Raw genomic sequence first — 144,179 nt, forward strand, 5'->3', positions numbered from 1 at the left:
AGGTTGCCCTCACATTACTGTAACACGAACAAGCTATAGTGTCGACGTTTGTGAGCGACACCTCAAACCCTGCTTTATTGAGCGAAGTTTTAAGACAGGTAAAGGTAATTGAGATTCCCCGGGATGTTACGCAACTCACGAAGGATACCATATCTCAATGCTGTTTCCTGACACTCCAAAATACTTGTTGAAACCTCTGCTTCTCAAGAGAAAGGATCACTTGTACGAGCGAAAACAGTCAGCAGGGAGACCTGCAGAGAAAGAAAAAAAGCGCACTGATCCTGAAGCATCAGTGGAGCCAGTTGAAGAATACAGCGGTGGTGGATCGTGTGACGCGAGCCTGCCCCAGGAATGCAGAAAGCTGCATGCCACCGCCACTGGGGACAAATGTCGATATTTCTGATGTTGAGCAATTAACATTCGCATAGTGCCACTCAAGCGAGGACGAATCTCCGGAGGCAATCTACGCAAATCGGCGAGTTCTGTTCCATCGCAGCGATACAGGTGAAGCTGCCATGAATGCTGCTGTGTGCATTCGAGGAAACAAAGTCAAGGAGATAGCTGTAAAGTCGACAGAAGAGGTAATTAATTTTCTGCAGGACATTGCGAAACTCAGCTTGTGTCCTGGCAGCGGATTGAAGCCTATTACCAAGACATTTCCCTCCTACAATGGGCGTTACTTAATTTGCGACAACCTGTACCAATATTTTTGATGCAGCTTGCATATAGCCTGCAAATACTTGTGAAAGTTAACTCAGAACGCCCTGTCAAGAAGAAGAAAAAAATTAAGAAACAGACTTAAGTCTCGAGCAGTTTGTCGTACGAAGGACAAGGTGGCAAAGCTGGTAAAAGCTCTAGGTGAAATGAAAAGGAACACCTTTAAAGGACAGAGTTTGAAAGAAATGTTAGTGCCCTTCCTCTCAACTAACAGCTGACTGTTAAAATATGTTTCAGAGGTTGCAAAACACAAGTCAACAAAAGTGATGACATACTCTGATGAGTGGCTACTAGGCTTCCTAAGCACCAAAGAATGCCTATCAGCAGTTTGCCTGAAGCGCGGTGCGAGTTGAAGGGCTCGGGTTCCCATCTTGCGTGCTTTAATTGTGCATGCATCCGAAAGTTTCTAGTTCTACATACTTAGCTAAACGTCCGAAGAAGTTAAGATGAAACTATAGCGTGAATGAAAACGCCGGCGGCAGCGCTCTATTGCTTGCACACATGGTCCTTGGAGCCTAGAATGTGTGTCTAGTACTGTCCTCCATGCAAGCGCAATCGTTTGCACAAAATCCTCAGAAGTCTTCATTACAATACAGCACGGCGGTAGCTTCAGCAGAATAATAGGGTATAAAAAGCAGCTTCGTTTCTACATCGGCTCAGAGGCATGCGCGCAAAACTTCGCTCACGGAAAAAAAAAAAAATCGTATCCTTGGTTATGCCAACAACTCGGCTGCGAATTCAATATTACGACTAAACTGAAATCAAAGACTAAAGAACGGCATCGCATGTAGAAGGCACCTGACAATGAGCATATGCAGCGAATGCATTTCGAAGCGCACGGGCGCGCGCGTCGTCTGCTCCGTCGGCAGTGGCACTCCGCTTCACCGCAGCGCCACCGCAGCGATCATACAGCGGCAGCCCCCGCCGCGGCCGGCGGACGACAGACTAGCAATATTTCTAGGGACCCTAGTTGCAGAGTCCTACACTTGCGTACTCGTTTTGGCAGCTGGCGCCGCACGCCAGTGTCGGAACTGGCACTGCACGCTCACGTGACCATCTGGCACCGCTGCAGCACTTTTCAGAACTAGTGCAGCCAGTGCAAGCCAAATCGAAGAGACCTCAAGATCGGTGGCGACCGTAGCCGTCTAAGTCATAGAGTTTCTTACTCTAACTCTTAAGCGGGAAACGCATGTGAGCGAAAAAGTGAGCGAAGCGACAAGGCGGCGCGGCGTAAGCGATCATGGTTCGCTCCGTCGCCTACTGGGGAAGACGCATGCACGCGACAGCGCGAACCGAGCGAAACGGCGACAACGCTCTGTGTAGGTTGTGTGGCTGGCATAGTGGCTTAGAGTACACCGCAAAACTATTGCCAAGTCCAACAACAGTCATAACGATTGCAAGAATTAACGTTATTTTGTGACAACATGGCAAAGTAAAATGTATATACAGCAAACCGTATCGAATATGTGTGAACTTGCACTGTAATCGGCACGAATAGTCACGTGACCCCTTGGTTCTATTGTTGTTTCGGTTGCGATTAGAAGTTCTTTGAATTCTTGGCTATCCACCATTGTTCGTAAAAAGCGAAATGTTTACGCGGTAATGCACAATCACAATGCAACACAGCAAAATAAAGAAAGCATGCGAAATGAGCGGCAGTGACGTACGGTTACTTCCGGGCGAACGAGCGAAATTTTCTATTGGCCGAGGCTAGAGCCACGCCCGTGGCACTAGCAGGCTGCTGCTGCCACGCATAAAATACGTCACACTACGTCATCATAAACTAAGCAAAGAAAAAAATGTGCATGACAGCAAGTAAAACCTTTATAATTCTTATTTAAAACTTAAATTGTTGGTAAAGAAATGATTACTGTCCAGTTTTTTAATAATTTTTACTTATGTAGTGATCGGTAGCGTCGGCGTTTGGCGGTTTGGCGCGTTGGTCGCGCTGGCGAGCGCCAGGAGTGCCAGGAGTGGAGGAGCGTGTGGGTGGGCGCTGCTTTAGGTCTGCTTAAAGGCCCGTTCATGCCCATCTACTACATCTACCTTGGTCAGCATTGCGCGCAGAATGACGGAGTTTGGACGCGCTTGATTGTGACATGCAGCTGCAGAGGAAGTTTTTTTTCTAGCTTCGTTCTGGGCTTCGGGTTCGGCTGTGCATTGTGCACTTCACTCGACGCAAGGAAATTCGTCTCCCCGTGGGCTGCTTATCTCGTTGTCTTCGTATTCCGCCTTCAAATACGAAAGAACTGCAGTTGCTGCAGTGTTCTATTCCATAGCTCTCAGGCGGTACGTTAAGGCACTGCAGTTATCTCCGAAATCGTTCTGCGGCCAGCTAGGCTACTCGTCCGCAATCAATTCAGTGCTAGAATTTCGTGAAAAACAATTTGATAGAATCGCCTGTCAAAAAGGAACTGCAGTCAGGAACAGCTGGTGAATATTTGAGGTTGCTTTTGGTACTTACATAAAACTACATGTATGAGCGCGAATTGGGTTTGCATTGTGGCTCAGCAGTGTGGCTGATCAAGCTATGTTGGTAGGTCAGCAAAAACGGGACATAATGCAGACTCCTGTTTTTGGAAGGTGCACTTGTACTCTGCAGTATATGCCTTGTATCTGAAATAACTCAGCCCTTCTTGCGGAGCCTCTCCGCCCATATTTCAATAAAGTTGCCATCTTTTAGATATTTGTCAAGTCAGTGCAGTGCAGTCTTTTGGCTTGTTCTTGTGTGAAAAAAAAAAAAAAAAAAAATGATTTCCATGGAAATCAGTTTCTAAACACGCTTTTGGAACAGACTCGAAGCTCCAATTTGATTAAATTGAACATTCCAGTTGGGCAGTTCAGCTAAGGCTTCCAATCTTAATGCTTATTCTGCCGGCACTGACCTGAAATGGCAGCTCAAAGCAGGCGACAGGCAAGCATGCATATGACACATAAACCATACGAACCTACATATATACCGGAAGAGTTGACACAATCTTTTCTTTTTGGGACCTCGCACATTGGACCCTACTTAGTAGCAGATCTTCAGGGATCAAAGTTACTTCGTTTAATCAACTGCTGTGGTCGTAGAAATTATGCAAACTACACAGCAGTTTAAGTTGCAACATTTGTTTATTGAATGTTCAACAGGGCCTTCTAATTGAATGTTCCAATGTGATTGCCAATCAGAAGTAGAAAAACCATTTGAGCTACATGATTACATTCACAAGTCCAGCTGGCATGTCTTATTTAATCTACTTCATTCCTAATAGACATAATGGTATCTTTTTTTTTTTGTCTGGGTTAAATTGGCACCATACTTGGCAAAATTACTGTTCAAAAGCAGTTTAATTACATTACCAATTACTTGCAAGCAGTGTTAAAAATGTAATGAAATTACTAATTACTGCTCCCAAAAAGTAGTAACATTACAATTACCTCTGCAGAGCAAATTCCTTCTCATTTACTGTCTGGATTTCATCCGTATAGAAACTAAGTAAAGCTTGTGAACAAAACTTTTCCCCAGACACTAGAGCACATTCTTTCATCTTACCGCCAAATTCTATCCAGTGAAACTATTCCCTCTCCTTTTCCTACATAACAGGCTATTAAAAATATGACAATGGCAACAAAACAACAAAAACAGAATCATGGTCAAACACTCGCCACATTCATTGCACTCAAAGAAGTAATAAGAGGCAAACTCGGTGCCTTGCTCTCGCGGCGAGCTGCTTCCACCGTTCTAAGCCACTGAATGATATGATTTATAGATTCCATGTTCGCGGGACCATGGCAGCTTGCGCTGGGTAATTTTCACACCATGAACATTTCCGCCTGTCTCTTCCCCCCCCCCCCCCCCCCCCCAACTCCTTTTTCGCCCATGATGACAAGTGTAACAAAGCGGCACTGTGCCTATAGCCAGTATGCAACAGTGAGTGTTACTGCGCACTTTCAACTAGTTTTGACCTTCAACCATTTTGCACCGCTGTCGCTTCGATGGACCCTCGACGCCTTACATGTACCTGCTTAGAGAATGGTTGTGACCCTTGGACACACAGTTCTACTCAATTCTGTATTTTTTTGTTCATCCATCACTGTGGGACAGGCTTGCCGCATATGTCATTACTGCTTTCTTAGCATCGTACCGGGAGTGCATGATATGATGTATAGAAACAGCAGTTATTCACTTTAGCAAAAGTAATTTTGAAATGAATGAATTACTTTCAGTGCTTAAAGTCTGGCTCTGTCAGAGAGGGTACTCTAGAAATTCGAGCATATTATATACGATCATATTATATACGAAGGAGGTTTTCGTGATCATTTTATGACATGCACCCGAAAAAATTAATCCCTGTGCTCTGCAAGCATGATCGACAAACAATATGTGACATAAAGCAGCTTATAGTGAAACAACAAAGCGTTAGCACTTGTAACATATGTAATATTGTTTCCTGAAACCACTATCTTGTAGCACAGTTCACATCGAGAACTGAATTTCTGACTGTCTGGTTGCGAAGAAAACTTTATAAGAGTAAATAAGTTTAAATAGAAATTTTGCAAATAAATGTATTTGAGTAAACTTTATAGGAGCAGCGAGAGTGCTATGTTCTTTAAAACACTTTACACAGGAAGCACAATCTTAATCGCACTTTAAATGTAAAATCAACTAGGTAGGAAAAATATATTCTATAATTTTTACACTTCAAGTGAACCCATTGACAATTAGCAAGAAATATTGTAAGAACTACCAGCTTGGTCTGTTTGACTGGTGACGAGTACAACATCTGAATAATATTGTGTAAGCATATTGACAATTTGCTCAGCCAGCACCTAAAACACAGTGTGCACTGAACCAGCAAAATCGAAGAGATGGTATGTGTGTAGAATAACTTAACTAGTTCCAGCCTCTGTGTAGAGGGACTGACCTTTGTTTTCTTCATTGCAGATTTTAGAAATTCTGATTCTTACTAAAACAAAGCAATAATTCTTAAAACAACTTGCTGCAAAATTTTCTAACAATCATAAGCATTCTCTGATTGCCACTGAGAAGAATAAAAGGTTGCACCTGCTTCATATTCGTGCAGTGCTGGACACCCAATATATTCAAGTCTCAGACCTCTCGTAAAAACTGGTGAGGGTTCTTGGACGCCGCGACACCCCCCTGACTTTAAGCTCTGCTTGTGATAATCTTTTGATGTGTCTAAAATAATAATGTGAACTATTGTGAGTTGCACATTTATTGTAATGCTAGTGTAGTGCATCTGACAAGTATATTCCCACTGAAATCAGCACTAGCAGGTAATCTATATGTCTCAAAAGGCAAGCATGATACCTTGCTTGTGACCACTGATAAGATAGAAACTTGGAGGATGACAAAAAGACTTGAAATTGAATGTTGGAAAATTACCAGTGCACACAGGACAGGGACAAGGAAGAGAACACCACAAGCAAAGGTAGGAAGAGAGCCTAGTGGATTAGTGAACAAGCGGGAAGTCAAAGGCAAGGTATTCAGCAGTTAGTTGTAAAGGAATGAATTCTAGGAAAATATATATTACCAAGGGGACCCAGATAGCCAGGTGGGCTTAGGAAGTAGACAGCCTGTAGGGATAAAGCATAGTTTACATTGGAGAGGGTTAGTTGGAGAGAAACTAGAGGCCTTTATCCTGTATAGTGAATGTGGTTATGCTAATGATATGTAACTTGAAACTTGCATGCCCTGGAGAGGCATGCTGTGTTGTACATTTTCATTGCCTAAAAGAAACTCTGAGATATTTAGTGTTTTAAAACATCTGCATTGTAGTCATATTAATACACGCTGTTTCACAGGCAGCTGAATTTGACATACATTTAAGATGGCGGACATATCAAGCACATTGATTTGAGCGTACTAAAATTGCTCTTAGTAATAGGTTTGAGTCGGTTTATGAGCTTTAACATCCCAGAGGGACTCGGGCTATGCCACATGCTGTAGTGGAGGGCTTTGTAAATTTTTACCACCTGTGCACTGACATCGCAGAGCACATGGGCACCTTGCTTTTCTTGCTGCCAAAAAGCAGTTTCCACAGCCATGATTCGATCCCATATTCTTGGATAGAGCAGTCGAGCGCCCAGTCACTGAGCTGTTGAGGTGCTATTTAAATACTTATACTTACCATGTGGATTGAACTATATATAGACATACGCACATCAAATGAAAAAAAGCAAAGTCATATATGGGAGGCAAGATGGAATTGCAGTTTCACTTCACTGTGCCATGCATGTTCTAGAGCGTACAGTTTTACTGATTCTGACAGAATGTATATGATAATATCGATAGTACTAATTGGTAACTTGCATTTAGAAACACTGAGCTTTGTTCACCACTTGATGCAGCATATAATTATGTCCAGTGCAGGAGGGTTCTTGCATCAAGCTTTCTGTGTCAGGTAGTGGCTGCTTGGCACAGCCAGGCAGCTACAGGTCAACTGCCAGAATGTGTTGATGTGAAGCAATTTGAGAACAAATTATTTGTTCCATATGACAAGAAATGAAGCTCACTAATTTAGCAGATTGAACAGTTTTGTTTTGCATGAGAGGATGACAGCACACAAAAATGGATAGGGGCACATATGGCAACAAACAACGATATGCTTGGTGAGCACTCATTTGTTTGGTTATTCCTTCAAGGAAAGGAATGATGAATTGTGTCTTCGTCATTTCTGAGCCGTTCATTCCTGTCTTCCAAGGTTTCAGTAATCTTTAAGGGAGGAGATAAGAATGAAATATATAACTGCCGACCAATTTTCATTCGACCGTTTTTGTTTTTTTTCAAAAGCTCTAGAGAAAGTTATAGTTAAAAAAACTGAGAACTCTTCGATAAACACTCTTTACTATTAATGACAATCAGTTCGGCTTTTGCAAACGATGGTCCACTGAATCTGCTCAGCTGCTGCAAAATGAAATTATTTTACAGGGTTTTGAATGTAAGAACACAACGCTAGGCATGTTTGTAGACTTTGGTAAAATGCATGAACTCCTCAGTCATAACATATTACTTCATAAACTTAAAAGGTATGGCATCCGCGGCTCTCTTCTTAATCTGTTTCTCTCATATAGTCGGCGTAAACAGGCTGTCTGTACTGATGGTAACCTGTCTGGTTTAAAAACTATACAATGTGGAGCTTCCCATGGTAGCCCTCTGGGTCCGTTTCTTTTTAGTGCTTATATTAATGATATGGTTATATAAACTTGCTTTCAATGTTCTGTAAGCTGATGATACAAGCTTTTTCTTACTGACTCATCCACAGGTAACCTATTAAAAAGAGGGAACATTGTTCTTCAGTCATTAAACAGATGGTTAATATCAAATGAACTTGTTAATTGTCGATAGTAAGAAATTTAAAACAGTTTTCTTTTGACCTTTAAACTTTAAAGGAACTTTATCAGCACTCATTTTACTTACCTTAAAACTTAATAATACAATAGAAATTATCGACAGCTTTAAATCATTTGCTGTTATTTTTGATGCACATATGAAAGGAACAGAACAGATTACATATATTGCAAAGAAAGTGTCACAGTCTGTTGGCATCCTTTGCAGGTGTCACTGAGAGTTTTCTCCAAATCTAAAGTTGATAATCTACAACACAATATTTCAATCTTATCTTAACTATTGCCATTTGGTCTGGACCATCACATAAAGCACTAACATTAATAAGGTACTAATGCTTCAAAAGAAAGTAATTAGATTAATAGCCGGGGACAGTTATACAGCTCATACAGCACATTTTTTTTTCCTTAAATATGAGATTATTTGTATTCAAATACCGGCTAGTATATTATCTGAGGTTCTATTCTTCCACAGCAGCTGCTTTTCTTATGTCCCTGGCGGAAATGTCCATGGCGTGAACAGTACCAATTGTGCAAGCTGTTGTGGCCAAGTGGAAAATATATAATGCTCATTTATTCATTTTATGGTTAAGATATGAAGCAGTAATCTACCAGTTTGCGTACTGCAATTACTTCATTTATATTTGCAGCCGAAAATGAAGCTAGCTTCCAGTACAGCACTTGGAAAATATACTATTTAAAATATTAATGGGACTGGTATGTTTCAAGCAATTTAAGATAAACAGGCCTAGCTCTTGCTTTCTAATTTCACCTTGAAATAAAAAAAAAAATTCGCATCCGACCCGACCAAATGACCAATTGAACTGAAGTGATAACAGTAACCTCGCTGTAGCAAACTCGGAGTTAATTGTAAAACTCAAGTCCCAATTCATGTTCAGTAGACGACTGTAAATATTTGAACTTTTATAGTAAAGACATTTTTGACAAGAATCGGTTATATATAGTATCTGGCAGCGGCGACGTACTTCCCATGAAATGACATCGCCGCACGCGCGATACAAAATCGCGAGGCAAAGTTTTCTTAAACTGGCTTTACCACTAGACTTTCAGCTGTGCTAAGAAGCTAACTTTACGTAGGCCTCGGAGCTGTGAGGGAAAGCATGCGGTGTGTAGGAAAAAAACAAAACAAAGAAAACAAAGGAATGTGGAAAGAAGGTGGCGCGGTTCATTCGGAGAGCAAATGGGCAGCGAGAAGTACGGAAGGAACGAAACGGCCTGACGTTCACAACAATTATTGTGCAGTGCGAGGCATGCGGTGGCAAGAATTAGTGCATGAATGCGGAACGCCTTTGCTTCACTTGGCTGTCGCGTGCATTTCTCGTTGATTGCCTCTTCGATGACAAACAGCGGAAAGTGATGCTGTGTTCTTGCAAGGCTTTGGTTTTCACATGAAATCAAACTCAGTTGTATTCGATTGTTGTGTATGCATGCTTGAGGTATGCTTCCACGAGATGTAAAAAAAAATCTTATAGCCGAAAAAAAAAAAGAAAGAAAATTGCGCATAAAGATTTGAGAGAGATGGAAGGTATTTTAGAGTGTTTTATTTTTATAAAGCAGCAACACATATATATTTATTAAGCCATTTATAATAGACAGCACATCTGCGCCATATATATCATCACAATTATACTGATTTAGTAAAGACCCTTATATAGTCAATATAAAGTCATGATCGGACCAGCAATATATATTGCTGGTCCGATCGTGACTTTACTATTAAAGGGTTCATTCAACCTGAATCAGTGCTTTCAAGGCCTGCATTATATGACCTCTTAGCTCCCATTTTGCAGCCAGGTCAAGAAAGAAAGTCATTGTCCCATGTTCCCTATAGAATACTATGCCTCCAAGATATATATTTTTGATTCGCACCATCTTTCAGACCTGGTATATCTCTTTTTGACCCCTATAGAACTTTGCCATGTCATATTCTGTTCCCACCTTAACTATTGCACGCTGATATATGGGGGGCAACTACTAATAATAGACACCAAGTACACTTCTGCGTCTAGAAAAGAAAGTTATTTCCCAGGGAGCACCAAAATATTGGAGCAATGTAACATTTTTGTTTCATTTGAACATTATTTTGATGTTATCAGTGTCTTTATTTGAAATATTTTAGCAATAGGGGACATATTAGGCTGGTATAATGTGTTGATAAACATTTAATTAATATAAATCTAACTTGTATGCAACATAAATGTAACATTCGTGAAAGTGTAGAGTAACCTTGCCGAGCATGTAGGCCCGCTCACGATGGTACACAGCTTGCGCGCTTTGCAAAGACCACAATACAGCACAACTACATATAACAGCACAACTTCTACACTCACCTCTGAACAAGTCATTTAGAGTCATGCTTTTATATCCATAGCCGATGGGTGTGCAAGGAGTCATAGTGACGAATGAATAATAATCAAAACTCTCTAACAAAATATTAGGGCTGCTTTCATTCTACGGCAGGCATAATTTCAAAGCTCTAGTTGAAAAGAAATATGTTATTGAAAAAACATGGTTACTGGAAGAAAAAGGCCAAAAGTGCTGGGACTTAGTGTTCAAAATGTATATTCTATGTTGCTTTATATATTTATGATCCAAATATTATTTAATATTTAGCAGACAATATTAGAATAACATTTGTTTGTAACATTAAAGTAATGTTTGCAATATGCAACATAAAACATTATATAACATTTATAATATTTGGCAGTTATTAATAATATAATGTTTCTTTTGAATGTTACAACTTGTAACATCATTCTAATGTTTGGTGCTACGTAGTTGCATAAACAATGTATTGTATTTGCATCCTTCAACAGAGGTTATCATGCATTCAGCATCAAACTGTGAATATCATTACAATCTTTTTTATCAATTCGACTTTGCTTATGAAAAATGTCAATTTTTAATGACCCAATCAGGGGAAGCACTATGTTTCAATATTTTTAACATGTGCCTATGAAAAAGGGATGATACATTACCAAACTAATTACCTTCTTCACTCTTTACTATCTTTCCAATCCCTGTCATATGACAGTCACACATAAAGTTTTGTGTTCAATATGTTTCTAGAGTGACCTGTTTTTCTATTTTATTGTGCAATATGATACCTAATTCATTCAACCTAAAAATGGGACTTTTTTGTGCATTTTTCTATATTATTGTACATATAGTAATGTTGCATATTGTCAGTACTTTGGTTCATTTTTCATTTATATGCATGCAAAGCTGAATGTCTTTGCTAGAAACTTCTTTGAACAATTCTGTTGCTTCCTTGACCTCGTCCTTAAGCTGTCTCTACAGCTTTCTGTCAGAGAGTCTGTAAATGAAATGTTGAGCATAAACATGAATTGCTTTCAATTGATTTGAATTGCCTAGTGAAAAAATAATAAAAAAGAGCCCCATTTACAGCTGGACTGTTGAACTGAAGATCACTTCTTTCCAGCTGGAAACCATATATATTTCTTCCAGAATGACATATTTTTCGAGCTGAATTATATATTGCACTGGAAAACCTGTTGATCAGGAATGTTTTTACTTCCTGATGGAAAATTGACATTTCCAGTCAAACAGCTAGAAAATTTGCAGCTAGAGTGCAACAACAGTCATAGTGACATATGAACTGCACAACACTAAACAACATGCAACTCGATGCATCGTCCATATGGATACCATATGCATAGAGCCAAGCATACAACATACCATGCCATCATTAAGAGCCTTTACTTGTGATGTTAAACGTATGTCATCAGACCAGGTGGTTCATATAAGATTTGGTGAAAATGAGTACAGAAGCCTTCTCCTTGATTGTTCATGTAAACAGAAAAAAGAGGGGTGGTATAGTAAGCAAACCTTTATAACAAAATTATATATATATTTGTGCATGCGCTCTGTTTCAGGCAGAATTTAAGAGATTTAGGTGCAAATTATACTTTTATTTAAAAATGTATTTGCGGTAATAAAGAAAGCGGCAAAATTCTGCAACCTGTACTGCTTGAAGTATATTTTTATTATGTTGTTTTATAGTTATTATTGAAACCGTATAATGTGGAGTACACTATATATCAAAGCAATTTTTCTTTGTAATGTTAAATTCATGTTTATAATACAGCATAACAATATTATTTGTCAACTTATAACAGCATATTATAACATTGAAAAGATCAGCTATTACTTATGTAACACAAGCATTAATACAACTGACATACCAGTTTTGTTATTCTAATGTTGCTACCTATAGTTGAAGAATTCTTTGACAATTTTAGCAGATTGATGCGCTCCACTGCTGATTTGCTTCTTGTTCATTGTTTGACATAGATGAAGCATGTGTGTATGAGCGGAGGTCTTGTCATCACCTTTGCATGCGGTTCACTAATCGGGCAAGCACTTTACATTAAAATAACCAATATGTGCAGCAATCTCGTCCTTTGCACTAAATTGCAGAATATAGTCACAAAATTTCCAGTTAGGAATTTTCACTGTTGATCGTTTTTATCATATATCACATTAACCGATCACTACCACTGCTTTGCCGGATTTTGCACACGTAATATACATGCAGCACGACAGCCAGTGAAGAGGATATATCAAGCACATAAAAAAAAAAAATCATAAGGGGTGGGCTTTACAGTAACATAAGTCGACATGCAGAGAAGCCCCCTGTTTGTCCGTTTGCATACTGAAAACATCCCTACATCATTCTGCAGTTTTTTTTTTTTCTTAAAAAAAAAAAGTGTATCTGGGAAATCAAATTGGAACGAGGCAGTAAGTAAATATTTTCCAGTGCTGAATGGGGCAGATGTGCCGGGTGTGGTTCAACCAGCATGAATTAACGAAAGATTTTAGCTCTTTATTATTATTTTGCATAATAACCACGGCTCATTTCGTGATATATTCCACCCGCTATTATGCCCAAGCATCCTGTTCTTCCTGTAGTATATGTGTCACTGTGTGTATGTGCTCTAATGATTCGGCGCGCACGTATACGTACACCGCGCGCACTGCCGCGACCCTCCGTAGTAATACAGCGCGTTGCACAATTAGAGGCGCGATGTAGAATGCTTCTCCCAGCTAAACTGTGGAATCCTCGCAGTTAAAATTTTGCACAAAAAGGGCATTTTGTCGCTAGTATTTTTTAATATGAAATTTGTTTGGGGTGCTTGCCTGATTCGATTAAAAGAAGTCAGTTGTTCCCATCTTATGCGGCGGCAATGACCGCTGCCCCAGCAATGGTACTGGTGGCGCCACCTCATGCTGCTACAACAACTCTGTAGCAGGAAAAGAGGGGGCGAACGTTTCTGGCAGAAGGTTTGAGTTGTTGTAAGCAGCATGAGGTAGCGCCACCAGTGCCATCGCTGGGGTAGCGGCTCGTCTGCCGTCGTCGCCGCCGCTTAAGATGAGAACATCTGACTTCTTTTGATCGAATCAGGCATGTACCCCAAACAGATTTGGTATTAAAATATACTAGCAACAAAATACCATTTCTGTGCAAAATTTGAACTGCAAGGATGCCGCGGTTTGGCTGGGAGAGGTACATCGCGCCTCTAATTGTGCAACACGCTAAACTTGCGAGCGGGCTAGTTCTATAGGACTCCGACGACCTCTGGCGCTGCATGGTTATACACAAACACAACACTTGTTTAATTCTCTTGTGTGTGTGTTGTGTTTGTGTATAACCATACAGCGCCAGAGGTCGTCGGGGACGCGACCCTCCAGTCTTACTCGCATTTCATATAACCCAGAGCTGCTTACACTAAAGCTTTACGGATAATATATAGCTACGCTTCGGCGTCGTTTGGTCGGATGTTCTGCTCACTGCAATTCCCTGAGACATCGAAATTGTATACTATCTCGTGTCTCCTGAGGCCGCGTCGTCTGCCATCTCAGTGTCATAGCTGCCATGCCATGAACAGTGGATGGCGCAACCGACGAAAACTAAAACAGACTATATATGCACACCTTTAAAGCCTTCAATTTAATTTTTAAAGTACAATATTAACATTTGCAGTTGCCCTCTTTTTATTTTTTTAGTTAACAAAATGCTGCACTGCTGCAAGCAAGGAGGATATATAGAACTTGCTGGAGTGGAGGGGGCGCTCGTCACGTGAAGCCGGCCGTCGCCATCTTGCCAGTGGCAGAAAGCGCGTTCGACGCCGGCTCGCGCTACTGCTTTCGCGCGCTGTTTGAGTGCAAGCTGACGCGACGAGCATGCAAACACCAACAGTTTGATAATGGTTGCCTCTTGCGTTGCCTACGGATGTGCAAACAGACTGAAGAAGGGTTGTGGCCTCACATTCCACCTGTAAGTGCACGAAAAGGTGTTCAATTGAGCCCTACGCGCGCGTTGCCGAGTGGCGCAAACTGATGTGGTAAATGTGTGCAACAAATAATAGTCCCGAAATTACTGTCGTTTCCAAAAAATATCGAGCTGAGGAGTCTGTGGGAGCGGGCCGTTCGCCTTGAAAGATGGCATGCAAGCGATGGAGATCGCCTGTTCTCCGTAGACTTCGCGCCCGCGAGTGCTTTGACTTCAGCGTGCAGACGACGCGGCTGCGCGCGGGAAGTGTGCGTTCTGTGTTTCCTGCTTTTTCGCAGCACCTACAGAAGCCCGTGAGTATTACTTGAGGATGTTAAACCATGACACGCTAGACAAAATTATTCGCCTTTCTCACGTGAGAAGTGTTCGGGCATAAATACGGCTGCCGAAATGAGTCGACGAAGGCTCTTGTCGGATAGTGGATGGAAGCAAATGGAAGGAAACGTCTGAGCTTCTTGACGCTAGTGATTTTTTTTTTGTTTTTGTTTTAGTGTCGTGCTGGAGAATTGTGTTCGTGGAAAAAAAGTGTGCTGTGAGCGCTATTTTTCTGCTTTTGCTCTATTTCTGTCTCCCCGAAGCCAGAAATGTGTGTCTTCATGATTGTTGGTATAAACATCAGATTCAAGATGCCAGTCGCACACTTTCTAATTGACACACTCACTGGAGTGGAGAAGGCGGAGCTGGCCAAACAATGTATTGAGAAGCTTGCATCAGTTCAGGCTGAAGTTGTCTCTCTTACATTTGACGGTGCCTCATCGAACTTCACTATGGCTAAGTGTTTAGGTGCTCAGCTTCGACCGGACTCTGTTGGGTTTATTACAAGCTTTGTCGACCCAGCTGATTGCACTAAAAATGTTCACGTTATTTTAGATGCCTTCCATATGATTAAGCTCATCCGCAACTCATTGACAACCGTAAGCCACCTCATCGACGCTGAAGAAAAGCATGTGAAGTGGACTTATGCAGTAGCATTGGAGGCTTTGCAACGTGGAGAGGGGTTGCGGCTTGGCATCAAACTCACAAAGGTCCACGTTCAGTGGGAATAGCAAACAATGAAGGTCCGATATGCTGTACAAGCACTGAGTGCCTCAGTTGCCGATGCCTTGAACTTCTGCGAACAAGTGCTCAAGCTGCCACAATTCAAAGGTGCCAGCACAACATCAAACTTTATTAGAATTTTTGATCACTTGTTTGACATCATGAACTCTAGGAACCCATTAGAAAGGTCTTATAAGGCACCTCTTCGTAAGCAGAATAAAGCCTGCTGGAGGCCATTCTTTTCGGAGACCCTGGCTACATAAACGGGCTGAGACACCCGGCAGGACGTCCAGTTACAGAAGGACTAAACAAAACTGGGTTTTTTGGCTTTTTGATATGCAAGGCAATTGGCACCAAAAGAATGTTCGACGAGCTTGTCGGCCAGGATCAACTGAAATACTTGCTGACCCACAAACTCAGTCAAGATAATGCCGAGAACTTCTTTGAGTTTATACGTGGACGAGGAGGTCATGACAATAATCCAACAGCTGCGCAGTTTATGGCTGCATACAAGCGTCTGTTCGTTCAGACGGAAGAGACGTCTTCCAATTCTGAAAACTGCTCCCAAGACAACGTCTCCATCTTGAATTCAACCACTACTGTAACCATGGTAGATGTAAAAAGCACTGTCACTGACATGCACTGGTCATCAGTTCTTCTGCCCGATGACCACGACTACACACATCGCATTAACTGGTCCGAAAGTCTTTCTGCTTTTTTCGATGCCGTGGTGCCATATATAGCAGGCTTAGTTGTGCGAAAAGTTAGTACAACGACAACATGTGATCAGTGCATCATAGCCCTGCATTCCGATGAGCTTGCACCTTTAAATAAGCAGAAGATCCGAGGTGGTCTTGTTCCGCCGTCACAAGACGTCATTGGCCTGTGTGAAGCAGTTGAGAAGGGGCTGCGACGGCTGCAGGCGGAATGTTATGCCATTACAATGGTGCAGGCAAGGGCAAAACACCTTATCTTGGAAGTCCTGGGTGTGTCTTTAAAAACAAAGTGGTACTAGGAACAGGAGGAGCACTTCCTTGATTTCGACCCGCTTGACAATCATAACTACAATTTGTGCAAAACAAATCGTTGAAGAATACGTGAAAGTTAGGATACACCACATGATGAAGGAACGAAACCAGGAATTGATCAAGATTAAAGTTAGACCAGTTCTGTCAAGGGTGATTATCTTCAATCACCAGTAGAGTGCCTTTCATCATTATTTTTACTGTGCGTCTGATTATTAAGCTTTTTTTCCTTAACATTTGTGCAGGCTAACTGCTTTCTACATGCCAGTTGGCTGCTGATGGATGGAAATAAACATTTACAACCACAACCGCTTGCTTTCATTGTTTTGTAAACGCGCGCAACTTCCTAGGCAGCGCGAAGAAGTACGAGCGCGGTTGCGTACTGCTGCTTTTTGCCACTGGCAAGATGGCCGCCAAGGCTTCACTCTCCAGCATAGGCGCGTATAGGCGGCTTCCACTCCAGCAAGTTCTATATATCCTCCTTGGCTGCAAGCTACGTTCACTGCGGGATGCATTACAAATGGCGGCGGAGATGTTTGCATTTGCTGTCATCTTGCGGGGCCATACACCATATTACTACTGATGACATCGAAAACGCTTCCCGCATTGAATGTATTGGTAAGATTCTCTTAGTATTACTGAAGGTTATAAAAAAAATATTCACAATGGCTTTATTGCATCAGTCATTCATCGCAAAATTTGCGCATAGCTGTAAACTTTCCTTGTGCCCCTCGAAACTAGGAGGTATGGTTTGTTCACGTCGTTTGTATACAAGCGGGGCAGTGTGTGTACTTGTGAGGTTTGTGTGCTTGCGAGTTTCTTATATCAGCCCCTTCGGTCAAGTCTTCTCAGGTGTGCAGTTCTGTACTTGCAGTAGTATGTATGTACAGTTTGGCTCAGTATGCATATGGCTGCAAATCAAAGCCGTTCAGTTTTTTCAGAAACTTGGTGCTTGAAAATTTCGTCATTATCCGGGGTTTGAAACCGGGATCACCACCTGTCCCCGGCAGTCGGTCTACCAACTGAAATGTGCAGCAGATTAGATGCTAGGCGAGAGCGAATTGATGAACAGCTCGAAATGGGAATAGCTGCTGCAGTATACCGCGAATGGCTGCACCCTTTTGCGACTTGACTTGAAAAATTACGCAGGAATCTGCCTTCAAAGTAGATGACTCAACATTTTACGGGAGCTCCGCTGAGTGTTTCGGGCTGTTTACAAACATGAACACTCCATGATGCCTGAAATTTATGTTTATAACTGGTTATAAGTGAGAGAAACCAAGTACAGTTTTAAAAAGCTGTTGATGCAATGTTGGATCGCAGTATGTAGTCCATGAAACGACGTGACATGATTTGGGTAATCAACAGGGAAGATGGGATTTTGTTATTTGCAACCTTGCCTTTTTCGTTGCTGTAATCTGCAACTTTCATCTTCTCTCTCTTTTTAGTAGTTTGTGACTTTCTAGACTATGGTTTCTTTCAATTGGCCGATTTGGGCTACTTGTTAAAACTGGCTGTTTTCAACTGGGCTATTTGTTAAAATGTGGATAAGATAGAGTAGGTGTGTTCAAGCCCACCTGTGTGCACACAGCACACATAGACTGCACTGCAGGTGAGTCCCCATACTTTTGTATGGTCATCAACACACCTTTCTAGAGCGCTGAAACGCCACCATGTCGCGTAAATAAAGGGAAATATGAGGTGTGACAAAATAAACGAGACAAGTGTGTAGCTTGAAAAAAGAGTTGAGTTGGCAACAACTGCTTTGCTGACATCATCCCACACACCTCCCCTATTCATGCACTAAAAATACTTAAATTAGCAAAGAAAAGTCACAGTTTTGGAGTGATGGATGGCTGTTGCAATAGGACAATGCACCCGCTCACATGACCATATCTGTCAAGCAGTTTCTGACCAGCAAAAACATTGCTGTGATGGAGCATCCTACTTATTTACCAGATTTGGCTCCATGTGACTTTTTTTATTTCCTAAAGTTAAATCTTGCTTAAAGGGAACCAATTTTGTCTTATTTGTAGAGGTTCAGGCAAAAACAGAGAATCTCCTGAAGGGCCTTCCAAAAACCTCGTTCCAGAACTGTTACCAGCAATGGCAGAAGTGCAGAAGTGTGTGAATGCTGAGGTGACTACTTTGAAGGTGATAATGTCACAGAGAACTGATTCTAAAAGTGCAGTAATTTATTGGACCAGTCTCGTTTTTTTTGTGTCACACCTCGTATTTTTATCAGGTGCTCGGGTCAGGTGGGGTATGGGGTGAGACCTAAGGTGCATAGGCGTACTCTTTGCCTTGGCAACTGCGTTGTGCCAGTTCCAGAGTATCTGAGCCAAGATAACACTTTCTTAGCACCACTGCATACTGCTGCAGCACTCTAGCCTGGCGTGCTGATTACAGTACTATAATTAGTTAAATGTCAAGAATGCTGTGCCAAATACCCCTGTAAGAAGGCCCTCCTGCCAGTAGAATCAATTTTTTCAGTGTCACCATAGGCTGGGCAAGTTCTTCCTTTCATTTGTTCAAGGCACTGAACACTATCGTCAAAACAACACCCCTTGTCACCTGCTGGCATGAGAAGAGAAAAAACTCGGTTACTGGAAGGTTCCTCTCAGTTGATGTCATTGGTCGAAGGGCTTCCTTTGAAGAATTTTGCCGCTGCATTCTTGACCCGTAACCGACTGTTGTTCACATTGAAAGCCCCTTTTGTGTGCCCCTGCCGATTCCCATGGTGGGATCTTTTTATCACTGTAGCTCGGGGTGGAAAAATTAGGTGCGCTATTGCAGTATTTCCTGCACAAACCTGAGACAAAGAGATGGCGCTCTTCATACCACACTCTCTGTAGATCACAGTAAATCCACTTGCAGTAATGCTCACAGCATCCAGCATTTGCATGTAAAAAATCGAGATCATCTAGTTTCTGTCAATTCCATGTCTAAAAAAAAAATGCTCTCCACAATGCACATTGCAAATGCTGTTTATTCCATCACAGCAACTGGGTTCACTACTGTGATGTGTGTGCCAAATCTGGTCACATCAGATGGTTATGAGAATAGGAGGTGCCAATTTTACCAAACATATTGCGTGTGCATATAACAATAGCACACAGATTACAAAAACGTTTCCTGCATACTTGAACAAAGCTGCTTCCAAGAAGTAAATTTCCATTGCATGCAGAGGTGAATCTTTGCTGTAGCACTGTAATATTTGTGAATGTAAAAGTCCTCCCTTGCCATCCAAGCCAACTCGTTTGTTCTGCGCATTGCATACTTTCTCTAGTCAGGCTTCATATCCTCATTTTAATGTGCATAGCTAAATGTGCCGGTGCTTTTGTTTTTTTCTTAATAATAAAGGATTGGTTGTGAGGAAAAGGGAGGGATTGTTAAATGAATGAAAAAAGATTGGCCAATCTATTGAAGTCGAGGAGGGAGTGCTGATATGGTTCCTGTTTCCAAGCAGGATACGAAGACATCATTGCACAATGATGGATCTGACCAAAAGGAGATTTCAGTGCATTATGTGGAGGCTATATGGAAAAAATACTTCAGCGGAACACTTCATAAAGGGCATGTCATGCTTATTTTGGCAGCCACTTTTACTATCATTGCAACAGTACAGCTAGCAGTGCTGACAAAAGGTTTTTCACTCTTGCCAATTTCTGGGAATTGCAAGTTTTTTTGCAAGGGATCACCTTATGCCACACTATTTGCACTGAACTTGCAGAATAGCCTCTCGGGCAGAATGTCAGGCCTTCTGAAGTTTCGTTGATCACTGTAATGCCCCACACTCTTTCATCCTTTGTGTCGCAGTTCTCAGAAAACTAAGTGCTGGAGCGTAACCATGTTTCTTTAAGGACAGCTACTTCTATGTCCTTTGTAAGAAGTGTAAACTCAAGCCGGAGTTTTCTTCATGACGGCCCTGCTGTTAATGTTTATAACTATCGCCATCTCTGTGTTTAATTTTTGCTGCTATTATTTCTAAGAGTCTTCATAGTGTTCTACCCATGCATGTGCAATTTTCTGGGTTTTACTTTTTGTGTATCTAGCTTGGTGTTAATGTCGTCATTTCTTCCATACGTGGAGCTGTGCTAATGCTTTTATTCCTTTTCAGCAAAACAAATCTTTGCTTCGTTTGCTTTCATGCATCAGTTTCCTTCTTGTAGTCTTGCAGTTTAATGAATACCTTTTTGCAAGCTTTCTTCCTTTGGCAGTTACCGGTTTAAAGCAATAGATGACCAGGCTGAAGACCGCCAAGGCAGGGAATGCAGGGAATGGCACAGAGGCATGTTGAAAAGGAAAAACACAAAATTGCATTTATTGACCTGCAGTCAAAAGGAATTTGGAGAACAGTGGGAAAATGCAGCGAATGACGCAGAGGCATGTGAAACAGTAAAACACAAACATGGCATTTATTGGCTAGCAAGTAAAAAGGAATTTAGGGGACATCAACACTGCCTGTAAAAATGTGACTCAACGTCACTAATCGTTCCTCTCTATGGCTCGGTTTGCAGTTTGCGCACAGGCACTTTGCTACTTGCTTAATTTCACTTAATTTTGTGCCTCTGCTATCTCACACATACTCATTAATTAGCATGCAGCCGTAAGCATCATGTGAAAGGTCACTCGGCACAGATATAAAGCCCGCTTCGACCAAAACATACAAACATCGTTGTAAGGCCTAGGGGTAGCACATCTGACTTGGCATCCAACAGTTCCAGGTTTGATTCCTGTCCTTCCCTCCGTAAAGCTACTACCAACCTGGCTATGTCATGTGGTCTCAAGACATCATACAACCCACAGGCTGATCAATGCTTGGCTATGCCATCTCCCATTTAACATGTACCAGATGCATGTCTATGATTTTTTGTCTACAGTACTGACAGATTTTCTGCAGAGCGGGACCATTAACACTGTCACATTGATACACAAGTACTTACAGGAGTAGAATGACCATAACACAAGATATTTGGTACTCATAGCAAAGAACCCAACAATTACACACTCATTTAAGTTTTTGGGAATAGGCAGGAAGTTGGGATGGAGCAGATTAAAATTTTTAAGGGTATGGGGAGCCTCAGTCTGCTAGCCAGCGTTTCGACAAGAAGGATTGTCATCATCTAGGCAATGCATTCATCACTGGCAAAAAAAAATTAAAAAAAAAAGAATCGAAGAATGGGAAAGGCACAGTAACTGTCTCACGTTTCTGTGGACACCTGAACTATGCTCTGAGGGAAGGGATGGAGGAGGGAATGAAAGACTGAAGACAAAAGAACAATGAGGCATCCACTTAAATTTTGCCTAGAAGGGTACAATAATGACAGCATTAACAGGTCCCGTTTGCAGCTTCTCTTGCGAACTTACATTCCTACTTATGCACTTTACAACACCCTTAATCAGTAATTTCTTAATTTCCTCTTCTGCTATCTCATACATACTCTTTGTATAGTAATAAGCTACTATATTATGTGAAAGACTACCTAGCATAGATATAAAGCCTCGCTTAACAAAAACATACAGACATGTTTGCGTGGCCTTGAGTCGGGATGTCCCACTCTGAATGCAAAGTTCCTCAGAAGGAAATAGGCTTGGGTAGGTTGGTAAATCATCTTAACTCAGGAAGCATAGCGCAGGAAGACTGGAAAACGAGGACAACACAGGACTAGCGCTAGCCCTGTGTTGTCCTCGTTCTCCGTTCTTCCCGCGCTGTGCTTCCCGAGCAAAGTTCCTGGAGGGTTGGATTGCCTTCGTCCTGCTATATGAAATGACAAGCCTGAAGCTTCTGTCAAATCGGCCATATCACATGGTCGCATGATGTCGCAGAACCCTGCAATTGATCAGTGTCCGACCATGTCCGCTGCCAGCCATGCCCGTGATTTTTAGCTCAATTCAGATGCTGGAGTTTTCTAGAAAATGGGACTTTTAGCCTTATTGCATTGAAAGGTGCGGTAGCAGAGGGCTCCGAATTATTTTAAGGTACTGTGGTAAGTGACAACCTTGTGCTGTACAGCCTTTTACATGTCATGTGCATTACAGTATCATTGACAGCAGTTAAATGGGCCTCCACTTTCAGGAGGAAGACTGCCGAGGAAGTGGACAGGGCAGTAAGATGGCAAACTTGAACTTGAAAGAAGTGCTGTCCAGGCATGAGGCATGTGTGTCCAAGCATGAGGAACTGCGACAAATGACGCAAAGAGGAAATCAGGTTGAAGTTGAGCCCTACAGTACTCAACTTTAGGGCCTTTGCATGAATGCTTTGTATATATTTTTTAATATACTTACAAACTTTCAAGACAACAGCACAATGTCAATGTAAACATTGCTGGAGAGAGTGGGAGCTAGTTGCACCATCAAGTTCAACAGAAAGTCGAGCTAGTTATTACTATGTGATACTTTAGCATAAGCAGTGCAAATACAAAGGACAGGAACTCAAAGACAGAGCAGTGCCAGTCCTCCTCTAGTTCAGTCTTTTGTTATTAAAAGACAGTCTTGAGATACTTACCAGCATGAGCAATTTGTCTGCAACAGGTGCTTTAAGAGTTGAAAAGGTTATGTGCATGCTTTTAGAAGTACTCATACCCATCAGCCGTTAACAACACCATAAAGATAACTCATAAAGGTCTTCTTGAGTATCTTCCCAATCTAGTGCACTGGGGTGAGCTTGAGGCTTTTCTCTCCTTGATGCAGAGTGATAATGTGCCAGTTGCTTATGTGCTTTTCCTGACCTTAGTTAACATCTCACTGTCCCTTTAATCTGCCTGCAGGAGGAGCATTCAGAGGACAGGTACAAAATCTTTCGCTGTTGCAAATTTGAGGTGGTCTAAGGAACTATAATACATACCTACATAGAGCTTAGTAGAACATTAAGAATATGCTCACTGCATCATGCCTGTGCTAATTGTGAGCCTACGTAAAGCCTACAAGGTATATAAGTTTTTTGTCCTAATATATACATATATATATTTTTTGTCTTGCAACATGCACCATATTTTATTCACTGTTTCAGCTACAACTGTCAGTGAATGTCAAAAATACATTCTTTAGTTAGAAGAGCAAATTCTTCAGCATAGCATTGTCAGCTGTGGTCTGCATTAGACTACTGCTAAGCTGTGTTAACTAGCTAACTGGCAGTGGCACAGGTAGAAATATTTTTTTGGGGATGTTGTGTGCCACCGGGAAAAAAAAAAAAAAAAAATGGGCTAAGCAAAAAAAGGAGAAAGAAGGAGGATAGCTGCGCTCTGGCTGGCTGGTTGACAAATATTAATTAGCTAGCCTTTTAACTATTACTGCTAAACTCTCTGTTGTGGCCCAGTGCAAATAATATACATACAAATTTTTTAATTTGTGAAAATGCCATTCCTGTGTTGCAGTGCGAGGACTTTCGGGCCACACTCGACAGAAGTGAAACTGAGTGGATGCAGACAGTTCTAGCCACACAAACAAATGTGTGTTGCACAATGGCACAGCTATCCCGTGGTCTCTTTTTTAAGGCACCCGGTAGGGAGCAGTGAGGGACTGAGCTTGTGACAGGTGTGCAACAAGTACTTGCAGGCTTGGCATGCACCCGAGTTTGGCTCGTAATTCCTGTTGGTGTTGTGATGAAGAGAATGGCATTTGCGAAAAACTAAAACTGATATGAATATTATTTCCAGTACACTATAAATCTCTCAAGAAATAAAGACCTGACCAGTAATGGGTAAAAGGATAACTGTTTAATATTAGTTCCTGGCAGCTAACCTGTCTCAGCTGTATTTAACTGTTGCCCATCACAGCTGACAATGTTATGCTGAATGAAGTGATCTTCCAGTTTGAAAATCCTATTTTGAATTATTGCCAACAGTGCAACACCTCTTATACTGCTTATTGCTGTCAAGGCTGATAGCCAGCATACATCAGTACAAAGCGCACTGTTGCAGATACCAAAGGTGTGATAATTAGCGGGACATTGCCAAGTGTGAGATTACCGTGGTAGGATGGGAAGGTGGTGTACTTGACCTTGAAAACTTCCACTTCAGGTAAAAAGGCAGCAAGCTTTGCGGAAGGAGTGCCATGTTAACCTGGAAAGAAATAACAGAAACAAGCAGCAAAACCAAAAAAGCAACGAAGAGATAGCAGAGCAAGCATAAACTCGGCAGCAAATTTTCTTTTTTTATTTGGAAGTGGGGAGGGGGGGGGGGGGGGTAATTTGCTTAGCTGTGAACTTAAACAAAGGAGAAAGAGAGAAACATTTGGGCTAAAAAGAGTAATCCAGCAATTCATGAGTTCATAATTTGGAGTTTTTCCTTAGCGCTAGCTGAACATGACTGTGAGCAGAAGAATACCTTGCCATCTAAATTTCCTTTTAATTTTTGAATGCAGTCCCTGTGAAAAGATTTAAGGCATAGACCACATTTAATATTTCCAGTCGTTGGGCCATTCAGTGGCTGCCTGCAGACACAGTGTAAGTTATACACAAATATTCTTGGCCGCACATGAACAGTTAAAGGAATAGTTTCTGGGAAGTCATCTATGGTGCCTTTCTTTATACACTCTAGTAAATGGCTCCGTAGCATACCCTGATTAAGATTCATTACTGATGGATCTCTGTCAGATGCTATGTAATACATATTAGCAATTGCAAACAAGCCACAGTCCAAAGTGGTACCCTGATTTTGAGCGGGTTTGATGCTGATCGTTAATGTTGAAAATGGCATTTTTAATATGTGACATATCTGTTTAACGGCATCAGGGGGTATATCTTCATCAATGGAATCATACACATATACTGTATTTGGGGGCGCACATGCATTAGTGACAGTAAGCCAGTGATCTGGGTTGCGAGTATGCAAGATCTGAACAAATGGGCCCTTCACTTGAGAAAAACGTAGCCTTTGTCCCAATAGAACATCTTGAAACCCTCCCATATAAGAAAATTTTTGACGAATCAAGTACTGGGCAACATTAATGACACTGTCTGACAGTGAACTATGTCTAGCAATAGCCTCTAGATCTCTGTCACATAATGAATAGAGCTTATAAATTTGCAACGTCTCGGCTTTAACAGAAGCAAGGTCTATTGTATTTTGCTTTGTCGAGCTCACCTCAGTGCCATTCACTTTAATGGGACACACTGTGCTGGCCTTAACTGCAGGTACTACAGGCTTATTAGTGCTTCCATAACTATTTCCTGTATTTATGGGACTTGGTTGGTGAACTAGTGGGCTTGTCCTGTTTTGCTGTACTGAAAACAATCGCTTAGTAGCTTTCACTTTTTTTGGACGACCTCTTCTGGCCTTAACTACAGGTATTACAAGCTTAATATTCCCAAAGCTACTTCCTGTATTTAAGGTGCTCGTTTGTTGAACTGCTGGGCTTGTTTGAATTGTTAAACCTTGTAAATTTTGCCCAGCCTGACTTTGCTGTGCATATGCTGCTGTGAGCTGTCTTCCAAATGCCTTAATAGCCAAAACATTTTCTCGCGCCTCTTTTTCACTTCCCATGGATGCAATATTTGCGACACTCTTGGCCATAATCTCAAGCTCCTTGTACACCCAGCAGAATATCTTTTGCGGTGTGTTTAGCTTAAGAGGTGAAGATACCTGAATGCTACTTGTTACTACTGGCTTTGTGGGCGTAGCTGTAGGGCTTTCACTTAAAAAATGCTCCTTTTGCCATCTGCTAGGAATGCATGCTGTATCGAGTACTCTTTCCTGTGCAAATGAGCGGACTGCCATTATATGCGAACAAGGCAAGCCGTACTGGTTGAAAAAAGTACATGTACAGCTGTCCAGATTTTGACTGACACAATAGTCTTTACTTCCTAAAGCCACATTAAATGAGTTGAGAAGTGAACTGACTTGATAATTAGCAGTCTTAAATTTTTCATATTGTTCGAGCAGTTTATCTTTAGCTTCTGATGTGCAGCAACGGGACAGTTCTAATTGAAATTCATCTATACAATTTACATTTACATTAATCTTCATTTCCTTCAGCTTTGCAAACTGTAGAGAGGCGGCGTCATTGTCAACATACTCTATCAATCCTCCTACAGCCTCCACTAAATGCATACCAGGACGAAGGAAACTTTTAAGCTTTTGATTGTGGCTTTCAATTCGGTTATTTGTATTATTTCCTAGGGTTACAAGGCTTTTCCTGTAAGCATGCACCCACATCTCTCTACACGAGTCCCACTGCTGCATATAATAGGAAAAGAATCCAGCAGGAGCTACATTACGCAATTGATCTAACATGTCAGAGTACTCTTGATGAGTTTGAGAATAGACTAATGCTTTTACAAGTGGAAGGAGTAATTTTCGTTGCCCTCTTGCTTTATCATTAATATTTCTATGGAGGCAATTCAGCACGTGCCATGTGCACAGTAAAATTGTGCTGTTCGGAAGAAGAGAACTGAGGATACGCATTTCGTTTATGTCTTTATCTATCATTACCACCTTACATCCTGATACAACAAATGGATTAAATTGTATAAATTTTTCAAACATGGCCCTTATAATTTCAGCGGTTTCATTTTGTACGAATGCGTAGCAGACGCACCGCCCACGCCCACGGCCATCTTCGATGAGAACAGAGTACAAAACATAACCTTCAATATTAACTTTATATGTCCCATCTACAAATATAACATCAGGATATTTTTCCAGCATCTCACGCATCTCACTTGTTTGGAACAAGATAAACTGCAACTCATGTTGATTGTCTTTTTCGTAATGAATGACCCAGTTTGGATTTCTTTCAATTAAAGTTTCTACCTGCTGAACTAGCATTTGCCCGTGAGTCTCCTTATTTCGAACTGGTACAGAGTAAATTTGTTTTAAATTGTTTACATCTTTCGTAGTTAAAGTTTTACCCGTCTTTTGTTGAACAAGTTTCTTGAACTCTTTCGAAGCAACGTTACATTTCACCAGATCACATAGTTGATTTTTTTCATTACTGTTCAGAAGTCTTTGGTTTGTGTATAAATTGTAATGACTAAGGTCGTGATTGTGCACAGTTTTCAGCTGAATTATTTTGTAGTGCAGAGATGGAGACTTGTGAAGAGCCAGTGAAACAAGCATTTCACAACCAATGCTGTTGTAAGACTGGTTTGGACGTTTTCCAGTACTGCGTATCCTAGCATTACCGCTATGAATACAGCGATAAGTAATTCTCAAAAATTCATAATCTTTAGATCCTGACTCTAAGGGGTTTTTGTTTGACCTAGCGACATGAACGACATGCTTCCCCTCCTTACACCACTCATCAAAACATTCCTTAAAAGAAACAAAACTATCAAATGTGCCATTCAGGCAAATTTTGCTCCCTCCCCCTCCAGATATTGTGTTAGAAGCCTTAGTTGCATGAACATGGGCAAGGGTTACATCTTCACAAAGCTCACTATGGCAGCCTGGTGCTAAAGGCAGGAGATGCTCAGATGGGGTATCAATTAGCCAAGTGTCACCAAGGCCACCAGTTGCTCTCTCCCTTTCCTGTTTAAGAGATTCTATTTTTTGGATAGCTTGACTGTCTGGCATATCACATAAGTTAGATTTTCTGCACAAAGCAGATGCTACCAGACAGCGTCTGCGTCGCTTGGCAGCACTGGGCTGTGCACTGCTCACTGTGCCACCCTCATGCGCAGACTTTTGCACCTTAGAGTGAGCCTGGTCATTGAAATTGCCAACTTCTCCATAAGGTACTGAAGCAGCCAAACGACGCCGTCGCCGCTTAGCAGCACCGGACTTTGCTTTGATTAGGCTAGTATTCACGACACATTTGCATGCACTCTGGCCTTCTTTAGATGGTGATCGTGCACGGCTTTTGCAGCCAGTAACCTCTACGACAACACCGCACAAAACAGCTGCAAAGTCTGCCAGCTCACAATTTTTTTGGTGGTGGCTGGCCACACAGCTGTCACAGGCAATGCTGCGCAGGTCACTAGCTTGCCCTTCACCGTCCACACAGCATGCTGCAGTAGAAGGAGGCGCACAGGCATTTCTGTAAAAGTGTGCCTGCACTGTCCTCACTACTGCAGAATAAGGTGTGGCACGCTGCAAGGGCTTGGCACCTGTTTTGGCAAGTACTCTGGTGTCTCTGCCTGTGGCAGAGCTTGAACCTTTTCCTTGCCGAAACAGTGCCGCAGCCTTCCGCTTCTTCTTTGATACAAGTACCCACTCACTGTTGCCATGGTTGCAGACAGCCTTTGGTACAGTTGCTTTAGGAGCACTGACTGTACCTTCCTCTATGGAAGAGCACACAGCAGGGCTGCTTTTGTGCGACACCTGTGAGGCTCCACCATTCACCTTGGCACAGGTGGTGCTTGCACCTTGGCTGAGAGTCATAGGCTTGGTAAAAGGCACACAGCCTTCAAGCCTCTTCTCAGCCTTTCCCCATCCGGGTACACCTGAGCCATGGGACACAGAGGAAGGCAGGCTGTCCCAGGTAGTCCAAACTTTACAACCTTTTTGCCGGACACGAACACCTCCAACAAGCACAAAGCCAGCTCCCCAAAGGGTAGCTGGAAGCTGGTCAGTGCCGCCCCGTTGCAAAGGAGTATTGTTTGTTCCCTGGACAGGAGCAGGAGTTGCAGGTTGCTTGCTTACTACTCCTAAAGTACAAATAGATGAATATAGAGGAGGAAAGTCTGCCTCACAAATCATGGCCTCCCTGGCTGGCTTGGCCCAGCCAGTCCAACTTGTGGATACCCGACTCTCCTGGTACCTCTGTTGAATGGACCGCCTCTCAGCAACAGCAGCCAGGCTGCAGGCCTCCTGGTAGAGATACTCCGCCAGCACCTGGTTTCCTTGCCGGCTCGGGTGCACACCATCGCGGCTCAGGTAGCTGCTCCAGCATCCAACCAAGCCGCCCAGGAAGCGGAAACCCCGCTCGCGGCATAGCTCCTGTAATGCAGCGTTTACCTGCCTGTACCGCTCGTTCGTGCGGTGCAGCTGAGTTTCGCTTTCAGCAACCCTATACTCGTTCTGCCCTCGTGGGAGAACGGCGGAGAAAGCTACTTGCATCGAAGATTTGCTCTTGACAATGCCGCTAGCCAACCGACGGTACTTCTCAATGCACATGCTAACACTCTCAAGAGTGTTGTTCGTGCCAACATGAATAATGAGAACGTCGATGTCGAATAGCTGAGTAGCTACCGCCGAGAGCAAATTTTCTATCTTTATCCCTCTGTGTGCACTCACATCAACAGCCAGACCAGGACGCGATGGAAAATACTGATTAACATATTTCACCATTGAATCACCGGCCACCAAAACCCGATTCATGTTGATCTGTGCAGCGCAGATTAACAGAGGTAGAGAAGTTTAAAACCTGTTTAAAACACGCAATTCAACACACGACTGACGTCAATCGCAACAGTTAACAGAAAGCGAGGATTAACAAAAATGCGAACTGACTTGAATCGCAACACAGCGAAGATTAACAAACTAAAAAAAAAAAATAATAAAAAACGAAAAGCAACTGTACACGCAAATTAACGTGCAAATTAGGACAATCGGCACAAACGCCTAGCGTTATATCGAATTCTAGAAAAACTTATCGCAGGAGAAAATGCTTGTTGGGGCGTCTTGAACAGGCCAAGGACGATGCAGCCGATGGATGAGAATCCTAGGCAAAGTCTGAGCGTGGATTTGAGCAGAGACCTGATCCAGACACCCGCCTGCCTGAGTGCCTCCTTGCTGCTTTCTCTCTCGACTAGAACTTTCGCACTTCAGCCTCGCTGGGAGAGGGATTAGAACGGCCCATGCATGTTTCGAGACTTCAGCAGTTGCGCGCCGCGCGCCGATTGGTTGGCAAGGCTCCGCGATTGCTTCCGCACAGCGCGCTGGTTGGTTGGTAAACTTATGACACTTGGGTAGCCAGGTGAGGGTGGGGAAGGGGCGTGAGCAGGGCAGCGACACGCACTTGGCCTGCTCTACCTTCAAAGCCCAGCCTACAATGCGAAGCTGTAGCTGTGCATTGTAGCCCCCAAAATTGTCTTTTTCTTTCTTTTTTCTTTCTTTTTTCTTTTTTTTCTTTTTTTTTTTTTTTGCAAGTGCGGTAATTGTTTGCCAGCTTTGACAATTTGTCCCCTTTATATATCAGTGAGAGCAGGCAAGGAAATGGCATGTGGCGGTCAAGGAATGGAAAGGGGGGGGGGGGGGGGGGGGGGGGGAATCGAACTGCGGAACGAGAGCAGGCCGTCCACTGATCAGAGCGGTCACCCGCACCTGGGGCGCTGACAAAGTGTCGGCAGAAATTGCATCGCAGTGTCATAGGATCAGGCAGACGGCAACGCTAAATAAAAGTCTGTACATATCTTTCACATAAAATCGCGACATCCTGCAAAAAATGCCCCGAAACTCTGAAGGGATTCTCAATGGGTGCGTAAGTGACGGTTTGTTTCGATAGTAATTACAGGAAAAAATGGAACTTGGCACAATTGGACAAGCGTGAGTCCCCTGGTGGCTAGCTTTAGCCCCTGTTTTTGCCGTGTGTGCACACTGCCCGAAATTGGGCAATTGGCATCGTGCGTGAAAAACAGCACGCCTTTCGGTTGTATATTGCACAGCAGCGTTAAACTGCAAATTTACTCCTTGGCTATTTGATTATCTCGGCTACCGAAACCCGACACCGCATATCTTCCGCTCACGGTATAACCTCGAACATATACATGAGTGTAAATTCCATGCACGAGACATTTAACCAGAAACGAAGCTACATGCAGATGAGCACTTAATTGGCCAGTCCTTTCCTAAACGCCTAAAGAACATCGCTGTTCGTACGGAAGCGGATCATACGCATAGCGTAAACCTACCAGTGCCCCCAAAATAAAACGGAGCACACGAACGAACAAAATTTTGTTTCGCGGCGTGCTCTGCAAGTGCACGGCCGGATGTTCTGTTTTGACACCCTTGATGTCCATGTCTTCAGCACGCGGGACGAATTAGGAGAGCACTTTTTGTGCGAGCCCGTGCTTCGTTTTTTTAAGGTGTATTAGGACGTCGGAGGTCGGTGCAGGATCGAAGACAGCGCAGATGCTAGGAGTAGCTCGGTTAGGTTACGAGCAAATCGAGGTGGCAATTTAATAATTTAATTGTAGAAACGAGAACTGTCCGATCGTGAATGGACATACATGCGTATTGCTGGAGTACGTCGCGTCGCCTGCCGCCTGCAACCTGTGCGCGTGACAAGCGGTGCTCGCCGCACACAACTTTGAGTGAATACAATGATCTGCGTCATTGTGGGAATACGACGTAAGAATTGCCGAGACCTTCTTAGCACCTCCTAGAGCGTCACGAAAGCTGAGCTTCATGCACGCGTAGCAAACGGAATGCGGACGTACCTGCACAGAGAATTGAATGGATACGTCGGATGTATATATCTTTAGACACTTGGTTTGTAATATAGGTGTAAAGTTGGGTTAGTTGAATCTGACTCACGATGAAGTTAGCGCAAAAAACGAGGGCCCAGGAAGCGCTCATGTTGAGTCTTCTTCCATAGTCCTAGTTTTCTGCGCTAACTTCATGTTCTTTGTCTTGTTACCCAGGCACGCTCAATATATGATTACGTTGAGATGTTAATATTTCAGGCAACAATGATCTTTTAAAAGGCTGAAGAGCACTTTAAGAAAAGGCACGAATACATTGGATGAAGGCATTGTGGGACAGCTTTCATCTTGATATGCCTCAGCTGAGGACTAGACCTACGCTCATGCGGCCCGTCGCGCATGCATTTCATTTGAAGCGAAAGCTTCACTACGCTATAGGTAGACCCGCGCTTCACGTCATAGTTTAACTTTCAAGCAAACTTCCTTTCGTATAAGCCAATGCATGGATGGATGGATGGGAAAACATTTATTTCATCGGCTTTAAGTGGTTTAGTTTGCTTGCTGGCCGCGCCAGATGGCCGCCAGTTGCGTCGGCGATCTCTTCGGCCCACTCAGTGACCCGAGCCTGGATGGCCGGGTCCGAGCAGCGCAGCACGGCCTCCCACTCCTCCAGAGATGGAGCTGGCAGCAAATCGGCGGGTGGCGGATAGGCCGCGCACCCCCATGTAATGTGGTCTAAAGTAGCGTCGACGCCACACTCTTTGCATTCAGGGTCAACCTGCTCTTTGAATATATGTGAATAAACTTTGGGGCAGGGAAAGGAGCGGGTTTGTAGCTGGCGCCAGATTATCTCCTGGGCCTTGCTTAATGAATTGTGCGGTGGAGGGAAGATGCGCCTTTCCAGGCTAAAATGGCGAGTTATATCATGGAACGAGAGCAGGCCCTCCCTCGCGCCGCGGGAAACGAGGTGCTCACCGCCCGGCCGACGAAACCTCGGGCATAGCCAATGCATAATTTACGAGAGAGAGAAAACCTTTATTACACGTAGGAATTCGGGGCGCGCAAGAAAAAATACAGACGGTTTAATTGAGTTGATCATGGAATATCGTGCAGCAGCAGGGCGTTTTGACAGATTGTGTGTGTTGTGTCTAAATTATTATACGTTATTAAGGCAAAAACCTTTCTAGGCTCATGAAGCGAAATCCCGTGCGCGAGATTTGTCAACGTCTGGCCAGCAGGTCAAGCCTGTTGCGACCTCATAGGCTCGCTTGAGGATCCGGTCTTGTATGCCCAGGTCCGAACTGCGCAGCGATTCCGCGAGATGTGTTCTTGTCTAGCGTTCCTGCCATCTGCAATCCCTCACTTAAATGCGCGCCAAGGAACGCCACGCGACAGAAGCGATCGTGCACCGTCTAAACACACTCGGCAGTTATATGTAGCACTGCAATGAACGCCGATAAGAGGCAAAGGATAGGAGAGGAAGGGTAGGCTTTCGCCATTCTCCTCTTAGACATCTGAGAGACTAGTTTTTTTTTTTTTGTTTTGTTTTTTTTTTTCTTTTTTTTTTTTTTAATCAGGCGGTCATGCTTCCAAACAAGACTATGTGCTGCAACACTAAAATTTCCGAGAGCACTGCAGAATCTGCAGTGGAGAAATGCGAAAGCTTTAGCGTTCTTGCTGCACAGGTACATCGCGCGCCCCTTGTCGAACACAACCAGCGTTCCCGTGAACGCATCAGAGTTCACCGGAGTTATAATTTGCTCACAAGAAGGGAAAGGCGCAGTATCTGTCACGCTTATTTCTGTGGACACCAGAACCGCACCCTAAGGGAATGGCGGAGGTATTGAAAGTGGAAAATAGAGCCCCGCCGGGTTGGCGCAGTGGTAAGACGCCCGACTACTGTGCCGGAGTTCCCGGGTTCGAACCCGACCTCGGCGGCTGCGTTTCGATGGAGGCGAAACGAAGTGGCGTCCGTGTGCTGTGCGATGTCAGCGCACGTTAAATATCCCCAGGTGGTCGAAATTACTCCGTAGCCCTCCACTACGGCTCCTCTTTCTCTCTCTCCGCTTTCACTCCCACCTTCCTCCCTTCCCTTACGGCGCGGTTCAGGTGTCCACAGAGCAAGTGTAACAGATACTGCGCCTTTCGCTTCCTGTGAACCAATCAAAAGAAGAGAAAGAGTAGCCGTAGTGGAAGGCTACGGAGTAATTTGGACCACCTGGGGATCTTTAACGTGCGCTGACATCGCACAGCACACGGACGCCTCTTCGTTTCGCCTCCATCGAAACGCAGCCGCCGTGGTCGGGTTCGAACCCGCGTACTTCGGCCCGGAGTACCCGGGTTCGATCCCGATTAGAGCACTGCACGGGCTCAGGCCTGAAATTTGCCGTTTTTCCGGGCCCGGGCCGGGCTCGGGCCTGAATTTGCGTGCTTGGGCCGGGTAAGGGCTTGAAGGGGTGGCTTGGGCGGGCTTTGGCTGGCTGTGCAGTGCTTCTTCGGGAATGAAGAAATCCCGCCGCTAAAGTCATGAAAGTGGTTTACGAATAAACCACTAATAGTACATTTTTTAATGTCGAATGAGAGAAAGCTAATTTATAGACCGAGTTTAATCAGCTGCACTTAGTGGTTTGCCGAAGTAACTTAGGTGCGCACGCCACTCGGCACTCAACACAAGCGAAAAACAAAAAAAAAGAAAAAGAAAATGTGGGCAAAACAACTCGGCTAGCTTGGGATTTTTCAGCCATCAGTAAGCACACTTCGTCGTATCACTGGAGAAGCGCCTTTAATTGCATGTCGGCAGGCAGCCGTCTTCGTCCCCCCGCTTATTTTCAAAAAATCTCTACGCTACGAGAAACGTAATTGAATAAGAACGTATTTCATTAGGAATCTTCGGTTGTTCAAACACATATTTATGCAAAATAAACAGGCGTCTTTTTCCGCCTCCATAAAGATGCGGAGAGCGGCGATGAGTTATTCAATACAATATTGTTGCACAAGATCCTGTGGATTTTTTTTTTTCCTGCCCTTTATGAGACAGGTTCTTGTGGCGTAGTTGCCAGGGGCAGTCTCTTTGTGTGTGATTAAGCAAATAACTTCCCTCAAGAGCTAATTGATAATACAGAGCCATATTTAAAATCTTTGTAATCCATAGCTCTTGAGTGGTGTTAGAAATTTCTTGTCCAGGCATTTGCTTCTGCCAGTACTTTAAAATGACCTCTTCAGCTCAGAAGAATATTTTGTGACATTTTTCTCACATCTTAATTTTTACTATATGTACCATTTAAGCAGCATTATTTAATTTAACAGTACTATCAGTTCTATGCAGGGCTAAGACAGGAGCTTTGCTCAGATCAAAAGTACACTCATAGTAGTAAATTACAAAAAATGCATTACACATGAAATACAGTCATCACCAAAGAAAAAAAAAAAGTGAACGACATACCTGCCATCGCTAATCCAGCAATTGAAACAACAGAGAGAATTACTCATGACTCTTAGCATATACGATATTATTGGTAAGTTTATTACAATCTCGCTTCTGACATAGTGGCTAGCACACGTGGAAGACGCATACAGAAGGTAGGTGAACAGTTCCTCGTGCGATAGCCACTACATCCAATCCTAGCAGCCAACAAGTTCTTGGTCGTGTAGTCTCGCGCACTTTCGATAAAAAAACGAATACTTCATGCACTCTTGAAAATCCTTTCCATTCGATGTGCTTGGAATTTTCGTTCCACGTTATTAGGGATGTGCACTCTGTTATATAACGTTGGCATGTCAATCAGGAATAGGTCATTTATGATGGAATAAACAAGCGTTAAGCGTTTTCTTTTTTCGCCTCGACTGCATTTTTAAGGTGTCCGCGCAGACTGAGTGCCGGGCCTAGGCCGGATCGAATCTTTATGGCGCGGGCCCGGTTCGAGCCTGCTTTACGTCAGCTCGGGCCCGGGCCAACGCCTCCTATAACTTAGGAGGCGTTGGCCGGGCCCGGGCTAGGCTCGGGCTTCAAACTATGGGCACGGGCCGCAAAATCAGGCCGTGCAGTGCTCTAACTTCGGCACAGTAATCGGGCGTCTTACCACTGCACCACCGCTGCGGGGCGAATTCAGTGGTGCAGTAGTAAGACTACTGTGCCGGAGGGAAAGGAAAGGCACAGTCACACTTGTTTGTGTGGACACCTGAAGTCCCTCGGGAAAAGTCGAATCGGCGTCAACATCGGGCCCCGCCGGGGTGGTACAATGATAAGATGCCCGGCTGGCTACTGTGTCGGAGTACCCGTCCCAACCGCGGCGGCTGCGTTTCGATGGAGGCGAAGCGAAGATGCGTCCGTGTGCTGTGCGATGTCAGCGCACGTTAAAGATCCCCAGGTAGTCGAAATTACACCGTAGCCCTCCACTACGGCTCCTCTTTCTCTCTTTCCACTTTAACTCCCACCTTCCTCCCTTCCCTTACGGCGCGGGTCAGGTGTCCACAGAAACAAGGGTGACAGATACTGCGCCTTTCCCTACCTGTGAACCAGTTATTATAATCATTCAACATTGGGCTTTTGCGAGAATGTGAGTAGATAGTGCTGAAGCACTAAAAAAGTGTAAAAAAAATACGGCGACACAATGGGCTCTAACGTCATTAGCATAATTACCAGCTGTGCATAGCTTGCCTGGTTCGTTCGGATCGTTCTCGACCAATGATCAGCTAACCGATGAAATCACTCGTGAAACGCGTTCTGAATTAAACAAAATGAAGTCTATATAGAGCCACCGCAAAAGAGCACGCCGACGACAAAAAAAAAAAAAAAAAAAAAAAAAAAAAGTGATTAACCAGATGAACTGTCATAGCCAAAATAATTATTTACGAGGAAAAACCCGAAACTGCTCAGTATTATCTGCACGTCCAAAAGCTTATTCAGTATTGCAAGTACACAGGCAACTCGTGTCCACTGAGATACAATGAGCAACTCGTGCCGATTTCCCAATCGCTCACAATCATTATTGTTCAACACCTGACCAAGCATTCATTGATTTCATAGGAACTTACTAAGTCGGACTAACCACGAGTCATGAACTGAATGTGAATCCAGACTCGCATAGACTCAGATTTGAACATGAATAAACTCACAATTGAACGTGAGTCCGGACTCACGACTCAGATCACGATTTGAATGTGAGCCTAAATGAGACCGACGACCTATGAAAACAGTACGTGGTTTGGTCCTCTGCTGCCCTAATTAGTTTTTCGGCGCAAGAATTTTTGTTGCGAGGAGTACGCAGCATCTCTCCGGGTATTAAGTGGATCTCAATGGATAACCTTGAGCAAAAACTCGAGCTTTTTTTTTTTTTGCTGCCTATTTCACAATTTCATAACGATAGTATTTTAAGTGTTAATTTAACCTTATTATTACATGTTTTATATTTACAGTCTTACTTACTGCACTCTCTGAATTTGCCGCGTAGCGCGATATGCGCAGATATCTGGCTTGCGCACTGCCGGTTCGCGGTAGCGGTGACGGTGTTCGTATATGTTGAAGTCCATTCGATCGAAAAGCAGCCCCATTGCCGTCGCCGTAACCCTGAATTGAGACATGCCGGTAAAAATTATCCACGACATTTAATTTCAAAGCTGAAGCAACCGTTCTTGTGCATCATTCCGGTCAGTGAAGTTGAAGGCTAGATTGTATTCTGTTGTAAGTGTAGAAGAGAGGCAATGTGAAAAGAGGCATACCTTGATTTGTTTTCCCCTCAAAACCATCTCAAAACAACAGCATCCAAAAATATTTCATTACAAAAGAGTTCGCGGAATGAAAAGGCTATGTGAATGGCTATTTCGCGTGTACTCGTAATGCGAAACTTGAGTCTAAATATTGTCGTCTCTCATACTCGTACAATAGTAATCAGATTATTCTCTCAATATTGCAAACATTCAGCAAGTTCTAAGCGTTCAAAAGATTGTTTACTTGCTTTCAGATTTTTTAAACTATGAAAAGTGGTTTGGTGCATGGCAGGCGCTCCCAATTGGTTTACCGAGGCTCTCGTTGAAGTAAAGACATTTGAAATAAAACCAAAAGATGACTTTTAATAACAAACACAGGCGGTGAAAGATCGTCTTACTCATACCCGTAAGTGTGGTGCCCTTGCCTCTGGGCCTCAGCTTTTGTACCCCGACATTTTATCGCTCTGGCAGAATAATTAAGGCGTATTGATAATCAAAACGTACATGAATTACATAGAGCATCACCTTCCTTGCCCTGATATGTTCGGGAAAGGGGCCGAAGGCTTCACCGTTGGGCGATGAGGTAGGCGGACGACGCTCAACAGCTTTTAGATGTTGCATATTTGCAATGGTTGAGAAAGGGCTTACGAGCAAATAGTTAACAAGGAAACGAAGTCAAAAATTTTAAGCGTTCTCAAACCCGCCAGTTTGCGATTTATCAGTGGTACGGAGGAATTATGTAGCTGGCTAGGGATCCCAACCGCTTGACAACCCTGTCCTTTCTTGCCATAACTGCCCTCTGTACTTCCTCTCGCCCCTTCCGGCCTATCCCCTTTTCTTTCCCGCCGGCCCCATCTAGGATGTTTCAGATTTTAGATCGCAGTTGCCGCGACCGGCAACACTCTTTTTTTTCCTTTTTGATTATTCAATAAACCATTACCACCACCACCAATTGGCCACTAGCGTCTTCATTGGCTCCACCCCCGCCACATGTTACCATGCAGCCACATGAATGCACGCAAAGGAGGAATCTTCGCGCTTTGCAGTCGTGGGCTGTTTTTGTTTAGTAATGATGGAGTAAAAAAAAAAAGGGGGGGGGGGGGTCCAATTGGGCGTTGTAGTCCGTTTGGGTTGCCTAGCTCAAGCTAGGCATTCAAATGGGTTCTACCTTAATTAACTCTCTGGTTCCACCATAATAAGCTTACAGTTGTATGGCCGATTCGACCGCTTATTGGACCGATTTGGACTAGCTTCAGTTTTTTAGAACCCAGAAAACCACTTGAAACTACCCATTGGTTCGATTTTGTTTAAGGGTATTAAGGGAGCATTCCCGATTGGAATGCCAAGTGTGGATGATATCCTTGACTGAGATTTGCACTTATACATCTGATATACTAGTTGGGTTCTTGTAAAGAAAGGTGCTAGGAGCTTAATCATAATTAATTTCGCCATGTTTACTTGTTTCCATATGTTTCTCTCGCTTGATTTTTGTAAAAGCTTCTAGTCCTGTTAATCTCAATTCCTTTCTAGAAATGTTGGTTCATGCTCTCTTGTGAATAAAGCTCCAACTGGAAATCCTTTAAGCTCCCTAGTCGCAGTACACGTTTACAACTGATTTCACCACTCTGAGCCCTAATGAGCTTAACCGGAGCCAAGTTACCCAACTAAGTGAGATACTGCACCGGCGGCTGCGTTCCGGTGGAGGCGAAACTGTCCACAAACGACTGCGCGTGAGCGGCCGCCGCGATTAGCCTTTAGTTTCCTGTAAACCAATCATTAAACACACACACACGCGTGCGCACGCGCGCGTCTGCTCTCGTACACACTGCGCTTGGCATTGCGCGTGGCATTGCGGCATTGCGGCATTCTCTCCTTGGAGGACAGTGCAAAGATTTCGCAGTGGCGCGCCGCGTGTGAAGGCGAAGCTTGAGCGCCCTCCTAATTCAAACCGTTTACAACCTGGCTAAACCATGCAAGATCATGCTTGCATGGTCTTCTTCTTTCCTTCCGTCTACGCAGTTCAAACCATTTGGTCCTAGTTGGTGTATCATTTGAGGTCTTTTGGTTTTGATGGACGGCCATTTATTTCCAATTGTAAGCACCAATTGAGGTTGAATGGTGTAGCTTAATGGGTGGTGAAAACACAGCTGAATTTCGATCGATTGTTTTAGTTGGAAAATTTCCAATTTGGTCAAACCACTGAGTGTCCAGGCCGAAGGTTTGTGCACATCGCGGCTAACACTGCTGTGGGAAACAAAGGGTCTGACTCTCTTCTCAGAAAGGAGATATGTTCCCCGGCTTCGTCCAGGCGCAAGCGGCCGGCGTCTTCGCTTGCCAGCCATCACCGCCGCCGCTCGGGTGACTCACTGGAACCATTCCCGGGGCATGATTGTCTCATTCGACATCACAGAAGTAAGGAAATATCTGCATTTGCAGGCACCGTCATCGGAAGCCGCCACCACGCCGGCGCCTCTTGTCTTCCCCGGTGCGGTCGAGTCAATATGGACGTGTGGAATGCCTTGACGATTTCTCGGCAAGAAAACTACAGCGCATTTCTAGGGCATCTCGTTTACCGACTGACTTACGACAAGGTATATCTTAAAATGTGGCTAACGCAAGCCTACAATGAACACCGTGGTTCCCGCCAAGGGGCTGCCGGCGATCGGCGGTCATCGGAGGCGCCGCGGCGGCGGCAGCGAAGGCGAGGGTTCCATTCACTGCGGTCAGCCACCTCGCCGGAATGGAAGGTAGCGACCCATTCATGTCTTCCTGCCTGGCGCCAGCAGCGGTGACAAGGAATATCCTTCCCTTTTTGGCGGAAGGCAAAGGCGCGCCGCCGAGTTGTCTTAATGGTGTGCATAGGGGCAGAAGTTCCCCAGAGCTAAAGTCAAGGCAGGGGCCCGATCCTCGATATTCGCCTTCCCCTGGCGGCGCCATATTGTCTTTCTGATTGGCTCAGAAAAGAGTCACGTGCTTCAAACTTGTGGCGCGAAACCATCAGTTGAGGCAAGCACTTTTAGCGGTTACGTCAAAATGACGTAGCCGTGAAAATTGATTTCAACCGGAGCTATCCTTGTTGCCTGGATGACAAATACGAATGATTTTGGAGTGGAAGCAAAGTTACTGATGGTGGTTTGGAGAACACTTACGCTCGATTAACCAATGTGATGAAAATAATGGCATACTGGGAAGGAGCGGATGCTCAAATTTGATTGGCTGGAGCTATGTCACGTGAAACACGTGATACGCAAGCATATTTAGATTACGTCAAATTGACGCGTCATGACGTAACTGACGTGCCGCCATTACCGAAAATGCTGACGTTTGGCCGCCATAATTTCGCCGAGTGGCGAGGACCTGAACTTGCAGAGAGCCGGCTCCGTGAACTGCGCATGCGCGCACAGAACCAAAGTGGAAAGGAGGACGCGTTGATTCTCTCGACGGATGTGACGTCAAACAACTTTTAGTATTTGCTTTTTTCTGGAAATAAGCCTCAAACCCAGATGCCAATTACCCCGTTTCGAACCACCGCACCCGAGCAAAAGCTGGCGCGCTTTTCGGGCAACGGGTGCTCGCGCCTTGCGAGCCCTAGGTCGCTTTTCATGCGTCGGCTTGTTTTAGTTTGCGGGGCATCATCCCGATAGATGCAAATTCGATGAAAATCTGATTCAGTTTGTGGATTGTCGCCCTAAATTCAACAGCGTAGCCTTCGGTCCTGTCCCTGGCCTGTCTGCAGCCTCCGACTACGGTGAGTCGTACGCGAATGATGGTGTTTCGTACATGCCCGCGAGCTCTAGGTAAAGCATTTGTCGGCGTTCTGCTACCGTCTTGCAGCTTTTTTAACGAGTTTTTACACGGCAGTGCAGCTATGCGGTAGTCACAATTACTGACGCGGCGTAATCACGCGACAGTCTCCGGGCGAAGGCATGTGGAGACTGCATAGTGGCGTCGATCCCGTTTCTTCGCGCTTGAAACAACCGTTGCATACCTGCTGCTGTGCACCGATCGGTCGCCGGTTGCTGTTGTCTTCGGGGTGCACTGGGGTATTGGGACGTACGCGGCGACTAACAGATGATGTCGGGAGTCACGGAAGTTTGTAATTTGCTTTTTTTTTTTTTTTTATAAGAAGATTCTTCGTTTGTGGTCTAGTTTGTTTGGGCAGTAGCAGGCATTTTGGTGTGGTGCGCCAGCGTGAACGCGCTGGTTTATGATCAGGAGGTTTTATTGCCTTCCTCGCAGCTTCAGCAGATAGAGATGGTCGTGCTTCCGTCAAAAAACTGTCGTAAGGTATTTATCTATGCGGCCCATACGTGGTGCTGCAGTGCAAGAGGTCAGCTTCTTTACAGTGTCGACGAAGTGCTAAAGAAGGGGAGTTGCTGGCTAGCTGAGAGATAGTATAAATGTAAACTGGCCCAGTGCGAAATGAGCCCCGGAGTGAAACGAGCCTACTGCTCAGCATAAAATTGCTACAAGATACGGGCGTATACCCGCACGAATTTATTGTGCTTGTATGCTCACACGTTCCACTGTCGAGTACTCACATCGGTGCATGCAGCAATGAGGGTGACTCTTAGGCTATCATAGGTTCTTGCCCATGAGAGTATCTGCCCTTTTACTACGAAAATAACTGCATTGGTAGAACTCGCTGAGCTTATTTATATAGATTTAACACTTCAGATGCATGTCGCTACCGCAGAGTTCCCTAATATATATCTTTTGCCTGCTCCAACAGCGTCATCACTTTGAGAAAACTGGGAATGATAGCAGAAACAATGCCCCCATAAATAGTGGGCAGTGCTTGGCTTCAAGCTGTTGTCAAGGCCATTGACAGCTTATTTGAAAACAAAGCAATAATTAACCTGAGGTGGTACGTTTTGTTGAGGGGAGTGAGGCACCGTTGCATGTACAGCCTTTGTCAAAAGTGTAGAGCCCGGGGGGTCCGCTTCTGAGCCGAATAGTGGCACTGATGTAGAATTAGTTGAGGCCACTGAAGGGGGTAGGACAAAAAATCTTCTTGCCATCAACAAAGTTGGAATACCGGAACTTCATTACAAGCCGCAGGAACTGGCCCAGAAGCAGACCCCCTGGGCTCTACACTTTTGACAAAGACTGTACCTCATAATCCTGTCAAAGAGCTTGGCAGTTGCTGCTATAAGCACTCTTCATTACAATTCCATGCAAGCCGCAGCATATTCCGCACTTACTGCATAAGTGATTTACCTTAGTCTCTTTGTTGCTATTTCAGTGTTTTGCAAGTGTGCTAAATATTTGTATTTGTGCTAGCATTCACTGCTAGTCTCGTTACTGCCTTTTTCCTTCTGCGGCAGGCACTCTCACTTGCTTTACTCAAATCAAATTCTACTGTGAGTGAGTTTGCTGAATTTATGCAAACTAAATGTAATTGCTGTATTACTCTCATTTATTTACATTTACAGAGGCAAGGAATACTCGGGGCCGACGTACGAGTTTCCTCCACCAGTTGGATTCCTCTGCTACCTCAGTAGTGCAGTGAGCTGTGACTGGTGTGACCAAATGGACACTCACTCCTTCTACTGGTTTAGAGCGTGCTCCTAGTTAAGTTTAAAATATCTTGCTTGCAGTGTATTTAATCTTGTTGTGGTATATTGTCACCCTTGCATTTGCTGATATGTTATTATTTGGAAAGCATTCAGAGTGATTTTGGACGCATGATTTGCAGTGGCGGGAGGTCGAGAAGCACAAATGTGTGACTGCAATTTTTTGCCTCTCTAGTTTTCAGCCTTTAGAATTAAAGCAACAGATTGATATGTGAACAGGCCTGGCATGGATTAAAGAGTTTGTCATGTACAACAACACTTGACCCTTGCGGGGGTAACACAGCTGTGGTTATCTGAGCAAAAGTTCTCTGTATGTGATGGTGTCCGAAACACGGCATTGTCTTAAGTAACTTGGCATGGAATCGGCCACTTCTTGCATTCTCTTGACAGCATCTATTGTAATGTGTGCTAGGCGACATGCCTTCGGATCTGTCTGCAGCAGTTGCCTTGATGTATCAAGATGGGGTGGTTGTTGCGAGTTGGAAATTCCTATTCTCCAGACTACACCAATAAAATGCAGTGAAGCCAAATACTAGGAACCAATGTGTTATGTGGTTCATTGTGAAGGCTTGCCATTCTCGTAACTTTGCCAAATTGCTAGAAACATTATTTTTAAGCCCGGTCTTCTTTTGCTCATAGCACAACTCATTTCGTGCATTTGTCAACTTTTTGTGGTTTATGGTTGGCACATTTTGCAGAGGGTGACAAAATTTGAGCTGGTGTGCCACGAAGGTTAAATATCTGTTTATTGAACTCTTCTCGGGAAGCTACATGCAAATACTGCCTAATGTGGCTGTGAGGGCTTTCCACTTGATTGATGTACCGGTGCATTACTTGTGGCAGCTGGTCTACATTGTACAGGACTGCCACTTTGAGGAGCACCAGCACTGCTATGAAGCAGATTCACAGCATTGTTTCTGGTGGAGGCAAACCACTGTAGATGTCCTCATTCCAGTGCAGCTTCAGCCAGTGAAGTTTCACAATGCCCGTGTTAGACAAACAAGAGGCCTATGAACTTGAGCATTTCACTTAGTCATTTCTTCCAAACATCCGTCAAAACAAGCAACCTGTTGGTTTCCCCAAAATCCCTGTACAATCATATTTATTTTTATTTTTACAAACAGTCTGTATAAGCTGGAGAGCCTTCACTCAAGTATACACTAGGTTCCTATCTACGTGAAAACTACACGCTTGTGTGCCAGTGTCAGCAGATCGTTGCTAACGATTGTGGAAACCCTCCTAAACAGAGATAAAACTGAGGACATGCAGCGATCGTGTGTACATACTCAAAAGCAAGTGGGTACGGAAACTATGTGCACCTTTGGCCACTAGTTGGCATTACAGGTGGTTGTAGTACCTGAATCGCTAAAAGCTGAAATCAGAGCTTCTTCTGACAGACTTCTGGCTTCTTTGCTGCTAGTGCGATAAAAAAAAATCTGTAGCTGAAGTTGCTGAATCACACAATTTCAGTGTTTTTTGTTGTGCGGCCTGACATGAACATTTCTTCATCTAAGCTGCCACCATTCTTCAGATACAGATCGCTTGAGTGTCACCACTTGGTGCGATGTTACTCTGTGTCACCAGGGGTAGAGACAGACAATTGGAGGAGGATGATACGCTACAACAGGACATGTACTTGCAGACTAACAGGAAAAATAAGGAGGCCTTAGGAAAGCTAAAGAATACGGTAAACGCCGCTATGAGGCTCACTGAAAGAATCGCCAATCTAAAGAGAGGATTGCAGGAAAAGGAGTCAAGTCATTTGGTACAGGCATTCGTGATCAGTAGAACAGTTTATGCGACGCCTTGTATGAATATGGACGTGACGGAGGAAAACAAGGTGGACGCTATGATTAGGCTGGCGTATAAGGCGGCCCTTGGGTTACCTAACATTGCTTCTACCGAAAGTCTGTGGGATTCATCATCATCAGCCTGACTATACCCATTGCACTCTCCCATATTTCTCCACTTAACCCGGTTCTGTGCTAGTTGCATCCGCTTCACCCCTGCGAACTTCTTAATCCGCCCATCTAACTTTCTGCCGCCCCCTGCTACGCTTTCCTTCCCTTGGAATCCAGTTTGTTACCCTCAGCGACCATCGGTTATCCTCTCTTCGCACATGTCCGGCCCATGTCCATTTCTTCTTAATTTCCACTAGAATGTCGGTAACTTGAGTTATTTCTCTGACCCACTGTGCACGCTTCCTCTCTCAATGTTACCTCTACCATTTTTCGTTCCATAGCCCTCTGGGTTGTCCTCAACTTAAGTAGAACTCTCTTGGTTAGCCTCCACGTTTCAGCCCCATAGGTGAGTACAGGTAAGATGCAACTGTTGTATACTTTCCTCTTGAGCGATAACGATAAGCTGCTAGTCATAATCTGCGAGTGCTTGCGAAATGCGCTCCATCCCAATCCTGTTCTTCTTGTTATTTCCTTTTCATGGTCCGGATCTGCGGGTACTGCCTGTCCAAAGTAGACATATTCGCCTACTACTTCCAGTACTTCGCTACCTAATGTAGACTGCTGTTCCTTTCTGAGGCTGTTGAACATTACCTTAGTCTTCTGCATATTGATTTTCAAGCCTACCTTTCTACTTTTCCTGTCTAGGTCATCAATCATTATTTGCAGTTCATCCCCCGAGTTGCTTAGCAAGGCAATGTCGTCAGCAAATCGCAGATTACTGAGGTATTCTCCATCTACCCTTATCCCTCACTGCTCCCATTCCAAGTCTCTGAATACTTCCTCTAAGCAAGCTGTGAATAGTACTGGGGAGATTGTGTCTCCTTGCCTAACACCTTTCTTTATCGGAATTTTGTTACTTTCTTTATGCAGAACTATGGTTGCTGTGCAGCCACTATATATATCTTCCAGCACTTCAACGTACGGCTCGTCTACCCCCTGATTTCGCAATGCCTGCATCACCGCCGAGGTTTCAACTGAGTCAAATGCTTTTTCGTAATCAATGAATGCTATGTATAAGGGCTGGTTATATTCCGAGCATTTTTCTATCACCTGATTGATGGTATGGATATGATCAATAGTAGAGTACCGTTTCTGCAGCCCTGCTTGATCGTTTGCTTGATTGCAGTCTAAGGTTGCCCTGATTTTATTAGCGATTACCTTAGTAAACACCTTATACGTAACAGACAGTAAGCTGATTGGTCTAATTTTTAAGGTTCTTAGCATCCCCTTTCTTATGAATGAGGATAATGTTTGCGTTCTTCCATAGTTCCGGTACTGTCGATGACACCAGGCACTGCGTATACAGGGTAGCCAGTTTTTCTAGCACGATATCTGCCCAGCACAGCCGCCCCAGGAAATACATACTTGCCACTCACATTGCCACTGCTTTCCTCCGTCCCCATTCCAACATGTGAGAGCTGTCATTGGAATCTTGCGAGCAGTTGCATGGTTGTGCTGTTTACCTTTAAATCTGTCAGTGAAGAACTTAGTGATAGATACTGATTGATAATGATAGTGACAGTGATAATGACAGAGATTACTATGATGTCATGACGTTACCAGGCGACTCGAGCACATGTGAAAGTTAACCTGATCCAGTCGTCAGTGCAGCGCCTTTCATTTGCCATTTGCTCTAACGCCACATGACACAGCATACAAAAGCAGACGCAGTACAGCAAGCATCAGCAGCATTTCAAATTGGTTTACAGGAAAGAAAAGGCGTATCTCACACTTCTCCGCGAACACCTGAATCGAGCCATAAGGAAAACGAGGAAGGAGGTGCCATAGTGGAGGGCATCAGACCACCATGCAATAAAGGCTTTCACCTCATTGCTCTTTAGTGGTCCAAAGTGCCCTTAGAGTTTTTACTTTTTGCTCGTATGAGCATTCAGTTCAGTGCTGCATATTGTGATGTTAAAAAAGCACGAGTACCAAGGACCGATGCATTTGTCACCTGCAGTCGCTCATTGCGACCTTGGCTGTTCCTTTTATGTTACCCCGCCGGGATGGCGCAGTGGTTAGGGCGCTTCCTAAGGATGCGGGATCGAATCCTGGCCTCGGCGACCGCTTTTCGAATGGAGGCGAAAGGCAAGGCGACCGTGTGCTGTGGAATATCAGTGTACGTTAAAGAACCCCAGGTGGTTGAAATTTCCGGAGTCCTCCACTACAGCGTCTCTCATAGCCCGAGTCGCTTTGGGACATTAAACCCCACCAACCATTCCATGTGGTTCTGCCAGATATACAGTAACTTGGCACTAGCTAACAGAAAGTCGCTGTAGAGAGTAGTGATGTGGTACTAGCTGGTATTATATTGCGCAGGGCCACTCTAGCATTTTTTTTTTTCCCGGAAGCTTAAATGGAATTCTTTTTGACTGGGGCAGAAAAGTTTCGCAATTTGAACGCCCGTGCTCTTCTCTAGCGTTGTGCCTGCACTTCACTGCAGTGCAGGCTTGAGCCAGCGGCAAACGTATACATAACCAGCGCTGCCAGCTTTGGCGAATTAGTCTGCTCGAGGTTGCGGTTACAAAAAATAAAAATAAGCATCAAGATACCCCGCATGCTCACTTGAGATGCAGACTAAAGGTCGTTCCTGCAGGAAGCATAATCAAATTCAGATGTGGGTTTCAGTTTGAGCACAAGCAGAGTGGTGAGTGCTTTTCCACATTAACAGTGTTGAGCTGCCCTTCTGCCAGGAAGTGCTCTTTGCAAACTGATAAGTACAGTAGAACCCCATTACAGTAAAGTCACCGGGACCGGCCAAAATCTTACTATATCAGTTGTTAGTGATGACACGGTCCTGAAGATACTATCTCGTAATTAAAGTCTGCTTACTAAGCACATCTTGTTGCTTTATGAAAAGAACGCTCTAAAATGCCTTCCATCTCTCTCTTATCATCTCTGTGCCATTTCCTTTTTCATTTTTTTTTTTCTTTTACAGCTTGTAGAAGTACCTGTTTAGCATGAATGCAACATGGATACGAATATAGCCGAGCTTGATTTCAGCTGAGAACCAAAGCATTGCGTGAGCGTGGCATCATCTTCCGCTGTTTCCATCTTTTAAGAGGCAATAGATGAAAAATGCGCGACAGTCCAGCACTGCAAAACCTCACAAGCCACGCCTCCAATTCTTGCCACTACTCCTTCGTGCTGAACAGTGTTGTGTGAATGTTCGGCCGTTTCTTCGCTTCCCTTTTTCTTGCTGCACTTTTACTCTATTTTTAAGTGACCGGCCGTCTTCTTTTTGTGTTTGGTCAGCTTTACATTTTTCCCGCTACGCGCTGCACGCTTTCCCTCACGGCTCCAAGGCCTTAAAGTTGGCTTCTTCTCAGTGCTGATGAGCCTAGCGGTAAAACCATAAAAAAAAAAAAAAAGCACTACTTATTTTTTTTTTAAGAAAAAATTTCCTCGCGATTCCATGTAATGCGTGTGCAGCAATGCCATTTCGTGAGAAGTCGACGCCATGGCCAGACGTTGTTTAGTATAACCTAGTTTTACCAAAAGCACTACTATGATGGGACTTCAGTTTCACTTTACTATAGCAGGGTTCTACTGTACAATGATAACCGGTCATAGAGGCTCCTCCATATTTCACGAGTGGAATGAAGTCCAGTTTTGTGCCCATTGCAGAAACAAGCTGAACAAGCTGGTCATTCTATGTTTCCGTTTTCTGGAGAAGGTGCTTTGCAGCAATGCCTAGCCTTCAGGGGCCGTGCAAAAATCTTAGCAGTGACCACCTACGAGATATTCAGAAGAACTTGTCCAAGAAAAAGTATAGACAATGAATACGATCTGTGCAGGGGAGTAAGAGCTAGGAGTTAGCATTGCTGTTCTCAATGCAGCTGATGGGTTACGACCATGCAAGCGGGTTGTGCCACCTAATCTACAAATCACAGTGCGACACATTGTACCCGTTCTCCACCCTCTGCCTCCTACCTTCTCTTCATCATCCCTCTTGTCTCTACTTTGCCACCTGCCAATCAAGGTCTCAAAGGGACGAACAACACAAGCTGTCTAAAGCCACCACTTGAAGGAAACCAAATTTTGGTTACATGTTGATATGACAGCGTTAAAGGCTGCCATTCACCATAAAATTTGGTATCAGGGTTGTGAAAGAAAAATTGTGGGTGATAGCCGGGAATTGATTGGTGGCAGGGTTGTGCAAAGTCACTTGATCATATGATATGGCAGATTTGGCAGGAGCTGCCAACTCAAGCTTCTCGAATCAGATGGGTAGGTGAAATGAATCGAACCCTCCAGGACTCTTGCATTTCAAGTCAGACATGCTACCCGTAGACCACAAAGGCACTTCATATGGCTAGGTTAAGGGAGGCTTTATATTTGTGTCAGGCAGTCTTTCACATAATGTGGTAGTTCATGACTCTATGCTAAAGAGTATGTATAAGATAATGGAAGTACCACCATTGCCAAAAATAACCAGGCTGCGTGCTCCGCTTTTCAGCAAAGTAGCAGATAATTCGTACCACTTCTGAAACTGTAAATCTGTGCAAAGTAGTAAAGGCAAGCTGCAGTCCTCACTTCTCAACAAGTTGTGATCCTCTAGGAATTCATGTTGACCTTAGGATACAAGCTAAAATAAGGCCTTGGCTTATTTTTACCTCTCTGCAAGTTCGATCCCTGCAAGGCACAGGGGTACAGAAAAAAATTAAGGCAGATTGCAGTCATGTACAAGACTGATGACACAATGATGCTGTTTCTGTTTGCCTCAAGTTATCCGTGATTATACTTCGAGACTCATCGTGGCTATCTGTTGTCAGCGGACAAGTGCAACAGATATTATGCCTTTTCTTTCCTGTAAACCAATTTAAAACACCGCTGATTCCTGTGTGGTACGGCGTTTGAGGAAGCGACAAATGAAAGGCGCAGCACGGATGCCTGGATTGGATGCCTGGCAACGTTAGCTTCATATATGCATGAATCGCACGGTGAAGTCATCGGTCATGACCGGACATGATGTCATGTGGTGACCTCAGTTCTGGTTATTAGACATGACTGGATGTGACGTCATGATGATGTCACATCTGGTCATGGTGACATTACTGCGAACACATTAAGCTGCGCACAATAGATGAAACAACCTCCAGCTTAAACAGCATCACTGTTGAAAGTGGGCGTTGTGCAGTCTAGTTGAAGATTTGGGCGGCTGTATGCGAGCAAGGAACTGAGTGCTCTGATTTAACTTCCCAAAATAAATGCCACCGAGTGGTACTTTTTTCTTAATACAGGTCATACATTTACTAGAACCACCTTACTCTGTATTTGACAGCTGTAAATGCTGCAAAAAGCAAATTTTCTAAACTTAAGAATTTTATTCTGGCATGGCTTATATCCTCTAATCTCCAAAACAATTGTCTTGGGTTCCTTTACTTCTGGAAAACTTGGGGTATTGTTGGAACAACTACGATGAGAACAGCAAATTTTACAAATTTGAAATTAAAGTGTATGAGAACATGCAAGATGGCGACCATGGCACAAACATTTTTTTTTCCGCCTAAAACAAGCTGGGGTAATGTTTGTCGTAGTAACCCAATACAGTCCTTTTCTAAACTGACGGCGGTCGAGCGTAAAAATTTCGTCAAATGGCATGATATGGGTCTGTGTGCAGGCTTCACACAACTCGTACTCTCAGGCAAGTCCAGTAAAAGAATCTGACTGCTGAGCTGCTACCCGGCACAACAGAACCCAGAATGCAACCTAATCCTATGTTAGCCTGCATACTTAATATTTTTGAGACAAAGCATTCATAGAAGGTTGAAAACACTCGTACATGCAGAATGCGATCAAAAAATCTGGAACAAGTTTCATGACACGCACGCCATTTTTCACAGCATATCACACAACTTGGAAGAAAGTCGACAACTTCACTTTGAAAGCAAATTTTTGTGAAAATGTACAACACCACTGGGAAGGAAAACAATTGAAGCAGTTGAAACAAAAAAATTTGGTGGCGTATGTGTCAGTGAACCCTCAGTGTCTATTAAAGAAAGTGAAATCAATGATCTTCGACACTAGTAGAACCTGAATAGCGCTGTGTGATAAGGCTGTCCATAAGTGGCAATAAGCAAAGTTAAAATCAAAACAAAACCAAACTTGACAGAACTTGCACCAATATCACTGCTATGCTAAAATAAAATACACAGACACCATATAACCACTGTTCACAATACAAGTTCTACAAACCTGATGCGAATTTTTATATCATAGCTGTAACGATACTAGCACAGCCTGATAATTACAGTACACCTAAACAATCACTCTACCTGCCTCTATGCATATATTGTATGCATATAGGCACTATGCACATATTGTACTTGACTACAAAGTTCAGCATGGTAGTTAACAACCATGCACATGAAACAGCTCGGGTATTGAAAAGCCTCTTCCAATCATGTTCAAAACCAATATATTCTGATCAAATCAACATGCAAAATGTAAATCTTTTGTAAAAAATTTCATTTTGCACACAAAGACAAAGGTAGCTTTACTGCACATACTGTAGCACGAGTTGAATGCTCCGGGCAAATTTTCATAGTGTTGCAGGGTTTTTATGTGTTTATTATATGAATGATGCAAAAAAAAAAAAAAAAAAAGTCGGTGAACTCCATAAAAGGTGCCACATTAGAACAAAAATTAGCAGTGCTATGCCTAGATAATTCCACTGCAAGAATGCATCTGTGCTGACTCATGTTCTATTGCCATAAACAAAGTACAGTATGTGAGGAATACAAGGGATGGAGGTTTGATTCCCAGTGGAGACAGTATTTATTTATTTTATTTACCCCACTAATCACACATGTGCTCTGTGCTGTCGTACAGTACAGCAAGTAATGGCATATGGTACCTGTAGTAAGACATAGTTCATGCTGGATACATCGGCTGTCATGCAAAGATGTAATCAATGCAATTAACACTTTTTGTAGTGGCTTGAAATTGTTGACTGCGACCCCGAGCAGTTCGCACGTGAACACTGGCAACCACTGTGATTTCGTAGTATCGATGACAGTCGCCGCAGATGATGAGGGGAATGTCTGGTGCCCTCACAATGCATCAGCCATCTCGCAGATAGGTGCTGCCCTTCAGCGCCACCATTGCAATTCTTGTTTAAATGGCTATGGGTTGTACAAACTGGAAACTCTAGCAGACTAACAATCTTGTGCATTCACAATGCCGTAATAACATTGCGTGGGTAGTAATTTAGAAAAAATAAATACATTCACAGTTAAAACTGGTTCACTGGACAATATTTTGTAAGTAATAATTCAACAATACTGCACAAGAATTTTCAAAACTCCTCTGAGCCTCACTAGGGCACCTATGAATGTCGTGCAGCCTTGGTGGATGGAACCGTGACAGATTATTGTAGATGAAAATGTAGCCATTAAATACTGTCCTTTTTAAAATGCGTGATAGAACGTTACACTGCAGTGCACAGGTGTAGAACATAAAAACATGGCTGCAGCTGCGAGCTATCAGGTGGCTGTCGCACATACTCCATGATAGTAAATCAGGTATATGTATCTTCCATGGGGCAGGTAGCTAGTAGCAGGCTAGGCAGGCAAACAGGGTTCGTTCATGGCTCTGGTCCACCAAGAATGTGACAGTGCTGCAAGTCATCTATACTTGGGAAGATTACCTAACATGCAGACAACTACTGTAAAGTCAAACACTGAAATTACAAAAAAATTAAGTTGATAAATGAAATGTACTGCCTTTGGATCTGAGCAAGAATGAGAACAGAGGCAAGCCATTTGGTAAGCCTGTTTCGATGCATTCCCTAAAGCCACATCTCTATGCTGTTCTGACCAGTTTATTTGTTTTACAAGAATACACTAGGAAAGAACCAAGCGATCGCACATTACATCTACGTTGTGCACTACAGTTATAAAAATAAAAATCATAGCTAACGAGTACGTGACCCCGTTCGGTAATGCAGTACATTTACTTTGCTGTACAGCGTACCACTCGTCTCGGGACTGACGGACAGCGTGTTAGGCCCTTATCATTTGCCAAAAAAAAAAAAAAAAAAAAAAAGCGAAGCTTAATTTCTAGTAAATCAACATTACACACTATTAAGAAGCGGTCAACACACTTGAGACACAGTTCTATATTCAGCTAGTCTGCAAACTATTACCACAGTCATCATACATAAAAGCAACAACAGGCGCATACATGCAGCATGTGCTGAAAAGGCGCGTCCGATGCAAGTGCAAAACTGACGTTGGCCTCGGTGATCTTACGACTGCTAGGGGAAAGCTACATGCCTCACATTGACACTAAAAATTAATTCAAAGCACTTCTGACACAAACGTAAGCCTTCGATGTCTCTGTAGTCACAATGCCTAAACACTTTCAGCGGAGCGCTTTATTTAGTTCTGCGCAGGCAAGCTCAGCACTTCTCTCAGACAACCTCAAGTGCAGCAAGAAAGTAACCTTGCTGCAATGTTCACAGTTAAACGTCCCGAAACAAATCGTTCCCAGCTAATTTCACACAGCGATTCGCGGAAGAATCGCGGTTCTAGCGCAGGCACCATGCTTACCAACATGGCACTCGAGTACGTTAATGTTCCACAAATCAATATATTATGTAACTCATTTCCTTCCAAAGAGCAATCAGCTGGCTTTCTATTCGACTTACCAAAGTGATGCTCACCGTGCGAAGTGCGTCGCCTGTGCTGTATAAACACAGAACACAGCCATTTTATGGTTCGTTAGCATTAACAACAAATAGATAAAGCGCAGCACAGGGTCCGCAAAGCACTGGAAGGAGAATAACTAGAGTCAATAACGCGTCAAACATTTTTTTAAAACGTTTCATGTAACGCGCCGCAACTCAAAATAATTTAGCGGAGGGGGCGATGATGATGATAATGGCGCACGCACCATCGTATCTAAAATTGTTGCAAATGAAACTATACAGTTTCAGTTAAACAAAGGAGGCAGTGACGCATAAACTACAAGTGCCAATTTTAATTATCTAAAGGTTTCCTTTTACTGAATTAATTTTTGTTGGTATTGGACGTTTTCGCCACCTGCAGCGCTGTCACTCAACCGTTGCAAATGCGCGCCTTTTGAACCGGCTGGTTGTACGGTGCTCGCACAAGTCTCTGCTGTTCTCTCGAGTTCTCTCTTCTCAGTTCAGCTCTCTCTGCAAGCCTCCCAGAGGCTGTATGACTCATTTATCTCGCCACAAGTAACTTTTAAACCACAGTTCAGCAATGCGACACTAGAGCCATTCAATGAAGGACTACACTTATTCCTAGTCTGGCATTTATTTCCTTTGCGCATTTTCACTCTGTCCATTCATAACAAATACTTGGAAGAAAAATCAAGAGGCTAAGTGGGCTTCCCACAGTGCAGTTACATATCTATAGTTATTTCATAAATTGGCAACACAGTTTTGATTCATCATCACTGCCTGCATTAGGTATGCTGAAGGGAATTAGTGGTCTGCAATCATCGCTGCTTCATGCGTTAGCTGCAGCCGCTAACCTTGGCTCATTTGCCGACATTATCTCTTCATCCCAGTGTCTGGTATCCCTTACTTGTTTCACTCCCTCGAAACCTAATCGATTAGCTGAAAAGCCCTATTTCCTGGATCACATGTCCCTCTCTAATGCTTCTTTTCAGTTTTCTGCATCTTCATATTAAAAGATGTGCACCATGTGCTGCAATCTCAACTGCAGGTACTCTACTGCAAGATGCCCAGCACTCTGTGTCATGTGGTATGGTGTTGCGGCAGCATATAAGTACCACCCACACAAACCATCAGATGAGGACCTGCTTATGCCCTCACCTTTTTGGACCAAGGACGCCACCTGCCCAGGGCAAATAGGGCCTGCTCATTTCAATAATAGCTGATTACTACTTCCTTGTTATGATTACCTTGAAACTGTACTTTAATCCACATCTGTGTTTGGGAAGGTTTTCCAAATTATTTTACTTTCTATAACCTGCTGCACTGTCCTTTGCTTAGGTATTTTAAACTAATGCTTTAATATCCACTTTTCAGCCTTTCAAATGATCACATGATAGCAAGCTGCCTTTTATTACATTATATATACAGCACCTTCCCAATTTACATTCACCTCTTTTTGCTCTTGGGGAAATGTTTCTCATGGTTCAGATTCAACCTGGCTTAAAAACATTACTCCCTTCCTACGTCCGAAACCTTCCTACCTATGTGCAGCAGTGACTTTGTGGCTATGCATTCGACTGCTAATCCTAAGGTTTTAAGATTAAATACATGGCTACATTTTGGCAGAGGCAAGATGTAAAGACACCTGTGGGCTACACAATGTCAGTGCATATAAAAAGGACACCAAGCAGTCAAAATTAATTAACTCTTTCCCATGCTTGCCGTCTTTCATAGACCGCATTAGGTTTTGGCATTCCCGATCCCTGTGTGCTATGTCAATACCTCTACCTGTTGTAAAGTTGCTCTCATCACAAAGGGTTGAAAAATAAACTTTCATCTTGTAGTTTCTTTAGGTCCTTGAGCATGTGCTGTTATTGAGGCAGTGGGCAATATTTGGCTGGGGCCTTAGACATGCAGTAGCCCAAACCAGATTCGAAATCGAGGAAACAGTTTAGCTGAAACAAATGTCGATTTCAGTCTCATCGACATCAACTGCAATGCCCGTTCTCTTTTTCTACAGGAATATAATGTAGACATGATGCAATGCTGTTCACCCAAATGTTTTCCGATTGTCATGGCTACTACAGTTCAAAATAATGAGACCAAAGAGCACGACACACAAGGAATGCTTATTTGCAATGAAAGCATTTTATTGCAAGCTATGAAGTAAATACATTTGTCGTGAAGAACAAGCAAAAGATTGCAAGAAACCATCAAAACAAAATTTAAAACCCCATCTAGAAAAGCAAAAATCTAATGCCATGTTTTCATGGAAAGCAGCCATTTTTTAAAAAAGGCTGCTCTTTGAAGCTACTCACAAAATTATTTCAGCATAATGCTCATTTGCTACAATCCTCTTTTTTTCCAACTAGACACAAAGTCTACAAGACCTTGTGTATAAAATGTCACCAACCAGCACGTAGCTGCCATGCCATCAGCAAAACCATGCGCCCAACTGCTCATTGCACACCGGCCAAAACTCTGCACTGCCTTTGGGCAAGTGGAAAACAGCTGCAAAGCATCTTAAAACCCATCCACCTTTTGTTTCTATTTTAAGGTGCTATCATTTCTCCTGCTTCAATCATTCCTTTCGTTTTCAGGTGCGATTCCATAAACTGAACTTGTTTATGAACCACCCTAGATTCGAAAATGTGTTCAAACCTGCTGTCTATGAGGCAGCGCCTTCAGAATGCGCGGTGGCCAAAAATACTTTTGCAGCAGACTCATTAATAACAGAGCTACAACCATCAAAACCGGTATGTTTCTCTCCTTCCCTTCCATCACCAAAGAGTCTCTCTCTCCTCTCTGGTTGACTAGCCTCCACAAGAGACAATACGCGTAGGGCTGGTACATGTAGGCTCCCTAAATACGCGAAATGTGGAGTGCCATCTCTTAGTGCTTTGAGAAACTATGCCCGCCATGTTGGTTCGGTCAACAAAATGAAAACGCTGCCCTGTGCTGGGTAAAAACAGCTACAAGAATGCATCAAATGCAGTCATTATGGCCCCGACTTTTACAGGCATTCTTTTTTTTCTTGCTGGTTGGTTTGTGAGGTTTAACGTCCAAAAGAGACTCAGGTATGAGAGATGCCATAGTGAAGGGCCCCGATAATTCCGACCACCTGGAGTTCTTTCTTTAAGGTGCACTGACATTGCACAAACACGGGTGCCTTGCTTTCTGCCTTCCATCAAAACGCTACCGCCTCAGCTTTTTTTTTTTTTCTTGCTTTCTGCTACCCAAGCACCACCAGTGACCTTTGTTTGAAGGTTGAGAAGTGAGCTTTGGCTCATCCAGCTACAATGCCAATAAGGAGGAGGAGGGGGAGAGGCTGAGCTCAATGGGTGGCCGAAGCATAGGTGCGAGGCCTCTGGCCTTTCTTAGGAAACCAAGCCCGTGCATGTATGGATGTTCTGTGTTTTCTGTATTCATGGTTATGCATGGTGTACCATGGCTGGATTCGAGTGGCGACGGTGCGCTCTTTACGACCTATGCATGGAGGGTGCTTCCTGTCCGCTACAGCTGTGAAATCGTGGCACTGTGTGGCATTGACGCGTCTACTCAGTGATGCCGTCATTTGGTGTGCAACAAGCTGGAAAAAAAAAAAAAAAAAAAAAGCGGAGGCTGGCCAAGCCTGCACTTTCACCCGGTTGTGATTCTTGCCAACGAGATGTCATGAACTTGAGCGTTCAGAGTGACCTGCAGTGATTTTTGTCGTTGTACTGAGAGTTATAGATGATAGGTGTGCCGGCCATGAGCCATCCTTACAGGCTCTGGCTGTGTATCAGCATCTTGCCGAAGAGCCAAAACCAGGGAAAACTCGCATAAAATATAGCTAAATTATTGGAACTGGAAACCAAGCCCGTGCATGTATGGATGTTCTGTGTTTTCTGTATTCATGGTTATGCATGGTGTACCATGGCTGGATTCGAGTGGCGACGGTGCGCTCTTTACGACCTATGCATGGAGGGTGCTTCCTGTCCGCTACAGCTGTGAAATCGTGGCACTGTGTGGCATTGACGCGTCTACTCAGTGATGCCGTCATTTGGTGTGCAACAAGCTGGAAAAAAAAAAAGCGGAGGCTGGCCAAGCCTGCACTTTCACCCGGTTGTGATTCTTGCCAACGAGATGTCATGAACTTGAGCGTTCAGAGCGACCTGCAGTGATTTTTGCCGCTGTACTGAGAGTTATATATGATAGGTGTGCCGGCCGTGAGCCATCCTTACAGGCTCTGGCTGTGTATCAGCATCTTGCCGAAGAACCAAAACCAGGGAAAAACTCGCATAAAATATAGCTAAATTATTGGAACAGAGTTCTCCATCACTCGGAAATTGATGAAAGGAAACACTGCAAGTTTTTCAAACTTGCAGGCGTGGGCACGTCGTTCAGAGGAAATAAAGTTCAAATGCGTGGCAGAAAACATACGTATGGGTCCGGACCGAAGGAAATACCAAAAGCACACTGCGGCCGAGAAGCTCAACTATTGTCATGAAGTTAGCTTCGTTACAAACTAGCCGCAGAGTTTAGCAACATAGGTGGCAGGCAAAGACAAGGGTCGGAAGGCTTTCCTACTATCCTATCCTTATATGAGGATGGTGATGAATGTCTCCTGTTATTTCGAGGTGATGCTGCGCACGCCTCAGAACAGGAAAAGCAGTTACAGTGAATGCGCTGTTCAAAGTGCACAAAAAGTGCAATAAGAGCAGGTTACCTTTTTTTTTAATTTGCACTAACAACTTAAAACAGGTCAACGACCAGCCTGACTTGCAGACACGTGAAGGTGCCCGAAATTTTGGTACATGTGCAGAAGCAGACAGAAATGTGCCCAAATGCGAAAAGATGCCGTCACACTGGCATATCATTTGAAATAATGCATGTAGGCAAAACAGGTACTCCTCCTTGCTCGGCCACTAATTGTAACAGGCCTGGCAGAACAGGCCCGAGAGGCCGAAAATGTTCATGTGATAAATTCTGTGCTTCTGTAGCCATGTCAATGCATTTTTGACAGTTCCCCTCATATCATGAAGGAAACAAAGTTACAGCAGGAAGAAAAAAATCAGCTTTTGTGCAGCATAATGGGACTGACCTTACAATAGTATGCTGCTACTTGCCTTACTGCAGACTGATAACCCAAATCACTGTTGTATTCAGACGGTAATTAGCACATGTTGCGCACTGTAAGAAATAAGACAAAGTAAGTATTACTACGATCAAAATAATACTGTTGCCTGAGCCTACACTGCACCGCTTTTGCGCACACAAAATTGAGACTACATAATTTCTCTAAGTATTTCGCTCACTCCGTAAACTGAACACTTGAACGCTTGAAGGCGCGAACGCAGGTGCGCACCGGGCGCCGCCACAGAAGCGAGTGGCCAGGGTTGGGTAAATTCTGCACTAACTTCACGGGGAAGAGAGCACTGCTTGCTTATAAGAGCTGCCATTATATCTGTGGCGAATGCGCAGGCTGTATGAAAGTGCGCGCCGCTGCCACTTAAGTCCAGCCGTTGGTGTATGAATAGCACAGTGCACAGAACACGCTGAAGCATGCATAGACAAGGGCAAGAAACTAAAAGCCTTCTTTCTTGTGTGAGTGTATGCATGAGTGAAAACGAAATGCAAGACAAAAAAGTGCGTGACATCAGCAGACCAAGTGACACCCCTCGCCCATCAGTCAGAGAGAAACCAATGGATGCAGTATCTGTGGGTACCTCATCGACAAAGTTCGATGGCCAGCGCAAAGGATGAGAAGGTTTGGCTGTTTTAAAAGGACCATGAGAGCTTTGGTTTGCATTTTGTTGCTTTCCAGTGTGTGCATCGCTGCAGTATTTCGCAGAGACCATGTCCAACGCCTTATCGGGCTTGGTTAAAATGTCAGCCTGGTCAGTAGCCCTTGAATATGTTAGCTCTCTTAAATGAACAATCTGAAATAAGCAAGGACATAAGTTGTGCTGGCCATATTGTGGACTGCTTTCAAGACAATGTGTGTAATGCCAAATAATCTGAGAAGTTGAATAAACCGTTTGGGGTGCCCTGTTTTGTTTTCTAAATATGCATTGTAAGACCATTTAACACAGCTTGGCCACCCAACTTGTGCACACCAGCTAACACAAAGCTTTAGCTGCACTACACTAATCCCTCTGTCACACAAACACTTCCGATCCTCATTGAACTCAATCTGCACTCAGGCTTTCAAGAAGGATTGAAGCATCCGGTGCTACACGAGCGTTTTCAGTCAGCATTGAGAAATTTCCTACGTGGTCCGTCGTCTGCGTCAGTCGCAATGAGTCTCAAAAGGAAATTTAAGATTGGGGTAATGATTACACGATTTCAGTGTACACAGCAGCATTCTGCTTTTGGCGCCTCAGGTCACCTAACCTATCTTCCCAGCGGTCAAGTGCTACAGTGCAGTTTCTCTTCCGCTCCACAGTTTCCACGCTGACGCAGTCAAAGAGAACGCCACCTTAGCTTCCACTGGCAGTGGACTACGGTGTCAATATTATAAAATTAGCTGTTCTACGAATGTTCTATCATGCCTTTTATTACATTTATGTGTTATTATGTGCAGTTCTATTGCATTTATTGGTTTTCAAGTTTTAGAGCTCGTTGATGACGAGGGTGTCAATGACCGCTTTTCAGTGTGCTTGAAATCTCGAGAGCGATTGAGGAAGCAACCTTGAGTCAAGCAGGCTCGAGCTCAACTGCACTTGACAGTTGCCGTGTGACAACCTCGATCTACAATGAGTTGAATGTAGATCCAGTTCAATGAGGATCGAAACTGTTCGTATGAGAGCAGTTTAACTCGCATCTTGCAGGAACAAGCAATCTATATACACCTTTCCAATAAGTTACTCGGTGCCACCATATTGCTCGCTCCTCCTCTCTGGACTGCTGCAAACCGGCTCTGCTTCCACTGTGCTAGCACCAAATGCACAAAGCAGTCCAGCAGGTAATATGGTGACACCCCGTGACCACTTATTGGAAAGGTGCACACTGCTATGACTATGCTACAGTATGCTAAGGAAGTGAACACACAAAAAAGCCAGGCAATCATGTTACTCTGGTAACGAATGTTTAATTGTGGCTGGCCTTGCATATGGCGGGCAGTAATGCATGTACCCCTGTCTTCGGACAGGACAGCAGGGTTGTAAGCATCTCCAGCAAACACTGTGCGGATGTTCGTTTTGTTGTAAAAATTTAGGAGACACTTGAGATCTGTCTTTAAGAGTATAGCATGGTAGCGTCAACAGCTCCCATCTGCAGCTTCCCTCAAAAATCCTTGATCGCATACATGCACCTTGCTATTTTATAAATGAAGTCTTTAAAGAACTTTGCTGCAACCTACAAAAAAAAAAAAAAAAAAAGTAGGAAGTGCTTAAGAGCTCTAAGATCGCTAAGGCGAACACAACCCGGCACCAGAATTAGAATATGTGACTAATAAGTACGGTGCAGGGAATGCAGCCTTATAGTTACGCACGTCAAATGACAGATCGAATACCACACGCCCATCCTCCGAGGTCCTGTGAATAAGCGCATAAGTGGCCCGCGTATGCATGGGGTTGCCATTACCCTCTTTGTCACCTCTCTGCAGCGGTTTGCACAGCCAGGATGCCTCCTTTCCTCCTCTCTGCAATGCGGCAACAGAGCACGCACCTGCCAGAGCTCTTCACACGCAAGTTCCAGTATGAAGGACGTTTCTTGATGACAATTTCTGACCACACTTTCTGTACATGACGCACATGAGCCAATTAAAATACAGCTATTTAAATGCCCTCTAGACACGTGAATATTATGAATATAAGCATAATACATAAGATAAATTCTCAGCACTGGGTAAAATATTCACAAAGTATTGTCAAACATGAATATAAAATCAAGAAATTGTAATAAAATCTTGAGGATATACAAAAGGCAGAAAAATGGTCATTTCTTAAACTACAGCTTGCAAATGAAGCTTTTTTTTTTTTGCCTCAACTCCTTCAGCACCATGTAATTTGTTTATTAAATGAAATATTTACACAATCTTGCTATTAGATAATACTAAAATGCAGGTATTTAGATGCTCAATTAAATAAATGCCCATGTTTTTGTTTTGGCTTTATACATAGCATAAAAACTTTTTCTCCGAAATTTGCAGAAAAAAATCCAAAAAGTAAAAGAAAAGGGGGCATGAATATCAAAATAAGACAGCAAGAAAAATAATTCAGAATACTAAAAATATGCTACACTGCCTCTTTTATTACTAGTTTAGGTTCTGAAGTTCATTTTGAAGGTGTGCTGTTCTCTCAGAAATATAGCTAAGTTGCTGAAAACACCCATTTTTATGCTCGGCCTTGTTCTACTCATTTTACAGTTTATAGTATTGGCATTTCCAAACCTTTCAGGATTTATGACTGAATTATTTGGTGACATGTTTTCCAGAAGGTGGGAGAGTTTGCCATTAAATTTGAAAATCTGCAATAGAAGCTTGGTGTTCAAACTCCACTGAATTTGCTTGAAGAAGTTCCACACTTGAAGTTCTGGAGAAGCCATATCAAGTAGTACCAAGCTTTCATTACTGCTGAAACCCAGCGAATGGAAACAGAACAGTGGGAACACAAAATGAGCATGTGTAACTGACCAAGTGTGATCAGAGATTGAAACTAAGCTTTTCTTGGCCACTAGCTGAAGTCCGAGGCTGACATTTGACTGATTCATCATCTGAGCTGAACTGAGAGCTAGTAAAATTGTCTCCAAGAGACTTCGCTACTATTCTCATAAACAGAAAACTACAGTAGAAGCAGCAGAATCGTGTGAATGGTGCCAAAGACCTCTTTATTTCAAATAATTTTTTAAATGTCACACTGTGCCAGAAAGAACGAAAAAAAAAAAAAAAAAAAAAAAAAATAAACAAGCTGCACACAAACAGAAACTATGGTTGTCACAATAGCCCCACTGCGGTAGTGCAGTGGTTAAGATGCTAGATTACTGTGCCGGAGTACCCATGTCCAAACCCGATCGCTGGCGGCTGCTTTCGATGCAAACGAAGTGGCACCTGTGTGCTTTGTGATGTCAGCGCGCGTTAAAGATCCCTAGGTGGTCAAAATTACTCCATGGACCTCCACTACGGCACCCATTTCTGTCTTTCCACTTTGACTCCCTCCTCCCTTCCCTTACGGCACAGTTCAGGTGCCCACAGAAACAAGTGACAGATTCTGTGCCTTTTCCATTCCTGTGAACTAATTACTATAATTACTTTTGTCATACTATCTGCCTAAATGGGGCTACATGTTCCAAATACATAAATTTACGTCTGCCAGTGTGTGAGAACGATCATTCATATATGAATGATTGGCTTAAAGCAGTCCTGAAAGGTATAAGCCCTAATCCCTTAATTTGTGCCGGTATTATCTCACACACAATCATCAGCATATAACCATAATCTACCACATTGTGCCTAAGACCACCCAACATGGGTATAAAGCTCTGTTTTAACAAAGCTGTATGAACATGGAGTAGCATGTCTGATACTAGATCCAAGGGTCTCGGATGGTTCTATTCCACCTCAACCTCTCACCTCAAAGGAGCTGCCTGAGTTAGCAGCTCCAGATAGCGTGGTCCTCTCTTTTCTCGATCCTTTGTCTCTTTTTCGCTTTTCCACAATATGAGCTCCAGCCAGTTCGGCCATATCATGTGGCCTCATGACATCGCAGAACCAGACAACCAATCAGTGCATGGCCATGTCACCTGCCAAAGGCATGGTTGTGATTTTTCTCAAGGGTGACGCCTTTTACGCTACCGCAATAAAGCAACTATTCTAAAATAAGTCACTTCTTGTGGAGCACTTTTCACTACTGCTGCTGCATTATATGATATGGGCAGTTCAAATTATGTCCCTTCTGTAAAGAGCAGTTTGTTTGCACAGCCTCCTATCCGATGTGGATGTAAGCTATAATCCAGCACACAACAGCGGCAGGGCAGACACATTAAAAAACATGGCAGCCCTTACGAAAGCCAGCTGCTCCTTCAGCTGATAGAAAGTCCAAGATTTTCCCAATTCTATTATCTTGTAGGCAATGGACAATAACCCGATCAGTTTAAGTTTGCAAGTGCTTGACAGCCCCTTTCTTATAGATTATGGTACTGTTAGGATCCTTCCAAGATTTCAATACACTTGAGGTCGTGAGGCACTACACACACAAAGCAAGCAGTTTTTCTAGCACAATCTCCTTACCACTCTTCAAAGATCTGCAGTTGCCTACCCATAACAGCCGATTTCCCCCTTTGCATTGCTTCGAAGGCTTTTTTACTTCCTCCATGACCAGCATGACGTACAACCTGCTCACATTACTGCCCGTCATCCTGACTGCTTCAGCTGCTGCTGTGACTGCTTCAGGGCAATGTCATCAGCAAAGTGCAGATTACTGAGGTATTCTCCATCTACCCTCATCCCTGAAGGCATGTCACCTAGCACATAGTACAATAGATGCTGTCAAGAGAGTACAAGAAGTGGCCGATTCCATGCCAAGTTACCTAAGAGAATGCCATGTTTTAGACACCATCACACACGGATAACTTTTTCTCGGAGAACCACAGCTGTGTTACCTCCACAAGGGATCAAGTTTTCTTCTATATGACATCTCTCCAATAAATGTCAGGCCTGTTCAGGTATTAATCTGTTACTTTAATTCGCAAGGCTAGAAGCTAGACTGGCAAAAAATTGCAGTCACACATTTGTGCTTCCCACCTCCCCCCACTGCAAATCATGTGTTCCAAACCACCCAGAATGATTTTCAAATAATAGCATATCAGCAAATTCAAGGGTGACAATATTACACAAGATTAAATACATTGCAAGCAAGGTGTTTTAAACTTAACTGGGAGCACGCTCTAAACCTGTGGAAGCAGTGAGAGTATCCATTTGGTCACGCCAGTCGCAGCTCACTGCACTACCGAGGTGGCGGTGTAATCGAACTGGCGGAGGGAACTCGTTCGTCGGCACCAAGAAGTCGTTGCCTCTGCAAATGTAAATAAATGAGAGTAATACTGCAATTACATTTAGTTTGCATGAATTCAGCAAACTCACTCACAATAGAATTTGGTTCGAGTAAAGCAAGTGAGAGTGCCTGCTGCAGAAGGAAAAAGGTAGTAACGAGACTGGCTGTCAATGCTAGCACAAATACAAATATTTAGAACACTTACAAAACACTGAAATAGCAACAAAGAGAATCTAAGTTAAATCACTTATGCAGTAAGTGCCCAATATGCTGCGGCTTGCATGGAACTGCAATGGAGAGTGCTTATAGCAGCAACTGCCAAGCTCTTTGACAGGATTACGAGGTACTCGCAATGGTGCCTCACTCTCCCACAAAACATGCTAGCTCAGATTAATTATTGCTCTGTTTTCAAATAAGGTGTCAATGGCCTTGGCAGCAGCTTGAAGCCAAGCACTGCCAACTATTTATGTTGGAGCAGGCAAAAGATATATATATTAGGGAACTCTGCGGTAGCAACATGCATCCAAAGTGTTAAATCTATATAAACAAGCTCAGTGAGTTCCACCAATGCAGTTATTTCGGCAGTAAAAAGAGAGATATTGTCACAGGCATGAACCTATGCTAGCTGAGGAGTATTGAGGTCACCCTCATTGCTGCATACACCGAAATAAGTGAGTACTTGACAGTGGAAGGTCTGAGCAAATAAGCACAGGAATTCGGTCATGTATATAACCATACTTTTGTAGCCATTTCATGCTGTGCAGTAGGCTTGTTGCACTTCGAGGCTCATTCCGCACAGGGCCAACTCACGTTTAAACCATCTCTCAGCTGGCCAGCAACCCCCCTTTATCAGTCCGCAGATATACTCATGTATTGCAGCCCTACCACGTATGGTCTGTACAGATGAGTGCCACTTACCTTCCAACAGTTTTCCGAAAGAAGCCCGACATTTTCAATGGGCTGAGCTGCTCCATCGGTTGAAGCTGCGAGGAAGGCAATAAAACCTCCTGATTATAAACCAGCGCGTTCACGCTGGCGCACGCAAAAATGCCTTATACTGTCCAAACAAATAAAAGCGAACTCAGAAATAGTTTTACGTTATCTTTTAGTCGCCTCATATGTCCCAATACTCCAGTGCATCCGGAAGACAACAGCAACCGGCGACTGATCGGTGCACAGCAGCAGGTATGGAAGTTGTTCCAAGCGCAATGAAACGAGATCGTGGACGCCATTACGCAGTCTCCTCACGCCTTCGCCCGGAGACCGTCGCGCGATTACGCCGCGTCAATAATTGAGGCTAACGCATGCTTGCGCTGCCGTGCAAAAACTCGTTAAAGAAGCTGCAAGGAAGGCGATGGCAGAAAGACTACAAATGCTTTACTTAGAGTTCGCGGGCATGTATGTACGACTCACCGCAGTCAGAAGGCTGCAAATAGGACTGCACCGAAGGCTGCGCCCTTGAATTTAAGGCTATAATTCACGAACTGAATTCGCATATCACCGAGTTTGCATTTACCGGGATGATGGCCAGCGAACTGCAGCAGACCGACGCATGAAAGACAACCTAGGGTGCCTAGGGCTAGCAAAGCGCAAATGCTCGTTGTCTGAAAAGCGCGCCAGTCTTCCTTCTTTGGGCCATACTTTGGGCGACTCAGTGAGCATCTGGGTTTGAGGCTTACTTCTAGAAAAAAACAAGCACTAAAAGCTATTTGACGTCACATCCGTCCAGAAGAGCAACATATTCTCCTTTCCACTTTGGTCCTGGGCGCGCATGCGCAGTTCACGGAGCCGGCTCTCTGCAAGTTCAGGTGTGGCGAGGTGCCCGAATTATGCTAATGAGACTATGGCGACAGGCAAGCTGATTTATGCAGCCGTTAGCCTACCGTAGTTTCTTAGCTTGTTATTAAAAGTAAAAGGATAACTTTATATACACCTTGTATGGCTTTTTAAACGGAATAGAAAGGCAAATTATGAGCGCGTATGAAATAAAGGACGTTTGAGACAATCTCTAATGGGGCAGAAGCGTGCGGCCGCGTGACGGCGCTAACTGCTTTCTTATTTCAAACCCTTTCTTCCATGGTAAGAAATTATTGGTCTGCGCGGTTATAATAACCCAGCAATGGCGGCGGCCATGGAGGGAGGTACGCTTACGAGTGGTCTTCGTGCAGTTCGTCGTCTGCAAGTAGTGATCGAGGATTTGCAGCAGCACAGCAATGCTGTCAAATTGCCTTGAAAGATAGCTCGTCAGTACAGTCAGATCTGAGGAGTGTAGTGTGGCGGCTTTGCAAACTCCGAGGCGAGAATTGCTCTGCGCTCGGGTGTTTCGGGTGGAATCGGCAGTGGTGAACGCCTCTGATGTAGGATGGCACGAAATGTATTCGTTCGGCCGAGCAACGAGCTCCTGGAATGTGTCGGGCTTCTCGATGGGTGTCGGCCAGCAAGGCAACGCAGTCAATCTGCTGGAAATGCTGCAGCACGTCGAGCATCATAGAGGTAAGCGCAATAGGAAAACCTGCAAAGGTGACTGTTCATACAGCGTCATTCGCATTCAAGTTGTGCGCAGGCGGGAAATGACTGAAGATTAAAGGAATACTTACAGGACGCATGCGGCGAAAAAAAAAAAAAAAAAGAAACTGAGTGTGCTCGTAGTTGTCAAGATTTCTTGGCTAATGGTTTCGACGACCGAGAAAGGAAAGTAATGTGAAATCGCCTGATATAAGTCGTTCCTTTAGTTGCAAAATAGAAAAAAGTTAACCTTCGCACTACAATTTCCGCCACCAACCCGTCTTTACCTGTTACGGAAATGGTTCACTTAGGTATTGCACTGACCATTTCTTGCATTCATAGATTACACTTTACCGCAGCTTAGCTTGCAGCATTGATGATTTTGAATGTTCCTGTGCCATGCGTGTTTGATATTTTATTTGCATATAATTTAGGCACTAAACGTTTGCAGGTGATCGTGTGGACCTTGTGCAGCCGTTGCAGCACTTCCGATCTGAGTCATCATATGGTGAGAAGTCCTGGGGCCATATTCAACATCTGTATAATCTGGGAGGCCACGCCTTGTCCCTGGACGGCCACATCAGATGTGAAGTGCTATGCAGATGGACAGCTCTTTTTGAAGATCGTTACAGCTTGTAGTGTGTGCAGATCACATGACATTGACGCCACCTGCAAATGGTAATCGCAGCAGGAACATCGACAAGTACAAGGAAGAGGACATGCAACATTTGTATTAACTTGGACAAGAACAACTTGATCACCTGCACTTGAGATTTTCACTCGCTGTCATGATTTTGATATATGCCACAAGTGATCAATGTCACTTTGAGTCACTTTGGGACGTTAAACCCCACAAACCAAACCAAACCTTTCTTTGGTGCTATAATTTTTTGTCTACCATCTGTAGACATACTGAGTGTATTCTACAAGTGCTGTGGCCCTCGCTGAGAGCTGTCATTCTTTGTTGTATACTTTGCTTTTTTGTGTTCTGCTTAAACTCAGTGTGCATTTTATTAAGTGCTTCATGTCAATGAAACGCAGGAAGGTACAAAAACGTTCTCCTTCTACCTCCAGAAGTGCCATTCTGAGTAGGACGTGCGTGCACATATAGTTCACAATCCACTTTGGTGTTTGTGGCAAGCAAGCAGTCTGCGACATACTACTTCAGTGAGAATATTTGACATACGTGTACCCTGGTGGATGTGTCTGCAGTCGTTTACCATAGCAGAGTCCATTTCGTTACACCTATCTTGTGTGCTACTAGGGTGAAACGTGAGGTGCCCACTGTGTTTTTCCACGAACTGTAGAGTGAAGCGAGCTGTGCTTCTTTGTATTTGGTTGCCTTTATGCTTGTTTTCTATTGCTTCCTTCATATGCTGAACGTAGATGAACAGCAATCAACTAGTTTTCCCAAGGCTAATCTGTGCATCTATTTGGTGGTCATTGTCTTTCATTGTTGTATGCACGAAAAATGAGGGCCCTGCCAACTTGTCAACCCATTTTGGCAATTTTAGATTCCACTTTTGCAAAATTTGCCATTTTCACTTTGCACTGCAATTACCGATGCTTTTTAGTCATGTTAATCAAGATCCCAGATAACCTGTTTAACCTTTGCATCATTTGTGTGGCTCGGCTATCAATGAACATTTTTGTATTCATTTTTTTTTACAAAGGCAACTATTGACTTCTCTGTTTTGTAACTAGGTGATATTGATGTGCATGTGTACCCACTGGCAAAAGTTCTTGAAGGTGGCTTCGCAGGGGAAAGAATGCATTCATTTGTGTACGAGATAAATTTCTTGACATTTCATGTTCACTATATAACCCATAGTCACAATAATGATGCACAAGCGCAGGAATGAAATAAAATCTTTTTGATAAGATTGTCCTTCATAAATTTTTGACTGCAGCTCTACAAAATGCTTTGCTCCTTTTGTACATTGCTACATATCTTGTTCCATAAAATATCTCCCTCCATGATAGCGTTGTGTGTAGACCTTCCATACCCCTATTATGAGGCTGCTATCTGGGCCAGTTGCTTCTTGACACATTCTTGCTGCTGCCACATGCCCTCCGGCACTCACATATGTTAAAGGAGGGTTGGTAAAGCTCACATATTCATGCTCTAAGCCACTGAAGCATGGCTTCATCACTCGAGATGTTTATCGAATGATTGCAGCTGTGTATAACTGCTTCATTATTTTTTTTTCTGTTAGTTGCTTTTGTAGCCTTATCTTCATTGTTCTTTGTGAGCTTTAAATTGAGAATTTTAAGGAAGGGGCAGACATTTTATGCCAATCACTTTCATCTCATTTATGTGGAAGCACTTTCAAGGACACTTTTGTTTCATCATCACTTTTCAACATTTTGTACCATTGTGCTAGTACTGAGTTGTATAACTTTTTGCTCTCATAAGTGACAGCTGCACTAGTTTCACTTACACCTATCCTATTGTCACATTTGTTTTCTACGTTATCTAGTATCCCTATGCTTTCCTATTATATCAGCTTCAGCAATCCTCTCTGCATTTAACCCTCACAATGTGTTCCATATTTTGCACGTCTGCTATGTGTACAGCCTAAATTGAACACCACAATATATTCTTAAGATTGCATTCAAAAGATAACTTCCTGAAGATACAATCCTATTGAACACAGTAGACGTCATACTATCCATAAGTGAGCCATTCTTTTTCATGATGTATTGAAGAATTTGTGAACAAAGCGATTTCATTTTATCTTGACCACATTCTTCTGTTGTTTCTGTGGTACAGCCTCTGCCACAGCTACATCTATAACTTGGCTGTTGGCACCGTGGTCAAATGTCTTGCGAGCCAGCAGAGCCTAATGTAGCGTAGATGTTCAGCTATTGGCTTCTTGCTTTTTTTTTTGATGCAGCAACGTTAAAGCCTCTTTTCTGCACAAAATGTGACGTTGTGAGGGGAAAATCTTGGGCACATTTCAGACAGGTGACATGGCCGAGTACTCAATGTGATGTCTCTGGCTTCACCTTTGAGATGAATGTGTGAGGTGATAAACCTTGCAGGATCTTTGGATAATAAGACAGGCAACCCTTAGGCCATGGAAACGCATCCGTACAGCTCGGTTACAGTGAGGTATCTAGACAAGTGGTCTTCCACATAATTGGATAACTTACAGGTATACGCTACTGATATGTATCATAGAATAAATACTAGGTGTTAGCAGTAGCAAAGTCGATTCACACGAATGAGAGTCTGCAGACAGGAGCCATAAAAGCTGTTGTGTCATAGCGGTAAATGCTGAGCTTGCGTGTCCCCACAATTGTTTTTAGAGCATGAAGTTTTCAAGTGCTGTGCTGGTTTGCCTGATAGCCGTCACATTGAGTGACTTGCTGAAATAATGCTTAAGGCTTGTCTTCCTGAGACAAACATTTCTGCTTTTTGGTAGACTGCATAAAGGGAGCATTCTAGGTGTGGCAGGCATTTATGCACAGATAAAATCATTCTTACACACACTATAACTACCTTTGCCCTGTCCATAACAGAATCAGGGAATACTTGCTCTGTCGCAGGTGCCGACTGCCATTTAAATGACGAGTTCCATATTTATTTATTTATTTGCAAGTACTGTTAGCCCTTCCGGGCTGTTACAGGGTGGGTAATGTACATTTAGGCGGCCCAACAAATTTCCAACTCTTTATCAAAAGTTTTAAAGAACAAGTTTTTTCAAATACGCTTCGGTCAAGGTTGTTTCATTCAATGATTGTTTTAGGCAGAAACGAAAATTTAAATACATCAACTCTTGGCACATACGACATCACTTTGATACTGGTAATACTGCGGAACGCATAGCATCCCTTGACTGTAGTTGCAGCCTAGTGGTTTGAGCATTTGGGGACCAATCCTCAGTGGTGTTGGGTACTCTTTGGTAAAACAGTGGGTGCTTGCTTTGCTGGTGCTGGGATTATCTTGGGCCAAACACTTGGAGAATGGGTTTTTGACCCTATCTTGTGTTCCCTTGCTTTGTATAACTAATTTCTCTTATTTGGTCTCCAAGGCCGTGCCACCTTTCAGATATGGCGATGAGCTGTACAAGTACAATACTGTAATTACTTGAATGTGACAGCCTTTCATTTTTTAGGCTGTGTATTGTAGAGTGTGGAGTGCTGTAAATAAATTTTGTATTGTTTTGTATATTGTAATTTTCATTTTTCTTATAAGCAAGGCTTGATGTCAGGTGCATGTAAAAAAAATGCCAAAAATTACCGAAAGCAAATAATACACCAATTGTTAGTCAATGGCGAGCTGTTTAAAGCTACAGGGAATGTGTTGCGTGAGTAGCAGGCCTCTTAAAGTGTGCATGTTTTGCCAAAATAAAGGACAGAAGCTATACTGCAACCTGTTGGAAAAACCATGCATACAAGACACACTAGCTGCAAATCATACGCTCATTTAAACAAGCCATCACGTTTAGTTTTCCAATGATATGCAATCAGAATATCGAAAAAGTAAATTCCATGCTTTATTCCCATATTTATGCCCGTATTCAGGTGAGGTTCATTTGAGCATGTTTTTGAGTCAGAGTGTAGAGAGTGGATGTTAGTTGCACGTTGGACATTATGCATTGCTGGAAGAGCACACAGGGGATGGCAAAGCCAATACAAATCATACAGTATTATCACCTGGCAATAATGACCCTTTGCCAAAAAATCCAGAACACCACCCGATTGCGTTGCTGTCTCTCCTAAAAATAATGTACTGCAGGCCACATCAGCCTTGCAATTCATGTTTCTTTTTGTCTAATATTGTCCCTGTGCATACTTCTGTTTTCCTTTTTTGTTGCTGTTACTTTTTACTTACGGTGTCCTTAAAGTCACGCTTGTTTTCCCCTTTGGCTCCCATGCTTCACTCAGAGACAGGTTCGGGCTTTGTGTAGCATGTGCACTGGTTAATGTGTGCATGAATGCTACATTCAATGACAATTGCTTCAAGAAAATGGTTTCCATACTGCATCTAGCTCATTGTAATTAGGCATCATATATCATATTCACTCTTCATGTCTGTTCCTTCACTTCCTGAGCGTCAAATAAAAAAAGTGAAGGCATTTCTCTAGCTGACCTCTTCACCCTTCTCTCCTCTGAAGAATCTTGCTGCACTGAAAGAAAGTGCCAGATGCTATTGCAAGTGCAAAACTGGTAAACAGTAGCAAAGGAACAGGCTGTACCTGACAAATTTTGTTTCACTTGTGACATTGTGGTGTGATGTGTACCTGCATCAGACGAGCAGTGTTGCTACTTTTATAAAATGTTTTTATGCAACATGCTCAGAAACCAAGGACAATAATACCGACAGATTTTTTATTTCATTTTAACGAGATAATTAATACATCTGCCACAACACAGTGACACTCTGCATGCGGTGAAATGTGCATACAACGTGCTATGTACGTCTAATTCAGGGCACATTAAATGCCATCAGCGTGAAAGCTAACCCGTTGCTGCCAGTGGGCATCTGCATGGTTACACTTTTTATTGCATTTTCATTGCTGCCAGAAAATCTTATCTGCTTATTTTTGCGGCTGCGTGAAAACGTCCCCGCCGCGATGGCTCAATAAAAAGTGTAACCATGCAGACGCCGGCTCTGACCCGCAGTATGTGCGTAGCCCAGTCACGACGATCGCATTTCGATGGAATTAACACGCCAGCGTGTTAATTCCATCCTAAAGGTGGTCCGATGTCAGCGCAGGCTAAGATCGCCAGGTATATGGCCTAATCGAGCTCTCCACTATGCGTGTTTTCACTACGCCGCTTCACCGGGCCGATATCCGCACGCTACGCCACTGAAGCCGACACGTAGCCGTAACAGACTTAACATGATGGAAACGGTGGGCTGCCGCAGGCAGTTTCCAACGGCAGTGATACCTTGAGAAGGTCAGCGTTGTTGTCGAACAGGTGTGTCTCTTCTCTAGTGGCAACTGCAGCCCGAAAATCTGCTGGACGCTTCCAATTCTCAGTATTCGTAAACAAATTCTTTATACCCACTAGCTGAGAAGTGAATGTGCAAAGCTCGATCCTGATACTCGCCGATTTCTTTGCGTGACTAAGTCCATAAATGAAACTTACGCACAGCTAACCACATGCACGCATCTCAAGTCAGGCATCGCTCACACTTGACGACCGGCTGTTTGTGGGGTTTGCGTCGAGTACCGCCGTTCGCTCAGCCTAGCTGCTGCTGGACGTCCGACAGCGTGTGTACTATGATTCACTGTGGTCGCAACGACCGTAACTAATAGTACAGTACAGCCGCAATGTATACGTAAGTATCTCACTATCTCCTCAGCCTTACCCTGCAGCGTAAACACGGTTCGCACCGACCCTTCAGCTTCTCGGCATCGCAGCGTTGGCATTTTTGTAATCGGCGCCAAGTAGCAGACGACGGCGTTAATTTTTTGTAACTTTTTTTCCTGTTTTTTAAATTTCGTCATCAATTTCTGTGTACACGCGATTTAGCACCGCCCCAATTTACACGTCACGGGTACGTCACAACATGGCCGAAAAGGCGAATGTCGAGGATCGGGCCCCAGGTGTGTGACCTTGAATTCCGGGAAGTTCAGTCGGGGAAACGAGCTCCCCAGGCGACTGACTTCTTGTGCTGTTTCGGCTTGGTACTGCCCTTGCCCCAACTGCGGTCCCTGGAAATACTTTCTAGGTTGTCTGCCGCCTCCCCGCTCGGCACAGCCCAGAGTCGGAGCAAGCGCGGTCGGCTCCCCATCGTCGCGTTCCTCCTTGAAATCCTGCGATTTGTCGTCGTCGCCGGTTTATTGTGTGTTTTCTTTTTCTTGCCGTGACGGGAAAGCTTTCAACCATACTTACTATAATTCTTTTAAACTGCGAATGCCCTTTCCAAAGCCAGCCTAACAGAAAAAAAAAAAAAAAAAAAAAAAAACTCTTGTTCGTTCACGTACAAACAGCGCCGACTGCAGCGCGTTGTCTGCTCTGAACGATAAATAGATGCTTTGGGAAATTAAAACCACACTTGACGACGTACGCGAACAGCGAACGACGCGGCGTGAAGCAGAAGGGATGTATATGGCTAAAACGGCCGCGGCGCATTTATGTGGCGGCGAAAACAGGGATACTTGACATCAAAGGCGCGGCAGACAGAGGCGAGGCACTGTCCTCGTCTCTGTCTGCCGCGCCCTTGATGTCAAGTACGTCTGACCAACTCGCCCAAACGTTCACGGTTCTTGAAAACAGGGAGGCTGAACAAGTGGAAGGGGACCGGAAAAGAAACTTGTCGCCATGTAGAAAGGAAACAAGGGAACAAGAAATGGGGGGAGGGGGGGGGGGGGGGGTCGAGAGCTGTCGACCTTTAGAAAAAGTGCCGCAAACGTGAACTAAAGGGTACACAGATGAGCATAAGGAGATAAAATAAAAAAAAAAAAAAAAAGCTAGAGAGAGGATGGCCTGCTGGTTGAGAAAAGAACTGGGACTAACGCAGAGCTACAATTAAAGCGCGTACAGCGTAAAAAAAGAAAAAGCTGCAGCCAGCTAAGGGAGGGGGGTGGCAAAACTTTTGTTGCGCCAAACTACTTCGCGGTTATATCTGAAATTGATACTCCTTTTTCTTTTTCTTTTTTCTGCGTGCTGTCGAGACATTTCATTTGTACATCCATCGTTTATTTATTTATTTATTTATTTATTTTTTAATATTAGGTTTTACAGTTTAGCCGTAAGTCGAGTGAACTTTATTCATAGGAATTACGCTTGCAAGGACTGCGCTAGAATGATTTCCCGCTGAAAAAAAAAAAAAAATCATTGCCTAAATTTCTCACAATTTTATAAGCTTATAAAACCGACCGGTAACATAAGAGAGTGTGCGGTATTTGAATTCTACTTGATCTTCTTGAATTAACTGTTTCCGCGAATATGGGGGACCTGGAAGCACGTAATCTGCTTGCTCTGTCTCTGTAATCAGTCTTACATCGACTTCTCAGCTTTTTTAGAGTTGGATGGCACCAGGTATTTACTAAGGATAATTCTCATTATATAGCTTCCGAACGATGGCATCAGAAATTAACGAAATTCTTTCTTGAGAAAGGTATGCACCTCTAGTAAGTATAGTGTGGATTTAAAGAATCAGTTGGTGGTGGTAGTGGTTTATTATTAAGAGAGGGAGCGTCGTTGGGCGAGTCGGTCAATCATGATAAATTAAAAAAAAAATGTGTGTGTGGGGGTGGGGGGGGGGGGGGGGGTACTGCGGACAAATATGCAAGGACAAGAAGTTACCCCACAAGCGCAGACTCGCGACTGATCTTATTTGGAAAAAAAAAAAAAAAAAAAACTTTATATAACTTCAACCTGTCAAGTCGCACACTAAGCGCAGTGTAAAAATATTGCCTTCATTCTGATACAATATCTGATTGATGGGTCACTTACGCAAACTTATTTTTCTTCTTTATACAGAACGCAGAGGGCACAATGAGGCCAACTTGCACGGGACTGAAAAAAACCGCCGGCACACCGTAGGCAAGTTGGCCTCATTGTGCCTTAAGATTATGTCCGAAGGGAGGAGTAAGGCGGACTGCATCAAGCATATCATGCCATTCGTTTCGTCAGATGCCTGATGGGTGTTGTCTGTGAGGTCCATCTCACCTGTGACAGGGTTTACATCGGACAGACAGGCCTTTGTTTTAATGATCGCCGAAAAGAAAACCAGCTTTGGATGAAATCGGGTACTGGGTCAGATTTACCCCTCCACTATGGCGCATGCCCAGACGCTACACGCGATAACGCATGCCTGCATTTATTGGCAGATATTGTTTTGAAGAGGAGCCGTAACCAGGTGGTACGTGACTTGGCCGAGGCGTTCTGTACAAAGAAGGAAGGTGAAGTTTGCGTAAGTGGCCCATTTGGCACAGTTAAAACTGCTTTCATTGCAGTAAAAAACGGCGTCATACGCCGTTTAGACCTCACCTTGCAGACATGCCGCGTGGAGCATCACTCAGCGGTCACGCAATAACTCCAGAACTGGATCGGGGAAGTGTGTGTGTGGGGGGGGGGGGGGGGGGGGGGGCGCTCTCTAAACAAATTGTGTACATACTGAGGGGCCAACGCCCCCCCCCCCCCCACACACACACACATACACTTTCACCCTTTCCTACTATTCGCATTAAAGTCTGAATTTGACGATATGTAGCATGCTGTAAATGAGCCAGTTGTGATCGCAGCCACTTTTGTAGTAGACCTTTTTTATTGCATAAACTAAAGTAACGCTCCCAGAAATCGTGCGGCCCTAATGAAATACCGATAAAATTCCTTAAACGGTGTGATGAGTGATTGTCCTATTACTTGCAAATTTTATTTGAAAAGTGATCATTCTTTACCTAATGACTGGCGCAGCGCTATAGTAGCTCCGGTTTTTAAAGGCTACGGTAATCGACTTCTTGTAAAGAACTTTAGACCGGTTTCACTCACTTCCGTATGTTGCAAGGTTTTTGAACGCATCCTTCATTTTTTGTAAATGAACGACCTTTTGTGTCCGTTCCAGCATGGTTTTCGGACTGGCCTTTCGATGCAGTTGATTGAAGCAGTGAACGATTTTTGCAAGGTTATAGACGAACGTCAGCAGGTAGATGTGGTCTGTGTGGATTTCGCGAAGGCTTTCGATAAAGTTCCGCATCATAAACTTCTTTTTAAACTGCGCAGATAAGGAATCAGTGAAAATATAGTACTATGGATTCAGGCGTATCTAGGTAACCACTGTCAAGTTGTCAAGGTAGAAAGCACACTATTAGATAAGCGTGAAGTTCTGTCGGGGGTGCCACAGGGCTCCGTTTTAGGTCCGCTTTTGTTTTTGTTATATATAAATGATATTTCTCCTATCATTCAATCACCTGTCAAAATGAAACTTTTTTGCTGATGACTGTTTAATTTACTCTCCCTGTGGCTTCCCCGGAAGATCAGATGAATTTAAATAGGTGCCTTCAGTCAAACTCGTGCTGCCTTGAAATGGGGCATAAATAAATTACCAAAAAGTCTACTCAAATGCATGTAACAAGGAAGCAGAATGATATGCCGTTTCAATATAATATCGTGTGAAAAATTCTTTAGATGAGGTAAAGCGTTTTAGATACTTGGGAGTGACACTAACACATAATCTGTGTTGGCATATTGAAAATATCTATTTAAAAGCCTATCAGAAGCTTTGTTTCCAGCGGAGGAAGTTGCCGAATGCGACTAGAGAAATTAAATTGATTACGTACAAGACATTCGTGCGGCCAATCATAGAGTGCGCAAGTGCAGTGTGACGTCCACTTCAAAAGGGTTTAAAATGAAAACTGGAAAGATTGCAAAGGATTTCAGCACGTTTTATATGTTCTGAATACCGGCGCACTGACTCAGTCACAGAAATGTTAAACCAGTGTCAGTTAGAATCACTAGAAATGAGAAGAACAAAGCAGAAATTGAAACTTTTTTTTTTTCTGATAATGAATGATAAAGTAAAAGTTAATAAACAATACTATGTTACACGTCCTCTGAGGCGTTGCCCACGAAAAAAATAACAGTAAGGTATAGCATCCTATTATTACACGTAGTGATGTATATCGCTACTCCTTTTTTCCCTATGCAGTAGAAATCTGGAACTGCCAAGCGAAGTTCTATACCAAACAGAAGTAGAAAAATTTGAGATAGGTGTTAAGTCGTTCTTGGAGCATTACAGTGCAAATTTGTAATTCTGTTCTATAGAGTGTATTTTAGCGAAGAGAATTGTATGTGTTTCCCTCCCTGTAATGACCCTCATATAGAGGGTTAACCGTATGAATAAAAAAAAAAAATAAAAAGTCTCTGACTGACCATAGTTCATGAGCACGATCAGTGCGATTGAAATACGCCTTACTCGAACTTTCTTAACCTAAGTGTACATCGTTCGCGTGGAACTGCTTTTTTAGACTTATTCTTTGTTCTATATTTCATATCCATTAAAAAGGCATTTTAAACGTTTAATTTCCATGCCCAAATTTCATTCAGTGGTCATTAGTGTAGTTGAATATATTGTGCGAGATTTTACCCTCTGCTTAGTAAATTGGACAGCGCATATATTTGTAGAATAATCTATTTTATATTACTAAGTTTGGTTTTATAATTTCCTTGTTCCTTTAATGTAACCTTCATAGCAGAAAGGGCGTAAATAACAACCAGAACGAACAACAATAACAGTAGCATCCGCTTTTATATATTTTTTATTATGTTGTATGCATATTTTGTTTTAAGCACATTTTAGATATGCCTGCTCGAAAGGGAATGGGTCTAGTAATACGGTGGGATTTTCTTGAAGAGAAATCATATGTCAAGTGTGATGATCATCTAGAGGACCTGCCATCGGCCACAATATACTGAATACGCCGGTTCTCGTCCGCTCTCTCTCTAGAGGACCAGGCAAAACAGACAAATTATCAACGAAAGAAAAGACGAACGGGGTGCCCTTTCTCACTCGTTGGTCCTAATTGTTTTTCGCTGGTGGGGGAGATGTGTTCTTACAACTCGTACAGTACAGCGTACTCTTAAATAGTGATGACCACTGGCGAACCACTGTAAACTGCAACCCGGTGGGTTTGCGGGAACTTCATATTTTTAACTTTCATTTTTAGTGGTGGTGGTGGTGGTGGTGGTAGTGGTTTATTGAATGATCAAAAAGGATGGAAGTGTGCTGCCGGCCGCGGCAACTGCTATCTAAAATCTGAAGCACCCGAGCTGTGCCCGGAAGGAAAGAAAAGGGGACATTGACAGTACAGCGAGGGGAAGTACAGAGGGGAGCAATATAAAAAAAGGACAGGGGGAGCTTTGTACATTATTTACAAAATACGAAAACAAGGACAGCGAGGTGTTTTTTTTTTTTTTTTTTGTCTCTTGGGAGCTCGCACGTATTCTTTAAACTGCTGCAAAGGTGCAAAAGAAGGGTTCAAGCTTGCTACTTCTGACGGCTGCCCTTCTTCGTCTGCCTATACTGCAGGAAAGTCGTCGGTCTCTTTTCCAGTCAAATCAGGACAAAGCCTCTCCTTTTGCCGAAAAACGAAAGGTCTGGGAATAAAAGCTGAGACCTAGAGGTAGGATACGACAGTTATGGGTGCAATTAATGTGAGGCGATCTTTCGAAGTACGCGTTTGTGTTCCGTGCGTAAAAGTAATTATTTAGTTTTATTAGGAATTTCAATATGCGTTTACTTCAACAAGAGCCTTGGAAAACCAGTAGCATCTGCCACGCACCAATTACCTGTTCTTTCGACTGTCGACTTGAAGAAAGAAAAAGTGTTGGCACCGCATGTCAGCACTCAGAAATCTTGGACAACCTTCATAGCACGCACTGCGGAGTCCGCAACTTTAACTACTCCAAAGAATTCTTGCAAAATCGCCAAGTACATATCAGAGTGGGCGATACGAGATCAAACCCAATCCTCATGTGCACGAGAGGCACGCCACAAAGAGCGGTACTCTACCCTTTTGCGTGTAGTGTTTTCAGAAGTAAAACTGGTGACATGACGCACCGCGCTGTGCAGGTAATCTACTCCTGCACCGGTAGGCTTTGAAGTTCTCGCCCTTCAAATGGCTTGCACCGCCCTCATGCATGTCGTTGCAGGCCATTCCAGCAGTCTTATCACCGTAAAGAGGTCACGAAGCGATTCGAGCACAGATGGAAAGGGAAATAAAGAGAGTGAGAAAGAAAGCAGCTGGTAGCCTGCTTCGCTCTTCCTCTTCTTGGGTTAACAATTAGCGAAGGAATGTGAAAACCACTGACAAAAGTAAAAAATTGCAGCCTGCTTTGTTTTCGTGCAGCCCTTATACAATCGAGCACGGAAAGTGGGGTCTCAGCTGGTCCTAGTGCTGGTAAGGTTCTAGTGCTAAAATGCTGGTAAGGGGGTCTCTACCCCCCGAGGCCTCCCTGACTTTAAGCACTGACCAGAGTAGGTTCACTGCAAATTTTCAGAGTATAACATTCGTTTCCCGTTCGCTTCCCGCCTACTGGCTGATGGAGTCACTTGACAATTCATATATCTTCGAAGCGCGCGCACGGCATACGCGTCTGCGTGTCTTGTGCGGTAGGTTCCTTTTTTTTTTTTTTTTTTTTTTTTTTTTTTTTTTTTTTTTCGATTGTCCACCGAAGCCACGCGGGAAATTCTCCGCGTGGACACTTCGGCGTGTCCGACCCCCGTTGAAATGGAAGACGCCTTTGGATTGGGCCGACAAGCGGTAGCAAATATTTCCCGTCTTGACGCTATAAATAGTTCTCTTCTGCCCGCAAACGCCTTGTTTTAAGTCAACGGCGGACATAAAGGCCCCGCACGAACGTTCGCTTGAGTCTGTCTGCGCATGCGTGACGCGCCGATTAGATAGATATATGTCCCATGTCAGATATTTCCGCGGCGCTTGCTGCGCGCTCGCGCTGGCGCAGAGGTGGCTCGCCGGTCATTAGTTGACGTGCACCAATCAGAGGATGCCTTTCGCGCTGTCTCTGTGATCTAACTCTGTCTTTTTTTTTTTTTTTTTTTTTTTTTTACATTGGTGCTGCGCTGCGTAGAGTTATGCATACAGTCAGTCGATCGACAACGAAAGGTTCATCGCCGGAGTGTAGCGACGGCACTCGCTGTGGCTGAAGGGCTTCAGCTGTGGCTCGCCAGCCACAAACAGCATAAAAATAAATAAGTTAGAGAAGCTATGTGCGGAGAGGTGGCGTCTGAGGTGCTGCCTCTATTGCTTCCTGGAGCACCGCGCGCAGGTCAGCGCATTGTTTACGGCAAGCATTGAATAAGTGAAATGTGCTTAAAAATCCTCGTGTTGCTATCACACAAACAGCATCGAGGCGATGGAAGTCGCTCCGGGACAAACTTAAAGTAGCAGTCGAACTGTTTCGGTCATTTTCAGCCTACGAAGTCTTGCAACAACACAGGAGCGAGTACGCCAGCTAGCCACTGTAGCCAGAGACGCTCCATGGAGATGCGTACTTTTTCCAGTGTTGTCAGGGCGCGGCACTCGGCGCGTAGGCGCCTCGCTTGTGCTAAAGCCCCTCGTGCGCCCCGTGGAGGCCACGCTTAACAGTGATGACAAGGAAGCAGAACTGATCCAGCTAAGATACGCCCGTGCAACACCATGCCTACGCTTGCGCTTCCTGGACGGATATCGGAAATAACTGTTTTTCGTCGGCATCAAGGAAGAGCGCCCAGAAGAGAATCCACGCTCACTCTTTGCGGGAAGGAGACCGTCCGCGCCAGTGGCGCAGCGAGAAATTTTGTTCGAAGGGGGCTGACGTGCTGTGCGTCCTCTGTTTATAATTTGTCGAGGTATCAAATACATAAATAATAACGGCGATGTCATTGCATATTAGATGCTGCAAACGAATTCTTGAGCCCCAAACAATATTTTGAAAATCGCGGAATGAATTAATAGTCGCGTAGCACTTTGTGTAGGTGTCCATCGAAAAGTGATATAGATTGGCGCCTTATCCCCCAAAATCTGCTTAAACGAGCAAAAAAAAAAAAGATTTTAAAATGGCTGGGATAATTAACCAGAGCAAACATAGTTTACAGAATGGAAGCTCGATTAAGCATAACCTGACACGGTTTGCTGCGGTTTATCACATTCATGGCTGTCTGCGAACCTCGATCAAGGATACCACAGAGCATTTTGAAGGGGGAGGTCCTAGGAGGCGAGCCCAATTGGCAGCGGTGGCCGGAAAGGGTAGATGGAGGCTGCGGTCATTCTGTCAGGCAACGTATATTTCTGGAGATATCCGGTACGAATAAAGTTTGGCAGGTGTGTGAGGAAGCAGCAGCAGATGTGAGAAATAAAAGATTGCGAGCGCCGCTAGTGTTCCTGTAGGAACACTAGGCGCCGCTGGCTCCATGCGCCACACTGAGGCAAATCCCGGCGTCAGATGACCTTCACGAGTGGCAGAATTAGAGCTAAAGCTCTGAAAATTCGCGCAATGGATTTGCGTTGTTACAGGCGCTATCACGATGCTCTTAACATGAAGCTTGGGAGGTTCAGTTCAAACCGTGTACATCTTGCTAAACCATGCTTAACAGAGATTTCGCTCGTGTACGAACCCATACATTCCCGCCCATTTTTTCAAAGTTTCGGGGAATCGAAAGCGGCTACATGGCACCCACCCGTCTACTAGACGTTTCTGTACATCTCGCAGCCATCTAGCTTACTATAATGCGCACACAGTTACAAGACGACTTGTGGAGATATAGAAGGATTGTATGCGCATACGAAAACCTTTTCCATTGATAACCTGTCTACTCGAAGGCTATAATTAAGACATACCTCGCCAAGATACACCGCCCCTATATATAGTGCTCAACACATAGACATTGCTTAAAGTTTGGCTCCATCGAAGGGCGATCCGAGCACTGGTGGAAAGGGAAATCAAGAGGGAAAGAGAGAAAGCGGCTGTTTGCCTGCTTGCAAATCGTTTTATTCGAAGGGGAGAAAGCATTATTATTTTTCTCCATTTCTCGTTCTCGAAAACGTGTTAGAGGCTCATAATACTCACTGTGGAACTGTCGAAACGCCAGAGAAGAAATCTTCCGATTATACCACTGACAAGGATAAAAATAATTGCCTGCTTTGTATTCATTCATAAGGTCCTTATACATTCAAGCTCGGGGGGTCTCGGACCCCTCTTAAATTTTACTAGGAGTGTCAGACCCCCCCCCCCCCCCCCCCCCCCCCCCCCCCCCCCCCCCCGAGACCCCCCTGACATTAAGCCCTGCACATAAACTACCGCAGCGAAGCACTCACTGCATGCGCGATTCTATGTCCACTAGGAAAACCTCCGATAATCGAACATATCAATCACACACGCGTCCTCACAATGATTTTTTTTTTTTTGCCGTGACAGCTTCCAGACGACTTAACATATTTGTTGAAGATATTATCGATGTCTTTTCTGGTGATCAATTAAGATCTCAAGGTGTCCACAGGACATTTTGTGCTCACGAGGCGTTGTCTTTGTTCGTGTACATCCGGAGCCGTAGGCGTGCTCGGGGTTCATTATAGTGTGCGACGATCATCGCGCAGCGCCTCCCCCTCTCACCAAAGTACCTACGGCCAAATAGCAGTGCAAATTATGATGAGGATTTGTTTACCAAACATTTGTTTGACGTGATGCCATTGAAGCGTAAAAAGGAATAGTGTGGGCTTAAAAATTTAACAAGCTTCGCGCCTACCGACGACGCGTTCTCACAACGAGTTCTTTGAGTCCTCGGCTTATGCAAACGTGGCAAGTGAGAAGTTCTTGTAATGCAATTGCATCACGGGTACTCAGCCGCCAGTATCATAAACAAAAAAAAGAAAACCTGCATGACCATAAACTAATTGACTTGGCGCCCCGCTGAGATTACCCCCCCCCCCCCCCCTTATTTTTCTTTTTCTTTTTTTTTTTCCCTGTGCGCATGCCTATAATATACCTATGCCAGCCACACTGTCAATGCCTGTCTCGCGCATTCGCCAAATCTCTGCACAATTGAAAAGGGCACCAAAAAATAGCTTTGAGGCGTCCGCGCAAGACTATACCTTAAATTATAATGCTAGTCCCTATATACTGACTGCAAATAACATATAGGCTTTAATTCAAACACTAACACACGTAGATCGTTGCATGGCTATTCTAGGAAGATTGCGATTGCAACACATATATATGCTTTCTGACATCTAATTCTGCTGAGCCATTCGCATATACGCTGTGTCCCACTACCCGAACAAATCGAAAGGACGGTCACGGACCGCGGCTGCAGCCGCGATTTACGCCACTAGTGATATCAGGGGCGTAGCCAAGAGGAGGGCTTATGAGGCTTCTGTCGAAGTGGTCTGCTGGGAGTCCTCGTCTGTTCGTAACAGTATAGTATGCAGATACTGCATTATAATCAAAGTTATATAAGCACACTGGAGAGAGTGCAGACAACCATTTCATCTGCGGGTCCGTTAGGAACACTACGTATTAGAACTAACCTTAATTGTATGGCTGGAAAACTGGCTACGATGAATTTTCAGTTCTGCATTCGATAAATTGAATAATCTTCGTCTGAAACAATAAATGCTCAGCATACTCGATGGAATGGAAGCCCCGGAGGGTACCACCATTCTTCCGTGCAATTTTGCATCCCGGCATGCAGAATTTATGGCTCAGTTGAGAGGTGACAAATTTGTGAAAGGCATCTCGATACGGAGGAGGCTGAGCAGCAACGTCAGCCTCCCTCGAAAAAACTTTCTGGCTATGCCACTGACCCTGGGTGATATACCTATATACGACATTAAAGTGCACGCTCGTGAACAATCGGCGATGAGCCGGCGCCTACGTCTCCATCAGATCTTTCAGTTCAGTTATATTTGGGAAATGAAGCTGTCATGCGGCTGTGATCATTTATATGCCGACCCTTCCAAAATTTTACCACCCTTCGGAGTAAATAACTGCGATAATTGCAGCTCGGCTCCCTTTCAGCGCTAAAGGCGCGCCGCATTCATTGCCTGTTGCCGTTGTCAAATAGGAGAAAGACGTTTTTTGCACGCTTTTTTTTTTGGGTTCTTTTTGTGTGTGTCTGTGTGTGCAGGGGCGGGGGAGACATGCTGCGAAAGTTGCTCCTTGTCCCGTCTGGTCTTGCTGATAGTCCCACTGCGTAATTCCAGGGGCTTTACAACTGCGGAGTTGGTCGCGTCGCCTAGTGGATTCGGCCAACACTACGTTCGCAAACCTCGCCCGTACTACCCCAGGTGGCGCAGGCGCTTTAACCAGTAGGTGATGTACGCTCGCCGGTATGCGCATCTGTACGCGCACCGCTTAACCCTTCCAACTCGCGGCACAATTTCTCGCGTTCTTCTTGAGCTAGCAACGCAATTTCGCTTCATAGAAAGTGCGGCAATATTTGCTTCCTTATAGTGAAACTAAATGTATATGGTGCAACTTCTATGAACACGAAGTTAATTTGTGACAAGCAAATTAAAAATGCTTCATTACACCGAGGATTTCGATATATCGACGCTTGTTACATCGAGGATTTAAAAGTACTGCTCTTCCCTCCTGTGAATACATGGAGTATGCGTTTAGTAGCTGTTGACTTCTTGAGAATAAACGTGCGCAAACTGTCAACTTCGAACAACAAATATGTCTTGAAGTGGTATTAAACAAAATATAAAGAAAATCGCACTGATTCATTGCAGTTCAAGCATATTTGTGTTATGACAATAATTGGAAGGAGCTTAAAAGTAATTTTCTTGGTGTTGTTTGGTTACTTTCCATGTGTCGTAATTGATCACTGTGCGTAATAATTTCAGATATAGTGTATAATTGCAATCAGTTGTTTATTTTCTGTAATGTATACAATATTGGTATGAATTAAGGGAAATTAATTGCACTGCATGTATTAATATGGTCAATGATTATCTGAATAATTAATTCACGTCTTCTCTTCCCATATTAATTGTTATTTTAAAAATAGTGGTTGCTTTTTTAATTGCCGTGGAATTTACATAGCAAAGTTAGAGCCAAGGTTGACATTGTACGAAACAGTCTTATCGCAAAGACATCTGCAAAAGCCACTATGGTGGCTGACCCTGGAATATCCTTTTGTATATTTGTTGATCTTGAGGATTTTGTAGCTTATATCCTAAGAAATCCTTGTAGGTTGTGAGGTCCAATTCACACACACACACACACACACACACACACACACACACACACACACACACACACACACACACACACACACACACACACACACACACACACACACACACACACACACACACACACACACACACACACACACACACACACACACACACACACACACACACACACACACACACACACACACACACACACACACACACACACACACACACACACACACACACACACATATATAATTTATTATAACTATAAATGATATATAAATAAATTTATATTATCTGGGTGATGCATCTTTCCTATATATAGTCCTATATATACGATAGATGCATCACCCAGATAATTTGATATACCTACTGCATGTATACAATTTCAGCCTCTTTCAAAATTGACAGTTCATTCTAACCAATTTGGAGTGCCAAATTGGAAAAACTATTCCGACTGAAATTAAACGTTTTTCATTTTAGTCTGTTTATTTAGAGCCAGGAAAGCCGGTACCTACAAACGTGTTTAGTGAGCAGATAAACAATATCTTACAGGCTATCTACAAAATAACATGTTAGTACGTACGATATATGACACATACCAAACAAAGATAGTGAAACGAGCCCGCGCTGTTCGTCACAATTAAATACGTTTGAGTTAAGGAAGCCAATGAATGGTCATATTTATGACCAAAGAAATATTAGGCGCGTGTTTATTTTCAATACTGTGGAAAAATGTAGTTTAACATTGTGGTTTCGCTGATATAGCAGGCAGTTCGGTAAATTACTTGTGAATTTTGAACAGTCCATTCAAAAGCCTTTCACATTACCAGCTGCACTTTCAAGGCAGTTGCTGAACTTCTCTACAGAATAAAAATATAAAAAAGAAGGTTGACCCGTTCAGAATTAAGGATTTGACATATTTATTACCTGAATACTGATCTATATCGGCAATTAGGTCGTGATGAGTTTGCTTTGCTCTTTGCACTGCAGAAAAGCTGCCGTCGTGTCTGAATGTTACAGCATTTTTTTTATGTTGCTTACCCGAGAACCGGCCTTCATATGTAAGTGTATCAATGTTGCTCTCAGCTGATTTGCCTCATTTTGCCCTTAGGCGCAGCCTGCTTGTAGGCTTGTGTGTGTGTGTGTGTGTGTGTGTGTGTGTGTGTGTGTGTGTGTGTGTGTGTGTGTGTGTGTGTGTGTGTGTGTGTGTGTGTGTGTGTGTGTGTGTGTGTGTGTGTGTGTGTGTGTGTGTGTGTGTGTGTGTGTGTGTGTGTGTGTGTGTGTGTGTGTGTGTGTGTGTGTGTGTGTGTGTGTGTGTGTGTGTGTGTGTGTGTGTGTGTGTGTGTGTGTGTGTGTGTGCGTGTGCGCGCGCGCGCGTGCGCTGCGCCCCTTGACACCTATGTACTGCAGAGAAGCCACCAGAGCAGATGTTCATTTTAGTTCATGTCATGGGCCGCCGGGACTTCATGTTCTGCCTTCTGGCACATGCTTACGCTCACGTAATCTGTTAATTGTAAAAATATAAAAATAAAAACCGAGGTCAAGTTTTCTCACAGAGCTGTAAATACTCTTTCACACTTTCCAGAATGGAACGTTGTTGGGATGTCAGGATGACACCAGCATATATTGATGTTGGGACTTGATTCACAGGTGCCAACTCTGTAGCTAAAAAAGGCCCCGAATTCAACTGGCAAGAGTATTCTTACGCATCCATTGACCGTGGACCAGTGCACTTGTGCTATCGCTCGAAAACGTGAAAAATAAAGCAGGACGACTGTATAATACCCAGAAATGTGGCGCAATAAACACAAAAACATGCATGTGTTTGTGTTTGTTGCGCCACATTTCTGGGTATTATGCAGCACCAATTAACTAGCCCCTCAAGCTGTTATTTTCAGGATGACTGTGCTGTGTGTTTGGTTACTGGACAGTAGATATTTTCACAAGAGTCCATATAAGTAGAACCCCGCATAGTAAACTCTGATATAGTAAAGTGAAACCGAAGTCCCTGTTTATCTTGACAACTGTACAGTCGTGAGCGAAAGTGGTATACAATACTCAGCCAGTGACAGAGCTCGGGAAAACTGCGTAAAAATGCCACCTATACGACAGCGCAAGAGACAGCGACAGTGACACATGCATGTGGATAAAATGGGGCACTGCCACTATTGTTCCGATCACAGATAGCTGTTGCTAGATAAAGTAATTGGCATGCAGTTTTCGCGCGCTTCGCCACTGGCTGAGTGTTGTATACCACTTTTGCTCACGACTGTACATTTCTCCCCCTTTATAGTAAAGACATTTTTGGCAGACATCCGTTATAGTAACGTGCACCTGGTCGCGGCGACGACTCTCGCTCCCGCGCACTACCTAGAATCGCGTGGCAAATATATATTTTTTATTTGAAAACAAAAAAAAATGTCTTTTTTTAAGTGGCTTTACCACCAGGCTAAGCAGATTCAGGAGAAGCCTACTTTACGGAAGCTTTGAAGCCATGAGGGAAAGCACGCAGGGCGTAGAAAAAAAAAAGTAAAGCTGTCTACAAACATGAAAAAGAGGCGGTGCGGTCCGTTCAGAAAGCAAAGGATAGTAAAAGTGCGGCAAGAAAAAGGGAAGGGCAGGAATTGGGCGAACATTCACAGCACAGTGCAGCACAAAGCATGAGGCAGCGGAGGTAAGAAGAAGCGGTGCAGCATGTGCGTTCTTGCAGCACTTGACTGCCACGCGCATTTATCATTTATTGCCTTTTAAAGGACAGGAACAGCAAAAAGTGACACCGTGTTCATGTAAAGCTTTGGTTTTCACATTAAGCCATACTTGGTTGTATTTGTAGCTACACTGTCCTCATGCTTAAAAAGTACTTCCACAAGATGTAAAAAATTTTTATAACTGAAAAAAGTTGCATGAAGAGATAAGGGAGAGATGGAAGGTATTTCAGTGTTTTTTTTTATTAAGCAACAAGACGTGTTTAGTAAGTGCCCATTTAACTACCAGGCAGCATCTTCAGAACCATGTCATCACCAACAACTGATATAGTAAAGATTTTTGCTGGTCCCAGTGACTTTACTGTAAAGGGGTCTACTTAAAGCAGGATGGCTGTGCTGTGTGTATAAATGTTTGGTTGCTGGACAGTAGATGCAGCAATTTCACAAGAGTCCATATAAGTAGAATCCTGCTATAGTAAACTTTGATATAGTAAAAACTCTGACATATAGTTAAGTGACTAGGGTACCTTGTCGCAAGAATGCACACAAAGACATATATACATTACTTTGGTTGTTTTTATTCTAAAAGTCACGCGAATTTGAAAAATTCCTTGATGCCAACAAAAACATGTTGCTGTAATCTGTGCAAGTTCAAAGTGTTGTAATGGTGCCTGCTGGCCACAAGGTCAAAAGGCAAGCACATGTTTAGTCGAAACTTTATGCAGTGACTAAGAAAATAATATACAGCTCAGAAGTATGCTTTTCTGTCGGCTAGCAGTATGTGCTCACGTGCATGTCTCTTTAAGAACCCATTGGCAGTAAATTTACTGCCAGTAGATTACTATACCTGCAGCTGTATGCACTCACATATTGCATTTTGATAGGGTACACATTTCTGAATTTTGTACTTGGGGCAGAATTTTCTTGGATGGCAGTTTAATTAGACAGACTTGATTTTGGATTTCAGTTTTTCTTTTTTGGAACATATTATTTTCAATGATAGTTAACTTTCTTATCAGCAGTATAACATGCTACTCCTGTGTTGGTAAAGAAAGATCACTTGGGGTTTACTAGTTTAGTTTAACTTATGGGTTTAACATCCCAAAGCAACTCAGGCTATGAGACTTCATAGTGGAGTCATCCGGAAATTTCAACCACCCGGCGTTTTATAACATGCACTGACATCGCTCAACACAAAGGTGCCCTGGTTTACCCATCGAAAAGAGGTCACTGTGGCCTGGTACTTGGGGTTTACCTTAGCCTTTTTGCAGGAACAAGTATTCAATGTAAGGCTAGTTAATGCAAAAACAATCATACTTAGATCTGTACTCTAAAAAAAGAAATGCTGACCTTTTGCTGTTAAATATGTTTGAAAAAAATTATAAGTTTAATGTGCCTAAATCTAATAGAGCAATGAAAAACACTGGTTTGGCATAGTTTATCTTGATAGACGTTATATGTAGATGACGCCTGTATCTTTTTGCCTGCTGTTCCTTGCATCACTTAGCGCATGCTTCTCGGCATTTGACAACTGCCACAAAGGACCAGGCCTGCTATCTTGAAGCAAATTGAAGATCAGGACAGTTTACATGGTTAAACCACATGAGAACATATGTCGCTGCTGACGTCACACGCACATTTAATGCGAGCAAACACAAAGGCAGGTAAATTTAAGACAGATGATGTCACTGAAACAGCCGAAAAGTGGCCAGCCATGCCACCTGCCAGAGACACGGTGTGAAGTGGACCGTGATGTATGTTGTTCAAGCTGCCAGGAGTGACATAAATATAAAGACCAGCTTTAACCAAGCTGAATGAATGTGCTTGTGTGACCTAGGGTAGCATGTCTAGCCTGGGACCCAAGAGTCCTAGAAGGCTGGATTCTGATCTCACCCTCCTATCTCAATGGCGAAGCTAAATTTAGCAGCACTTGCCACTTCAACAATGACACGCGGTCTTGTGACATCACAGGAGTCACCTGTTCATGTCACCTGCCAACTGCAAGAGACATCCTCAGATGGTTGAAGACAAAGGCCACGGCATCAGACATACCTCACGTCTTTTTTATTTACCCCATGCTGTATAGCTTTTGCAGTAAATTTGAATTTGGCATATTTTTTTGCTTTTTCTTGGTTATTGAAAAGTCATTGTTAAAAAATGAAGGTGCCATTTAAAAGCACTTTATGAAGCAGAATGTGTATAATAGGTCACAATCTTCTGGCTCTTTTATGAGGCACAAAGAGCCCAAAGCTCAAAATGTATGTAAGGTGAGAATGGGTCTTGTCTGCTTCCCTGAGAAAATTTTTCAGCTTCACAAGTTCCCCATTGTGCAGCTTGACTGCACACCCCAAGGCATGGGGTCTTTTGACCAACCATGCAAATAACCTGCATGCAACAAGTGTGCTACGAAAGCTTTAGTAAAAGTTCATGAGGAATCTGTGCTTGGCTTAATGAATGATCAGTTGGCCTTGGTGACCCTGGCCCAGGACATTCTTGACACTTAGTAATGCGTTGAATAAAGTTGTTTCCTTCTCCGCCTGACTTACTGACTACTGCTGTCAAGCCTTATGGGCCACAATGTCATGCAAAAGGTGCTGTCACAGATACCAAAGCCAAGGGAGTAGACTGGGCATTGCCGCAAAAGCAAGCATTTTTGAAGAGTAACAGAATCATAGAAAGTTCCAGGCAACTCTACTCTTGCAGAAAATCAGGGATGCCATGGCACTCTCGGTGGGGTGGCACAAAAAAAAAAATAGGGGAGGGTACTGCTCCTCATAACCATAATTCAAGAAAAAAAAAAAAAAAAAAGAACAATTGTAACAATGAGAGCTTCACATGCTTACCAGGAAGGAGGCATTATATGAAAGTGTTCTTCCTGTTAGGGCCCGAAAGGGGCTATCGAATAGCTTTGTAGATGGTGCCCGCATGCCACCGTCTGTCGCCTTCCTTTGCCATAGTCATTGCATACAGTGCTTTAGGAGTGTGCAGTAACTGTTTAAGCTTTGCAACCTGGCCCCAAAGTTGCAAGATCACGTGATTGGGTGGCAGCAGTGCCCTGAGCACTGCATGGGCTAGAGATGGCCTTAGAGCTTGGGTTTAAAGTTGCGGGCCCATACACAGAGTTTCAATGTCTAATTATATGGGGTTTTATGGCGCATAAGCAGCTGTGGCTATCATGCACCAAACACAAATGTCTGGGCTTTTGATTCATTATTGTTAAGTTAAGTACATGTACTTAGGGTGTTACAGCAGAGACATGGATGAAATAAACTATGGTGTGTGCCAAGAAAAAAGTCAAGTTTTATTCACCTATTTTTTTACTTATACCCTACCGCAGTGGCTCGGTGGTTAAGATGCTCAACCACTGAACCAGGGTACCGTGGTTTGACCGTAGGCGTGGCAGCCATGTTTGGATTGATGCAGAAAGCATAGCACCCATGTACTGTGCAGTCAATGCCTTTTGAAGTTAAAGGTGATCGAAATGATCCAGAACCCTCCCCTACAGTGTCCCTCATAGCCAAAGTTGGTCTAGAATGTATACAGCTGTTGTGCTTTTTGTCCGGTTTGATCATGAATTCAACCCATAAAACTCTTGATTAAAAAATTTAGTTCCACTGGCTGCGAGGATGTTTTAATATTTAGACATAGTAGGTCAAAAAATATGACTGAATAAATATGTTTAGTAAATGCTAAGTAATTTAATTGCATGTGTATGCAACCTTCTCCATTTAGGCTCTTGGAACATCCGATCACTGTTAAAAAGGGAGCAGATCAGTGTCACGCCTTAACAAAGGAGCACTATTTAATTATGTTTCATGGAAACCTGAAGTAAAAGCAGATAACCCTGTTGGTGGAAAGTCGTCCTAATAAATGGCCTCGCTGGTCAGCTCCAGTCCAGAATGAGGAGGCTCGACTATTCCTCCAGTAGGTGCACTGAACGGAGCACCTCTGCAACTTCAGCCAAGGAACAGGCCTACTGGTAAAGTTTACCAGATATGGTTCCCTCACCACTTTGGATGCACAATGTAGTGCCTGCCTATAACGGTCGTTTCTGTGTAGCAGCCGAGTGGTCTGGTTTACACTAGCTGTGTACATGTTCTGGTCTCACAGGAGAATGGCGAAGAAAGCGATTTACGCCAAAGGCTTGCTCTCGACAACACCATAAGCTAACTGGTCAAGTGAGTTGGTAAACAAGAACATAGATGTCATTTGCCCTGTGCAAACATCTTTAGCTATTTCCATCTGCTCGTACAAAATCGTGACTGCATGATGAAAAATATTGGTCAATGTAATTCACTGTCCTAGTCACCATGCAGCCACCACACAACGCACTATTTGAAGGTGAGCAAAAGTAAGGAACATCCCTTTAAACTGAACCGCTCAGAAATGTTCACGTCACTAAAGCCCGACTCTCGCATGTGACGATATGCACAAAAGGCCAGAAGGGCTATGTAATACTATATGCAAAAGACTGGCTCATTCCTACCAAATGCCTACACCTCAATTGCGCAATACTTTACATAACCAACTACTGTTCTGGAGCACCTGGGTTCGAGCCAAAGAAACATAAGGCAACTTGTAGCGTAGACAAGACAGCAACGCAGCAATTGACTGCTCCCCAGCCGTTCTGTATTTCACTTCCTCGTTTTCTTCCATGCACATGTGCAACAACACTTCGTCTTTATCACATTTCCACCGCACTTAAAAAAAAAAAAAAAGCTTGCTAGCAAATGGCTAAATATCCTTTAATACATCACAGTCTTTTAAACCTTGCGGGAAGCTTCTTTTGACAAATGCTTCTGCAGGGAGAAGGAAGAGGAGTAGTAGTTGCTGCTGTTGAGGCACACTTGGGTTCAGGGGGGGTCTGTCGGTTCTGTGTCAGGCAAAGCCAGGAATGAGGAAGTTCCCAGGCTAACATCAGCGTTATTGGGGCTACGCGAGGTTGGACTCTGGTCTGCGTTTCTGGTACGTGGACTGGTCGACACTCGGGTGCAGTCAGTGGGCAACAAAATGTTAGCGAGGAGAGCCATCAGAGCTGAAGGCGGAGGTTGGCACTGAACTGCTTTCCTAACAGCTCATAATTTGGACGAGTGCCACACTCGCCCATCATCCAGCAGGTATGAGACTGGTCCAATTTGCTCCACAACTCTTCAAGGCTCCGAAACCGAGCAGCCAGCTTGCCTCGCACAATCGGCTTACGAACTCACACATAGTTGCCAATCTGAAAGTCGCAGTGCTTGGTTACACTCCGCTGGTCTGCATAAAGCTTATATTTGGCTTACTTCTGCTCTAGCCACTGGCATTAGAGCTTCAGCGCTCTTGTGCGATCAGTCGAGAAGCACTGATCTGGCAGGCACGCAACGTTAAGTCTTATGCGAGGCATCTGGCCATGAACTAGGATGGCTGGAGCGATTCCTGTCGTGGCATGTGGCGCACAGCGATAGACACAGAGTTCAATAATAGCTGTACGTAGGTTACGTCGCTCGCAAAGAGCCATCTGAACATATGCCCTGAAAACCTTATTAAACTGTCCTACAAGTCCATTGGCTTGGGGGTCATAAACTGAGGAGTAGCAGTTACGTATACCCCGAGGATGAGAATTGTGATCCGTGATCCAACACAATCTTTTCAGGGTAACCCTTGTGAACAAATGTACCTAGAAGCAATTCTTGAACTGTGGCAGTTGTGAAAGAAGCCTCCGGCCATTTACTGTAATAGTCAACGAGTGTTATAGCAAAGCGACAGTTACTAGGAGCTTGGTCGAAACGCCCCACGATGTCGATTGCAGGCTTATCCCAAAGCTTGTCTGGCAAAGCAACAGGTTGCAGAGGAACAGTGGAGACGTACAATAGCATCACTGCTGGAGGAATCATCTTCGACTTTCTGCACTTCACTGGAACGATCAGACGACTTGCAGATTCCAAATGGCCCACTTTGCCGCACCGACGACACTTCCGTTTGCGATTGGTTGGTTGCACAACTTTTTATTTCCATCGGAAATGGGCGTCCTCTTCCCCGCCCCCGGCACCCGTGCCGGGGAAGACGGAGAGTCGTGCGCCCGCGGATTAGAGGCTGGCTATTCTACTTGCGAGCTTGCCACGTGGAGTCGTTCGCCAGGTGGGTAGGAGAACCGCAGCGATAGCACGAGCGCTCCGGAAGTGCAGATGAAGATTTACATACGTGGCAACTGCATTTGATGCAAGGGACCTGAGGGACCCGTTATGATGTGCACTCGCATCTCACGCGCTGTACTGGAGCCACCTCTCCCGACAGCTCATTTGCTTCATGGCAAGCTTGCTGGCACTGTCTAGCAAAGGCCAGGGCGCGCGAGAAAGTCAAGAAGGAGATGGCGTTCACCGAAATGGTGACTAATGGTCTTCTTCACCAGCTGGTTCCTGATTTTGTAGTCTGCGAAGCTCCCAAAAAAACCGCAGTCGCCGACAAGGCTGCGAAGGGCAGCGATGTGTACTCATATGCCATCTCTCCGGCAGTTTGTACTCAGCGTTGAAAACGGTGGCGTGCGGCGATCACATTTATGGAAGATTTGTAGTGCGTCGCCAGTAAAAAGATAGCATCGTCACCGGAGTGTGAGGCAGCAGCGGTAGGCGCTGAAGGGGACGACGGCGACAATGTGTAGAAAATTCGCTGGCAGGATAGCCCTCTCCGGTTAGCAGAAGTGTGGAGGTATCTAGTGGAGGCACCAGACGCCAGCATGTAGTTGTGGAACGCCAGCCTCCATTACTCCCACGGAAGGGCGGAGGCGGCTGAAGACCCGAAAAGCTCATGATGGACGGTCAGCAGTCCACGCCGAAGTCCTGGTTTACGCTACCATCCTTGTCGCCAAAATATGTAGCATCTTTTTCTCGCTGTGCGCGTGCAACACTTCGTCTTTACCGCACAACTCACAAAACAAATGAACTCATGCGTACCAATAGCAATAATTAATACCGCCGCAACAAAATTAACGGCTTTAAAGCTATGACAACGAACAAATTTCACACAGATGAAACGCCACTCGGCTAAGGAGGCAATGCTAGGAATTGCACGCCTTGCAACGCGCCATTTTAAACGGAAGCGCATAACCACTGACGTCATCATGCACGGGTCACGTGAGTGTGACGTATTTCCGTGCGTGGCAGCAGGAGAAACGTGTGTGGGGTCGGCTGCTGCCACGGGCGTGGCTCTAGCCTCGGCCTTTTCTATTTCGGCAGATCCGAGCGACGAGCCAAGCGACACATGCATTTCTGTTCGCGCGAAGGCTTCGCGCGACGCGTGCCGCCGTCGCGTTCGCGTGAGTTTTCGCGTGCATGCGATTCAGCCTTTAGTCTTAGAGTTAGTGTAAGGAACTCTATGGTCTAAGTAGACGTCTACGAGGGGTTATTGGAACGCACCCGAACCGAAAACTGCTTAAGGGTGATGATGATGACAATGACTACAACACGCTTGTTGGTGACATCTGATGGCCAGGCAATGCATTCGAAGTTCTTTGGGAAACGAGGCGACGAAGCCGTCATGGAGGTGTGCGGAGAATGGTGAGTTTCCTGCATTTATCTTAGCAGCGTTCTTGTTCATACTCCCAAAATGCAAACGCCGCCACTCGGGGATAAGCGAGTGTTCAGTACGCACGCGAGTAATTTTATCTTACATTATGGGCCCGCCCGTACACTCGAACAAAGCTTGTATGCTTCCATAATGTACAAAGCAAGGATGCGGAAGATTACATGCTTCTGCACAACCCTCGTTGGCTTCAGAAGCCGGAAATAAAAGCAGTTTCCTAGTGAAATAGTACGCATCGCCCCCACGCTTGCATGCGCATAAAGGCAAATTTATCTTGCGGCGCCGATAATAGAATCAAACGCGCGTACATCGCGCACCTATTCCGTCGGCACGCAGTAAAAGAAAAATACGCGAAACATCTTAGGCAGGTGACGAAATCCGCATTCTTAACCTTTCACGTGTGCTCAAGTGCACTCCTAGTTATAGTTCATACGTTAATTTTGGACCTTGTAATATATCGTCCGCACGCGCGCGGAAACCTGCATGCATATAAACGCAGATATGTTATTGATTTCATTCATCATGTCAGTAAGATAAAGACATAAAATTTGCTGCAGGAAATTTGTTTGAAATTGCAGTTGCAAATTTCCTTTGCGCTAGTTTCTGCTATGCTTTCCTGCATAACCTGCCTGCGGGAGGAAAAGCCTGCTTTACAAACTGCGATTTTTTTTTTTTACGTAGTTTTTTACAGACTGAGAGGGTCGACTTGCATTAAGCAGAACCTTTGTAAGAGAAAAGCAGAGCCGGTTATTGTGTGTCGATAAAAAGGCGTGAGACGGTGGTATCGGCACGTCGATCGCTTCACCTAAAAACTATAATGAGCAATTCTCAGGAAGAGCTAGGGTATCGTCGCGGTCTAGCTCTGGAAACTGCTCATGCATATTTATGGGCGCTTTTCCCAAGTATAACAAAGCGGCGCGGACGTCGTTGAAGTCAAAAATATTTTCGTCAATTGTTTTGAACTAAGATGGCCTCTTTTCTCGCATAAAGTATCTGCACATAATCCGTGCTCTATGGCGCCATAGCAGACGCCAAAGGCGCACCTCCTCCCTTCTCGCTTTCTGCCTTGATTTTAGTTTGTGTGTGTGTCTGTGCGTGCGTGCGTGTGTGTGTGAGAGAGAGAGGACGAGAAGGGGGGGGGGGGGGGAGGGGGGCTCCGAGGAGGTTTTGTCAGACCGCGCGCGTACGCGCGGAAAACACGAGGCCCCAGTGAGGGGAACAATGCCCGCTTTTCTCTCTCTCTTCTTTTTCTTTTTTGCAACGTGTAGACCGGCTTAAGCGCATGGATTGCGCAGCTCAAAAGAAACACGCATGCGAAGTTGCAGACGGCGGGTGGGTTTCCAACGGCCATCGCTGAGGGCACGTGACCTCCCTCCAGCCAATCGGTGCCTCGAAAGGCGAAGTTGCTTCGCGACGCCGCCGAGTTTCAAACGGCTGCGGTCAAGTGAATCTACTGACGTGAGGCCTTGAAGACCTGGGAAGGGCGGTGTTCCTATCGGTGTGTTGAATCTGAAGCTTTGCGACGCTGTGAACTGCCGCTAAAAGTTACGCTGCAAGTGCGGGCGCGGTGAGGTGAGACGCTTTCACATGCATGCACTTACGCCCGATCACTGATTTTATTAGCGTGAACATGCACATGAAGGAGCACCGACCTGGTCAGTGCGAATGAAGCCGATCATGTTGCAGTCCGACTATCCGTGCAATTGCGATTGTCAATGCATATATCTGCTTCGCTTTATTTGGCAGCGAAATTCTCTTGGCAATCGGTCATAACTCAGAAAGCCACCTATGCGACATTTTTACATGAATGATATGATTGTTTGTACAGCTCACGGCCAGGCCACATGTGCGCATGAAGCGCTACTTAAACGGCTCGTATACGTGCTGCATGCACCATCACGCTAGCTAGAAATTGAAAGGCTGCTTGGAGAGCTATATTATTGCAGCACACCGAAAACATATAGGTAACGCTCAACATGCATTGTGCATGCCGTCTGACGAAAAACCGTGCTCGATGTTATGCTTTTTCGTCACGATCATATAGGTATTCGGAAACAAAACGGTAACCTGTACCTTTGATCTTTTTATCTGCTTATTGTGTCAATTTTCTTTTGAAGCTTTAGTGTTTGTTTTTTTTTTCTGTATGTACTTTATTGTGGTGCTCACTGCAAATATATAACTACAAGATGACATAGATTGGCTTTCGCCGGCATGCCATCATGCATCTACCGGCTCCAATTTAAAGCCAGCATTCGAGATGCTCCTCATGCAAGCCAGCTGGAACTTTACCTGAGCTGGGTGCATGCAGGATTTCTATTGGGGGTCACATAAGGAGTTAAATGATTGCATTTCTGAGAGCACCAGTAAGGTAGTGTGCATAGAAACTTCGCTTAGATTGCTCTTGCATTCCCAGAGATGGGATTAGCACAGCTATGAGTCTTGCTGGTGCCCAATCTAATATTTCCAGCAGGCAGTATTATATCTGCTCACCTACTCTTCAGTTTTGACAGCAACTCTAAATTTTGGTTTTGTTTGTGAGGCTTTGGAAATTTTGACCATCCGGGATTCTTTAGCATGCATTGACATTTGCACAGCATAGAGGCGCGATTAACTGCAGCCAGTACAGCACCGCGAAATCTGCAAACTGAAGGACAAACATTTTTAACTGAAACTGCCAAAACTACTTTGTGCTGCCGCAGCCAGGATTCGATCCCGCATCCTTGGGCACAGTAGGCGAGCACCGTAACCACTGTCCTGTTTCTATTGGAACAATTCTGCAGATGATAATTTAACAAGCCAGGTTAAACAGAATCGTTTTATTTCCGATGTCAAAGATCATCTTAGCTAGAAATAAAATACCCGTGTAGACAAAATTAATGTTCTTGGATAAGAGATTGTTTTAGAGCATAGCTCCTTTGTGCCCATGCAACGGTTGAGCTGCGTCACCATTGTTGTTGTAACCGAGCGAAAAAGAGTCAGGAGCCAAAGAATTTACCAGAAAAGAAAGAATAACTACCTTGTGGCTCTACTTTCTCTTTTGGCTCGTGAGAAAAATAAAGAGTGCTTTGTAACTTCACATGCACGCATACATACAAGCACTTCTCAAATTATTTGCCTTAATATATCACAAAAACATTTGAATAGTTGTACTCAACGTTAGAATATTTTAGTTTAGAAGTATATTTTTCCTCAACTAATGGCTCTGGTTAAGAGAATGTTGCTCAGTTGATGTGGAGCACTGTAGCCAAGTGGCAGTTTAATCTATAATAATAATGGTAACTGAGTTCCTGAGTGTAGATGTACAGAATTAAGTATTACTGTTCATTCATGCAGGCAGGTAAATCGCTGTGGCTGCTGAACAACAGAGACAAAAATATCAACCCAGATGGAACTGCTCATTTCCTTTGCTTGCACGTGTGAGTGCTTTGGCTTGCCTGGGCTGCAATAAAGCAAGCAGCTTTCAGAATCTAGTTAATGCTCAGCATGCTGAAACGTGTGTTGGGTTGTGTATTTTAGCCCAGGATATGCTGCCTTCTGGGACATGGCCCATGCCACCTTTCTGTCTGAAAAACTTTATTTCAAGCATGTTACAGAGAGGAAGTTTGAGGTGGCCACTTCTTCAATGTGCTGACTCCTCATTCTTAGAATAAGGTAGCGCAAAAGAACGAGGACAGAGGAAGGGACCACAAACACGAATGCTCCCTTCCTCTGTCCTTGTCCTTTTGCGCTACTTTTTTATTCTAAGAATGTGTTACCAACTAGCCCAGCAACAAGTTTCATTGACATTTCATGCTCAACCCAAGCTGTGTGCCTTAATCTAGGCTCTCACTAGTGGAGAACACCGCACCTAATTTCTTAATGGGAACCTGGAGCAGATAATTTTGAATTTACCCACGCAAAAGGATAGGCCAGCTGGAACTTCTAAAAACAGAACTGGTACTATTTCATTTTCAGTTAACACCAACACGAAATTTTTGACATCTGTTGAAGTGCATGAATAGCAAAGATATTAATTATAAGGAAGGGCATATCATGTTGGGAACAGCGCTAACACAGCACAACCCACTCACTCTCAATGGACACCCCAACAAAGCCAGGAAGGAATGGATGAAGGAGGGAATCTAAGTTGTGATTTTAGCCCTTTGAGACCTGAATATTGTTACCAGGGGACACATTTTCACTGCCCAAGACATCAACAAATTTAATGCTTTTAAGTACATGCAGATACTAAAAATGCCAGAGCATCCCGCTATTAGTATGATAATAATAAAGCCCAGTGGGTGCAGCAGTCCTTCATCCACGTCTATTGCTGAAAAAATATTTTCATGTAGCAATATTTTGCTTACCTTAAACATATATGTTTCATGTGCTATGTTTTTTTTTTCTTTGCAAAATAAATAGTTTTCCGCCTACCGGTAAATAGCATATACAACTTCTCGTGAAGAGCAGCACAAACACGAATAGACTAGACAAGAAGGGCGCCTCACAGTGCTGACTAGCAACTGATGGTTCCTGTTCTTCATCCTCTATCAGAAGAAGAAGAGTAACGATGAACACATGCACAAAAAGAAAGAAGAAATGGGGAAATATGCAAGTCAGCACCTTTGTTAGTGTTACTACAAAGAGAACAGTCACTTTTGTGCGGATTCTTAATCCCTCCTGATTTTGCAGAGCTTGCTCGTTATTGTTAGGAGGGTTTAAAATTGGGCTAGTTGATTTGCCACTTTTGAAAAATTTGTTCAAGGCAGAGAAAATGACATGAAACACATGAGCACGAACACAGGCGGTGGTGTCAGGATTTTCTTTTACCATCTCTGTTTCTCTTTCTTAATTTCTTTTTGTGCATGTGTTCATTGTTACTTTTCTGCCAAAACTCCTGCAGTGGTGCAGTGGTTAGGGAGCTTGGCTACTGTGCCCAAGGATGCGCGATCGAACCTGTCGTGGCGGCCGCTTTTTGACGGCGGCGAAGAGCTAGGCACCTGGTGCCGTCAGTGCAAGGTAAAGAACGCCAGGTGGTCGAAATTTCTGCGAGTGCTCCACTGCTGCGTTTCTTGTAGCCTGAATAGCTTCCGGACGCTAAATCCCATAAACCAAACTGATCTTTTAGTTGAGGAAGAAGAAAACCACCTGTTAGCCAGTGCTGTATTCATCAGTAGTACTTGTGAGCGGGCTAGTTGGCTATACGACTCCGAAGACCTCCGGTGCTGCATGGTTATACACAAAAACAATGCACACACAAGAGAATTAAACCAAGACAACACAAATGATGCGCTCGCTACCAACTGCCTGTTTTTGTGGTACGAAGAAGAAGAAAGCTTCACAAAAAACGTGGCGCTACAATATTAGGAAGAAGTAAACAAAAGATTAAAAAAAAAATGCGAAGAAATTCAGAATAAAAAAATTCTTCTTTTTCGTACCACAAAAACAGGCAGTTGATAGCAAGCGCATCATCTGTGTTAACGTCTTGGTTTAATTCTCTTGTGTGTGTATTGTTTTTGTGAATAACCATGCAGCGCCGGAGGTCGTCGGAGTTGTATTCATCACTTCTTGTCTAGCGTGTTTGTCTATTCGTGCTGTTCTTCATGAGATGCTTCACCAACCAGCTTGCCAATATGTTTTGGCACAGCATTTAGCACGGTCAAGCCCTAATTAAGAAAGACAGTTGTTTATGCCTTGCACTACTATTGCAGTGCAAAATGTAAGCGGTTAGTTCTTTGCATGATTGTCAAAAACTACATTAAGTGTCGTAAGTTCATAAATGATAGATTTTGCAAGATTGATGTGCCACAGCTTACCAAGCAAACGCCCAAAGAATCATGGAAATAATTTCTATTTTGCAGGTGCACATTACGCATGGAGTTCAAAAAGCTGAAAATTTTACATTCGGATATTCTTTTTTAGACATCCACATCTAGACGTCCAATTCTGTATCGTCCATGCCTTCTATTCATGCAAATGCATAAGTTGTTTTCAAAATTAGAAAAGATCCAAGAAACAATTCACTTTCTAATAAAACAAAACCCAGAACATTGGTGCAAAGCAACACTATATGGTAAGCTCTCATGATAAGCTCCATAAAACCCCGGCCCTCAGTCACCAGCGGCTGCGGAACAACTGACCACGGCGGCGGTCAGACCTGTGACGCAGCAGGGGGTGCTAAGAATTCCTGGCTCCGCTGGACAGGCCGCCATTGGAAACTGACCCTGGCAATGTTTAATGCTAGAACCCTAGCCAGCGAATCTACTTTAGCAGCGCTGTTAGAGGAACTAGACGGTATGAAATGGGATCTCATAGGGATTAGTGAGGTTAGGAGGCCGAATGAGGCACTGAAGGATGCCTGTACTGAAGGATGGGCATGTACTGTGTTATCGAGGTTTACCAGAGAGGCGACAACTAGGAGTATGTTTCCTTGTCAATAAATATATAGCGGGTAATTTAGATGAATTCTATCTATAGTATTAATGTTAGGGTGGCAGGCATCGTAATTAGGCTTAATAAACAATATAAACTGAAGGTTGTACAGGCCTATGCACCTACATGTAGTTATGATGACCAGGCAGTTGAAAGCTTCTACGAAGATGTAGAATCGGCAATGCGAAAAGTAAATACGCAGTATACTGTACTAATGGGCGACTTCAATGCCAAGGTAGGAAAAAAGCAGGCAGGAGACCAGGCAGTAGGTGACTATCGCACTGGTTCTAGGAATAGCAGTGGGGAATTACTAGTTGAGTTTGCAGAGTGCAATAACTTAAGAATCATGAATACCTTCTTCAGCAAACGGAAGAACCGGGACTGGACATGGAGAAGTCCTAACGGGGAGACTAAAAATGAACCAAGATACTTTGTTGGGCAAGTTGGTACTTATTCATTATTAATATAAACAGCGCGAACACAAAGACAAAGGACAAGATAAAAGAAAGCCACAGTACAAGCACTGACTCACAACTATGCCTAAGCCCTTTACTCCAAGGCCCAGAACAAACAAACATGAAGAAAACGAAACAGTCACGTGAAACAACCCCCGGGTTCACCTGCTGCACAAAAAATCACTTAAAAAAGACACCTCTTTGCTTGAAAGAGCAAGAGAAGTCTTGCTGACACACTTATTGTCCGTTGAAATAAAATATGATTCCACTATCTCTCTCGTCATCTTCTCTTTGTGGCGATACAAAATCCTAACCCTCTCAAACTTAGGAGTGCACTTCTTCTTCTCCTTCTTCATTATTTCACATGACTGGCAATGTGATACCAGAAACGTTTTGTCCTTTCCACTTTCCAAGTTGTTCCGGTGTTCCTGTAGTCTCTTATTAATACATCGTCCTGTTTGTCCTATATAACTGGCTCCACAAGAGAGTGAAGCCTGTACACAACACCTGTCTTGCATCCAGCATATGGGTTCCTATGTTTCACCCCACATTCTTGCTTCTTCGCTTCTCTTTCCCTTTGAATAGCCGGGCAGATCCTCTTCATCTTGAGCGGGGTGGTCAATGTGACGTCAACATTATATCTCTTGCCTACATTTTTGAGGCCATGCGAAATTCTGTGCACATACGGTACTACTGCAACTTTCCTCTTCCTCTCACCCATGCTGGGCAGGGATTTCAGTCTGTGCGTTCTTTTAAGGCTCTTCAGCACCCGGCAACTGGCCTCGATAATAACCGGCTCCCGATAACCGGCCTTTGCAATTCTTGTCACTTGTCTTTCAAAACTCTTGCCCATGCCGTGGTAACAAGATTTCTTCAACGCATTTAATAAGCATGTGTTGATCATCCCATTCTTCATTAATTTGGAATGCCCCAAATTCGGTGATGATCATGTTTGTTGGGAATACAACCCGAGATCGATGAAGCCGTTGCTAAGCTCCAATTCGGGGCATTCCAAATTAGTGAAGAATGGGATGATCAACACATGCTTATTAAATGCGTTGAAGAAATCTTGTTACCATGGCATGGGCAAGAGTTTTGAAAGACAAGTGAAATCCCTGCCCAGCATGGGTGAAAGGAAGAAGAAGGTTGCAGTGGTACCGTATGTGCACAGAACTTCGCATGGCCTCAAAAATGTAGGCAAGAGGTATAGTGTTGACGTCGCATTGACCGCCCCGCTCAAGATGAAGAGGATCTGCCCGGCTATTCAAAGGGAAAGAGAAGCGAAGAAGCAAGAATGTGGGGTGAAACATAGGAACCCATATGTTGGATGCAAGACAGGTGTTGTGTACAGGCTTCACTCTCTTGTGGAGCCAGTTATATAGGACAAACAGGACGATGTATTAATAAGAGACTACAGGAACACCGGAACAACTTGAAAAGTGGAAAGGACAAAACGTTTCTGGTATCACATTGCCATTCATATGAAATAATGAAGAAGGAGAAGAAGAAGTGCACTCCTAAGTTTGAGAAGGTTAGGATTTTGTATCGCCACAAAGAGAAGATGAGAGAGATAGTGGAATCATATTTTATTTCAACGGACATTAAGTGTGTCAGCAAGACTTCTCTTGCTCTTTCAAGCAAAGAGGTGTCTTTTTTAAGTGACTTTTTGTGCAGCAGGTGAACCCAGGGGTTGTTTCACGTGACTTTCGTTTTCTTCATGTTTGTTTTTTCTGGGCCTTGGAGTAAAGGGCTTAGGCATAGTTGTGAGTCAGCGCTTGTACTGTGGCTTTCTTTTATCTTGTCCTTTGTCTTCGTGTTCGCACTGTTTATATTAATAATGACTAAAGATGAAATTGACTTCATAATGTGTTCAACCCCTGCCATTATGCAAGATGTAGAGGTAATCGGGAAAGTGTGATGCAGTGACCACAGGATGGTGAGGTCTCGAATTAGCCTAAATCTGAAGAAGGAATGCAACAGATTAGTAAGAAAGAAACCCATCAACGAATTAGCGGTGAGGGGGAGAGCAGAAGAGTTCAGGATCTCGCTACAGAATAGATGTTCAGCTCTAACCGAGGATGGCGACATTACCCTAGAAGCAATGAACAATAATTTCAGAGATATCATTACTGAGTGTACGGTAGAAGTAGGCGGTAGGATAGTTGGAGGGGATACCGGTAAGCTGTCTAAGGAGACGAAAGATTTGATTAAGAAACGGCAGAGTATGAAAGCTTCAAATCCAACAGACCAGATTGAATTGGCCGAGATATCAAAGCTAATCAATAAACGCAAGGTGGCCGATATAAGGAAGTATAACATGGAGAAAATTGAGCATGCTGTAAAGAACGGGGGAAGCCTTAAAGTGGTAAAGAAGAAATTTGGCATAGGCAAAAACCAGATGTATGCGATAAGGGACAAGGCGGGCTACGTCATCACGAATATGGACAAGATAGTCAAAGTAGCCTAGCAGTTGTATACAGATCTCTACAGTAGCCAAAGTAGTCAGGACCGTAATGAGATTGGCGGTAGGAAAAAACAATCCGACGTTCCACCAGTGACGAAGGACGAGGTCAAGAAAGCATTAGAAACTATGAAAAGGGGGAAATCAGCTGGAGAGGATCAGATAACTACAGATTTGCTTAAGGACGTGGGGGGATATCGTGCTAGAAAAACTGGCCACCCTGTATACGCAGTGCCTGGTGTCATCGACGGTAGTGGAACCATGAAAGAATGCAAACATTATCCTCATTCATAAGAAAGGGGACTCTAAGGACCTTCAAAATTACAGACCAATCAGCTTACTGTCTGTTACGTATAAAGTATTTACTAAGGTAATCGCTAATAGAATCAGGACAACCTTAGACTGCAATCAAGCAAAGGATCAAGCAGGTTTTCGGAAACGGTACTCTACTATCGATTATATCCATACCATCAATCAGGTGATCGAAAAATGCTCGGTATATAACTAGCCCTAATACACGAAAAAGCATTTGACTCAGTTGGAACCTCGGGGGTGATGCAGGCATTTCGAAATCAGGGGGTAGACGAGCCGTACGTGAAAGTGCTGGAAGATATATATAGTGGCTGCACAGCAACCATAGTTCTGCATAAAGAAAGTAACAAAATTCCCATAAAGAAAGGTGTTAGGCAAGGAGACACAATCTCCCCAGTACTATTCACAGCTCCCAGTACTATTCACAGCTTGCTTAGAGGAAGTATTCAGAGACTTGGAATGGGAGCAGTTAGGGATAAGGGTAGATGGAGAATGCGTCAGTAATCTGCGATTTGCTGACGACATTGTTTTGCTAAGCAACTCGGGGGATGAACTGCAAATAATGATTGATGACCTAGACAGGAAAAGTATAAAGGCAGGCATGAAAATCAATATGCAGAAGACTAAGGTAATGTTCAACAGCCTCGGGAAGGAACAGCAGTTTACATTAGGGAGCGAAGTACTGGAAGTAGTAGGCGAATATGTCTACTTATGACAGGTAGTAACCGCAGATCCGGACCATGAAAAGGAAATAACAAGAAGATTTGGATGGAGCGCATTTGGCAAGCACTCACAGATTATGACTAGCAGCTTACCGGTATCGCTGAAGAGGAAAATATACAACAGTTGCATCTTACCTGTACTCACCTATGGGGCTGAAACATGGAGGCTAACCAAGAGGGTTCACTTAAGTTGAGGATAACTCAGAGGGCTATGGAACGAAAAATGGTAGGGGTAACATTAAAAGATAGGAAGCGTGCAGAGTGGGTCAGAGAAATAACTCATGTTACTGACATTCTAGTGGAAATTAAGAAGAAATGGGCATGGGCAGGGCATGTACATAGTGTGAAGAGAGGATAACCGATGGTCACTTAGGGTAACAAACTGGATTCCAAGGGAAGGAAAGCGTAGCAGGGGGCGGCAGAAAGTTAGGTGGGCTGATGAGGTTGAGAAGTTCACAGGGGTCAAGTGGATGGGAGAGGCCTTCGCCCTGCAGTGGGTATAGTCAGGCTGATTATGATGATGAACACTATGTGGTGACTGGGAGCGCCCCTCGGGGGAAACAGAACAAAACTCAAAACACTCATGTGGCACTTAGCGAGGCCAGGGTTACCAATATCCTGCCTACCCGCTCTCACACTTTTTGGTCCCATTTCCACTATTTTTCTTTCTATGCGTGTGCTGGTTTCTTGCATGTTTACCTAGACTTCCATTCTCTTATATAAGCAAACTATTAAGTCCTGAAGTGGAACCCTTTGAGAATGCATTGCTTCCTAGAAATTCTTTCAGAAGGCTTGTTTCCCATCCTATCTTCCATGCTTTCTCTGAGGGGTGCTCGCTGAGTTTGAACACCAGTGATGCCGGCCCTAAAGTAACAGCTGATGTCACATCACTATGCGTTTGTGTTTGGATGTGTGTAGTATGAATTAGAACGCCATGCTAAGCGGAAAAAGCCTGGCTCGAATGTGTGAATTATGCTAAAGGGAGGGGGGGGGGGGGCATTGAGCGATCTGTATAAATAAAGTATATGTTGTGCCTGGTGACTGATTGAGAGTTACAAAGGCATTGAAGCCGGAGCTTGACGGGTCTGGAAAGAAAACTGCATAAAACTCTTAACTGCTATGGGAGTCAGCCACTAGTCTCTCAAGGATGCCGAGATTAAGAATGACGTAAAATCTTCTTCTAACAGTTTCCCCCCAGAAGGCTAAAGAGAAGAAAGCAGGGATGGTGGAGAGGAAAATCAAAGCTTATGGTGTTCAGCGCAACGACACACGGCCAAAGAAAGGAAGAATGAAAAGAAGGATGAACTATGAGCTTAAATTGCAAATACCAACTAGCCCAGTGACTAACTGTAATAGTCAAACAATCCTTAATCTGTGCGATCCAAAAACGACTCCTTGCCTTCCTCCCTTTTTATCATAGAAATCCTGGAATTATCCTTAAATATCAGGCCTAATAGTGGTCCATGGAAACCCTGCTTCTACATATGCAAGGCTAAAAAGAAATTGATAAAAGGCTTGTGAAATCTAAGGCTGGATTTACGCCTAATAATTACTTCGCTGTTCTTAATGAACAAATGATTTCACCCTGAGCAGTGGCTCCACAAGCATGGCAGAATTTTTCTGGAATGTAAAGATGAGCAGAGGCAAATAAGGATGACAGTGGGAAAAAATGAAAATGTGTAAGGAAATGTTAAAAGCCATTAAAATGACAAAACCATGTCAGGCTTCAGTAATTCAAACCTATAGTAGCAGCGTTCCTTCTAATGTTGTCAAATTCCACTTTCAAGGGGACTTAAATGGCTGCATATCATTACTGTGTACTAACTATCTCATTCTCAATCAAGCACTACTTTGGGTGAATTTTGGTGTTTGCAATTTGCTTTTTTTTTTTCAAACAAGCTTTCCGGTACCTGCAGAGATCGGCATGTCATCCTAGGCCAGTGCACGTGACATTTTAACGTGATAGCATTAATGGTTCTGTTGCTCAGAAAATGCGGTCTCGACATTGTGAGCAAAAATCATGAAAGTGGCATGGTCTGTGTGATTTGGCGAGACCACATCTGCCAACTCGGGTTGCTCATTTCAGGTGAGAAGGTAGAATAACCTCAGTGTGCTGGTGCAGTGGTTAGGGCACTTGACTACTGTGCCCAAGGATGTGGAATTGAATCCTGGCCGCCGTGCAAGGCTGTGCGATGTCAGTGCACGTTCCGCATGAGATGAAAATTTCCGGAGCCCTCCACTACGCCATCTCTCATAGCCAGAGTTGCGTTGGGATGTTAAACCCCATAAACCAAACCAAGAGTCAACCTTCCGGTGCACTTGGATGTTGAGGCAGGCATGCTACACCAAGGCTATGCAGGTACGTTCATTCAGCTTGGTTAAATGAGCTTTATATGCCTACACTATCGTGTCTTACCCTTGATGGTGGAGCTTAGGTGTCCCCCATAGTTATTTTTTTGGCTCAGACTTTTCTGTGACCACTGCTTTTATTTTTGTTTCTATCGTGTGCAGAGCAGTGGCAAGGGCCCGCTGCCAACAGGATGAACCCTGGCCAAGAGGCACCAAGTAGAAAGCACCGCTACTACCTTCATGGAAGTGCGGGGAGCTCTTGTCACTCTCCTCCTCTTTGCCTCTTGCACTGCTGTGCCACTGCCATGGGAAGCAGCTGCCAAGCCAGACCACGAAGAGCTGGCCCCAGCAGAGACAGGTTTGCCTGTAACTTACCTATCAGCAGCCACACCGGAGTCAGCTAACAGCACTTTGCTCCAAGAAGCTAATGCAGCACGTGCCATCAAGTTTTTTGACAAAGGAGTCACGACAGTGACAATTACTACCCCAAGTAGCAAGGGGCTGGCCAGCAAAGATGTCAACACAGTACACAGTGGAGAGGCAGATTTAGTGACCACAGTGTCTGGAACCCCAGTTCCCCACCAGCAAGCTACCACACAAGGTTTCTTGGAATTACACAAGGACATACTTGATTACGAACTCAGTTCCCTTAAGAACAAGCCAGCAGACAGATTGGTGACTGTACCAGATTCCCCAGGCAGCAGTGTGGCTCCCATTACAGAAAATGACAGCACCCTGGAGGATGCAGTGCAACTGGCAAAGCCAACACACGCCCCTAATGGCAGCGACATCTATGAGGCACCGGTGTCTTCACTGCACGCTTTTCTCGGTGATAGAGAGCTGACTACGCCAATGTCTGCCTCAGCTTTTAATGTGACCAGTGAAACTAAAAAAAAAGACATGCGCATTTCTACTGTTCATTTCGTGGAAGCACCACATATTGTAGAGCTAACTAGCAAAATTTCACCAAATGAAGAGCCCAGCACAACAATGAGTGCCATCCAAAACTATTCCAAACTACAAGGTCTCACGGAGAGCACCAACATTATGGATGCACGCACTCCATATGCTGATGCACCAACTACGGCAGCTGTGGAACCAAATGTTATACCAACAATAGAGGGGGGGACCAAGGGCCTCCTACCGGAAAGCAGTCAAGATTTTCAACAGGCTTTTTCTTTGAGTACACAGGCATCCAGTGAGGAATTGGACATTAGTGGAGAGGAAGATGTTGAACTGCAGCTGGAGAGCCTTGTGACAATACAGAGTCCAACAGTGAATCCATCAGAAACTCAAACCTTGACCAAGCAACCTTCGACTGCCACCTCTACAAATTTTACTCCTGATGATGTTGCATTGACACCAGTTTTGACCACGCAAAGCAGCACGTTGACCACAAGCTACCCATTGGAACCTGCGTCAAATATGCCACCTGGCAATGAAGGTGTAAGCAAGGAAACTGAGGCTTTCCATTGGAACACAAGCTCCCCACTGGAACCTGTGACAGATATGCCACCTGTCAATGAAAGTGTTAGCAAGGAAACTGAAGCGCAGTCATCAGAGAGCACGTCAGTCCTTGGCACAGAACCGCCAGATGTGCAAGCAGAGCAGAAGACCCCATCAAATGAGACGACTACAACCATAGCGCTTGAGCACGCAACTGTGCCATTGCTTCAGAATGGTACCAGCCAAACGAGTGACAATGAACCTTCAAGCACTACACTGCCATTTACATACAGTCCTCCCCTTGAAAATATGAAGCCAAATGCCACAGCTGGTATAACAGCTATTTGGGAAGCTGGCACTGTTTGGCAGGAAATTCCTCTTGTTTACAACACATCAGCTCAAGCATCTTTACTGCATGCTGACACGGCAACCTTACCCCTATCAACAAGCACTATTTCAACCTTAACGGCTGCTGGAATTTCATTAGGGGCCGCTGCAACTGAAGCACAAAGTCAGTCATATCTGGAAAGCACTCCTGAACGAGAAAAAACAGCTGGAACATCTACAGAGGCATTTAACCCTTCCTACAGTGATGAAACATTCCATACTGAGGTCTCAAAAGACAGCTCGCCAAGATACACTTCTTTGTACTCGGTTTCACAGTCACCAGATGGTAACACAGAATTTTCTCCAACCTATGCGCTTGATGCTACAACCCAAGAACTCGGCACAGGAGGCAATACAGTGGTAGCGCCATCACAAAGAGTGGGAAGTAATACAATCACAGATATAGTACTGCCAACTGCCATGTTAAGCACAGTACTTGCCGATCATGATACCGAACGTTATGCAACTAGAGGTGCAGTGCTGGAGAGCATGCCCACAGCTGACATTGCCAGCACTACTGCCACAAGCGTAGATGGCCAGATAATAACCCCAGAGAGAAGTGGTAATTTGCATGAAAATGAGTCAACACATTTGGTTACTAAGACTTCAACAAAGCATATGCTTCAGAAAGAGACTGCCCACAGGGAACTTGAAACAACGCAGGCACCAAGTGAATTTATGCAAGTGCCTTCAGATCTGCCCAGTACTACGATGGCTGAGCTGGCAAGCACGCCGCCTCCACTGCATAGGAATGTGGAGGCCAGTGAAGAACTCGTATCGTATGCTCCAGTGAATGATACGACAGCGAGTGCTCCAACCCTTGAGCAGGATACACAGCCACCTATAGTGCGCGGCGCTCAAAACGGTGCTTCGCCGGTTGTGCCAGACGTCTCCATAAGCGTCACTCCTGAACGTGAAGCACCTCAGTTCACGGGCTCTGATGGCTTCTCGCCTCCGGCTGTACCGCCAACTCGCGCGACCAGCACAGAGCCGACTGTACCATCAGAACGAGCCGGCCCCGATGACTCATCGCCTTCCGCCACTCCGCCAACTACGACCACCGGCACCACGTCATCGCCACCGGTCACTACCTACCTGGCTCCCCCGCGAAAAGTGGGCTGCGTACCCCTGGAACCCCCGCGAAGCCCGACGCACGAGTTTCGGCTCGTGTTCAACACGTCGGCCGAATTCTCGTGGGAGCAGGTGGAGGCACTGGAGCAGCGCATCCAGCACTTTGCCCGCGACGACGTCTGCCCGCGTCGCTTCGCGCGCACTGCGTTCGCCCTGGGCCCTCCGCACGTGCTCAGCTGGACTGACCCGTCGGCCAACTCGAGCTGGTGCGACCGTGCCGCCGTCGACGCCCTGCTCCGCACCATGCGCGCCAACTCGGGCCAGCCGACACCCGAAGTCACGCGCGCCTTCTACCCCGAGTTTAGAATCGTCGCGGTGGAGCTGCGCTACCGCGGCGCCTGCGCTGACCGCCGGAGTGCCGTCGCGCCCATCGCAGCCACTGTGGTCGGTGTAGTGGCGGCTCTGGTGGCCGGCTTAGCGACTCTGCTCTGGCGGACATTGCGGCGGCTCTCACGGTCGCGCAAGCTGGACGTCACCGCGGCGCAGCCCTCGTTCGACCTGAAGCAGCGGCGGCCCATCTTGCTGCCAGGAGAGAACCGGCCGGGCACCAACGGCACGCCCAGCAAGAGCCCGCACACCAAGCCCAACCCGCCGTTCGTGGTGGACACGGACTTCTGCTATATCAACCCAAACTTCCTGGAGGTGGTGAAGCCCTCGCCCCCGCCCCCGCCGCCCTACCGGCGGTCGATGGACCGGCGTGTGCGCAGCCTCGAGGCGGTGCTGCCGCCGCCAAGGCCTCCTCACGGGCCACACTCAACGCTGGGAAGCCGCAGCCTGCGCAACACCACCCCGGCTGCCGAGCAGGACGAAGGCACGTCGTCCAGTTCCGGAGTGGAGTCCGACGCCCAGCCTTCAGGCGAGGCCAAGTCCAACGAGAGCAGCTGAATGAGCCGGCGTTAGCTCAGGGCGCGCTCTGCGGTAGGAGTCCGCCGAATGATCAGCTCTCATATCTGACTCAGAAAAAGTAACGCAGGCGTATTAGTATTAAGAGATATTGACCACCCTGATTGTGGTAAAAACTCACGTCACAAACCAATGCACAGTAAAAGAGGTCACCCACGCAGAGGTTGAGGGAACTCCTGTCTCCCGCTGCTGGTCTGCTGAGTGACACGGCACAAAAAGCATGCGTTTTCCTCTCCGATGTTGGAGTGAGGCCCATAGACGCTGTGTGCACACACCACACTTGGTAGGCTCGATCTCCAAACACAGCTCATTGTACATTATTGCAGACACAGTTCAAAGAAGGAAACGTCCATAGCTAATTGCTGCGTGCTTTCCGTTATGCATCGAATGCTTGCTTTTGCAGTGTACAAAAGGGAGAACAACGCTTATCGTCATTAATCACACAAGGTGATGCCATCCTACATTTCAACAAAGCAAAGAGAGATCCTCCATTCTGCATGAGTCACATCACTAATTATTAGCATGCTGTGTAGTGTTCAGTTGAATCCACGCGTTGTAGTTCAAAAAGTCTGAAATGTGTTACAGAAAGGTCAACAATCTTTGTTGAGCTGTAACTACATTGTATGACACTGGGAGCAGTTTTCTTAATGTACTCTATCTGACCTCTTCGTGCTGTTCAGTCATGCTACAAGTTTTTTTTTTCTTTCTGAAGGAATTCCAAGTGGGCACCTATGTGCTATGTGAATGAGTACAATGCACGAGAGCTACTTTGTAATATTTAAAGGGCTGTACAGCCCTGAAATGCTTCTACGGTCATGCATCTCCATGAACTGTGGAATTGTGTGAATTTTGAATGTATTGCTTGTAAAATATATCTATGCCTTAAATTGTGCTGCATCCATGTCAGGCAGCAGTTCTGTGTATGTGTTGACACGTCTTGCTTGTCTGGTGACTGGACTTGTGATGCTTTTTTAAAAAGCACTTCAGCTTTTGTCAGTTGTACTGCCAGCAGACAAATATGCTTTCCCAGTGAACTTTTTAGAGCTGCACAAATGATGTTTACCTCAGATGCATTTGGTTTCAGATCAATTCAGATTCACGCATCATGTGCTTTCACGAGCAGCTGCTTAGTGACAACACCCTGGTATGGCTACCTCAGTCTGTTATGATGCAGCACTAAAATGTCGTAATGTGGCTGGACACCCACATGTTAATGCTAGAGGAAATTCATAAAACAGTGACACTAGAAGCTCGCAGAGAGAGATGCAGCTTCCATGAGTTTCACTCGTACTTTGCATGCAACGTTCTAAAAAGTACGCAAGTGGTGCATTCGCAAAAAAAGATTTCACTTCACCTTGTGTCACTCATACTTCTCAAAGATTCAGCAAAGGTTTTGATGGAGCAATATAAAACTACATCCTTGGATAGAGAATGATAGAGAAGCTAATCAAGCATTCAGTTATTGTACCCCCTGTGCATGTCACATATTGATGGTGAACTACTTTTTCAGGTGCAGATGGCACCAGAGAGAATAGGCATACTGGCCATGTAATTACTCTTGGTGAGGAGTAGGATGAGAACTTGAGAAGGGGCAAAATGACAGATGTGGAGGACATTTCCAGTCGCATTATATGAAGTTGGCAAAGGGAACAAGCGCACAAAAGACACACACGTAAGGAAGAAAATGACGAGTCTTTTGTGCGCTTGTTCCCCTTACCAACAGCTATGCACCATCTTGCCCAAGTTCGAGTTATGCATTATATAAATTATGGCATAACAAAAGATGCTTGCCTGTGCTGTGGATGTACGGAGAACTACTTTCCAAGCGCAAACATACCCAGCTCAAAAGGCTGCACTAGCTTTGGCATCATTGCATGTCTCATATGAAACGGAGTATAGGTGATAGTTGGGCACATGTTGCTGGGTTTGAGTAATGGTCCGAGTGATGCAAGTCTGGCCGACTGTACACTTGAGCAGCAGGGCTGCCTCCAGATTGCTTTCTGTGGTAAATGCCATCACTGCAGCTCACTCAAGCTTTATTTTTACACCGCGATTGTATATATAACTTGTGATGGTGAAACTGCGACGTTCTAGAGCGCTGCCTATATTGCTGGCCTGTAGTAAACAAGCAAAAGTGTGCCCTACTCTTTATGTACAATATGACTGTGCAAACATGCATTAGCACCCAGAAATGGCACTTGAACATGAAAGAAAAATGAGAGGGAACCAACTGTAGTACTTCCTGTCGAAATTCACTGGAAGTGCAATAAATGCACTTGTAAGCAAACACGCTATTACATCTGTGTCTTGGACAGAAAGGTAACAAACTGAAAGCTCAACTCAGGTAGGCACACACAGATGGATATTTATAACTTTCTGAGGCCCAATCCACACAACCACACATAATGTCGTGTGCAGTCATGCGTGTCGAGTCTTGTTTCACGTTGTTAGGTTTAGCCTTACCTTCAAGGGTCTTTCTTTACTCATGCAGCCAGTGTTATTGCAGAACTTTGTTGTGCTTCTTTATATACATTTGATTCAGATTCAGCCTCTGAATTTTTTTTGTGTGTGCTATGTTCTGGAGCATCACTGCAGTTAGTACTGAAAAAACTTTTGACATTGACTGATGTTTGAACACAGTTCAAGTGACCTCTGGAACCTTTTCTTCAGAAGGGCTGGCTGCTGTTTGTCGTAAAGAACCCACACACATACAGACCACTGAAGGTTGCATGCTTGATATCTACTCAGACGGTCAAGTCAGCAAACATTTTTTTCATAGTGTGCCGTAAGAGGGAGGGAGCACCATGTTAAATGTTATAGAGCACAGCTGTATTGCAGTGCTTCTAGGCAGTGTTCTTCCAGTCGATGCATATTAGGCACTGCTCTAGAAAGACTGCAGTGAAGACTATGCATTCCAGAGCTACTTTATTCCAAGCTGCTAGTCCCCTGTGCATTAGTCCTGCGCTTGTGTCCTGTCTGATCTGTTTAACAGAGGGCTCACATTGCTGACCACGCATTATTTATTGAGATATAATAGTAAGTGTCTATGCGTGCAAAGTTGTGTATTAGTGGCTTGATTGTCCTTGTGTAGAGAGTCACTGACAGCCATGATGTAACTAGTACTGGCATTTTTCCTTTTGTTTTATATTTCACCTAAATGAACTATGATGATATGTGACACAGTTCTGAGACCAAAGTGCTGCAAATAATGAAAGGCGCGGAGCAAAAATTCTGATGATAGATTAACTGCTCATTAACTGGGAGTATGGAATTGATCCTGCTTGTAAGCTGGGTACCATGACTATGTGGATGACGAAAAGAGTGGTGGTTGGATTGCCATAAAATACCTTTCATACTCAGCACAGGCTAAATGTGTTTTATTCTGCTGCTGCTGTTCATTATTTGCACTTGTATGCCATGTACATCACAATTTTTATTTTCCTTTCCCTCTGCTACTGCTATTATGTGTGCATGCATATATATATATATATTATAAATATAAATGTATGCATGTACCTTACTCGTATCAAAGCCATGTTTTTCGGCCATGCAGTCTGCCTCACCAAATGGGCCTTAATGCAGGCCTATCAAGTTAATGCATGCCATGTGCCATGATAGCACGTAATGAGCGCATGGGCACCCAGCTAGTCTTTCCATTAATGGCCTTCCCATATGCCCTGCCAGCAAATGATCGGAGTAGCTTAATAAGTCACACATCGTTTTACTAGTTACACGAGTGCAATACAGTAAAATTTTGTTTCTATACCATATGCAAGCGATAGACATAGGGTGTGCATGTTTGAGCCTGTGGCTTGCACATATCCTGTGGTCAGCACTTTCTAGGCCACACACTTGGCACAGTGGTGAGCAGATGCTCGGAGTTCTACGTAAGAGGCACATTCAGAGCAGTGTAATCTCATTCTTGGAGAATTCCAGCCACAATCTTGTCAGTTTGCTCTACAACCTGCTCATTTTTTGTGTTTAGTGATTGTAGTCGTATAAAATATTAGCTTCTTCCTTGACTGCAGTGCTTCACGATTTGTTCATGTGCACTGTTTCAAAAAGGTATCAATATTTCAGCAGCTCTGTGGACACTTCAGGGCTACTTTAAGAGCAATACTGGTCACATCATACTCGTTTTTCAGGTTGCCTTGCCCATTACTGAATGGCTCAAACAGGACGTGCTTACAGTGTGAATTGCTCATCCGCAGCACCCCATTTTGGCCCATCACCAGCAATGCATTCTTGGCCTAATTTTTATGCACCTCTTCCTGTGCAGTTCTCACTTTTTTTCGACATATGTTAATTCAAAACTGCCTGCACTTTAGAAGAGCTCAGGTGTTTGTCACAGAACCTTGACCTGTAAAAGCATGGGTGTTTTGGACAGAGAAAAATGAAATGGCATGAACTTGGTAGGGAAAGGGCCCCTTATTGTTGCTCATGACAAAACAGCAGCAGAAGCTATTCAACCGGGCACAGATTTCAATTCAAGAGTGAATATGATCTCTATTAGTTTCTTGTGTGCACTCATAAATTAGATGCTACGGGATTTTCGCCGTACTGTGGGGGTGTGACCTTGGACATCTACTGGCTGCACTAGCCACATGAGAACTCTCAGCAGCCTCCCATTTGCCAATTTCGCCTTTGTCAATATTTGGCACAATGCTGGCCATGCAGTGAAGCTAGTCTAGCCGAGTAGTGGCTGCTGGCAGCTCTCACCAGACTTCCTTCGTTTGCCAAGGTGTTCTAAACCCTCTTCAAGTTCGATACGCATAGGATTGGCTTTATTTAATGCTCTCTGAATGGCCTGTGCTAAGGATGCCACGTTGCTCATTTGCAGTAAACAAGCAGGACAAAAAGCTGTGGTACTGCATGCAAGTGTTCCTTTCGGTGGTCACATAATGAACAGTTTGCCTCTACTATAAGCTGACCTGGTGAGCTATTGGAAAAAGCAAAGAGAACTCAACTTGGCACAATTTTCACTTACGGTTTCTCTGCCTCGAACACACTGCAACCAACAAAACCTCATTCAAGCAGCGCTTTTACAAACTCTAACCAGAGGTGAATTGTGCACATTACCTGCAATGCCTGTAGTCGTGTACAAACAAAATCTGCATTGAAACGCTGCCCTCATTCAGGATTACAGAAATGCGGTGCGTTATTAAAGCTCGACATAAGATGAAATCATATGCTCAAGAATTCTGATCATCATCATCATCCTCAGCCTGACTTTACCCACTGCAGGGCAAAGGCCTCTCCCTTCCTTATTCCTCCAATTAACCCAGTCCTGGGCTAGCTGCATCCACTTGACCCCTGCGAACGTCTTAACCTCATCTGCCCACCTAATTTTCTGCCGCCCCATGCTATGCTTTCCTTCCCTTGGAATCCAGGTTGTTGCCCTAAGCGACCATCGGGTATCCTTTATTCGCGCTACATTTCCTGCCCATGCCCATTTCTTCTTTTTGATTTCTACTAGAATGTCAGTGACTTGAGTTATTTCTCTGACTCACTCTGCACCTTTCCTATCTCTTAACATTATCCCTACCGTTATTCTTTCCATAGCCCTCTGCTTTGTCCTCAACTTAAGTAGAACCCTTTTTGTTAGCTTCCACATTTCAGCCCCATAAGCAAGTACAGGTAAGGTGCAACTGTTGTATACTTTCCTCTTGAGCGATACTGCTAAGCGGCTAGTCATAATCTGGGAGCGCTTGCCAAATGCGCTTTATCCCAGTCTTATTCTTCTTGTTATTTCCTTTTCATAGTCCGGATCTGCGGTTACTACCTGTCCTAATTAGACACATTCGCCTACTACTTCCAGTACTTCGCTACCTAATGTAAGCTGCTGTTCCTTCCAGAGGCTGTTGAACATTACCTTAGTCTTCTGCATATTGATTTTCAAGCCTACCTTTCTACTTTTCCTGTCTAGGTCATCAATCATTCTTTGGAATTCATCCCCTGAGTTCCTTAGCAAGGCAATGTCATCAGCAAATCGCAGATTACTTACGTATTCTGATCCCTCCAACTTATTCACCAGTGGCCAGCAGAGCAAACAGGACATCATCAACCATTTAACAACTGCTGTTCCCAGTTGCACTCTGCTATAGTGGAAGCAGAGGCAGTGCTTTACTGCCAGTAACGATAACTACAGATTTTGCAAAAGGAATGCTAGCATTATTCATGGGAAACCAGCGTTCATGTCACATTCCTGGGCCCTTTTCTTAAGTGAAATAAAGTGCATGCTCAGCAGATTATACTGTCTAGCTGCGTGTAAGGGGCAAGAAACGTGGCAACTTTCACGGTATACTGGGCTTTGTGTTGCAACAGAAACCGGACATAGTTTTAAAATGTGAGGATACATATGTGTGCATAAACCTGTGCCCTGTACGAGTGTTTTCTGACAAAATGTGCCTGCAATAAACTGGTGTCCCCAAGCTCTTGTCTGTCTCGGCACATAGGTGCATTGCTAGCACTCCATTATACTTTGCAATAGCTTTTTCTGGAATTGGAGGAGAAGGAAACTATGAAGGTCAAACGCACAGTCTCATCCTACACAATACAATCCACAGTTTTTTACCTCTTGGAACATATACCGACGAGCCCACTTGTAAGGAACCTGACAGTCTTGCATTGGTATTATCTCAAGTTTATAGTAGTGGAAGTTTATAATACCTAACTACAGTCAAAAAAGCAGTGTCAGACAAAAGTGGTTTATTCCCTTGAAAAGTGCTGTGTGCACATTTGTTCCTTCAAAGTAGACCCTACCAAGCTGCTTTCTAAGCTCTGGAGCCGAGGCCATTCAAAATTAAGGTTCTTGACGCAACGTGTGTGCTAAAATCGAGGGTGCCTGCTAGACACCAGTGTGACTCAACTAACTGTGACCTTTGCACTGTCCACATGTGGCAGCAGGCAAAGATCACTAGTGCAGACAGCATAACAGCCACTTGGCTGAGTAGCCCATCAATCTTGCCTCGCGACTAGTACTCAAGCTTCTCGCATTGCTATCCTCAGTTAATTATCGGTGCTGTGCAGTAATTTAGTTTTCAAACCTCGCCCCTGTTTTGTGCTTACATTTCTCGTTCTACTCTCGATACCTTTCCCAGCATGCACCATTTGCCCTTCCAGCCTGTTTAGGCACACCTTGTCAAAGGTTAAGTGCCAATTCAATGCATATTCTTAGCTTTGTTTTTTCTCTTTGTAAAATAAAAAGTAAAAAAATCTTTTATCTCTGCGCTGACTAGATTTTGACTTCGGGGGCAATTAAGGGACCTCCTCATTCATAATAACCGTGTGGTGCAGCCATGGGTGTTTGTTTCATTTGGAACACAATGCCATAGCCCCAGCACACATTTTTGACAGCAGTTGTTCATAATAAGCAAATGCTCATGATAACTTCCACCGTTGTAATTGGGCTCGACTTCATATTGTCAATATTCAACTTGTTCAGACATATTTCGAACACATCTGTCAGCTTCCGAAAGTCGGGGGAAAAAACAATTTTTGCAATTACGAATTTGCTAGGCATGCCTAGTTACAAGAAGCTTCAGTGAATGGCACCAGCAACAAAATAAAGCGGTGACAGCAATGTGCCACGCAGCTAGGGGCTCCATGCAGCGGCTGAACTATATGGCGGAATAACAAAGGACACGACTCGCCCGCAGGCTCCCCTCCACTGCTGAGGAAAGCTGCTGGCAAGTACCTACTCCATCTCACAACTTTCCGCCAAAATAAAATGACAGAACTGCCATGAGGGTGAGCCTAGAGTGAAAAAAGGAGAATGCGCATATGCCTGAAAAAAAAAAAAAGAAGAGAAAATTGTGCTTTTGTCAGTTGCAGAATAAACTCTGGATATATTTTACTTCATATCTATTTATTCTTTTACCCACAGTGCCACATGTGGCATTACACAGGGGGGCACAGTTCTGTAAAGCATAAGAAAAAAAACATTACAAAGACAATGCAAACACTTCATTGTCAGATATATGAACGCAGGATGAAGACAGGGCGTTTCATTCTCGAACAGTGCGTGGAAAAAACAACAAGTCACTTCTCGATCTGAATTCACGCACTTTATAATCATGATCAATTCTCTCGGATCTATAGTGTGGACAGAAATTGTACTTGTCCCTGGGAATAGCAGTTCTTTGGTGATATAATATTATGAAGTAATTTTAGCCTCAGTTTTGTTGCTCTCACTCCAAGTGGTTCCCATTGCAATTTCTGTTTTACGCTGGTAGTTTGTTTACAATAATTTCCTGAAACATAGCGGGCAGCCAAGTTCTGAACTCTTTCTAATTTGAACTTATCAACATTTGTCGGCGGATCCCATACAGTACATGCATATTCCAGCACAGACCTAATGTAAGTTTTAAAAAGCACTCTCATGCGGCCAAAAGTTTTGCTCTACACAAGTGTGGCCAATTGAAACAATTCACTTGACATTTTAACCACAGGAGACAGCTGGTATCCAATGAAATGCTCTGGAGCTGAACACAATCAGACGATGCAGTTTCTAATAGTTTAGCATTACTCAGTGCATTTCTTTTAATACACTTTGATGTAACACATAATTTTGAGTGAGACCAAACTACAATTGTAAAGTGCCAAGCACTGGCATGACATAGCTTACGATGCGAACTGCACAGTGCAGAAGGATAAGGTAGCCAGAGGCATTGCAAAGCGACCTGGATAAACATGGGACATTGTCTCAGAAAGAGATATAACATTAAAAACAATGTGCACTCTGTGTCCTCTTCATATGCTGTCCACCCTGGCACATTTTCACATCCCAACCTCTTGGAACTCTCAAGTCTGTAGACCCCGAGCCTCAGTGATGAGGACAGAACTAGAGCCTTCCCAACTATTGTGCTCTTCCGAAACTGAACTGATTATGAACAGGCTAGTTGCTACTGCATAAAATGTGATTAGTGTAGATTTTTAAAAACCCAAATGAACATTTATTTATTTATTTAACCATACTGCAGGCCACTGCTTTGGCCCTAGCAGGAGGGGCATTACAAGAGCAAGACTAAAAAATGAGGCTGTACAATAGCCTCATTTTTATTGCTGATTCCTGCTGCCCTGTGAATAGGGTGCTGGCCATTGTCAAGCCATTATTGGCTTTTTTGCCAGCACCCCGCAGCATCAGATGTATTGTTCCTTATTTTTTTATTTTTGATGCCGGAATAAAATACAAGAACAAATCTGGAGACCACAAATTCAACTCGTCACCTCAGCGAGAAAAGGGGCACAAATCCCGAACACAAAGAGATAAGTGAAAAACACAAGTACAGGCTTATATACAACAAAGAGCTAAACTGGGAATTCCCGTCTAGTTATGATATAGCAAAAAGAAAATGTTTACAAATCGAAAACACAATGCAAATCAGAGCACCTAATCATGTAGAAAAAGGGATTACAGTTCAAAGCTGTTTGATTCAAATACAGTCGGAGGTAATTCGTTCCATTCTTTCACCATTTTAGAAAAAAAATCTGTTCTTACAGGTGTTTGTTTTTACAAAAGTCTGAACAAGTGGTTTGGTTTGGTTTGTGGGGTTTAACGTCCCAAAGCAATTCAGGCTATGAGAGACGCCGTAGTGGAGGACTCCGGAAATTTCGACCACCTGGGGTTCTTTAACGTGCGCTGACATCGCACAGCACACGGACGCCTTGCTTTTCGCCCCCATCGAAAAGTTGCCGCCGAGGCCGGGATTCGATCCCGCGTCCTTGGGAACAGTAGTCGAGCGTCGTAACCACTGCGCCACCCCGGCGGGGTAGTCTGAACAAGTGTATGTAGAGTGGTATGCCTTGTTTGCCTGGTGGCAGCTTGCCGAATACAATTTGGAAGGTTTAACGTAATATTTTCCGAAAAAAAGTTATATAAGAGCAGCAGTCTACTTATTTTCTGGAATATTTGCAATGCTCGAATTTGGTGGTGTTGCATGAACGAAGAAGGAGAATCTAGCGTTTTATATTTTTTTATATAATTTTCTTTGAACGCGTTTCAGTTTTTTGGTGTCCTTGGTGTGGGGATCCTAGAGTACCGACACATATTCCAACTTGGACCTTATATACGCATTATATGCTAGAAGCTTTGTAGTCACGGGACCATTTTTAAACTTTCTTTTCAGAAAGCAGAAGCACAAATATCTGAGACATGTGCAGACCATGTCAGATTATTTGTAAGGGTCACTCCTAGGTACTTGTCAACTTCGCAAATCACACTCCTGCCAAGCCGATAAGTAAAAGTACTGGGATGTTCCTTTCTGGTGACACGCAGAAGAACAGTTTTTTCGCTGTAAAGTTCCATGCCCCACTCTCCACACCAGCCATCGATTGCAGAGAAAGCTGCCTGTAGAACAGCATGGTCCTCCATTCAGGAGACCTCTCTAAGAACAACAGTCAGCTGCAAATAACCTGATTGAATTTGGTAGAACCTCTATTAAATTGTTAATATAAATCAGAGGTGAAAAGCAAGGCGTCCGTGTGCTGTTAAGGAACCCCTCTCATAGCCTTGAGACGTTAGGTCCCATAAACCAAACCAAAAACAACAACGGTCCCAGCACACTGAGAAGTAACTGATAGCATGGTGGATGTTGTGTGGAATGTGCTGCAACTTCAGTTTACCATGAGGCACTTTATCAAAATCCCAAACAAAACATCCCACTGATCAAACACGTCAATAATTTTATGAACTGTAGTGATCTCTAAAGAGACCTTTTTCTAAAACTGTGCTGGTAAACCGTGAGCGGGTGTGATGTTTGACAAGGAGGTAGCTTACAATAACATGCTCCAACAGCTTACAACATTGACTGGTGATATAAACTTGGTGTTATTAACTCTTCCACATTTGCCCTTTATGTATTTTCACAATGCGTGCCTTTTGCCAATCACATGGGACATCGCAAGATTTTAGTGACAGGCTAAAAAGATCTGTAAGGAATCCAGAAACCTGTTCAGCATAGCATCTCGGGAGTAAATTGGGAATACCACCTGGTCTACTAGATTTTCTTATATTGATATTTAAAAGCATTGCCAGAATACCCTCACATGTGATTACTGTAGTTCATGGGAGGAATTGCATCCAAGGGCGCTATGCTTAGTTTTATCCAACTCCAAAAATACACTTGGAAAGTAATGATTAAAATTTTTTGTTATGCTGCCAGTGTCCTTCAGTATGTTGTCATCAACTATTATTTTCGATACTTCTGTTTGCCCAAGAAATCGCCAGAATTTGGAAGGATCGCTCTTGATGGATTTTTCCAAGCAGTTATTGAGGAAGTTATGTCTAGCTTGCTTAATCTTTGTCAATAAATTACTCCTAAGACGAGTAAAACGCTCTGCTTCTATTTTAGCTTTTTTTCTCAGTCGTCTGCAGTGAATTATCTTTCTGGTAATCCACTGGGTTCAATGACGATTCTGAACACTTTTCGATGGTATATAATGTTTTCGACACAATATGTCACAGTATAGCAAAACAATTATTATGCCTTTTCAATGGTACACTAGGGCTACATAGGTATGTATCTGCCGTAAATAGTGCTTTTTTTCTGCCAATCAAGAAGGCTAGTACACGTGAAAAAGATCAATTCATGGTCTGAAATTCCGTTTTCAACTGACATGTTTGCACCGCAAAAAATTTCACTAACAAACAAAAGATGGAGAATCGAATTCCATCTTATTTGGTTTGTGGGGTTTTAATGTCCAAAAGCAACTCAGGCTATGAGGGACGTGAATTCCCTCTTGTGTTCAGTTGTTTATTTTCCAGTTTCGCTGGAAGGTTTTCTGGATAGATGGGTTGCAGAAGCCTAGAGCAAAAACCTCTTCACCATGGCGGCCAAACCTGTTTTGGGGGCAGAAATTAGGTGCAGTGCAGGAATAGCCACGCCCATTTCCTGCACCCTTCTTGTCGCAATTATGGGATTAAGAACCCCTCTGTTCCTGAGTGCCATTCATAATGCCTCCCCCACCCCTACCTCCTCCAGGCTCTCAATAGTGAAGGAATTCTGCTCAACAGGTTTGTGCATGACATCAGGCTGGACATAGAAGTATTCTGCGCTGCACCCAACTTCTGCCCCCAAAACAGGTTTGGCTGTCATGGTGAAGGGGTTTTTGCTCTGCAGAGAAGCTGACTTCTAGGTTTCTGCAACCCACATATAAAAGCTGCTAGAGCAGCTTGACTAAGTCCAGGAAATCGTTGCAAGGCATGGCGTACACAGCAAGCGTGTCAACAAAAATGTAACAATGAAATATACAAACACAATGAAAACTCGCAATATACAACAGAAGAGAAACATCAGAAAGACTCGCATATAAAAGAAAAAGTTTCATACAAAAGCAATCTTCTATTTTCTCTTATTTACTCAAACAGAGCTGTAAGGTAAATAAGAGAAAATAGAAGATTGCTATATTAATGCAAATCAAGTAAATAAGAGAACCGTACAGCCATCTGCACAAAGATAACACAATACATACGGAAATAATGCATAGATAAACAAATCAAAGCAACATATATTCATTTCATATATATACGCATTATATGCTAGAAGCTTTGTAGTCACGGGACCATTTTTAAACTTTCTTTTCAGAAAGCAGAAGCACAAAAGAGCTCAGTAGGCCTTTTTTTGTAAAGCCAGCAGTGTTTTAAAAAATATTCAAAGTGCGAGGGAGGTTATGAATTAAACACTGCAATTTGTAGTTATTACAAAATAAAAGTATTGTCCATGTGTCTTGATTCCTTGTGTCCACTGAGGCATGGCGGAATTCTAAAGATGCCAACGTTGATAAATGATTTGTGACATTGGTGGAAGAAAAATACATTGTTTGCAGAAGACGGAATTCATAAAAATTGTCGATGTGAATGATGTTATGTGTTTGAAAGACGTCTGTTATGGGAAATGATCGTTCAAGGTTAGCAATCAGGCAAACAATTCTTTTTTGTAGTACAATTAATTTGTTCATATTAGTCTTTGTCGTTGTAGCCCATACTAAATTGCAGTAAGTTAAATGGGAATGGAAGAGTGCATAATAAATCTGAATTTTACATTTTATGGACAAAGTGCTGCGACACCGTGACAGTGCACCTACAACAGAAGAAAGTTTTTTGCAAAAATAATTGATGTGCGTTTCCCAGCTCAAGTTAGATGAAAAATATACTTCTAATGTTTTATGCTCTTCAACAATGTCAATCACCTGTTTTTCAAACCTTAGCACATAAATGTGGTGCAAGCTTTTATTTTTTGCCCGAAAAATGATTGCTTTAGTTTTCGCTGCATTTAATTTAAGTCGATTTAAGTGGCACCAAACTGATAATTTATCTAGAGTAGCGTTACATTTCGTTAAGACATTGTTTAAGTCTGTACCAGAGGCAAGCAGTGTAGTGTCATCAGCGTATATTATAAACTTAACTGTGCTATCTATGTTGATATCATTAATGAATATATTGAACAGCAAGAGCTCCAGCACACTACCTTGCGGTAAACCGAAGCGGATAGGTAGAAACTCAGAAGTTTACATTATGGAGGGTTACAGATTGTGTTCTACAACCGAGATAATTTTCCAGTAATAATAGCGGCTTTCCGCGTATCTCACATGAGTGCAACTTATTGATTAGAATATTATGGTCTAAACAATCAAACGCCTTGCTAAAATCGATGAAGATGCCCGCGGTGAAAAAATTATTTTCAATATTTTGCAATATTTTTTCTTTAAGTGCTAGCAATGCGGTCTCTCTAAAGCCAAACTGCGAATCACTTAAAACATGGTTTTTATCAAGAAACCTCATTATACGTATGTAGATAAGCTTTTCTAGTGCTTTCGAAAAGACTGGAAGTACAGAAATTGGTCTATAGCTTGAAGCTAAGTTGCGTTCACCACCCTTGTAAATTACCAAAACCTTAGCCGATTTCATACCAGTGGGAAAAATTCCAGACTCAAGCGCCAAGTTATAAATATAAGTGAGCACAGATGAAAGTATGTCAGCGACGTGTTTTACTGATTTAATCTGTATGTTATTGATGTCCAAAGCCTTGGTATTCTTTAAGCCCAGGAATATATTATAAACTTCAATTTCATCTGTTGGCTCTAAAAATATGCTTTCTGTTATTTGAGTCAAACTACTCACCTCGTTATCTGTATTCGCATTGCTGGAACAAGGAACGAAAGTATTCACAAAGTGGTTATTGAAATAATTTGCAAGTGATTTGCCCTTTATTTCGAGACCATTTAAGTTTATTACCTTAGGAGTCAGGTTTCGCTTTTGACATCCTAAGACGTCATTTATCACTCTCCAGGCAATATTACTGGGCTGTCGAGTAGTGTCAGTAAACTGACGTTCGTAGTATGCAGCTTTTGCCCTGTGAAGTTTTGAGTTGAGTTTATTTCTTAAGTGTCTGAAGTACTTCAGAGTGTCTTCTGAGCGCGTGTGCAAAAACAAATGATACAATCTATTTTCATTCATTATCATTTTTAGATGTTCATGAGTAATCCATGGCTTTCTTATCTTTTTAGAGCGCGTTACTGTTTAGAGCAGGAAATGCTTGATGTAGATATGTAAAAACTGCGCAATAAAAGCAGCATATGCATCATTCGCTGTTTCCTTGCACATAACAGATGACGAGTCGTGTTGTAAGATGGCACATCTGAAGGCTTCTTAAACTGTGCAACATCGCCAGTGGGGGGCCGGCACAATGCAGAGAAAATTTCATTACCAGCTCATAATGTTAGACTCTCATAATTTGCAGTTATGATGCTAAAATCTGGTAGGATATGGCATTGTTTGCGGGAAGCAACATAAGGGCAATACCACCGCCACGTCTACTCATACGGTTAAGAAAGAAATGTTCATATCCGGGTAGCTCTAGCATTCTGCACCCATCTTGGTACCAGGTTTCCGTCAACATTACAACAGTAAACTTGAAAGGAAACTGATTCAAAAGAATAGCAATCTCATCTTCTTTGTAGAAAGCCGAGCGGACGTTAAGATGAAAGGCTGGTTCGGAGAACTGATATTTAAGGTTGATTGTGTGCGCTAAGGAAAACTGGTGGTAATCCATCTTTTCACTATATATGCAAATTCCAGAAAAACAAACGAACTTTCAGGCGGTAGTTTCGGAGCTGCTTTCCTGACTCACAGCGTCGGTGTCATTAACAGGCGCTGCGGAGATCTTCTTAGATCAGCTTCACTGGCTATCAGTATGATAGCTGACTTTTCAGTCTGCTTCATATAGATCTTGCCGTTGTACGACCATGCAGATTTCCAACCATGCTCATACTTTTTCTTGGTAGCCAGATCAAGCAGTTTCTTTTGAGCAGGACACAAGTGCTCATTTACGTACACGGGGGCTGGATCGTCAAGCTTAAGGTCATTTTTTGTTAGAAGCATTTTCTTTGCCTTGCGAAGTACAGCGTCACGTTTTGCTCGGCACCGAAACTGCACGACGATGCTGGATTTACTAGGATTTTTTGTGGCTACACGATGGCAGGCCTCAAGATCTGATTCCAAGATTGGCTCGTTGATTGGCCTCCCAATCTTCGAAACTATTTCGACAGTCAACTCATTATCATGCTTAGTGACTCCTTGAATCTCAATATTGGCCCTTCTAGAATACTGTTCAGAGCTAATAAGCCGCCTTTCGGTGTCCATGATTCGACTTTCCAAATCATGATGTTTCTTGCAAAGTACCTGATGGCCACCTACAAGCTCCTTGGTTTTGGCTACCTTCCCATCTAGCTTCTCTGCCAAATCCTTGATCTCACTATGAGCAAATTCAATGTTCTTGCGCAAGGCAGTCTGTTCGCTCTTAATCTCGCGGATTTCATTCCTCATTTCCTGCTCAAGAGGTTCGCAGAATGTTTTGAGAGCTCAGCTTGCAAGTCTTCTTTTAGTTTAGAAGTTTCCTTAGACGTCTCTAATTGCGTGAATTATTAAAGCAAAATATACACTGAAAGAACACTGAAAAACGAGCATCAAGAAACAACACTAAGCTTGGCAGCAGCGGCAAATCAAGAATGGAATAGCAAGGATTATTCTGGTATATTCACTAACCTGCAGAAACGCAGAAAAGTTTATCAAAGATGTGGACGCTCGCTTGTCGCCGCTGCCGAGTGGCGTACAAGGCTGTCGATGTCACTTTCACTACTTGTTTGAGACTAAAAGAAAGCACATCAAGGATTGTGCACTTATTCGCCACCGTGATAGCTCTTTGTGGGGCAATTAGTATGAGAAAACAGGTGCTTGTGGCAGGAAATTCCCTCTTTTGCCTGCAATCTGCTTCACTCAATAATCCCTTCCTGCCCGCTGTCTCGTCGTTCAAATCTGATAATTTGCTAAGCTATTCTATTGGATAGGGCACTCTTCCACTAAGAGCTTGCATTAAGAAAATAAACTCTCCTAGTGTGAGCTGCTTTCTTTCCCCGAACCGCAGTGACTCTGCACCACACGTTGGGGAAGTACAGTCAATGCCTGCAAGCAGCTGACATCTCACTTTCCCAGTTGGCTGTGCACAAAGTGACTCAGTAACGTCAGACGAAACCCGGAAGCTGCAAAAAAGGAGAAGCTATCGGTAACCTAGAAAAAAGTACTGACACTGCATTCCTTGGTAAACTATAGGTCAGGATTGCCAGTGCTGGTGATTGCCAACCAAAATGGAAAGGATCAGCCCATGTCATTCGGGCATGTGTTTTGATATTACAACAAAATGCTATTTAAGGCACTTCATGGTAACACAGAATCATTCTGGGCATCTAGTTGACCATAAGAGAGGAGAATAACAGGCTGAGGTGTATTCTACAGAATCTCCCAAGCTGCAAACATCAAGAAGCTGACACCCCCCAAATAAGGAAACTTCACAACTGTCACAGTCTGTCAAGGCTGAATCTGGAGGCTAACATAAAAGCTTGAAGGAGACAAAAAGGACAGTGCAGCAAGTGGTGAAGAACAAGTTGGGGGCTCAAATTGTATGCCAACAAATCCAAGTGCAGCCAAAATTAAGGAGATGTTCTATTTGCAATGCGGGCCAGGTTGTCGCACAGGTGTTCACAAGGCAAGAGTTGGATTGTGCATGAAGGCTTGTAGTTGCATGCAGCAGGTTCCAGTATCAGTACCTTTCAAATTGGAGCCCTGCTGGTAGCCCTTTTTGGCCCCAATGAGCACGTGTGAGTGATCGTGTCAATGACAAGAGTGGGCCCTAAAAGTTGTAGGGTTTGTAAGAGAACCTTGTCTCTCTCTCACAACCGGAAAAAAAATCGCCCTCTTCGCATTCCCATGGGCGGCACGTGCTCGAGACAGCACATAGTTCTGTGCTTGCCTTGCAGAGTATTCTGCATGCATGGCCACCCTTTACTCCGCTGATGCAATGTTGCAGCAAAACATCGCTTCAAATAAAAGGGGGGGAGGGGGGCAGACTACTTTCAAAATCTAGCTGGCCAGTTCCACACAGGACGCACATTATATGACCCCCATCATGTGACAAATTGCCTGATCATTCTTAAATCATGAGAAATAACTCAAGTTACCGACATTCTAGTGGAAATTAAGAAGAAGAAATGGACATGGGCAGGACATGTAGTGCGAAGAGAGGATAACCGATGGTCGCTTAGGGTAACAAACTGGATTCCAAGGAAAGCGTAGCAGGGGGCAGCAGAAAGTTAGGTGGGCGGATGAGGTTAAGAATGCATGGGGTCAAGTGGATGCAGCTAGCACATAACCAGGTTAATTGGAGAAATATGAGAGAGGCCTTCGCCCTGCAGTGGGTATAGTCAGGCTGATGATGATGATGAATGGGAGGAAATTTAAAGCACACAGAGCACACAAAATATTTGCCTTCAGCACTTAACTTTATTATGTAGCAAACACAAGAAACATTCATTCACAAAAGTTCCACTGAATATGAGATGGCTATTCACATAATCAATAAAAGTGTTCCAGGCTGTGCCCAAACTCTACCATGAATGTACCCTCGAATCGCACTCCTTGTCGGCATCAGAAATCAGCAAATGACATGACTAAATATTAAAACAAAGGCAGCGAAATATGACCTAAACAAATCTCAGCAAAAGCAGTGTCAACTAATTGAAGCAATAGCAGTTATAATCTAAAAACCAAACAAAAACAAGATAAAGTAACAAAAACAAAGGTAACTAACAAAACCAAAAATTGTAGCAATAGCAGTTAGTCACTCGTAGCAAAAGCAGTGTCATGTATTCGAAGCAAAAGCAGTAAAAGCCTAAAATGTAAAAACAAACAAAAAACAAGGTAAAATAAAAACATTGCACAGTATTACTCAAGACAGGTCGTCAGACACAAATAATGCGTGGCGAAGCAGATCTTCATAGAAATCTTTCCAGAAAGCAAATTTCATTTTTCCCGAACAGCCACAGAGCTATCACTGATACACATGCCCTCCTTCTTTTTAATCAAAAAGGCTTTAAGAATTTCTCTTGCCACCTGATTGCGACTTCTGCCCAGAATCTTGATACTGCTAAGCACTGGCTCACACCCGTAATTTATGCAGTGCAGAGGCAAATTCGATCCTGCTCCTTTCTCTAGCGATTTGCTCCCGTGTACTGTCACTGATGCAACAACCTGTCTGGCCTATGTAGGCTCTTCTACATGTTAGTGGGATTTCATACACCACACCAACGGTGCAAGGCTTACCATGCCTCTTATCACACTCAGGTCTCTTCTTTTGCCCAATTTTTGAGCACAGCCCTCTCAGCTTTTTGGGTGCGGAGAATACGAGAACCTCGTACCGCCTTGCCACCTACTTCATGGCAAATCGCTAGAGAAAGGAGCATCCAACTTCCCTCTCCACTGTGTAGATTGCGGCTGTGAGCACTGGCTCACAGCCGCAATCCTGTCTATGTAATGTTTTTATTTCACCTTGTTTTACATTTAAGGTTGCTTTTGCTTCGAATACATGACACTGCTTTTGCTACAAGTGACTGACTGCTATTGCTACGATTTTTGTTTTTGTTAGTTACCGTTGTTTTTTTTTTACGTTTTAATTGTTATTGCTTCGATTACTTGACACTGCTTTTGCTACGACTGACTGACTGCTACTTTCGTTACCTTTGTTTTAATGTTTAGCCATGTCATTTGTCGATTTCTGATACCGGCAGGGATGAGTGCGATTAAGCTTTGAATATGTGCGTGGTCAAGGGTTTAAATACGTCCTTTTTCTTCTAATAAACAGCTGGTAGTGTGCCTATGCGGTGTCCTTTTCTTTCTTGTGTTTTCTTTATGCCGCAGTGGTGTTCAAATCATGAACCAACTTGCCCTACAGGCCGTCATTCTAATGGTAAACAGTGTGCCCAAACATATAGCAGTCACCCATTTGCATTGGGGGAAAAAAAGCTGTCTTTATGTTTAGGAGCATAGGTAATATCACCAAGCTTTTCAAACTGTAAAAATGTGCCCTTAGAATACTCGTTTACGTTTCCAGAGACACACCTATGGCATCGATTTTTCAAAAACTGAATATGATTCCTCTCCCGCAGCAATACAATTACACCTTATTAAGCCGCTACAGGACTGCAGCAATAAATCCAGTCCTTTTCTTCAGAGAAATGTACAGGCTTGAGCACAAAACTCATAACTATCACACGCATACTAAAAATAATTTCATCCTTCCACAAACCCGAACAAATTACGGACGACAAAGCATTATTTTTAACTTGCCACTTCTGTTAAACACAATAGATTGATTACACTATGCAGATTCCGTACCCTTTATGAACTGACTGAAACTGTATTTCTATAAAAATGCCTTCTGTTTTGCGTGTATGTCCTTGTTTCATCATTATTTGGAAGTGTCGCTTTGCCGTGTTTCTGTTTCTGTAAAAAAAAAAGAAAATAAGACAAAGAAATGTATATCTGTATTGTTGTCTGTCGCACCAAAGTTGCCAAGCGTTTTTAAGGGGGCGTAGTCCCTCGCCAAGCCTTTGTTATGCTTTTTGGCTACGCCCCTAACATCTCTGCAATGTTGAAATAAAGATGACGACTTGAGTCAACCACTCGTCAATGAAGCTTCTTTTATTGTTGGCTCTGCCACAGAAGCAAACATTGCATTTTGAAAACTGCATTCACTGCGTTCTGGATCGCTCCTACGCAAGGCAGAAATATCGAGCACTAGGCCATTTTGTGCTTTGCGTTTATTGAATTTATATGGTTTCAACAATTTAACATCTGTTACATTTCCAAAAATACCGCTTTTGCGAACAACGCACAAAAATCTGGCACTTTAGCTTAATGATTTATTTGGGAAGTGTTTTGATCTCCGTTTTATAAAAAATGTGGGAGAAAGCAGAATACAGATAACATGGCGTGCCAGCCCTGTTGAGGTTCTTTTTTTATCTTTCCAATGCACATGATCTATTTTATCTAGAGCACTGTAAGGAACTTGCAGTATCAAAAACATGTAATGAAAGTTTTAGAAACAGAGAGATTTCACTTCACTGTTTTGATCTTGCAATGCTTTTATAACCTAGACACAGGAGGAGAAAAAGAACCATTTTGACTCGCCCCTTTATGGAATTCAAGCTGCCTACAGAGAAAATACTTTCACACAGTGCTGGCAATGCCAAAGGCCACAAACGAAGAGAACAGCTTATATGAACTGTTTATTGGGCTGACTTGCGCCTGCAAAAGAACTACCATAAAATTCCAATCAAGCACACCTTACTCGTCGAAATTACTGGAAAAGTGAGCGGGAAGAAAGAGCTATCACAAAACAGCACTGAAATTTAACTAATCGTAAATTTTATTTACCTCTGATCGAAATTAGAGGTGTGAGCAGAGACGTCAGAGTGCTGCTGTCGGGTTTTTCGATATGCCGCAGCCGCCGACACAAATTTAACTGTTTAAGTATATCAGCAATTGTCTTCATTTCAATGCCAGCTCTTGCCTAGTGCATTCCGGTGAGGTGGTGTCATGTGGGTGTAATTTTTGTTCGTGATGTTTTTGAAAGTTGAGATTGGATTGGATTCTTAGACAGAATGGGGATGGCCAATGTTGCTTGGGTGCAATGCTAAGAGCAGGAAACGGGGGATTTGTACAAGCGAAGTACTGCTTGCTCATAATTTTATGGTAAGCAATTTGGCGGCGGTGGTAGAAGCAAGCGCACTTGGCAGTTGTCGAATTACGAATGCTTGCAGCACTCGGCAGTGCTCAATTTAAAGTCATCAAAAAAGCATCTAGATAAACCGGCGAAAGGAAACTACAGTCAAACTTCTTATAACAAAGTAGTACGGGGCATGAAAATTTGTTCAGTATATCCGATATTCGTTATAAAAGTGCGTGCCTAAATTGCTGTAAATAAGTTTACTAATAAAACAAAACAAAACGCGCATTATTATGGACAACACAAAGGTGCAAAAATGCACAATTTTTTAATTAAAAGCTTGGTATAACCATGAAATCTCACTTTTTGTTCAGTGTTGGAGAGCAAAAATGAAGGGATGTTGCCTCCGTGCACAGTTTGCGCGACGGAGCCAACAGACTCGGGGAGCGTAGCGCGCACGAGTCGGCCGCTGTGGCAGAGGCACGACAGGGGCTCACGCCATGACGATGCAATGGTAATGAGATGCCAGTCAGTCGTTGCCAGATGCCTGTCAGCCGTTGCATGGCTGGGCTCGAGCAGCGGCAGCAGCGATGCTCGAGTTCGGCCATTCGTGACCTCCGAGATAACTGCGCACGGAGGTGTGGTCTCGGAGGCCATCAGTCATTAGTGCTATTTTTTCGTCGCCGCTAGCTGATGCGGCACGCAAACGCGTGAGTATGCTTTATATGATAAATATGGAACGGGGCTACAAGAAAGTAACTTAGGTTTCAACCTGTCATATAGATTAAGCGGTAAGGTCGTAGAGCAGTATCTCCTCGGTTTAACCTATGTGGAAAATATTGTGCAGTTAGCAGACAGCCAGGAAGAGTTGCAAACTTTAGTTAAGAGATGAAGGGGACGCTCTAGGCTTCAGTTTTAGAGTAGCAAAGTCGGGTCTGACGATTTTCAACGGCTCAACTGATCACGGTCTCAAAATACAAGGCCATGAAATACCAAGAGTGGCAGAACATAAATATCTCGGGGTATGTGTAAACGAAGGATTGGCATACATTGAAAAGCATGACCAATCACTTAAGTCAAAAGGGCAAAGAAATGCTGGGATAATGAAGCATAGGGCATTGTCAGGAGACAACAGGTATCAGGTGTTGAGCAGTATTTGGAAAGGAATTATGGTGCCCGGGCTTACTTTCGGAAATGCAGTTTTGTGCCTAAAATCAGAGGTACAGTCTACATTAGAAATAAATCAGAGAGCCGTCGGACGATTGGCACTGGGTGCCCGCAAAACCACAAATGAGGCTGTACAGAGAGATATGGGCTGGGCATCTTTCGAAGTATGAGAAGCTCAGAGTAAAATATTACATGAGGAACGCCTGAGGAAATTGGACAGTAATAAGATGGGCAGTTAAAGTATTTAAACACCTATAACTAAAGAGCGTTGAATCACAATGAAGGAAAAGAACAAGGAAACTAACCAGTAAGTATGCTGGTCACAAGGATGAAGAAATAAAGAGCGTTAAGCAACAGGCGAAAAACAGAGAAGGTAAAAATTGGATAAATTCGATGGAAAAGAAACAGTGTGGAATTATACCGAAAGTGGAAAAGGTAGGAAGGACGCTTTCTTTGATAACTTAAGAGGCAGTGCCTTACTTTTTGAAGCTACATCAGGGTGCCACGCGGCCACGCAGCTACAATGTGTGGGCTTTGTTGGAGCGGCTAGGAGGTGCTGCCATCTTACAACAAAAAGAAATTTACCCATAAAGATGACACGTGTGCACTATGTGGTAAATCCATAGAAACAATTGAACATCTTATACTTGAATGTGATGGTATTCATCCGGAAGTCGATGCAGGTGCAGTCACTCTTCCCGAGGCCCTGGGATTTAGAGATACCAGTGGCTGGGTCAATGAACCTGCGGTGGAAGCTAGCAAAAAACGATTGGAAGATTGGTGGCTTAATAGCAGAAAAGTGACATAATGTTTGCAATGTAGAAACAAAAATTCAGTAAATGGAATGATGACATAGTTGGCCAATGTAAAAAATAATTAAGATTGGAAGAAAAAAAACTAGCATGATAGCAACTGCTACCACCCCGTTTCAAAAGGGACGCTTCTATATTCCATCCATCCATCCAGATGATTTAAACACACTTCGGCGGCGCCGCTCGACTCCGGCCAAAGCCGCATGTTCTCAGAGATCACAGAGCACGGGGGTGTAATCTTGGAGGCCATAAGCCATTGGCGGTAGTTTTTGTTGCCGCCGCGTCATTTAGCGGCGGCAACAAAAAATGAATAATTTGTGGCAATACAGAGCTTGGAAGGCTATCACAGGCAACAGTCAGACAATAGTGCAATAATCATTTGAAGAGAAAAAATGCAAGCTGGTCATGTGGAATTAGGCAAGACCACACCTTGAATGCCGATGTCTTTGTCCTCTTGGTTGCCACCTTTAGTGCAAGCAGGCTAAAGTGATGTTACTGCTATCCTAGATGCAGCTCAAATCCAATGCAGGGGTTCCTTGTAGAAACACGCAAGCATATTTGCGTACATGCATTTTCTTCATGCTCCTCGATCACAAAAGCGCGCTCCTGGGGCACCCCAGAGTAGCGGCATCTGCTAAGCGTGATGGAAACAGACATATTTTCTCTTTCTCCACTGTGATGTTTTCTGGAAGCCTGGGCGTTGTGCATCCTGAAAGCCATCTGTGTGATTTGCTTTGAAAGCCTTCATTTGCCTGCGTGATTGGTGAAAAGTTAAATGATGTCTCAAATTCCACCAGTTAGGGTGGCTAAATGGCTCTGCATCAGGCACAAGTACCTGCATGGAAAAGTGGTACTCCTGATTGGATGTCTCCTTGCAAAACAAGTACTCATAGGATTACAAAAAAAAGTACATTTAAGGAAAGAAAGCTCAGCAGGGGGCGGCAGAAAGTTAGGTGGGTGGATGAAGTTCAGAAGTCTGCAGGGGTTAAGTGGATGCAGATAGTTACAGGACTGGGTTAATTGGAGGAATATGGGAGAGGCCTTCGCTGTATAGTCAGGCTGATGATATAATGACCATTCAAGAGCTGGTTCCATCGTGTAACGAATATCACAGTAGGAAAGAATGTGAGATCGCACTCCATACAAGGACTACAGTAGAACTGCTTTGGGGCATCCTTCCAGTGTGTGGCAAGGGCCTGCCACACCAAAACACAACACAATCTCAGCGATACAAGACATCTTCCAAAACAAACTAAATCCACACGTAGAAGGTGCATTCACGACCTATTGGATTGTGCATGTACTAAAGAAACTTCTCACCAAGGTTGGTCGCCATCTGCAATAGAAAAATTAGAGCGAATTTTTTTGCCAGATGGGGCGCACTTACCACCGCAAGCACTATGAAAGCTGCTTTCAAAACACAGCCGCAGGGTGGGCATGAAACTCAACGCGAAGTGCATCCTCAAGTTAGAATGCTTGTTTTTTTGCACTCTCTATCCAAAAAGGGCCCGTTATCGACAGTGCAGCACAAAAAGCGAATTTTGGGCAGTGACGAAGTAGGAGCTTGGATTGACTAAAACGCGGCAGGTAATCTTCGAATGCTGTTTTCGCACCACTGGGAGCCTTGGCTAACCAAAGTGCTCGACAAGCTGGAGATGGAATATGAAGCCCCGCAACAAGCAACCAAGGAAAGCATTTCATGAGCGCTGAGATGGACGCTGGATAGCTGTAAAGCTGAAAAGAAAAGGAAACTAGAAGCAATCCCCACAGAGTAGTGTCCTGCTGAAACTGATAGCCAAGCATATTCACCAGACCACTCTGATTTATTAACTTAGGCACTAAATTTGAACAGCATATTCTGAAATCTTTGAACCCATTTTTCTCAGCTTTCATTTTTCGCAAAAGCACAATCGTTAGAAAAAACGAAGTGTCTAAAGGTACGTCCGACGGATCCATTCGATTCTCGTAAAGATACGGCGGACGTCGATATACAGGCTCATGGCTATATGCACGTCGAACGCGGCCCCATTCCGCTTGCTACGCGTGAATGGATCTCATCCTCTATGATATCAGCTAGCCGCGACTCTAGATGAGGTGCTACGAAGAGTGTATCCGTTCTAACATAGATCACGGTCTTCACTTAGGGTTGTGTACGGCAAACATCGCTGTCAAGCACATAGCTGCAGGCGATATGCTACGTACTGCACCAGCTCCACCAGCTGGCATCGAGATACGCACATTCACGAGCAGCTTTCGCTTCGCACTAAACTATCACCTCGATCTGCCCGTAATGCGAGCGAGCTATTCCTAGCATTTACGCTGTCTTAGGTCCAGCATCGACCTCTGAAGATCTAGCGCCGGCACAACACACACACACCTCGTCGTGCAGCTGAACATTCGGCAGTCCAAAGTATGTATGTGAAATGGCATTATGCTCGTTCCTCACATGCAGACCGAGGAAACAGGGTGTTTTTAGCTAAATTCTTCGTTTAAATTCTACCTCAGAGCCGTGGCAGAAGACATGCCGAATCTACTAGAGGCCTGCACATCGACTCGTCGAGGCGAAGACCTACTGCACCGCACCGCAAGAGTGCACAACCGGAAAGCCGGAAGCGTGAATGATCCGAATTCCCTGTGAACAGCAATGTTCTTTGGTATATAGGGGATTACTTGACTAAAGTGCTTAGGCTGCATCTTTTTCTTGTCGTTGAAGTTTGCGTACATGTAGTTTAAACCCCCGCATGCTCGAGGTTAGCGTGACCCGACTGAACGGCCGCGCAGCCATTACCAATCTCTTTCTCTATGGCGCAGCTTTGAAACGATCGGGATCGATATGCATGCATCGCCGGGCTTAGGTACGCGGTAGAAAATGTGCGCTGCACATTTCGTTGAAGAAGCTGACTCTTGGAATTTTGCAGAGTGTGCCATGCAAGCGATCGTTGCTACAACCACGCATCCATGTTCCCACGGCTGGCCTACCCCGAGGCGCATAAATGTTCAACCGTGGACGTATCAATGATCGAAGAGAGGACAGATTTTCACAATATTGGGCGCGAAATCGATAGCTACCAGTGCTCAGTGTTAGAGAAATTCTGCCTTGATCATGCGCAATTCAGTGTTTCAGGTGTGGTCAGTAGCTATATAAGTTTGAACAGTTCGCCTGTCAAGTCAGCGGCGCCAGCGATGGATCGGCGGAGCGATTTTCCACGCTACACCGCTGTCTTGCTAGAAAGCCTATCTAGGCGGCGTTTGACATTCACCTGCTTTTTGTTGGCCCCGTAATTGAAAGCAACGCCTTCAGAAACGCGTTAAATGTTCAAAAATGTATTCTCTTCAACAGTTTCACTCCAGGCTGTCAAAGCAGGCGGACGTTGATAAAACAGTTGAGCACTCCAGTCTTTAGAAATCTGTACAATCACCTTCAGTTTGTAAAATTATTGGAATAGGCCACTTTCCGATCGCTGGGACATAGACCCTCATGACAGCGCTGTCACGTGAATAAGGACCACACCAGGCCGAAAGCTTGTCTCATATAACATAGCTAACCAAGGTATACCTTACAGCATTGTGTTGATTTTTATGGTGCCTAAGCGACTAATGCTGCCATGCACCAAGAACAAGGTTTAATGTATTTATTTTGTGTGTAATGACTAAAATGTTCTTTAGAATGTAGCTTTTTTCGGAACATTTTAGGAAACCAAAAATGCAGGAAATTTGCACGTCTCTCCTAGGATCATGCTGGGATGGAAATGGATCTGTTGGAAATTGTACAAAATGTTTCCTCTTTTCTCGACTCTGGCGCATGTGTAAGATATGGTTTATTGTTAGTTCATCTCCACACTCCTTGCATATTGGTTTGTCCTCTTTCATAAGTATGAAGCTGTGTGTGAGGTGTGGGTATGTGTTTTGTGAAGATGACCTAAAATGGCTTCCATGTTGCGTTTTTGATTACTGCATGATTTCCATTCCTTAATGACAGGTTTGACAAGTGTAGTTTGTAGTTTATTTCAATGTTTCAAAAATCCTGCCATTTCACTCTCACTTTTCTTTGTACAAGCTTCTTGGTATCTTCATGCAGCATATTCACCCTCTGTAATTTAGCATTGCGTCAAGGTAACCTGGTTATTTCTTTTCATCACCTTTCAAGACTACTGTCCCGATTTCATAAAGTTTCTGACGACAGGAACTCCTTGGAAGTCATAGAAATAAATGAGATCCACAATATGAGCTATCCAGGGTATGCATATACATGTCCATCGCTCAGTGGAATGGCGTCAGTACGCTGTTAGAACAGGTCTTGAGATAACAACAACCATTGTCTGAGGTGGTCCTTTAATGGGCATTGAAATGCTATGTAACTACAGGTACTGATAGAACTCTTGATCATGTTATGTGATGATGCGATCCTTGCATGAATATAGGTATGCTATGTAACTACAGGTACTGATAGAACTCTTGATCATGTTATGTGATGATGCGATCCTTGCATGAATATAGGTATACATTTCAGAATCTGCAGTGCACCACTTGACCATTTGCCACCAGTTTGTGTGAAAATGTATTTTTCATGCATGTTAACCAGTGTTTAACAGATGACCCCTGTGCACAAGCCAAAAGTGCCACGAGCCAAATGTCACGAGGCCACACGACATTGCAGGAGCTGTTAAGCCAAGCTTACAAAGTTATATTTGAAATATTTCAGCTTCAACATTTCAGCTCCAATTAAGAAAGGTTGAGGCTTACAGAGGTCTATGCTAGGTTGTCTATCACCTAACAGGGCAGCCTACGACCGTATGCTAATGAGTATATCTGAGATAACAGAGACATGAATTAAGGAATTAGTAGTAATGTTTGTAGCAAAGGGCATGTAAATTAACGAGAATCCACAGTGGGATCTGCAGACAAGAACTATTAACGCTGGCACACCATACCCTTACAGGTGGAGATTAGGAGTCTCCCTAATTTTTTGTCTGCTCAAAGCTTGTCATTTCCTTCGTTCTTCCAGATGAGGAAGATGTGAAAATGATAGCATCTAAAATGCCAGAGACCGTCGTTAACAAGGATGCTGATCCCAACAGCGTAAAAAGGAATTTCAGAAAAGATGGGTGACTAGTAATGCTGGCAACAGTTGAAACTAAGTGGAAAGGCATGAAATTGAAATGCAACATATGCAGAGATATGTTGCAAGACGACCAGTCTGTGGTGTGCGACATCTGTCTCCGTTAGTTCCATCAAGTGATTGGCCAAAGCAGATGGGGCTGGTGGTTTTGTGATAAGCGCAGTGTAGTAGCATAGATGCAACCTTGCCCATTAATAATTCGAGTGGAGTAAGTGCATTGTTTTGTTTTGTTCATGGTTTCCATGAAAACATTGAGAAATTTTTTCCTAGAGAATGTTTGCTGAAATGTGAATATAATGTGCAATAAAACTAGTGTTTTCTTGCTGTTTACTTTTCCTTGTATACATTAGTTCTGTGAAGAAAACCACAGGCTAGAAAGAAATGTAATGGCATGCATTTTGATACTTGGCCCCGTTGTGCTGGCTCAGTAGTTAGAGTGCTTGGCTGCTGAACCCAAAGATGCAGATTTGGTTCCAGCCACAGCAGGGACATTTTAATAGAGGCGAAACAATAGGCCGTCATGCACAGTGCGGTGTCAGTGCATGTAAAAGAACCCCAGATGGTCGAAATCATACCGGAGCCCTCAACTATTGTGTTCCTCATAGCCGTAGTTATTTTGGGATGCTAAACCAGATATATATCACATCATACTCTGAGTAAGATGCTATTCATGGTCAGTTAATCATACACTAAATGATCAATTTTTTTTCTGCATGGTACAGCAGCTGTTGTACAATTTTACTTTAGCCTTCATGAAGAATATCACACTGGCTCCACATGGCCTTCTGCTGATCCTTGATATGCGTCACAATCACACACCCGAGTATGCATTTGTCTAAAGGCACCTATGCATGCAAGGAGGGGACCGTTACTTCCCACTTGTCAGAACTGAAATGCATGATCCACGTCATTTCTGCAATTCAACTGCTTGCTATTTGAACTGTCCAGCATTGATGCAAGTTTCAAAGAACTGCAATTAGCAAATTAATCTAAGCAGCAAACCATGCCAAGAACTGCTTCGGTTTCATCTTTAGCAACTGTTTGGGAACTAAAATTAGCCAAATGTTGCAAAACATAGATGAGAGGTTACAAAATCTAAAAAACAATGCAGCCTACCTGTGGCATGTAGGGTTTCACATCCTAAAGTGACATATGTAGCTATGAAGAATACCGTAGTGGAGAGCTCCAGACTAATTTGACTGCCTGGGCTTTGTACTTTGAATTGACATCTTGCAGAAAACAGAAGCATTTGCATTTCACCTGCACCAAAGTGCGACTGCCATCACTGGTATTAAACATCACGACCTTGGGGCAAGTAGCCTAACGTGCCACTAAGATGTCGCAGCGTGTACGTACATGCTATACATGTGAACCTTTCTAGCATTAAAGCTGTCACATGCATGGCAGATATTCATGTTCAGCTTTGGACTGACAAGTTTAAAAGTGTACTATTTGTGTTTGTCTAGCATGAAAAACAAAGGAAACTAAGGAAAAACGAAAAAAAAAAAATGAACATATTATGTTGAAAAAGCATTAGTCATTAACACATAAAGCATATTCGTTCCTTTATTAATGATAAAGTGGCCTTCAACAATAGTACAAAGCCTGAACATTTAGAAAGGTGCTGTGCCAGGCAGCTATTTTACAGAAACCTGAACCATTTCACCTGTAGTAATACGCATCCCGGCGGTGTGGGCTGGGCACTTATTTTTCGGTGCACTCCAACATGCGAAAACTGCATCGTGCATTCCCATTTTCCGAGTTTTGAGCTCTGTAGTACAGGCTAACAAATTGTCGATGACTTATTTTCGTCTGATTGTTGTACAGCGCGTGTAAATAAATTACCACTGCACCTAATAAACACTGACATGCACGTGCAACATCGCCGATCATAAACGGACACACTGATGTCCGTCCGGACATCGGCTCACTCATCACAGCACTCTTCGTAGTCTCACACAGCACTCTAGTAGGACGTAATCCGTAATCACAGCATCTCACGGTAAGCACAAACCACACCTCCAGTTGTACAACAAACACGAATGACGCGATGCTTGGGCTAGAGACACGCCGGCGGTGCCCAGCTTTTTCAGCGCCGCTTGTACTACGTAGAACTTGCAGCACCAAACCTCAATGCGAGCAGAAAGCGATGCGTTACGTGACGCATCTCATCACAGATGGAAGTGAGGAAACTTTGAAGAATCAAAACTACATAATTACATAACGACCGTCGTAGACGTTAATCCACATAATAACGAGGACCAAATGAGCGGGCGTGCGGGCCGCGGGATGGCCGTCAACACCGCGATTACATGCGCTTGCGCTCTGGTCGTGCTTGCCACCCTGCCGCGGTCCAACTCACGTAAACCTATCATCATGCCATCACGTAGTATATCACCCATTCTAGGCACTATTCTTGCCACAGTACTATTCTTTGTAATTTCACATTTCACGCATGCAGTATGTAGTACATACTTCTTACACCTCGCACGTACACCTCATACCAACTTCGATTTGGCTACATATGGCTACCATGTTGTTGCTACAACCACATCTGAGTCCGGCTTTCCCGACGGATCCCAAGGCCCATATCGGAGAAAAATGCGTTGGGTCCGTCGGAAGAACCCTACCGATCGGGTCCGTCCGCCGTACCTCTGAAAAATATTTCCCGGATCCGTCGGACGGATCCCGAAGAAAAACGCACCGGGTCCGTCGGACGTACCTTTAAGACCATTGATCGGGTCCGTCCGACGTACCTTTAGCCACAGCCTAGAAAAAATACCATTTCCAAACTCTCTTGCCAAAGGCTGATTGAAGATGGTTTCTGGACAAAATTTTTGTTGGGAACAAGATAAGGTATTTCTCTGAGGAAAAAAAAGTAAGCACCACATACAATTAAACCTCTGCATAAAGAGCCTCCATGTTGTGTTACAAAGCTTTTCAGTTCCTCAATGCCGCCCCCATTGAAGTGCGTGTATTTTAAAACTCAATGTAATGAACATATTGCGGCGGTTGACCCTGGTACAAAGAACTCGCGGCGCCGACCCTCTCTTCGCTAGTACTGAATGACTGAATATCTGACAGAAAAATGCAAGCTTCATGACAATAACACGTGAAATGACGTGAAAGGCATGTCTATCTGATGCAACGAACGACCACAGTTGATACAATACGCCATGTTTCAGCGCTGACAGCGCACATAATGATCTCCACTGCTTTCGCAATTGGAATGTGGCCCTACAATAGTTATAATAATCAAAAGCAGTGAAAAGCTTTTTGAAAAGCAACTAGACAAAGAAAAAATAAAAGGATGCGGGGTGAAGTGCGTCCAAGTTCCAATGCCGCCATGCAGTTGCTCGCGAGGTAGCGGGAACAGCGGAGCGCTGCGACG

General features: G+C 43.8%; 4 protein-coding genes, 2 long non-coding RNA genes and 1 pseudogene across 13 annotated transcripts; 4 read left to right on the plus strand and 3 right to left on the minus strand.

Annotated features, from left to right (window-relative positions):
- Positions 1–15,935: 15,935 nt before the first annotated feature.
- On the plus strand, positions 15,936–16,641 carry LOC146170912 (uncharacterized; annotated as a pseudogene).
- Positions 16,642–16,952: 311 nt separating this feature from the next.
- On the plus strand, positions 16,953–87,678 carry LOC146170913 (uncharacterized). 8 transcript variants are annotated; one of them, XM_084586687.1, is made up of 5 exons: positions 16,959–17,082; positions 22,544–22,675; positions 23,235–23,254; positions 84,809–84,913; positions 87,381–87,676. In XM_084586687.1, the coding sequence occupies exons 1-5, from the start codon at positions 17,047–17,049 to the stop codon at positions 87,436–87,438; spliced, it is 351 nt and encodes a 116-aa protein (XP_084442813.1). In that variant the 5' UTR covers positions 16,959–17,046; the 3' UTR covers positions 87,439–87,676. The 8 variants fall into 8 exon arrangements, 2 of the variants coding, with proteins under 2 accessions (XP_084442813.1, XP_084442814.1); XR_014703068.1 differs by lacking the exons at positions 23,235–23,254; positions 84,809–84,913 and adding an exon at positions 75,941–76,023 and having other exon boundaries at positions 16,953–17,082; positions 87,381–87,678; XR_014703066.1 differs by lacking the exon at positions 23,235–23,254 and having other exon boundaries at positions 16,953–17,082; positions 87,381–87,678.
- Positions 20,858–24,573, minus strand: LOC146170914 (uncharacterized). The gene is made up of 2 exons (XR_014703070.1): positions 24,435–24,573; positions 20,858–22,645 (listed from the first exon to the last, which is right to left on the minus strand). It is a non-coding gene; the product is annotated as an uncharacterized LOC146170914 (long non-coding RNA).
- On the minus strand, positions 24,726–29,883 carry LOC146170915 (uncharacterized). The gene has a single exon (XM_084586674.1). The coding sequence runs from the start codon at positions 29,724–29,726 to the stop codon at positions 24,726–24,728; it is 5,001 nt and encodes a 1,666-aa protein (XP_084442800.1). The 5' UTR covers positions 29,727–29,883.
- On the minus strand, positions 64,065–65,618 carry LOC146170916 (uncharacterized). The gene is made up of 2 exons (XR_014703071.1): positions 65,559–65,618; positions 64,065–64,661 (listed from the first exon to the last, which is right to left on the minus strand). It is a non-coding gene; the product is annotated as an uncharacterized LOC146170916 (long non-coding RNA).
- On the plus strand, positions 66,463–70,035 carry LOC146170917 (uncharacterized). Its single transcript, XM_084586685.1, has 2 exons — positions 66,463–67,133; positions 67,597–70,035. The coding sequence occupies exons 1-2, from the start codon at positions 67,013–67,015 to the stop codon at positions 67,782–67,784; spliced, it is 309 nt and encodes a 102-aa protein (XP_084442811.1). The 5' UTR covers positions 66,463–67,012; the 3' UTR covers positions 67,785–70,035.
- Positions 87,679–97,540: 9,862 nt separating the features above from the next.
- Positions 97,541–113,759, plus strand: LOC146170918 (uncharacterized). The gene is made up of 3 exons (XM_084586696.1): positions 97,541–97,629; positions 99,391–99,473; positions 108,930–113,759. Exon 3 carries the CDS (start codon positions 109,008–109,010, stop codon positions 112,614–112,616), a length of 3,609 nt encoding a protein of 1,202 aa, XP_084442822.1. The 5' UTR covers positions 97,541–97,629; positions 99,391–99,473; positions 108,930–109,007; the 3' UTR covers positions 112,617–113,759.
- The last annotated feature ends 30,420 nt before the right edge of the window (positions 113,760–144,179 follow it).

The sequence above is a fragment of the Amblyomma maculatum genome, unplaced genomic scaffold, assembly GCF_055883805.1.
Source record: "Amblyomma maculatum isolate TAMU_Amacu unplaced genomic scaffold, ASM5588380v1 scaffold_27, whole genome shotgun sequence".
Lineage (NCBI taxonomy): Eukaryota > Metazoa > Arthropoda > Arachnida > Ixodida > Ixodidae > Amblyomma > Amblyomma maculatum.

Bases quoted from the DNA above. Each gene is read 5' to 3' on its own strand.
- LOC146170913 (XM_084586687.1), top strand. From the start codon at position 17,047: ATGACATCGAAAACGCTTCCCGCATTGAATGTATTG. The intron at 17,083-22,543 runs GTAAGATTCTCT...CTCCACTTTCAG, and splicing joins TTCCCGCATTGAATGTATTG to GAGGAAGACTGCCGAGGAAG. The intron at 84,914-87,380 runs GTAGGTGATGTA...CACACTTTCCAG, and splicing joins TGGCGCAGGCGCTTTAACCA to AATGGAACGTTGTTGGGATG.
- LOC146170915 (XM_084586674.1), bottom strand. From the start codon at position 29,726: ATGAATCGGGTTTTGGTGGCCGGTGATTCAATGGTGAAATATGTTAAT.
- LOC146170917 (XM_084586685.1), top strand. From the start codon at position 67,013: ATGTATTCGTTCGGCCGAGCAACGAGCTCCTGGAATGTGTCGGGCTTC. The intron at 67,134-67,596 runs GTAAGCGCAATA...AAACGTTTGCAG, and splicing joins GCACGTCGAGCATCATAGAG to GTGATCGTGTGGACCTTGTG.
- LOC146170918 (XM_084586696.1), top strand. From the start codon at position 109,008: ATGGAAGTGCGGGGAGCTCTTGTCACTCTCCTCCTCTTTGCCTCTTGC.